Source organism: Catharus ustulatus, chromosome Z, assembly GCF_009819885.2.
Source record: "Catharus ustulatus isolate bCatUst1 chromosome Z, bCatUst1.pri.v2, whole genome shotgun sequence".
Classification (NCBI taxonomy): Eukaryota; Metazoa; Chordata; class Aves; order Passeriformes; family Turdidae; genus Catharus; species Catharus ustulatus.
The window spans coordinates 59368640-59512818 of NC_046262.2; the positions used below are offsets into that span (position 1 = coordinate 59368640).

Here is a 144179-nt window from a genome sequence, read left to right on the forward strand (position 1 = left end):
AGAGTGTCCAAAGCAGGGCCATGAGGATGGTGAAAGGTTTGGAGGGGAAGCCATGTGAGGAATGGCTGAGGGCACTTGGTCTGCTCAGCCTGGAGGAGACTGAGGGGAGACCTCAGTGCAGTCACAACTTCCTTGTGAGGGGAACAGGAGGGGCAGGCACTGATCCCTGCTCTGTGGTGATAGTGACAGGATTGAGGGAGTGACCAGGGAAGGTTTAGGTTGGGTATTAGAAAAAAATTATTTCCCCAGAGGGTGGCTGGGCACTGGAACAGGCTCCCAGGGAAATGATCACAGTGACGTTTAGACAATGCGCTTGTGTGCATTGTGTGACTCTTGGGGATGGCGCTGTGCAGGGCCAGGAGCTTGATGATCCTTGGGAGTCCCTTCCAAATTAGCATTCTGTGAAAGGCAGCAGTCATGAGGAAGAGCTGGCTGAAGGTCATTTAATAGTTCGTTCAGTTCAGTTCTCTTTGCACGCCTTGTGAGGGAGATAAAACTCACTCCTGGCTGGCTGAAATCGCTCCCAGGATGGGAACAGAAAAGGTTTCCAGCTTTTGTTTCATGCTTTGTTTCTGGACCACAGTTCTCTTTGCCTGCACATTTAGAGTGTCTTTGTGTGTGCTCTCAAACTTGTGGCAAGGTCTGCCAACTCAAGCAGTCTCAGGCCACACACAACATCTATGGACTCCTAGAAACAACAGCCGTTGCATTTCAGGGCAGGGAATTAGCTCATAAATATTTACAAGGCTGTCAGTAACAGAACTATTAGCAAAACAGCTCTGATCAGGATAGGGGAGATGGGGCTTCAGCATGCCTGAGTAATCTAGTCTGGTACTTGCCCAGCAAAATCATTTTTGAGCCTAAGTAAAGCAGTTTTCCTCCCCCTGCCTTGCAAACAAAGTATGAATCTACATTGCAGGATGGCTGCAAAATCTAGTACTGTTCAAAACATCACCCTCAAGGCTGTATCTTTTAATCCATTAGTAAAGATACTTTTTTTTAGAGAGACTAAATAACTTCTCCCCATAATCTCACATGTTGTTGGAAACCAAACCTCTATACATCAACTTGATCATGACCCAGAGTCCCAATTCACACAGTCCTGGCCCCACTCAGGCCAGTGTCAACAGGAGAGAGCTAAAGATCACTCCAGAGTCCTGACTCACTGACCTACTTCCTAATGAGAAGACACAGACATGTCTAGGGTCTCCTGCAGGGGTACGTGCTGCTTTCACCCTTCTCTTGGTAGTTAGGTCCAGGGATGTACTAGCAAGGTGCTGCTCCCTTGGAGCTGCTGCAGCCAGATCACACCTGCAGGCACTTAGTCAAACCTGTGAAGGCTATGCTGGCATTTGCCAAAACAGAAATTCACTGCTGCAAACTGGTACCCATGCTTGTCTGAAGGAACCAATTGGCACTCTTGGAAGACAGGCACTTGGAAAATGTAATGTCTTCCTAAAAATTTAAAGGGATTTTTTTTTAAGAGGTTAGGGACTTTTTAGTAGTAGTATAGTGTTGATAAATAGGAAGCTGTTGGTGTTTGGGTGTTCTTTTGGTTAGTTTTTTTCTACTTTAAACAGACCCTGGTAAAAGATCTTTGCACAATGTTTTGAACACCACCAGGGGACAGAAAGGAAAAGACGAGACACAGTGAATAGGTGTGAAACTGCAGCATAAGAGGAAATGAGAGGGTCGATATGATGATAATTTTTTCCCCACATCTAAGTCACATGAGCCACAAACAGAACCCAAATGATCTAGGAATAAGGGCTAGATTGGACTGCAGCAAGCTCAGCAAGAGATTGAATGAAACTTGGAGCTTCTAGTTTGGTGAGAAGTCCACATTTTTTTGAGACAAAGAAAAGCCTGAAGCCCGTGTATAATGCAGAGCTAAATTATATTGCTTCGTTTCCAGTTATTTCACTTCTGCTTCTTCCTTTTGGCACAGTATGTGGCATCAGCTTAGGTCTTGTTCTAACTGGTATATTTTGGGACAATGCTCCGAGTATATCCCTGGAGCACAGAAAGCTATAATGATTTAGCAGTGGTATTTGCCAATTAAGCTCTCTCACTGAGACTCTGCAAACCATGACCAAACCCTCTCTCTACATGTGGCTGTATGGAGAACCGGAGGCACAAAAGGTAAAGGTCACATGTTGAGACAAGAACAATTTACTGGAAACAGCAGTGAGATGGGAAAGTAAACCACAATGACAACAGTTCTAACGGCAGAAAGAGGCAAATGATTTACAGGGAAACATCTCAACAATTCCTGACCACTCCCTGCACCAACCTGGCAGGGACCCTTTCTCCTGGGAACAGACCCTCAAACCCTCTTGCCAGTCAATGACATGAAATGGTATAGAATAATCTCCAGGTCCTATCCATGCCTTCTCTTGGCTACTACAAAAAAATTAACCCTGTTCTGGCTGGAAATAGGATTAAAGCTCTATCCACATAGATTTATCTTTGGGATTAGGTCTTAAAGGCAAGTATTTTTGGAGAGAGCCTGTCTCTCATTTTGTTTTTTCCAGTGCTCATATATCATGTATCTGTGACCTCAGTGAAGTCTGGGAACAGGAGTCAAGAAGCAATCGCATGAGAGCAGCAGCCTGTTGGCATATTTTATCCAGTAGGTATTCAGTCAAGTAATTACCTGTCTTAAGCCATGGCTCATGTTCAAGGAGTTTTTTGGTCAGTACTTCTGCACATCATGGACTCTCTGTGGAAAAATTCTGAAGTTCCACTCTTTTTGCTGGTTGGTTTGGCACTCAACTCTCTTCATGGATACATGAAAAGGCGGGAAAAGAAGCAATTTTGTTAACTTTTCTGTGGCTCTTGCAAGGCACAGAAATTCAAGGTGTTGGATGCCTTTTAAGTTGTACTGGGAACAAAAGGACCATGCCAGTAGAGGCTGAAAGTCATGAGTTCCGCTTAATTTTTTCTGCCACGTATACTCTAGGGAATTTTTGAAACCTCACTACACTTCCTATCCCCAACCTGTTATGAGAGAACGACACACACGTTTCACCAGTGACCTCATGAGGCACTCTGATGTCCAGTGAGGTGAGACAAGATGAGAGACAGGCCAGGTGTTTCCAGAGCCTTTCATGTAACAGGAATGGAGGCAGGCAATTCAGAATCTCAGATTTTTACCAAAGATGAAAATAATTTTCTTGATGCTGCCCACACTGTCTACCCCTGAGGCTACTCTCAAAAAGCATGGCACTGGCACCTATATTATCCTACCAGATACTGCAGAGGTGAACATCTGCAGGGCCCATTCATGACACAGTTGAAGTAATGGCATGCAGTTCCCTATCTCCCATGGTTTCAAACCCTGCAGGCTGGAGGGAGTCCTAAGAGCATGACAGTCACTGGCCTCTCCACTGAAATCTTCTGTTTCAAAGCTATATGCACCCTCTGTATACTCTGATCTTGTGGTAAATTACCCATGGCTGTTCTATATATGGTCAGGAGGTTCCATGAAGATGCTGAATAATGAAACAGACTCCAGCATGTTCTTTTCACATCTCTTGATTTGCCTTATACTATAAAATACAAATTATTTTACATTATAATTACATAATATACATAAAATACAAAAGTAGGGGACTGAGACCACAAATTTGAGAACAGATTTTGGAGATAAATTTAAAAGGGGAACAAATAATGAAAAATCATTATGATTAAAAAAACCCTGAAATGTTTTGCAAAAATCAATACCACACTATGAAAGGACTCACTAGAGTGCTACTCCTTCTTTGATGAGGAACAGAAGAAAAAAATACCACCAGTTTTAGTTGGACTCAGTCTTCTGAAATAGAGATAGAGACATTTTAAGATTTTTTTTTTTCTGGATAGAGATCAGGTCTCTATTCAGCATTTACTTCATTTGCAGAGTTCTTGCAGTGGCAGAGAAACATAAAACCATATATATGAAGGATAAAACTAAAAAGTCTGAGGAAAAGCCACAGTGAATGCAACAGATCTTTTGTAAAACTAAGAAATATCTGTAAACAAGATATGCACTTTCTTCAAGACACAGAAAATAATTTCTCTCAGCATTTTTCTGACAGGCGGCAAAAGGTGTGTTACTCAATGACTTAACTCTGCCTTTATTTTATACGTCAAAATATTGCCTTTTCCTTATCACTGGCCTCAATTCTCCTACTCAGCAAAACAAATAAATGCATGTTTGATTTCAACCATGTGCTCAGGTACTTTGCTGGAGCAGTGCAGAGCCTTACCTCATGGTAGAAGCCGACCTTTGCAGGGGCTGCTGTTGACACCCTAGTACTTAGGAAGAGCACAGGCTTTTGCAGAGACAGGAATTTGCTCGGTTAACCCTAGGACTCTTGTATGAGAGGGGTCAAGCTCCTCTCTTTAATAGCAAATGGGAGCTGAAATGCGGCTCTCTGCCCATTTGGTTCCTGATTGCTCCCAGGAAGATTTTGTGTATCCTTTCTGTGTATCCTTTGCCAGATTTTCTTCTTTTTTCTCAGTGAAGCTGTAGGTCCATGAACCTCTTGGTGATATTACGTTCCTGGATTTTGCAAATGCTTCCTTGCCCAATTGTCAGGAGGAGGAATGCATGCTGTAGGGGGAATGTAAAACTTTTACAGGAAACACCAAGAGTCAGGTGTTACAGTATATGTTCTATTTAAGCCTTCATTGGTAAGAGGTTAGTATTCATTAAAAATCTTAAGAAACAATAGGTAGAGGAAAGGGTCTTAGATGACAGCCTGGTGTCACTTGAGCCTTATGTCTTCATTCTGCAGCAGTAATGTGCACTGACTTCCCAAAATAGAATAAACTGGTCTTCAGCCAGTGCTTTTCTCTAATTAAACCTACAGAGCGTAGAGGCATTGTAGGATTTTTTTTCAGAAATGTAATCTTCAAAGGCCTGTGCTATGTTTCTGAAATGCTTCCATTACAGGTCATGTGTACGTAATTTATAAAGTCTCCCACTTTGTCACCAGGCAAAAACTCAGGAAGATACCTGTGCCCTGCCTACTTGTTCATTCACATGTACCTGGTCAAGTTCTTTCCAATTCCTTTGTTCAGTGAGGATGCCATATAAATTTCTGGCTGAGGTCCTGCAACAGGTGGGAGAGAAACTCTCCCCTGTTCAGCACATAGAGCTCTGGAGCTCCTGCAGTCAGTCCTGTGAGAAGAACAAGGTCTTGCAGTCCTTGTTTGCCAGGTCCCATCTGTGGCCAAGTGGTGGCTGTCGTGCCAGAGAAGGGTCACAGCCTTCGTGACATTAGATGCCTCAAACAAGGGGGCAATGTCTTTTGAGCAGAGGAAGTACATTTCCCAGAGGGGAACACATGCTGTGTCTCATGCCATAGAAGATGGAAGCTGTTACAGAGCTTTGGCTGTGGAAGTGCTCATGTTTGCAGCTCTGGATGCCCTCTGGTCTGCAGCTCCCTAGCCAAGGGACACTTAAGAATAAACAATTAAACAATATTGCTGGGGTGAATTTTCCAGGAGTTCCATAAAACACTGTGATCAGTTGAAAACAAAACAAGGCCCAATCCTTGGCAGGAGATGTTCAGGACTTTGGAGCATTGAACTAGAGCCGAGCCAAAAGAAATCCCAAGGGGCAACAATAAGTCAGCAACCTCTGTTCCAAACAAGAGTTTCCTTCAGATTATCCACTCCTGTGTTTTTAGCGCTTTAGTGTCAAGGTCCTGAAGAAAGCATTCTCTGAGACAAGAGGTCAGAAAACATTCTACAAAAGTAGTAGACACCTCTTCACCTCTCACAGTGTTCTGGACCACACACTACTGCGAGTTATGGGCATGACTCCAAAGAGAGGAGAGGAAACATTTGTAATGCTGCTAGCTACAAACTTCAAAGCTTTGCTGCTATTACCTTAAGAAAATAAGCAGTAAATGCCCCCCTGCAAGCTGTAGAGACTGCCCCAAGCCAGTATTTTAGGAAAACTATCTGCTACTCCATTGCAAATCCTCTCAATGTGAGGGCAAAGATGGTCTGTTCACAAACAAGTCTGCAAAGGTATGGGTTGTGTCAGGGGGACTTCTATTTGACACTGCAGATCACCACAGAGGTGTCAATGATGCAGGAAAGTGCAAAGAGGTATTTTGAAAACACAGATTTGGCCTTTTAAGGCAGCTTGTGAAACCTGGCCGTTCAATTCTCCGCAGGCTACAGGGGACCTGAGTGATCAGGGATTATTCGTGGTAGAGCAAAAAGCAGGTGAAAGAGTAACACAAAGTGACCTCCCCATTTGGTTTCAAACATAAGCATCCCTGTTTATTCAATTTCAGATTGCAAATTCTGGAAATGCTGGTTTCAAATCTGAGTCCAGATGTACACTCTGAACCTTTCTATAGCTTATAGGAATATGCTAGGAAAATTCTAGAGGCGGGACATGCAAAAGTGCCCTAAAGGTATTGTTTTAAACTATAAATAGCTTCTGTTGCAATGCCACAACTTCTAGATGTTTGAGTCTAGAGTTACTGCTAAGCTTTGGTACCAAAGCAATGTACTCATTCATGGGTCTTCAAACAATATATAACAAGCACTAAGGTCTTTGTTGCTCAGAGCTTGTGCTGCCCATCATAACCAGAGACATAGCTGTACACCGTGATTTTAATGCCAAGTTTCACACCACAAATTTTTAATGTCACCACACATTCCCTCAGTTGATCTCATGGTTTGAATACATGTTACACAATAATTCATTACACATGAATAGTTATGTCAAAACAGCCATCCATATGATGGCTGAAGAAAGAGTCTGCCAAAGATCCAAAAAAAAAGAGGTGACATAACTACTTTGTGACAGAACAGAAAAAGCACTTATGTATGCATTTATTTTCTTATCAGATGATTAAATTAACTCGAAATAATATTAAGTTAATGTCAAAATTAAATATTATATATGATTAAAATTAATTATTAATTAAATATTTTATGTGATTTTAGAAAATGTAACAAGGTCACACGCTCAATGACAACCTGAATTGCTGGATTTACATAGCATGACTGCATTGAAATGAAACAAAAGTAAAAAGTAGAAAGTATGAAAGAAGTCCTTAGGGCTATTGTAGAAAATCCTGAAGGACTGAAACTTTTTTCTTTCCAGAGTGGTGCAGAAATGAGTGTGCTTGATCTCTGATATTTTCTGTCAATTTTGGCTTCACGCAAGCTAGGAATATCACAGAGATATTCCTACTGTTTCAGTTTATTTAATTCCATCAATTAAAGAATTTTGATAAAAAAGAAATTGACTATTTTTTATTCTGAATGTAACAAAGATCTGGAGATGCTTAAAATGTTGGTGCCATGCCAGAGGGGTCCTTATTTCAGTGAAAGAGACTGGTCAAGACCTGACTTTAAGATCCTTGGGCCCAAACCTGTTACCAATTAGAAAATGTGTAATATTTGTTAAGTGCAAACAGGTAACTTCATGGCAGGGGTGCCAAGAGAGGTGAAAAATAACAAGATAAGTTCCTGGTGAAAATAGAAAATAGTGAAAGTCTGTGTGCACATATCAAACAAATATCTTCTTTTGTCTCTTCTCCATCTCTTGCCTAAGGCCAAAATAATTCAATGATCCAACTAACAAGCGGATCCCCGCTGTCTTAGAGTGACAAAACCCACAGACATCTTTATCCAGATGGTCTGACTTAAAAGATAAGCCAACCGGGGACAGTTTTTGAAGACTGTGTTGCAAAATAATCAAATTAATGTATTAAACACCTTGAGAAAATGTAGAACTGGCAAACTTCACACAGGCACTCAGCATATGTTTTCAAAGGCAAAAAAATCCCCACATATCTTCCTTCACAAAAGCCAGCAGCTTTATTGCCGCCTGTATATGCATTGCATCAAGTCTGCACAGGAATGTCACAGTCACTATTCTACTCCCTTTGCTTGGCACTGTGCTTCTCCTGCACAACATAAAGATGAAACAAAAGGAGCAAGGTGAAATTCAGAGATAAAGGCAACATATTGAAAATACATGGAACAAAAAGGCTCTGAAAGGGCAAATAGAAGGGCTGTACTGTTCCACTGGGCACTTTAACATGGCAAATGGCTCAGGATTTCTATTATTTTATTACAAGCAGATCCCATGCAAGGGCTGGATCATCTGTCCTGGGCAGCCTGCTGCTTTTTGCTTTTCGGCCTTTTATTGTAAAAATCGTTTTTACTCCTCCCGGGGCTCCTCTTTTGCTTTTGCTGGTGTGGTTCAGTTTCTGACAGCAAAAGGAAACATGCTAGTACATGGCATTTAACTGTAGTGCAAGCTACATCTCCTCCCAGATGATTTAGAAAGTGGCTTGTTGGCAAAATACCAGCTTTCTCAATGCATAAATCACACCAATCTGCATCATTTTCCTGCTGATGTGGATGGAACAGCATCTATGGGGAAAGGAGAAAAGGGAGAAGGCACTACTATTTCTGAGTTCTTCAAGCCCTGAAATACTGTACTAAGAAAAATTTAACTGACAAAAGCAAAAAACCCAAATGAAACCAAACCAGCAAAATCCAACGTGGTCTCATGTATCCCCATGATTTCCAGGTGCTGATCCATTTTAAACCCAAGAATATAGGGTGATATGTGACCAGTAGCAGGAACAACATGTCAGAGGCTCATTTTTCAAGGTTTCTATGTACAGATGGCCCAGCCATGGATCATGAGTGACACACAGTGGAGGGGTCTGTGAGCAGAGGGGATCCAGCTAATAAAAAAAGCAGAAAAGCATGCCAAACTAGAGAAAAACCACACTGTCCAGGAGCACTCCACAGCCGTGCACCTACATAAGTCTCCTGGGTTTTCATAAGGGGACTGTAAATAAAGGAGAAAGAAACAGAAAGGGAAGAAACCCTAATGCTTTTCTCAAGGCAAATTTTAGCTGAGAAAAAACAATATAGTAAAACAGGCACTTTCCTTTTCACCCTACAGTTGAACACAAGGCAAGTTGGAGGAAAAAACCTTCCCTTTCATGCTCCCCTAAGAGCACCAAGCACATATTTTCTTCCAAGTTTCATCCCTTGTGCCAACCATTGCAATTAACCTCTCCCTGCCCAAAGTGAGTCCTCTCTTGTCAGCTGAGTCCTTAGTACTCTGCTGTGCTAATTCAAGATGGTTAGTCCTTAAAAACTCCACCCAGATGTACAGAGAAAAAAATGGAAACTAGTTTACTCCCAAACACCTCTTCATGAGGTTTCCACAGAACGTTTTCTAATAATCTGAACTGGTGTGCAGAAAATCTGACTTTCTAATTGTGTGATGGGGTTTTTCCTAACTTTGTAAGCCAAGCTATTAAAACTACCATGTTGCTTTCTTTGATGCTCTTTCCTTCTGTGAAAGCAAACAGGTGGTTTTTACTTTACTGCAGAACAGTAAGGACAAGGCAGGGAAAGTTTAACAAGTTAGTCAAGTACAGATGCATTTTCCAGGGCCAGGGCAGGTGGTTTTGTCATCTGGAGGAGTGTATTATCTGCTGCTTCTAGTGTCTGGCAGGCACAGGGCCTCACCCAGCCTGGCTCTGACTTCTGCATTGCAACTGTCTGAAAACATCTCATACTTGCTATCTCTCCATGAATCTGCAGCCTATTTCTTCTTCTCTATGGAAAAAAAAAAAATCCACTTTTAGAATAACAGGGGGTGTGAGATCGATTCCGCCTTCTTTGATCAGTGTAAGTTGTACTTTAGTTGCAGAACATCTTCTCTGAAATCAGTGAATCATGTAATGAGCTCCAGTGAAGTAGAAGCAGTGATTATTTGTTGCAAAACAGGGACTTTTGTGGTAAAACAGGGACTTTTGTAGACGGAAAAAGATTAGAAATTAAATATAGATCATAGTTTTCATGGAGACTTTTATAAAAATGGTTTTGAAAAGTTTACGTCCTTAATAGTTTGCCTTAGTGACTGGTAATGAATTTTTAAGGAGCCCAAAGGCAGTGAGTTACCTCTAGCTTTACTTATTTCATAGTTACTTGAAATCCTTCATGACACACATTAAGCATAAAACATTTGAAATCTTCCTTTAACCTATTATAAATATTTTCCAACATAATTTCCATCCAAGTTATAACTGCAGTTGCTCTGCAGTACATGATGCCATCCTGTCTGATGGGTGGATATTTAGAGTCCCAAATATATAGGATAGATCTATGCTACTAGGATGACTTGCCTTTCCTATCATCTTCTTCAGGATAAAATTTTAGGTTTCAGAAACTGAAGAGTGAGTTTGGTGGGGTTGTGCTGATTAATAGGAATTGTGGTAGTAACTCTGTAGCAGTTTTTCATCAAAAGTAAAAGTAGTTATTACCAAACCTGCTAATGATTTCCTATAGTTTTAATTTCAAGGTATGTGACTGCAAGGAGAGATTTGGTATGAGGTAATTGTATTTTTTCCCTTCTTTAGAGTCACTTTGGGATTAATTTTTCATCTTTGCATATGGTTGTATTACTGCAACGTGATAAAATTCCCATACCAGTTCTTTGCTCAGAAAATTTATTTCTTACTAACAGGCCTCTGTGACTAGCCAAAAATTCATCCCAGGACAGTTTCATGGAAAACAGTTGCCAGCTCAAAAATTTTTGATTCATTAACCAGACTGCTGATAGGAACTGGGCTGGGAATAGTCTTGAATGAGTTGTATGAAGTAATGCTCAGACTTTCCCTATGATTTGAACAGCCTCTGTGTTCATGCAGCCACTCATTTTCTGCCTGTGACTACACAGTGACCCCATACCTGCCACAGGGGCAAGCTGGGACTCCTTGCCTCGGTCAGTTAAATGTTCTTTCAGTCCCACTAAAATCAGTACAATGGGTGGTCACAGATCAATTGGTCTAACAAATGGGAAGATATTTATATTACCATTTATAATCTGTTTTTATTCCTACTGCATCTTTGTTAATAGCATACAGTTAGTTACAGAAAAGAAATGTTTATGCAATGCAAAAGGGAGAAGTTCTAATACTCACAAAAAAGAAAACAAGGTACTGTGAAAAAAGGGGAAAAAGTAGTCAGGAAATGCAAATCTATCCTGTGTTTTTCCAAAATCATGTTAACTGCTCCCCAAAGTCCCAACTTTGTTTTCTCCAGCAAGATTATTTCAAGTTGTGGAATCCAGAGAGCATCAGAAAATATCTTGCCTGATTCATATCTTTGCTGATCCAAAAGACAATTTTGTAATTGAATCAGGGTCCTCGGAGGAGTAACTGTCTATTTGTTCGAAAGCATTAAAAGGGCTTAGCAACAGAGTGAGACAGAATCTCACATGTGACACTCCACACCACCAAATACGCAGCTGATGAATTTAGCATACCATTTCTCTGACGGCACAAATTTTCTCTTGCTTTAACAGGCAAGGATAGGCAGAAAAGAGCCTCCCAGATATTTCTTTCTGTAGGGCAGGCTCATTTAGGATAAAAAAACAGTGTAATTTTGCGATGCCATACCATTTATTTCTTCCTGCTGGAGCCCATCCTTGAAACATATCATTTGACCCTAACTTAAGGGGTCTAAATTTGCTGCAAAAATCTTGGTGGTATCCAAGAGCTCTCTGTAAAGTTAGGAGTCTGTGGTGCTAGGTGATGCAGAAGCATTCAGGAAATAGAACAACTTAGTCCTATATTTATGAAAACATACAACAGATGGGGGAAACTAGAGGTATATAAGCATATTTTTAGATAGACAAGTGCAGCTAATTTGTTGAGAGCTGGCATTGTAATACCGCCTTCTCGAGCTGTGTTTCTTCCTAGATTGTGTAAACTGCTTTTGCTTTTCTTACAGCACTTGGACACAAAGATTAAATATTCCTGAAGAATTGTGCTTGGGACAGCCAGAGCCACAGATGAGAGTTTTTTTTCATAAGACTAAGAGTTGAGCTCAAACCACAGAGATGTGTACCTTAAATAAAAGTTCTGAAAGATAGAAAGTTGAGTTCATCTTCAGGTTCTGCTCCTGCAGATAGTATGATGTAGAAATAGAAGAAGTTTGCTAATGGAAGGTAACCTGAAGGAGTCCTGGTCAAAGCAAGTAATCAACAGGGAGTAGAACTGACTAGCATCAATGAGTCAGGAAGCACTTGGATGAGAAGCATGATCAAAGAAAAATGAAGAGGTGGAGACATGAAGAGGGAAGAGCCTTGTGGCAACAGGGCCGAAGCAATCAACATCTCCAGCTGTTGGAAAATGAGGAATTCTTAGTTTTTAAGAAAGACAGTTTGTTTCTGCAATGGTCAAACTAAGTTTTAGCAGCCTGGAGTTAAGTTTAGCAGCCTGGAGTTATTACAGGCAGTTAGATTCTTCCAGACCACCTCTAGACTTTTATAGGAGAAAGGACCCTTAATACGTGCTTTCTTGCAAGAATCCATCCCACAAGAATTTCCACTAATTCCTTGGCCATCACATTGGTGAAATATATATTTTCCAGCTACAGGAGGAGACATGTCAATATGAGCAGCCCCAAGTACTGGGACAGTTTTTACAGCACATCTCACATGCCTATGATGCTTTGTGCAGTTTCTTCAGGAGCATGTTTTGATTCACCTTTAGATAACTTAGAAATCAGACTAGGTGATTAATCTGCCTGTTCTGGACGCAGAGCTAAGGTATGCAATGTCAGATTTTTCCATATTCCCACCACAGAGAGATGACAGCTGTGGATGAAGAGATCCTCCTGTGCCAACACACAAGGTTTGAGCTGTTTCTCCCCAGGTCCACAGTCATTCTGCAGGGGTGGCATCAATACAGATGTCCTGTAAAATGCTTTGAGGCCCTCTGGCATGCAAGAACTTCTTGGTGGAAGATTTTCTAATTGCTTCATCAATGTTTATTTTTTCCTCTCAGGTGTCCCATGATAGATGACTGCCTGCCTTTCTCAGGTCTGCTGGTAGCTCAGATTTCAGTTGGGTTCACAAGCATTTCCTGGCTGCTGGTGTTTGGGTTGTGTCAGTGTATGAGTTAAAAGCTCTTTCCATCCCATAGTAGTTGATGAATGATACTCTAAACAAGCAAATGATTTGTACTGGTTTTGCTGTTTTCCTTACCTGTAGTGGCATTCTAGCACCAATTTCAGAAACAGGGTTGTGCCAAATCTTATGGGAAAAGACACCTCTGAAATAATGGGGAAGTTGTTTTAAACAACATTTTCCTGGGTAAAAACTGTGTGCACTGGATTGGAATATCCAAAAGTAGTGGTTCTCAAACTTCTTGGTAGTGACGCTACTGCCTGGATCAGAGAGAAATACTCCATCTATGCAGGCTGTGCTTTCAGTTTCCATTTCCTCTTTATAGGTGCCACACTTCCCTTTTCCAAAAATTTCTCCCTTCTTGCTGACACTTCTCCATACTGTGAATGTTGTTGTAACATCCCTTTCCCAGAGTCATCATTCAGTTAAGTTCTCTCTTTACCCCAACAGCTACGAGTGCTTATTCACAAAAATAGTAGGAAATGCAGCCAGTGCTCCTGACATGTCTGTGCTAATGTATGATGGATAATTTCTGGAAAGACCTCCAGCAGCCCGTCCTCATTCAACTGCATTATTTCTGTTTATTCTGTCAGAGTTCGCTGTTTTTTACTTCAGAATTTGCTGAACGCAACTCATTACACAGCAGCTCTGGCTCCTCAGCCCTTCTGCTGCAGCTGGAGATGGGAGTGGCACATTCTGGGATTTGCAAGGGCTGGTGATGTACAGGAACCAGCCTTCTAACTCCCACAAATAATTCTCAGAGGCCAGTAATACTAGGTATTTTCTAAAGATGACCCATCTTTATGCCTGAAGCTGTGAGCATTCTTCAGCTGACTAAGATCATAATTTTGGCCAATAAAGCATACACCAAAAGTATACTTCAGACAGTCTCCTATACATTCCCTAAGTTTTCCTCTCTCCACACCACCCCATGACCTCTATTTATAATAAACATCACAATATAGTGAAGATTTTCGCACAAGGGAGTGAGTCGCCCCTCAGCAGATGTACAAACTTTGGAACTGCCTCCTGAGAGCTGCTCACCACACGGTCAAACTGAGTGAAAAAGAACTAATATGCCAGACACTGCACCTGTATTTCTGATTGTCCTTCTTTTCAGTTTACTTCTGGATGATGACTTATTTGCTGAAAAATAAGTACCTTAAAGAAAATCACTGTATATCTGTGCAAAATTTATTGTAGGTGGCCATCTAACTATGTAGCAGATAAAAACCAGTGCATATCAAACTAAATGGTAAATAGTGCTATCCTCAGGTATTTTTTAGATTTCTAGTAGACAAACACCTTTGAAAAACTGAAAAGCAAATACATTTCTATAGTCAGGTGCTATAAACACATGGTTTTAAATGTCTACAAAGTTGTTTACAAAACCAACTACAGGAAAAGCAGGTTGTTCTACTTACCCTGAAACCTTTCATAACATCTACAGTGCCTCTGCCTCTTGCCAAGGGTGCCACCATGTTACTGGGTCTCCAACTCATGCTTGCTTCCCCAAAGAGGATAATGTACCAGGGAACAGGCATTATCCACACTGGATGTTGATCACTACCTGATTTCAGAGCTCCAGTTTTTTGACAACCACTCCCAACTCTGAAAAGTCTCCGAAATATGTATGCTATGAATGGCCCACAACTGGTAGTGGCAGTTTTGTAGGATACTGTGAAGTAGGGTCGGAATGTTTTTCTGAAACATGTTTGCACTGGTTTAAGATTCTCACTGGTTTTGACAAGGTTACCACTAATTCTACTTAAAATAATGTGGAAAGGTTTTCCTTGGAAATCTCAGCCACTGCATTGGTATTATTTCAAACTAAAAACTTTACCTTTAAAAACCCCCAAAACATTATGAGGATAATGATTAGGATAGTAGGAAATCCAGGATCCAGGCCAACACTCACCCAGCTATTATGAGTGACCTGCGCCCATGTTTTGCCTCCTCAGTCTGATCACTTGCTGTCACAGGGACAGCTCAGAGTCTTAATACCAGTCCTTGGTACAGAGAAACTTTGCCGTTGTCCTGAATATTTGTATGGACTTTGGCCTTTGTTTTTATTTTCATGAGTTTTCATAGATTATGTCAAAGACAGGTATAACTCCTGTTTTAAAAAGTATAGTAGGGAGTGCCCAGATTTTGATCTTGGTCTTTTTTTCTGATTGCAACAGGATCGTCTGGCATTTCCAGAGAAATGAGACAAGATCATGACTGTGTGGGAAATAGTATTACCACTTCCTGTACTTCATCTCATGTGGTTCTGTAAACAGCTTAAAAGATCTATTTTAGTAGGAATTTAAACTTGTGACAATTGATTTTTCCATGTTATGCCATTTGCAAAACTGTGCAAACAAGTTAATGATCTTATTGCAGAGGTAGTTCCTACCTGTGCCCTAAACATTGCAGCAAATTTGATAGAGAATTCATAAAAAAGGAATATTATTTTTCTTCCTAAAAAGGGCCACCGGCCTGCCTGGAGAGCATTTGTGTGACTAACGGACAAATAAGCTTATAAAGTAGACAAGAATTGTTGCTGTTGTGCATTCCAGTTAAATCCCTGGTGTGGTGCCTTCTTTTCTCCTTCCTGGGAGATGTCCAAGGATTGAGTATTGACATCCTGAGCATCCTGAACATCCCATACAGATGCTTGGTGTTGGGCAATATGGGAAACTCTCTGCTGACTTCAGCCCTTGGAACCATTGGTGAGACTCCTGCATCCTTCCACAGCAGGGATATTCCTGCCCCAAAGTCCCTGAAGTCAGCAAGATTTTCATTGCATCACATTTAGTGTCCTGGGAGAAGGTAGCAGACCTCTGAACTCAATGATATTGTAAAACAACTAAAGTGAGAAGGCTTTCATGTGCCCTGAGTCCATTAGAATTTCATAATTTCAGTTACGCTAGAAGGAATTCCCTTCCAAGAGCACCAGCCTTGTCTGTCTTGGATGCCTCATTTACATTCAGCTATGTTTGCACTTACAGGAGAAAATTCTTTCTGTCTTTTTGTCTGTTTCTACAGAGAGACAGAGGCACTCTATCATGAGGCTTATTTTGGGCAACGATACTACCTTCCTTCTGAAGTTAATTGTTACAACAAAATTCAGCAGGAGAGTGTCAAGTTGATTGTTTCAGCAAAACATATCTGTGGCCATGGCCTTGGCTCTGGTGTGGGAAGCAAGGAACATGTTTCCAGCCATCACAAAGGGGAGGAAAGAAATAGGTCCAACTGAACTAAACACAACAGGAAACTGGAGCTGGCAGCTGGATGGCTTGGCCTCCATCCCACAAAGAGTGTGGTGGAAATCAGTCCCAGTGAGCTTGCAGCTGGCACACAGAGGGTCAGTTTGACATGGCCACCAGAGCCCTTTTTCCCCCAATTTCATCTTAGTATTTATGAATGAAAATTATTGGTTGCCCCTGGGGAATCAGGATGCCTGAAAGGACCAAAACCCTAGGGGAGAAAACCAGGGAAAATGTTTTTTCACAGAGTGTTGTGGATTCATGCTCCCATCCAGCAGCCGTCTCACCCACTAGTGAGTTGGATGCTGTAGGTTCCAGCCAAGATCTTCCATAATGGATCTCTTGTTAACTATGTCTGCTCTAACAAATGCTGTTCTGTTTTTTAGTCATATTTTGGAGCAGTATGTCTCTGCTCCCTGTTTTTCAGGCAAAGACCATTCTTTTATTTCTCTCCTCCCAAGCACCACAGGTTCCCCTTCAACACCACTCCACAGGCCTACATGGTCCCATTGATTCTCCATAACCCTCCTCAGCAGCTGTAAGGGTCTGGGTTTGTTTAAATTGTAAACCTGCTGACTAACTCAAGCCTTCCAGGTTTTCAGGAAACACAGCCATTTCCTGATGGACTCTACTTCAGCATCCTACTTTTCAGCAGATCCTTTGATGGCTTCCTCATTTCCAGGTCTGCAGAAAATCAAGCTTAGCAGCCCATTAGTTTTCTGTCTGTGGTTCAGCAAAACTTAATCACAAGGAGTTTTTCTCCTTTACATTTAATCCATTAATTTAATTTTTTTTCTACAATTCTCCTTTTAGTTTATAATCCCATAACATATATTTTGCTTTCTTCCTTCATTACTACTTTTTGGTGTCCAACTGCATTCCTGTGTAATTCTATCTCTCTTGTCCAAACTCTCCTCCAAGAATGAGGTAAAAAGATTACCAAACAGCTCACGCCCGAGTTGACAGTGAGTCAGTTGGGTGACAGAATGACTCGAGTCCTGATGTAGAAATGGCCTCATGTGCTGATGGAAATGTTTTCCCATGAACACATTCATTTATTTCTCTGAGTTCTACAAAAACACATTACAAAAATGTATTTCCCATAGTGTAGAACTCATGGTGTAAAGGGAGCAGAGGGCATAAATCTAATGCCCCTTACTGAAATGGAAAACTTTAACACTGAGGGCTAATTGCCTAGTTGTATATAACGCGTGACAGGGCCAGGCATAATTTCTATGTTCGGATTCTTGGCTCAATAATCTGGCTGTGTTTCCTATTTCTTTGATTATTCCTTGCATTTACGGGCTGTGTCCTGGGTCTCTGGATTAGAGGCAGACCAGAAGTGAAGGCAAGTGGTGGCACAGTGTCTGGGCTGTGATAGCCTTGTGCATCTGCACTGAGCTCCAGGAGAGGGGCAAGCACTGGGACCAGAGCCACAGCCCTCCTCACAGTGCTGACTGTGAGGGCAAATCCAGCCACAAATGGGCTGGGCATGATTAGGGAAGAAAGAGGAGGAGGAGGAGGCAGAAGCCCACCCAGACTGGTAGTTGGATTGCAAAGGCTCAGGGGCTTTATTGATGGACAATTCTTTGATGAATGACTGGATCTGCTTTGTTTTTCATTGTATGCTTGACTTGCACACAGTGTTAACTAATGAAATTAGTTTCTTACTAAAATCACATGTATGTCACTGCTAGTTCATAGCAAACAACATGGCTTCATTGTAAATTTATACGCTGTGTAATTTTTTTTTCCACTCTTAATGGAAAACACACTGTTTTGTTTGGACCATCTCCAGGCGTCTCAGTTATGGAGTTGCTCACTGAAGGTGAAGCATGTGGGAGGTTGCTTTAAGCAACATTACTAGTAAAACCACTACTTACTCTGAATATTGGCTGCTATTTTACTTTATTTGGATGAAGAGCAATATTTTCAAAATGTCTGAGCTACTTAGGAGTCCATGGCTTATACCAGAAAAATTTCACTGGCACATGTTGGACTGGATGTGATGTTTTCCCTTCAATGCTTGTACCTTCAGATAAATACAAGACACTGCAACAAAGGTGCCTTTTACTAGTGTAGTTTCTTTTAGTTCTGAACCAGATTAACCTGGACTGGCACAAGTAATAGGAAACTAACACAGATATCTTGACACAAGCTGAGTTGTGCCTCTTCTATCAAACTCAGTAAAGTGAATGCAGCCACCTTTGTGCATATTTGAGGCATTTTTAAAGAAAACTGTTTTTGACTTTTTAAGACCCAAATTACTCTAATAAAACTTGATGTTTCTTCAGCTATGCAAGTGCTTTCTGAAAATGCTAGCCTTGCAAGTAAAAGAACTAAGTACAGACATTAAGATAAAAATCCAACATGCTATAAAGACTTCCTTTTATACCACTGTTTACTGGAACATGAGTAGAAAAAGCAAGAACTTGAATTTTGCATAGATGACTTAGTTTTTTTTCTTTCACCACTGCCTGATGCTCACTAATTAATAAAATGTCTACCTCGGCTGTTACTGTGCTGCAAGAAACTTTAAAAATGTTATTCAAATGCTGGACAGAGAGGAACGAATGCTAGACAGAAAGACACTCTGCTTCTGTGTGCAGGATACACGCATCCTGCTGGCAGTACCTTCTGTGGGATGGATTCTGCTGCCATGGCCAAGCCTTTGTGCCAGGCAATGCATGCCAGAGCTGTCCACTGTTCAGTACTCACTGGAGAGGCAGAGGGGCCAGCAGGTTGCCATTTTTTAACATACCCCTGGAAGGACCCTCTCCTATTTTCAAAGCCATATGTTTTATTTGACCTGTCCTTTTTGGCTGAGAGATAGCCATGGAGCACGACTGAAGGACAGTGCAGAAGATCCCATCCTGAGTTCACTGTGGAGCACTGCGATATCATCTGACAACAAGCCTCATCCCAGACAAAATTTATATCCTTGCTCTCTGGGACAGGTCCTAAACAATCTGTGTTACGGGTTCATCATAACCATATAGTTCCTTCAATCCCAATTTAGTGGTGTTCTTAGAACAAGTCATTAAACCTGTCTGGTGTTCTCAGACCAAAAGAGGCATCAAAACACACACTATGCATAAAGCTGTCAAGAAAAGAGGTCAGGCAGTCAAGGTCCTACACTTTCCGCTCTCCTGTGCACCCTGTCTGGTAGATTAGGTGTGGATGCCTTGTGCTTTTAAGCATGTGGACTGAAAAGCAGGTTTTCCAGTTTATAGAAAATATGCAGCCTTTGTCAGTAGCACAAACGGGAGCGTGCATATGTCTGAACTGCAGAAAAAAAGACAAATGATCTTAAGACTAAACAACAGCTCACCTCTAAGTATGTTCATGCAAAGATGTAGGAATGATGTTTCAAAGATAAAACAAAGGTCAGACACCTTTTACAAACCCTTAACCCAGCCCAGCTCAGGAAAGTCTGTTTTCCTGATGAGTCTCTTTAAGATACACCATATGGGCAGCCAGCTTGCCTGAAGAGCATTGCATTAGCTGTAGAGACATATATACTATACTGACATTTTCCCTGACACAAGAATTTCTAAACAAAATAATTGTCACTTGTTAGCATATATTTGTGGCTCAAAATCAGACCTTGCTGTGATCAGACAGGAGAGGGGTCTGGAAGGCAGCAGCAGCTGGAGTAGCTCAAATCAGGCACATTTTTGAGTAACTCCCTTGAACTAAGGAGTGTTTACATATTTTGAAAAGCAGGATTGCAAAGAGACACTTGAGGACAAGAAGAATGTACAAACTTAAAAATCTGTGGCAGAATAAACAGCAAAATATCCAGATATCATAAACTTTGGAAAAACAGAGAAATAGAAAAACCACAACCTATATCAGTGATCCTTGAAGCATCCTTCAACATTTTGAGTAGTAAAACACCATTTATATAAAAATAGTTTAATTTTGTACTCAGTATGGGTGGTAGATGGGAAGGCTTCTCCTTGTTTCAATTGGCCTTTTGATCTCTTAATAAATTAGATACACCTAAAACAACAAAGATTTTCATTAGTGGCAAAAAAAAATAATGCCATGGAAGGGGCATTATTCTTTCCTTTAGAACAACAGCTGCAACCAAGATTTTTTTCCTGAACTTGCCAGAAAGTCTTTGAAAGGGTTATAAACAAAATTCTGCATGGAAGGCAGGGCAGTCTCTTCTGTGTTGTCCTTTCCTTCTCAAAGTTTTTCACTTCCTTTTTCTCTATATTGCATTTATTTATTTCCCATAGAATCACAGAATGGTTTTGGTTATAAAATATCTTTAAGACCAATGACTGTAACCATTAACATATCACTGTCAGGCCCAGCAGCAATCCATGCTCCTAAGTGCCACATTGCACGTCTTTTAAATATCTCCAGGGATAGTGACATCAAACATCATTGATAAAGATATTAAACCAAACTGGCTCCAAAACTGAGCCCTGGGGAACACCACTTGTGACAGGCTGCCAACTGATTTTAACTCCTTTTCCACCTTGTCCTCCAGGGAATTACAAAGGAATTGCATCTCTGGTGTAAAATACCCAGTTGTCACCTTGAAGCGTGCCACAAAGATGGTTTAGGCTTTCTGGAGGAGGCACAAAGAAAGGCAACACACATGAGGAACTGGAAGGACTCTGAGGAGTTACTAGAATGTTCAGCAAGAGGCTAGGCATGCAAGGACTAGAGGAGGGAGAAGCAGATCTGTAACCGTGTGAAGCCTAAGTAGTGGAGGGGAGAAAGGCTTAAGATAAACATGAAAGAGGCTGACTTGTGTTTGCTCCCACTGGGTCCAGCTCATAAGAGGCAGTGCTGCCAACCCAGACACACCTGTTCTCAAGGGGCACAAAAAAGCACAAAGCAGGAAGGGAGTGCTGGCCCAGGTGATGCAGGGAGGTGCACTGCAGGCACTGGGCACTGTGATCTCAAATGTGCTGGCTATCTGCTCTCAGAGCTGCTCCTCTGTGCTTCTCCTACTGCACGCTGAGGCTGCGAGCTGTGGCGCTGCACGTGTTGTGTGTTTAATGTTAACAGATCGCCATATAAACAGTCTGGCTTTCCCAGCAAATGGTGATCCAGGGCTTAAGCAGAAAATCCCAGAGGTATTGCAGTGCATTTTCATGAGACATGATTTATTTTGCAATTGTGTGTTTTGGCTTTCAGCTCATTATGTCCAGCAATCAAGCTCTGTGGGGCTGCTTTACATTATACACGGAAATCCCAGCACCAAGGCATTAGTCTCGAATCACAGGATCCGGGGAGATGAAAAAACTTGAACTTTTGTCATTTTTTATTTTTGAATTTAATAATGCTTAGAGTAATTAGGAACACCAACTTCTTTCCTGTCATTTTGCTGAAGCAGACACTTGGCTTCCATCAGTGTGTAAGTGATTGGCTTCTCTAACAAAAGGCAGGGGTCTAATGAACCTTAACTTAAGTCCTCTTTTCTTCAAAATGTGAGATAGGATTTTGCAGAAAAATAGAGTTTTAAATAGCTATATTCAACCAGCACTGAAAGAATAATTTTTATTTCACTTCTGCCCTCTTCCTATGTGCATATATGTGTGGACACATTCATTTCTAATAAGCCAACCAGATTTGGTTTAGTTAACCTTGTACGGTTAAGTCAAAACTGTGGACACATTGTAGGAGGAATATATCTATGCACAAAAAAAAGAAAAAGGAAGGTGAAGAGCAAAAGGAAAAGAAGAAAGTAGAGGGAGAAATGCAGGAATAGGAAGAGGGAAAAGAAGCAGTAAGTTTGTTTTCTCTGTGCAGAAAATGTTTTCTCTATAGCAACAAGATGATGACTGAGGTTAGATGGTGCAAATGTGGACTTCAAAGAAGGGAAGGTGGGCATATAAAAATCACAAACAGAATGGATTAAGTGATTTACTGGAAATAATCTGTCCTTTTGTTGTCCCTGCATTTTAGCCCTGTGCTATCTCCTGTAAGACACAAGTCTCTGCCTCGATACAATTTTTGATTAATTCCCCTTCACATCCAAAAATACCAGCTCTCCCGAAAAAGGGTATTTCTTTCACACTCCTTATTACACATGCCAAATACTTTATTGTACTAGATACAACCTCTAAACATTTACAGTAAGTGCACTTAGTAACAAAATTGTTTGCCAAAGCTCATTGGCTCTCTCAATACTTTTGAATTACAAACATGGCTTTATTTAAACAGGAAAAATTAACAGATTCCTGAGTCTCAACATACACTTCTGGTTATCAGAATTTTATCACAGGCAAATGGGAACATTTCATGAAGGCTCTTGTTAAAATGCTGGCAGCTATCAGTGTGTTGGATTTCCATGTACCACAGAAGACAGCAGCATAGTTTAATATCCTTGTGCTCCGTTTTCTCTTGTGGGTTTTTTCAGTTAGTTTTTTGAGGTTTTTGTCGTAAGTTTTTTGTTTTGGTTTGGGAGCTTTGTTTGTTTTCTTTAAATATCAACCTCTGTTTTTCCTCCTTGATAGATTTAGGAAAGAGGAGCTGGGTGAATAGCTTCTTAGAAAATCCTCTAAGAGACGAAAATGGAAGGAAAGATAAGGGCACATTTTCTTAAGGAGCCGTGGCTGGACAGGTGTGGGCGTCAGTACTTTTTAAGCTAACTCTCTATTTGGCCTTTCCAATCAAATGGTAAAGCCCAAGCAATTTGTCTGAACAAATGAGATTGCAGTTGCAAATCCCCTCCTTACAGACAACAGTGTATAGCATAGACTGATGCCTCACTGCAAGAACTGGTTGGAAAGGACATGACAGGTACACTTGCAATAACAGGAAAGCTCTTAAAAGGACCAGAAAAAGGAAAAGCCTGCATTTACCTCTGCAGCAAGTGGAAAAAACCCAGCCAGTTTGCTAAAACTGACCTCTGCCAGCTACATCCAGTTTTGCAGTCAGGAGGGACCCAGAACAATGACAGGGACACCAGGGATGGGGTCACACCTCCACAAGGGTGGGGACGTTGCCCTAGACAAATGCCTTTGCCCACTCTGCTTTGCATCACCTTGACTCACAGAGGCCGAAACACAGACCAGGGGTGTTTGCACCAAAGCCTCTCCATCTGGGGATGCTCCTTCTAATACCAGGTGGGGAGAGCAATCTGCAGTGTGGATTTTTCTTTCTTTCACATAAAAAGCTGCACTTTTTTTTTGTCTGTGGATACCCAGTGCAGACAGATCTGGCTGCAGCAGCATCACAGACAGAAACCCCAGATGGCTTTACAGTAGCTAAATATGGTATCTGGTAGCATACTTCTGGGGCAACACAAAGGTCAGAAAAAGCTACAAAACCTGCTTCAGAAGCAGAGATCACTAGAGCTTCCCCTGACACACTGCTTCTGGGAACCCAACTGCTCACCACACCAGTAGAGATAAAAAAGTAGTCCATAAAGTGACCAGAAAAGTTTCATTTCAGTGCATCCCATACTGGGACAAATTTATGTTGATATTGGGAGGTTACTTAGCAGAGGAAGGAGAACTAAAACACTGGACATAAGACATGTCTTTTCCTCTTTGACATCCAAGTTACCCAGGCTTAGTTTGCCACATAAAGATAGCAGCCTGCATTTTCCTTTTTGCCAAGTGGCCTACTCCAAGCCTTTGCTGCCCACTTGTTTAAATGCTGCTGCAGGTCTGACTATTTGGCAAAAACAACAATAAATCTTGTGGCAACTATTAAAAAAACCTCCATTACTGGTGCACTATGGACAGAGGTAAGCTTAATTTTAGGAAAAAGCCTTTTTTTTTGGTCTGCTCTCTTTTCTACCTGCCCAGTTTTTAGTATCTTAGTCAGAAGCCTGCTTGAAGCTGCCAAGGGATCCCGGAAAAACAAGGTGTTGTCAAGAAAACCAATGCGTCAAACATACATATTTTCAATCTTTTATAAAAAAGTTGTGATTTTTTTGACCAATGGGTTACCTAGCTTGTCTATGTATCACAGCAACTGGGAATTAAAATTCAAAGGCCATATTTTAAATTAGTTTTCAGATTTATACTGCCACTGAAATACATGAAGTAGAAAAACACATTTTCCTTGATCTGCAAATGATATTCCTTTTAATACACAACTCCCCACCACTACAATTGCTGACACAAACACCATTACACTTGAACTTCAAGAGGATTTACTTGGACCAGAGGCAATCAGCAACAAAAGAATTTTAATGACTGTGGGAGGATTGTTGGTATTTTAAGAAGTGTTCTAAAACCTTTCGAAGAATTTGAGATAAGTAAAAATAAGTGGGGCAATCTTTTTCCCCAAGTACTTTGCACCACGTTTTCACATAGCAAAAGTGAGTTCTACAACCGCACAATGAGGCTGGAAAATCTGAATAGGAGAGAAGAACTGAAAAAAATTCTGAGATGAAAACAAATGGCTGGGAACCATTCTAAGGAACACAGCAAATGAATCCCTCTATTCCAGGCTCTGGTTTTTATTCTCTTTGCCCACTGGAGCTTTAATTTCATAAGCTTGCGAAGAACTACTCAATTCACAGATCAGATTTCTTAAGGATATAGGAACAACATGTCAACAACACAAAGCACTGATCAAATTTTTATACGGCAGCCACAGTCAGTGAGTTCCTCTAGCAGAATTCCACAAGTAATGTTCCTCCTGTTGCATTTGATCCGAAACATTGCTCTTTACCTTTTAGAAGAAAAGCCACCTGTGGTCAGACATGCTCCTGGATTAATACACCCGACAACTGAAATTTGACTACTGCTAAGAGTTCAAAAGGTTCACTTTCTTGAATTGTTGAGTGCCTCCTTGGGTTAATCAACGAATGTACCTGGACAGCAATGGCCATCTGTCACAATCACAACAATAACAGAAAACGTCCTAGGGCATCTGTCTTCACAAGAGGCCTCTGAACCCACCCATGTCTCAACCAAACACACCACCCCTGTTTTCAAGTTATTCACCCATGGCTTCTCAAAACCCACCAGACTTCCAGCAGGTTAACCTAGAGTGAATTATTTGCTGCTATTTTGTAACATCATCCTCCCACTCTATCCAGATGAAATTCAACAAAAGCATACAAACAGCAGTGAAAAGAACACTCGGAAAGGGCAATCGCCCAGCACAAAACCCCCCAAAAGCTAGAATAAAGTGTTTATCATCTTCTAATTTTGTGGGGATGTTAAGAAAAGGAAAAAGTCCTCCTGCCCTGGATCCAAGGAAGAAAGGAATTCCAAGTGTTCTTGAGAAATGGAAATTCTTCTTCAGATATCCCCTGTCTTTGGAGGCAGTCTTACCCTCTCCTTTCTTCTGCTTACCTGCACTAGTTCAAGTATCAAGCAGGCACTGAGGAAAAATTATGAGTGGATTAGCAAACAGATGCTTTTAAATGAAAAATTTCCTATAGCCTGTTCTAAAACGGGATTTGTTCAAAGCACGTGGATATATTCAAAACCTTGGTCTACTGGCAGACAGTGCTTTTTTTATTCTCTCTGCCTATTCCACCTTCCACTAGCTCAACAGTTCAGGTGGAATTCAGTTTTGCTGAAAGCAGTCAAAACTCTCACTTTATTTAGTGGAGGCAGGTCTTATTCACTTGTTTCTCTTCCCTCTCTCAGCAAGGAACTGCCTATTCCAAGCAATTTTATGCTTGGAAGTATAAAATCCGGATTTTTGTTTACTTTTGTGGGGTTATTTTTTTTATGAGTGTGTTTTTTTCTTTTTTTTTGTTGTTTTGGTTTTTTTGGGGTGGGGGGATGGGGGGGTGGGGTTTCCCTGGTTTTTTTTGTTTTGTTTGTTTTCTTCATTTTCTTATAGAGACAAATTACAATGAAACAGTGCCAGGAATTTACTTTTGATATATTTTACATTGTAAGTAGAACACACCGTTTCCTGGAAAGAGGTCCCAAGTTTTTTATCAGCAAGATCCCACCTTTGCTCACATTTGCCCCTGTTAATGAGTTCTGTTTACTATCAGTGATTCTTGGCAACTGATATCCACATGAGTGACATTTCTCTACAAAACAGACTCATACGAAAAAAACCACGTTAGCTTAGGTATTTATAACAGCGTGCATGTGTGGCTACTATCTGTAATATGGTCCAGTCATTCGCAATGGATGACCTCTTAAACCTTGTAAAGTGTTGACTTTACAAAATAAAATTGTACCTTAGTTCTTAGTAGCCCACTGCTTTTGAAATGAAGGTGGCAGCATTTGAATGGTACCCTACAAATACTTCTCAGTGCAAAAATGCAGAAGGCGTTTTGTTCTCAATTACAAGAAAGGGTCCATAAATACATGCCTTTTATTCCCCATTAAAAATGCATATGTTTTTTGCCATGAATGAGAAAAGTGTTCCAAGTACATGCCATAAATACAATTTTTGCAATCTACTAACCTCACTGTAGCCCTTTTAGAGCCTTAGGGATGTGTCCTACTTTAAAAACTTGTCCATAAAAAACTTGGTACCCCTCACATGTTACAAATTTCATACTGCACTTCAAAGAAGAACCTTATATACATTGTGTCTAAAGTACTGTTTATTTCATAATCTAAACAAACACTGGAATACAGTCTATGCTTTTCTACTTTCCGGCAGACTTTACAATGAGCTTTTTTTTATTATTTTCCCCCATAATTAAAACAATCTGCATACACACAGAACATGCATTCTCTAACGCCAGTAATGAAGGTTAGAAGAGTCAGTTTCCCTCATCTTCCTCTTGCCTGTGTTAGAAAAAAATACTTTTCTTTTTACTGAAGTTATGACAGTGTGGCTAAGGATACAAAGACTAGGGCACAGTTTTACTCCCTGCACAGAAAATGTTCATCACAAGCATGCTGATGGTGATACATATTACATGTCTATTAAATGATAGGCGTATTTTTATCCCCTTTACTCCCTTTTTAAAAATACTAAGTGGCTACATGTAAATGCAGTGAAGCAGGTATAAGCTTAATTAATCAGAGTTGATTCAGACTGGCACCAAGATGCAGCAAAGTCCAACAAAGTCTCAGCAAGGCTTTCCATGGGCTATTGATGACCTCCTCTGCAAAGCAACTGCGTTCTACTTTTTCAAAGTAGAATTCAAAGTCTTTGCAACATGGCCAATCCTACGGATGGGGCAGTCTGTGCTGGTATGTCAGGCCCCCTGGAAGAGATGCACTTGTAGTCCATTAGTGTTTGAGAAAACGTGAGTGGGTTACCTTCCCTGCGGCTGCGCACCTGCCCCGCCCTACAGCGCTGCCTGCTGCTCTTTGTCGGTCCCAGGGCTGGCTGTGGCTTCACACCACGGAGTGGTCATTGCTGTGCACGCCAGCCAGGATGGTGTGGTTGAGGGAGGACGCTGAGCGGTCCGAGCCTTCGGTGGGACCGTTGGTGCTCTCACTGCGCTGGCAGCAGAGGATCTGCTTGAACGTCGCACTCATTTCCTTGTCCCGGTAAGAGTAGATGATGGGGTTCATGGCAGAGTTGAACTCAGCCAGGAGCAGGAAGAATTTTTCATAGGCCAGGACATTGCACTGGGGACAACAAACATCGAGGAGCAGCAAGACTAATCCTGGGGTCCAGCAGATTATGAAAGCACCTACAAAGAGAAAAAATGGACAAAGTCTACAAATATATACCATTACCCATCAAAACATCACAAGAACCATCCAGAAGCAGCAATGGTTAATTTTCTCTGTTCCCACACTCTCTTTTCACTGACCCGATGAGAGGGATGCCTTTCAAAGATCTGTAAATGGTTATGGGCAGCACATCAAAAGAACAAGACACATCCCAGCCCCCCACCATCTGAAACCCTGCTTGGCAAATACATTTACATTTAAAGTTGATAATGAGGAACATTTTTTCCCTTCAGTTAGGCACTCTGACTAATCAATCGCTTGATCAGGAGAAACAATACTGCAATTTACTTCTCAAACTAATAACAACAACAAAGAAAACCTTTCTGTGAACGCTGTGACTGAAGCATCAGTAATAGAAAAAGAGTGGTGCAGGCAGCAATTCTCAAGAAAAAGAAAGCCTGGGTCTTGTTAACCCATTTCAGCCCCATTATGTAATGGAAAGTCCTAAACACACATCCTTCTTGCACTGAAATGCCGTCCTTCAACGGATCTACTTCTTTTCTTAGAGCTCTATTCAATCAAAATTCAGAGGCTCATCAGGCTTCAATAGTGTCAAAGCCAGAGTCTTACACCGATTAAAATGCTTACCCCCTTCTTTCTCTGTTTTCCAAAGCTCTTGAGGAGAACAAAGCTCAGAACAAAATTCAGAGCTCAATGGAGAAATTAAATCAAATGCCTTGTACTTTATTAGGAATACTGAATTAAAGGAAGATTGTAACTCCTTGCAGGGTTAGAGACGCTTTAAATATAAGCACTTGCTGGGGAAAACCTTACACACCAATCATGTCTGAACAAAGACGGGGCTCCTGAGATTTTCCAGGCAGCTTTACTGAGGTGGAAACCAACGTCTTATCAGGATTAGCACAGGCAGCAAGCAATAAGGGCATCCCAGCACTACCAATGAGCACTGTTTCGAACTGGTTCTCCTGTCACTGTGGTATTTATTTGTTTACATATTGCACCAGTTTTTCCTTCAGTGATGGTCTCTTGCAGAACTAGGAGCTATGTCAGTTCCCACAGCATGCAGACTTTTTGCCCTGCCTGCCAAGAAGGTGCTAGTAATTTCCAGCTTGGACAGTGGCAACTGTAAGCTGTGCAAACACATTTCTGTTTGGACAGCAAACCCACCTAGATCAAATAGAAGATTTTCCAAGAGGGTCTATGAGCCTGCGATATACACCAGGTGACAGACACTGGTTACCAACCAGGAAACCACACACAGAGGCTTTTTAAGCACCAAAAAGCATCCCTAAACTGAGCTTGCTTGCAACTAATGATCCCACTCAATGCTTATCCCTTTGCTGACCAACAAAGCCCGCCAATGGAAAGAAGTTCGAGGGTGAATTACCAGATGCCAATACAAAGCATCAGACCCTTTCACCAAACGATTTTATTAGGGTCTCTGGCAGCCATTTGACAGTATGGGGATGGAACTCTCCCATGCTGAGGTGGCATCAAACACATGAATCCACTTCAGAGTTTTTGTCTGTAGCTCTTTTGTATTCCAGCAGTCCTAGAAAAGAGTACTTGAAATCCATACTTTAAACTACAAAACTACCCAAACTACAGAACTACAGGCTTTTGTCCCTTCCTTGTACCTGTTGCTGTAAGAGTAGAAAACTGCATCTCTTTATTTGTAGTGTTGCCCATGCTGATAGAATCTGCCCCCAGCACAGAAAAACTCTGCTGAGCTGGTTTTTGCAGAAACCAAGTCAATAATTCAAATTCAACTGCTCACTGTTGAAACTGTGCATGTTGTGTTCAGCCTCCTAGCTAGTAAGGCAGCAGTGGACTTTGTTCTATCTTAAGCATGTATTTTCTTCCATATAGGCTGCCTTGGGAGAACAACACCAGAGATGGGAACACTGCAAGTCAGGGGATCTACAGTGAAGGACAAAAGACAATGACAACATCCTTACTAGGCCTGTAGAAGAAAAATCCAATGTGGAAACAATGGAGCTAGCAGGAAAGCTCTCACAGCATTGTTCAAAGTTGCAATTGAAAGCTTCCAATTTTCCTTTTTTTTTTTTTTTTTAAATCTGTTGCTGAGGAATAACAGAACATTCTGTTGGCATAATTTCTGATATGTTAGAAACAGCAACAAGAAGCTCTGTGGTGAGGCAGATATGAATTTGCTCCTGAGAAAGCCCCAAAGTCATCCAGAAAATTCCACATGCAGCCCATTGCATGGAACACTTGTCTCAGATGGAGTTCACAAGCCTCTCTAGGCTCCTCAGTATCTCAGACAGGTCTGATAACGTGAGGCTATGCTGAGGCTTGACTGGCTGCACTCAAGAAAAAATTCACTGTGGTTGAGCAACTAACTTCCCGCCCAGCTCTGGAAGGAAGTCACTATTGTGCAAGTTGTCACCCTTCTGCTCCTAGCAAAACATTCCCCCATACTAATGGCTCTGGCAGCTTATTAAGTGCTTGTAAATGATGACATAAAAAATGCCTCAGGTTAGTTCACTTCTTATTTAACTGTTGGTACACTGGAAAATACTGAGAAGCATCACTCACAATAAGGTGTGTTTGAGTTAGGTACAATGGAAAACACAAATGTCAGCCTCTTAATACTTCAGATCTAGAAAACTTCATCTGTTAAACATGGAATTCCTTTTCTGGAAGGAAAACAAGGATTGAATTGGTTTTTTTTCTCTTACTTAAAATATTTGTTGAAGTAAGTTGGAAGTGAGATTAAATTTTTCCCCTCCCAGAAATCCATTGTAAATTGACTTCACCAAGAATGATGATCTAAAAATATCACATTTAATAAAACAGTGACATCCAAAAGCTCCCTGCTGCCATATACTGGAAAGCCTTAAGCATCCACCAAAATATCAATGTTTTTCTGCTCAGAATCCAAACTGAGAGCGGTCTAAAGTACAGCATTAGTAATTTCAGGTGCATCTTAACATTTTACAAACTTGGTCAAACCTAATGACATACAAAGCAGATCTGTTGCATTCAGTGATTTGATCCTTTGTGGATATGTCATAGTCATACCATGGCACTAGGAGAGCCCAATATACTTGGAAAAAACATGCAGACTTTACATCCTTGAGTGGCTGAAGAGCATTTTGCCTGGACAGAGAGCCCCTTGGAATATTACCTCCAGCCCTGGCAGTCCTTTGAAGGCAATGGCACTGCAAGAAGCTAAATGAGCTCTTCAGTTGCAGCAGAAGGAACATTCCCATGGAGTATGGCCAAGGTCTGTCCTGAGGGCCAGGTCACAGAGGGCTGGGTGAGGAAGAATTGCTCATCAGGCCAAGGGGTGAGTGGCTAGCCATTAGAGAGCAAAGCTTGAGGGAACCAGAGAAATAGCACATCTTCTTAAAAGATTGAAGACCCAGAAGACTGTTTTACAGTGGGGCATATGAGTTACCAAAAAGCATTTATGACCTAATCTAATTTTCTGCGGCTGTCTGATACCTCCCATCCCAATGAGAAATGAAACTCCAACTCCTTGTGCATTGTCGGTCTTACAGAGCTGTGGTAGAAGTCCACTGGAGGCTTTCCAATGACCATGATATCAGTAGATCACACCTGCTTGAACCCTTGTCTGGTGCATCAGTGCAGATTACAGTAAATTCATGAATACAAGCCGCACTGAGTATAAGCCGCATCTCTGGGTGTTGGCAAATATTTCGGTTTTTGTCCATAGATAAGCCGCACCCGAATATAAGCTGCTCTGTCGTTCGCAGCGAGGACCCGCGTGCAATTAGTAACAGAACCACGGGAGGGCGGGGTTTACTGGCTGAGCTAAGGCTGTGCAGGCTCGGCCCGCTCGGGGCTGCCGATGGGGCCAGGTGGCCCAGCCCGGTGCTGCCGCTCGGGGCCGGCCGCCGCGGCCACTGGGCTCAGGGCCACCCGCCGCTGCCACTGGGCTCGGTCACTCCGGGTCGGCGCTGCCCCGCGGTGGCAGGCAGGGACGGAGCTTCCCCCGCTCCTACGGCAGCGGCGGCGGGCGGGGACGGAGCTTTCCCGCTCCCGTGGCGCTGGCGGCGGGCACGGACAAAGCACCCCGCCTCCTCCCTGAGCCGCGGCAATGGCTGCGCGGGGCTCCTGTCGGCTCCCAGAGCCGCGGCAATGGCGGCGCGCACTTCCCCCCCCCTCCCCGGGCCGCGGCAATTGCTGTGCGGGGCTTCCGTCGGCTCCCAGAGCCGCGGCAATGGCGGCGCCCCCCCCCGTCCTCCCCGAACCGCGGCAATGGCGGCATGCCCCCCCACCCGTCCTCCCCTGGGCTGCGGCAGAGGAGGGAAGAAGAGAGCTCTCCCACCTCTCTCCCCACCCCCCGTGCTGCCTGCAGAGAGCCAGGGCAACACAGTAACACTGTAACAATCGCAGAATGCCGGCTTTTACTGGCAGGTGCTTGGCTCGGCACCCTGGCTGGCACGCCTGGGGTTGTAAATGTCAGAAAATTATTCACATATTAGCCGCCCCCGACTATTAGCCGCACTTCCGGGTTTCCACCAAAATTTTTGTCAAATTGCTGCGGCTTGTATTCGTGAAATTACTGTATGTTTCCATGGTAGCTGGATGTTGGAAATCCTTGGGTAAATGAGACAAGGCCTCACAGCAAGGTTTGATTGCAAGAGAGTGAAAACTGTTGTAGGCAGTAGTCATATGAAACCAGCCATGATAAATCACACAAAAATCAGTGAGTAAAAGAACAAAAGAGAAAACTACTCCAAAAAAAAACAGCAGTAGAAAAGAAATAAGCTACACAAGAATAAATACTGATGAACTAGTCACTGATTACTAGGATACCAGACTGGATGGCTAGTCATGAAACTTCTTGTGCTAGCAGACAAAGTGTTTCCTAAGCAGCACTCTTTTATTTTTACTATTTTTTCCCCCTTTTTTTTTTTTCCCTCTTTTGCCTTGGAGAGCCTATGTCTGTGTTTATTCTGTGAACATTTGTTTTCCTCTAACTCAAAAGAGCAAAATAAAAGAAGCACTTCTTCTTCTGCCAAGTCACACACTGCTGTCCTTCAGAGGCTCCAGAGGGATGTAGCTCTTGTCAATGCATACCTATTCTGAAACACCCTTCTTCTCCGCCTTAACCACACTGTGTCCCTTTCATGTGCTGTCCTCTATTCATCTTGTGTGCTAACCCTGATATCTGGCATGGGCTCACCTCACCATGCAAATTCCTCAGTCTCTGTGGAGAGGAAAAATATTGAAAGAGTCTCTTTTAGGGAGTGAGAGAAGAAAAAGAAATCTCTCCTGTGTTTGCAGTTTTTTAAAGATTACAGGAATAGGATAAGGAACTAGCATATCAAAGACAGAAAACATCCACTCCAGCTGAACTGCAGGAACATTTACAGTCTGCTGCTGTTGCTCTCCTACTCTTGCCCACCCATTGTCCTCTCCAAATCCCCTCCTGCCCTCAGAGCTGCACCCCCCTTCTCTGGGATAATGGTCACTGGGAGAGGAAAGGACATCAAACATCACTGCTATCACTGCTATCACAGCTACCAACAGGGAGAGGAATCCTTCTGTACTTGATGCAAGCTAAAAGCAATGCTCTGGGAGAATGATTTGTTTTAATTAACAAAACCATAGCCAAAAAGGGATGCAGAAGTGCCTGGCATTTTCCACATTCTGATATAATCCCACCCTCACCAGGGAAAGCCACTTGCTATGCTAGATGAGTTGCAAGCTCATTAGCTGCAACACAACTGCACTTCTTCATGTCCTAGCGTCTGTAAACTGTATCAATAATCCTCCCTATCACACTGCGCATTATCTTGTGCATAGCGTGAACAGAGATAAGTACTGCAAGCAATACTGCTTATTTCCAGCCACGTATTGCTTTTCCCTGACACAAATAAGACAGCATGAAATCTAAAATGAATGAATGATTACAGATGCCAAAGCTCATGAAGAGCAATTATCATGTTGTAAACATACAGTGTGTTGGAGCGATTCTTCTAATTCTAGTCTGACCTAATTTTCCCCAATTTTGGCAAATCACTACTACAATATAGCTAACAGTCCTTGGTGGAAGAAAACACTCTTGTTGTTTTTTGCGTTTTCTGCTGGAAATAATTAACATAGGGGTAATGTTTGTTTCGACCCATGGAATTTTCATGTGAAGAAATAAAGTGTGACTCCCACATTTGGATCAGATTAATAAATTTAAAATAATTGTATGCTAAACTTGGCAAATTCTGAAAAAGTTCATCTATGAAAGTCTTGCCTCTCTATCCATAGACTCTAAAAGACTTGAGGAGGATGACAGTGAAGGAAAGTTCTTTGAAAAAGGACTCCCTAGTGGGGGAGAACTGCCTGCACCTGTACCTGCTACACAAAGGGTCAGCTGAAGAAACATCTGACCTATCATGGTGTTTCACAGGGAGCTGACAACAACCATTGGCCAACAATTCCACTGGCACCACTAGCTGCATAACCACTATCTCTGAGCATGGAGACTCAGACACAAAGTGCCTGTGGTCAGTAGGGCTGCATCTACAGTGATCATACTTTCCCTTACTTCAGGGTGGGCCAACACCGTTCATCTTCTTTTCCTACTTCACTTTGCAAGTCCTGACCAAGAGCAGGTTTCCCTCAGCCAGACTCACAGTGGAAGTTGTGGGAATCTTTGTGAGCTCGCTCTCTGCAGCACCTTGTGCTTACCGCCCTGAGTGCTTACTGCCATGTGCTGGAGGCAGGGTATGCTTACACTCAGACTCCTGGCTTTCCCTCTGGAGAGCCCATCTGCTGCATCTCTTCCCACCAGGTGGCCTCTCCACAGTGCCTGGCACTAGATGTGGGTGTTTCCAACACCACATGGTTTCCAAGAACTTCCATATTCCTTTAGCATCTAAAGCTTTGGAAGTTTGAAACAGCAAACAGACAGAAAAGCCTGGGGAGGACCAATAACAAAATAAAACTAACACAAGAGAAAATGAAAGTGGGCAGCAGCAAGCCAACAGAACTGACCCACTTATTTCATGGGTGCTCACCAAACTCTAGCCCATGTTAACACTCGATGTAATTCCCTGCCTGATGCTTGCTGTCTTGCAAATAGTGTACTGGTTTTTGGCCAGCTGCTCCAGCCTGCCTCAAGTATTCCACAGCTGATATCTCTGAAGGAGACTCCAATCCTAATGCAAATGGAGGAGACCAGGAGGGTTTCTCAATTGACATCTGCAAACCAAAGGTGTTTGTATAGTCCTCTTTTAGAACATACTTGTAAAGGTTTTAAAGAACAACTTGCAAAGAGGAATCTGCAAAATGCATTCCAAAAATAAAAGCAAAAGCTTAGTCCTGTTGCAATTTATGTGTATCCATTTGAATCCCTCAAAACAAGAAAAATGGAATTTGTTCCTGATCTAGTAACTGCAGGAGAGAGATGGTGCACTGCCTCTCTGCAAAGGGAGAAACTAAGGTTTTTATCTATAGAAAGCATTTTAGACAAAAACAGGAAGTCATTAAATGCCAGGGGTCAGCATTCCAACTGATTACTAAATTCATAAAGATATGTGAAGCTCATGTCTGAATAAAAGCTTGGCTGTTGACAAAGCAATCTGATTATTTATTTCTGTGTAAAGACAAACAGTAGTCCTCATGGAGTTTCTCTGTTGCCAAAAAACCTGACACACAGAGAAAATTTTGGTGTCTTTTTCAATTTTTGGGTGTTCTAGACAAACCTTTATGCTATAACTTGGAAGCAAATATTCCAACAGTCCCCAATCAGCGTGGTTAGCTTGGCCAGGAAATGAACATGTAAGCCCAACTGATAAGGGGCTCCTGGTACTGGTCTCCCTGGGTCACAGGACAAAGAAAAGCAGGTAAGAGATGTCTGGGGAAAACTAGAAGCAAGAATCATTGAATCCCAGAAAGATTTGGATTGGAAGGGACCTTAAACATAATTTAATTCCAACCCCTTGCCATGAGAGGGGATGCCACCCACTTCAACAGGTCCTGTCCTGGAACACTTCCAGTGATAGGACAGCCACAACTTCTCTGGGCAACCTTTCCAGAGCCTCATCACCCTCACACTAAAGATTTTCTTCCTAATTTCTAATCTTAATCTATTCCTTTTCCATTTAAAGCCATTCCCACTTGCTCTATCACTCTACGCCCTTGTAAAAAATCTTTCTTCAGTTCTTGAAGGCCCCTTTCTGGTAAGAACTTTCTATAAGTTCTTCCCAGAGCCTTTTCTTCTTCAGGCTGAACAAGCCCAGTGCTCGCAGCCTCTGCTCCAGCCCTCTGATCATCTTGGTCCTCCTCTGAATCTGCTCTAATGGGTCCAAGAAATAACTTTTGCCTCATATCTGGAAACCTGTTTTCACCCCCTAGTACAAACTCAGCTAGGATTCTCTTTAGGAGCCCTGACTGCTCTCAGGAATGGGACTTCAGGTGAGGGACATACCTGTCCCTGACCAGCAAGAGGAGCCTGCCTGAAGGGTCTGGGTGAGGCTTTCAGGTCCCAGATGTGGGGCAGCTGGAGATCAACAGGTCTCCTGAAATGTGAACATGCCTGTGCAGAAGTGAAGGCTCACTGTGAGAGGTCATGTGAGGCAGGAGCAGCACAGCTGGCCCCCTACAAGCCGGGCTTACAGACTGGACTGTCCTCTGCCTGTTTCTGCAAGGTACATTCAATGTGCTTGGGACTTGGCTGCTTTTCTAGTAGCTGCAGTTTCCAGTCACAGAAAAATAGTTCACTTTCTGTGGTACTGCACTACTTTCCCAGACATGGTCAGAATGCTATGTTCAAATCATACAGCATGTTTAGTGGATATCAAACAACTTTGCTACATGAGATTGTTTAATTGTATTTTCCTTTGTTGTTAAGGACATTAAGCATTACTGGTATTATGTTTGGATAAGCTCCAGTTGCAACACAAGATTCCAAATGAAGCCTGGGTGGATGCAATTTAATATGTAAAGGAGTGCCTTGATTCTTACATAAGATTAAACTAATAATATTAGAAGAAAAATATTAGCCTCTGTTGGTTTCCTTAATAGGAATAAAACTTGTTTCTCTCGTGCTTATACCAGACTCTGAATAGGAGAAAGTGTTACCAAGTGTTACAGCTCTACCTCAGCTGCAAGAAAACTGTGTATGCTTTTAATTTAAATAGCCATACTGCCATTTATCTGATTATAGCTATCTGGTTAAGCTGTAGTAAACATGCTTTGAGGGAATCGCACTAAGATCGGTCACACAAAATGGTTTTCAGAAGAAGAATCCATGTTGATAGCTGTGCCTCTCTGAGAAAATGAAGAGCACAAGCTCCAAAGTGAAGTGGGCAACAGGGTAAGCCTCAATGGATAAGGGAATGCCACTCTAGGATAAACCTGCTTGGAAAAATCTGCCTGTCTTTGGACAAGTAAGTATACAAAGTTAGAAAAGCCTTTTTACTCCTCACCTGAATGTAACAAATCAAACTACTGCCTTACAGCAGAAGCAGCCTTGGACAGACTGCACACGAAAAGCACTACACTAAGTTTCCTGCACACCTCACCACCCAAGCAGTGTTAAGGTCATTCAGACATTATTCAGGCTGTCAGACCATCAGGGAGGCATCTACAAATGGCACTGCTAAAACAAAGGGGAGCAGACAGATGTGGCGTTGCATATCAAAGAGTAGCACTGAGTGAAGAACCAGCCACGTTTTGATTGTGGTAAGTATATACTTACATATTATCAAAAGGATAAATTCTAGGTTTTGGCACTTAATTATATGTGTACCTGTTAAATTTAGCTAGGTGAGGCTGGTATCTAGGGCAGAAAACACAGGTTTTGTTCTGCATTTCCACACTGTAAAGATGAGACATTATTTAAAGGTATGCAGCTATCTTTGAATCTCACAGATTCCTCTGGATTCCCCATTAGGATGCTTGCTGTCTTGCTGCATATAATTTCAGTGTGGTAATAAAAGAAGTTCCCATAATGTAAACAATAAATTGAGTGAACAGGACTGGAAAAGTTTCACTGTGGCTGATGGATTCCACGGGCAGCTCCTCTGTATTTTTTTTCTTTTTTTCCTTTTTTTTTTTAACATAGCAGAATCTAGAATCAGTTAACTCTTTCTCTCAGCAGTACACACTGGTGTAAAACCTGGAAATTTAGTTACACCCTCATGACTACAAATGAGGACATGCCAGTCTCATCCGCTTAGAGAATTAGTCATTAAAACGGTTCCTGGGTAAGACAAGGGATATGTCTTCTCCCTATGACTACTCCCTTCTCCCAACAACTAAGCTTCCCCAAATTAATTTATTGGAGATGTGAGCTTGATTCGTTATACAGAACAGATCCTTTTGTTTCCACTGGCTTACAGGAGCAGTCTTCTACCTTTGAAAGTCTGCTCCCCTGTCCTAAATTTAACCTCTGCTAAGAAAAGTATGGCACCTAAAAGCACCCAAGAATAGTCCTTGGACTGTGTTAGCACCACATCCTTGGTCATTTGGCTTAAAGACTGCCATATAAATAGCCTCTGAAACCACAAAAAAGCACACTATCATGCTATTTTGAAGGTTACTCAATCTGCATTTTTCTGAGGATGTGACTCCTTTGACCTCTGGCAGACAGTTTGCTCCAGTGTCCCTATAAAAGACTGTAGGTTTTGGCTATATATAACAAGGAACAACAATGATGAAGTTAAAAAAAAAGGCGCTAAGTGTCTTAACTTTCAGTTCCCTTACGCCCACCCTTTCATGAAAGAGCAATTGAATAGCAGCAGAAAACTGAAATAACTGTGCCAAAAATGGGCTGACTCCCAGCCACCTTCATCTCTTCCAGAAGTGTTCATGAGAAGTGCCAGACAAAGGTCATTTAGATCCAGCCCCTATCTACTGTGCAAGGAAAGCAGAGGTGTTAACATTGGTGCTTTCCCTCTAGCATCCCTTGGCTGCTGCTTAGCTTTGTCCTGAGTTTTCTGCTGCTGGGCATGAGCATGAGTTCCCACTGAACTCTTGACCTCTCTAATGAGACTGTCAAAGACAACAGTAATCATTCTCTTCTGTCACCTGTCTTCAGCCTAAGAGCAATGCCAACTTGTTTCTCACAGTGACACAGAGAAGAAGCTGCTGCCAGGGCAGAGCTCATGGCTCACACAGGGGCTCCCAATGGACCTGCCAGTGAACGTGCTGTTTCTGCAGGGCAAGAACTTGAAAACTCTTCCCTTTTAGCACTCTCTGCTGGCCATGGACTTCATTCCTCAAGTGATAACGGATTTATATGTCATCCAATGTGAAATCTTTGCCAGCTGAAAACAATCAAGAATTTTTTAAAACAGAAAAGACAGTTTAAACGATCCTTTGAAATGCAGACCAAGGTGATCTGGTAAAAATGTACATGACCATTATGTACAGCAGGGTAGAACTCTACTTTTAAAAATAACCACTAATAACAATTCCATCAGATGTGGCCGATAATGATGTACAAGGCAGACCACACCAATGTCCAGATACAGAAAATACTTGCGAAAGCATTTGCTTCACACTTGGAATGCCTGAGACTTCATGCAGGCAATGATGAATCATCCAGAAAGCAAGCCTAATTTGTCTCATCTGATGGCCCTTATAGCTGTCTAATCCCCTCTGACTGATCCTGTGCCATCACCAGGCCTGTCTGTGGAGCACGCTGCCCTGACCTCTCCGTGTGAACAGGCTCTAGGTGCAGGGCCGGGATGTCTGCTCCAAGGGAGGGGACAGCATACAAGCAGGGAGTCAGCCATCACAGAAATTGTAACTGCACTAACTCCCACAAGCAATTGCAAAAACAAACAGTTGCAATTGCTCCAGCATTGAAAGCTAGCCTCTGAAAGGAAAACAAAAGTTTCCTCCACAATCTGTGGAAATCCACAATAAATTTTGGCAAAGTTATCAGTCCTCAAAAGAAGGTCTTAGTGTGCCTAGGCCACCTGCTGTATTGTGTCCTTCGGCTTTAAACAACACAGTGGATGCAGGATTGTGAAACAGAAAACTGAACTAGCGCAACATCAATTGTGGTTGCCTGATGGAAGAGGAACCAAAGGACCATGACTGCTACTAAAAGTAAATTCACAGACTAGCAGAAGGGTAAAACAGGGCTAAGAAGATAAAAAAGAAAAAAAAAAAAGAACACCTCCTCAAATCCCTGCTCCCAGCTTTTGTACTGGCCCATGTTAAAAAAAATGTACCCCACTCAGCACTGTACCCACCAGCATTGCTCAATATCACCAGCACATGCCCAGGAGGTAGAACCTTGGGCACAGGAAATATGTTTTATTGCAATTCTAACTAATCAAAGCACTTCCATGGAGCACTCCTCCCCTAACAACCTCCCTCCCCTTTCAAAATAGTACCTGTGGCATCATTCTGATGTTTTAATTCATCATCACAGTAGTTCAAGTCACGCTATTTTGGAACAGACATGCTGATATAAGAATCTGAAAGATTTCTCCAGGATTGTGTATTTTTATTTTGTTTTAGCAGATGCTTGTAGGCTTGTGCCTAAAGCAAACAGGAAATTGCATGAGATAAAATGAGACCTTTCAGGCAAAAAGGCCCTTCACTGAGGAATTTTTGGGTTTTAAAAAAAGAGATAAACAAGCAATTAGTACATTGTAAGAAAATTGCTTGCAAAATCCTTCTGCTCAGCAAATTAATTGCTTCTAAGAAGTACCTCTGCTGATACAAATGAAAAACAAAGCTTTTTTTCTTTCTCAGAAAAGATTAAAACTCTACTAACTACTCATCAGTGGAATGAAGGGCACCATTCAGAGATTACTTTATTTTCTTTTAAAATTTTTTAAGAATGGAATAGTCAAACAACTCCAATACAGCAGAAGTGTGTAAGGAAGATGCATAAAGAAAAAGCCCTGAGGCAAACTCAGATCAGCTTTTGCTGGACTTCATTTGACATTCTTGGTGATATTTGTTGGCTTCTCCTCATTTTTCTATAGAGTTCAGAGCAGCGGCCATGCCAAAGTCAGACTAGCTAAATGAGGGACAAATGCAAGGCAGAGGGGCCATTTCAGTGTTGTAAGAAAAGCCCATGCTTCCAGCTCCTTCTCTTAAACTTAATAGCCTGGAGATTGAGCACAGCTGTGCCTTAAATAATAAGGAGCGAAACCAACCACCTCTGCAAGCTTTCTGTCCGCAGGGCTCTAACAGATCTGCAAGCTATGAAGGGAGAAAAACAGCAGAGATGTCTCTGTCCCAGGTATCTTCTAGGAGAGGCAAGTAACAAGGGGGAGCCCTCTTATTTACCCTTCAAAATAATGAGGATTCAGTTTCTTTAGGCATCCAGTGACACCACAAGCATTTTACTGGCATTGGTGTTCTTGCTGTTGTATTGCCATCCAAACCCTGATATTGTAATTGTGCTCATTAATTATCTACGAGCATGAAAATACGTAGCTGTGAACAGACTGACCTACTGCAAAGTTGTTGATTTCACAGTATTTTCAGCACATCTTTTTTTGAAAACAAGCACTCACTAACTATAGTTTACATTGTCTGTCCTCTTTAATTGCCTTTATTAGAGAGGGCTCATTCAAGTTTAACCAGCTTGAATCCCTTTAAGAGTGCAGCATGAGTAGCTAAGCTACAGATCTGGGGCAAGTAACATGGTGTGTGCAGGACAGTTTTCACTCCCTGCTACTTTAATCCACTTTTTGTGGAGCTCATGTGTGAAGCTGGCTGAGCACTTTCCAAAGCCTGCAGTGTTGGGATGCCATGTGAGTCTCTTTGGTTGATGAGTTCCATGCCCCACTGCATAAGACATCATCCCAGTTACAATTGAGCCATCCTTCCCCCTTATTGACACAGCTTTCATGTGAACTTTGCTCTCCTCCCACCTGACCCATGGCTGCAGAAGCTTGCATCAGTACCTGAACCATGGGGTTTTGTAAAGCCCAAGCTGTGTGTGCCTGGGAAAGGGAATGAATGAGAAGGGAGAGGAGCAGTATTGCTGGACCCCTCCCCAAACATGAGAGATTTGCTCCAGTAAGTTATACTACTCTCTCAGATGGTACTGGATCTCATGTTTTATATAAATAAAAATAATAAAAATTGCAGCTGTTGAAATCCACCTTTTTGATGTCCAATGGCTTTGATGTGTTGCATATAGGTGCAATTATGGCAGCATGTTACTGCAGTTATGGCTATATGTTTCATTCATAAAAGAAAGAAAGAAAGAAAGAAACAAACAAAAAACCAAAAAAGGCACCTGTAACTGATCCAACACCTGAATGTTCTTATCTTTTCCATCTTATTCTGCATGACAGACTAACTTCCATATTTGTAAGAACTACTTTGTGCAGGAGCTATGGGTTGATGGGATAGGGCTGAATGCAGAGATCCTCCAAAGATAAGCTATGGCTGTAAAACACTGCAGCCAGCTGTGAAGTCTGAGCTTGAATGTTGCTGCAATGCAAGCTTTTTTTGAGTGGAAAATTCATATGTTCGCAGTAGATAGTGCAGTGCACAGGCAATACCAAACTCATCAACAAGTTGGTTTGCTAGTTGCAGTAGACATTGTCAGGACATCAGGGATAAGCAGTGAGATGACCATAAACAGGTGCTGCCATATAAGCACTGCCCATAAGCAAAGGGTAAGGGAGAAACAGAGGTAGCAATGCCTGCAAGAGCATTGCATATCACTGCAACAGACACATGTAAAAGTTTATGGATGCAACTTAAAACTCAATCTTTTCCAGAGAAATGTTGTGTTGAGACATGTCAGCCAGGTGGAAAGAGACAACCCCAATAACTGTTTCACAGCAATAAAGAGAGCCAAATGTCACTTGCCACCTCTCCATCTTTATCCCTAGCTGTCTTTTCTCAGTGTATCCTATGATGGTCAATGGGCTGTACACATCTCCTCACCCCTAGGAACACCTATTGGGTCAGACTCAGCTACACTAAGTGTTATACCAAAGGAAATTCAGAAGGCTAGCTTATGTTGTCATCACACTTTTAGCGCGTATACTCATCTTGCAACTTAATGCATTTTTGTCATTTTGTATTATTTGTATTTTAGGTACTCATGCACAGAGAGTGTACAGATCATGAGCAAGCCAAGAAGAACCTCCATTCTGGTGCTCATGAAATGACACCATTTTGTACCTGGCTGTGAAAGCTATTGAATGCCATCAGACCTTTTCATTCTGGCCGTGAGGCTTCATGGGGCATGACTAGGTTTACGGTGTATTGTATGGTATTGGTCTACCTGTGAGTCTGTAATTGGAGCAGTTCTTATTGAACGTGGCTGGATTTAGAATGCTGCATTGTCTCTGTATTTCTGTTACTCAGTGTGGAATGGTCTTTGACCCAGAATCTAAGCCCAGCCACCTTTGATATCTAACAACTAGCTGGAACACAAGGGTATTTATTTTCCTGTTAAATTTCCTTACTCTTAATCTATCAGAAAGGTTTGCCTTATTCCTAGTGTGACAGCATCACAGAGGTGTTTTTATCAGCTCTTGAGTGCTCTGAACTCTAAGCAAGTCCTCTAGCCAGAAGATACTGCCACAAAGAGGACAGCTGGGGTACAAACTGCACCATGCATACACACCCTTTAATCAAATAGGTTGAAAACATTCTAACACAAGTCCTCCATCTAAATTAAAGAAAAATTCATACATTAACTGAGCTACTGAATCATTAAATATTTCCAGATATGTCTTTTACTGATACCTTTCATTGTTAGTTTATCATGTGTCCAAACCTACTGGTAGCCTAACAGCTCTTTTCACAGGTCTTCAAAAAGCTGGCAATGGGCCTGGTGTTTCCAAGAACTTTGTGTTTTATTTTTCTGAAGCATAAGAAATAGAGGTGTTTAAAAACCAAAAAAGTACAATACCCACCTTCCAAGTATGTGGACTTTTCTAGTTTTTTTGAAAGTGGTCAGTCTGTGTCACAGAAGTGGAGGATATGGTTTCAAGATGTGGCAACAAACGCCTCTTACTATCACAGATTTCAGCACACACCTAAGTTCACCATAATACACTGTTGCAAAAAAATTGCATACATGCAGATATTTAGGCAATTATATCAAAGTACTGGGGCCTGTGCACTGTACTAACACTATTTTCTATTTTAAAAAATCCAATTTAACTCTTTACAACAGTATCGGAAGCTTTCTGCTTGGGCTGGCATTTTTACTTGTGCTTTCTTCTTTCTTACATACATCTGAGGAGATGTTCAGTGAAACTGCTGCATCCATTAGAGATTTATTTACCTTTTCTGTTTGAAAGCAACAGCAGCAAAAGGAGGCAGTGAACTTGAATTTCAAATGAAAAGAATGCTAAGCTTCTCTAATGAAGCCTCTGGCAAGTATAATATTTTATTATTTTGGGGGAAATCCTCAGTCCATATTGCAATATGCCATGAAGACATCTCCTAAGAGACACTTTGCAAGATTCCCTATGCTGTAGGAGGCACGGGTAATTCTTGACAGCCTGTGGCTGCAGGAGACCACTCTGCAAACTGGGGAGAAAGGTGAGTTGTTTAAAGGGAAGTGTGTAAAGTACAAAGCCGAAAAATGTTTAATGGTCAAGATTTTAATATATTTCAGCACTGTTTTCAAGGTCAAGGCTAGGTTTGAAATCTGGTTCGTGTCTCTGCTAAGATTTCAACAGTACTTGTTTATACAGACAAATGCAGAACTTGTGCTTCAGCCAGCCCTCTCAACTAATCTTAAATGCAGGAGATTTTGGAATTTGAGGCACTGTTGTATGCACTATATTCTAGAAAATTGCTACATCTGTGGCTGTATATTCCTCCCAAAGGTAAATACTCAAATAGGTGCAATTTCTTTATGGATCAAACCTTAACCAGACATTATTTCTGTGCAATCTACTTTTTCAATTACTGATAATCAATTAAGTCCTGGACTTATGAACTGGAAGTAAAAGACAACTACTAAAATAAAATAAAATAAAATAAAATAAAATAAAATAAAATAAAATAAAATAAAATAAAATAAAATAAAATAAAATAAAATAAAATATCTTTTTGATGTTGAGTTTCCCAGAGCACTGAGGAGAGGTTATAGCCTTGGAAAGGCATGTATCCTCTGCACCTTTAATCGGTGGATGTGTCTCAGGCCTGGTTGGTTTCTGTGAGCTCCTGTGGATGCAGTGGGAGCTACCCAAGGAAAGAAACCCTACAACTGGATCCCCAAAATCTCAGCAGCAATAGCAAATCGACCTGTGCCTGGCCAGTGGCCAAAGACAGCAGGCTCTTTTGCATCCTGGTCTTGGATCCCTTTCTTGGATCAGCATAGTCAGGGAAGCTGGGAAGCGAATGGCTGCCTACCCAGCAGGCAAAGTACTCAATACTCCTCCTGCTGAGGTACCTCTCTCCTTCTATCAGAGAGATAAATCAATCAGAGGCCTAAATGGTGAACTGGCAGGGTAAAAATGGAACAGATGGGCCTGTCATTTCACAACCTGCTTCCAATAATTCAAGAAAAAAAAAAACCAAACTGCTCTTCTTTCTAAGAGTAAATCTCTACATACTGGATATTTATGCCTATGATAGTGGTTTTCAGGAAGGTGGCTACACTTTGTTCTCTGGAAACAGGCCTGGAATTGCTTCTCTATGCCATGCCACAAGCCAGGACAGTCTGGCAGCCCAATCCAGCTCAGAGGCACATGAGAAGGGGCTCTGGTGCTCCAGGACAGAGTAGTCTCTACTGTGAAGGCCCCAGAACATCCTTTGACAGCTCAGGATCCCATTAATTATCCCAGCAGTTAGTCAGAGGTGCTGCTCCTACCTGTCAGCCAAAGAGGCACAAGGCCATGCAGATAAATTTATAAATAAAGAGACTGAAGAGATGGGAACAGAGGGAGAGGCAAGAGGATGAGGAATAATTAATAAAAAAATGAAATAATAGGAAAATCTAATTGGAAACAGCATCAATCAGTACCGTGTTCTCTGAAATGTGCTTAAAAGCTAGTATTTCTGGAGTGCGTATGGCTTTATCCATACCTCTCACTCTACTTTCTGGGGCAAGGCCAGTGAACCTGAAAGCTTTATAACAGGACTACACATGGTGAGTACAGCACTCAGGTATCTCAGGGTGAATTGGCAGAAAGTTCATCTAAAGAATGCTACATTACTTATTTCAAGCTAAGTACTTTGCTTTGTTTGTTTACTTAAATTGATCCCTCCTCTCCATAGAGTGAACCAAGCCAGCTTTTCTGCTGGAAAGACAGAAACCCACACAACTCATTTTGTGCAGAACTCCGGCAAAATAGGCAAGGATCAGGTGCAGATCACCCTCAATGAAGGACCATTTTCAGACCCCATGGTCTACAGGAGCAGTACTCTCTACTAACCAATATGCATTCACTTTACCTTTTCTCTTCTGGTGTGTGTTTATGTGACAACAGTAGAAAAAAAGTTCAGCTACAAAATACTCTGATAATACTCTCTCCTTGTTGAAGGAGGGTAAATACAAAATGCAACTGGAAGGCCAAGTGTGCTTACAAGGCTGAGTATTGGGAAGCAAGCAGGCCACAAGCAATGATCTCTGGGCACCCAGCAATCTTAAAGCTATATCCCACAAATGACATCTATCGTGCTTTCAAATTTAGTCTGTTTAAACAGAGAAAGTGGCAACCATTCTACAAAAACACAATAGTTTTACACAACATTTTTTTACTCTCTATATACTTAGCTTTTGTTTAGAAAATTTATCTCTAAATTGCTCTTCGTACTTCTCTAGAAAAGTAAAAAATGAGCACCTTAAAACAACTTAAAACAAGGGAAGATGAGAATTATCAATACCATATGTCAGAACAAGATCTTTCTGAGGTTATATCAATAGCAGAAGATGTGAAACAGCTCCCTCAAAACTGCTTTTCAAAGAACAAGGAAGGTACTGAATCCAGGGGAGCTTGGCAGCTTTTCCTTCTTTTAACAGCTAAATCCCTTCCCTTTTCTTCAGGAGACGACTTCTTTCGTGAAGGAAGATATTTCAAAAATCTTAACTGTTCTCGCATATCTATGTTATATTAACAAACTTGTAATCGGATACCAAGTACTTTATTAAAACAGAAAGACCCAGGCAGATAGCTCTTACTCAAACACAAAAAAATGCAACAGAATTACTCTCTCACTCCTCTCAAACATGTCTCAACCTTTTTTCTTTACAGTAATCTCATAGGCTTTTAATGCCAACATCAAGGAATTAATTACTTCAACCTCTGCAACACACAAGAGGCTACTCTCCTAAGAGCAGCAGATGGCCACCCTCATGGCAGAGATGTCTGGGGCAGTTTTACAGAGCAAGTTCTCACTTTTCCAGCTGCAAAACTTTTAGATCACGCTATCCACAAATTTCAAAGTACCCATCTCTGTTCAAATTCCTCCTGTTTGTTGGTGGGTTTGGAAATCAAGGATTTTCACTTACAGCAATTCCGTTTGCTCCAGTACGTCACTAGATAGCACAGACTGATGGACAACATCAGAGCATGGAAATTAAATACCTCAGATTTACAAATGATGTCACAGCTTCTCAAGTCTCATGACCTTCCAAACAAACTCTGAGCCCTTGCTGCTCTCTAGGCATTGATGGGAAAGGATATGTGTCCAGCAGTGGACCTCTCACATTACACAAACAGCACACTTGGACACATTATCAGCATTTCTCATATGGATACAGGAAAATTAACTTCAGAGACTTTTTTTTACACTGAGGAAAGTAGAAGTGTGATACAAAAATTTTCCCAAATGGGAACTACAGAAAGGATGGGGATCTTGTTGTTGTTGCTTCCAGCTTTAAAGGGTGTCAAACGTGTAAGTGTGTGGACTGGCTGGAAAAAAAAAAAAAAAAGAGAAGAGAAAAACCTTAGAAATATCTCTGAAAGGAAAAAAAAGGAAGTAAAATTAGTTCATGAGTGAGCTCAGTGACAGCATCTCCATGAGTATGATACATGAAAATAGGAAGCTGTTCTGCTGCCACTAGAAGAACTCAGAGTCATATCTTCCTTTCACATTCATATTCTAAATACAATTATTAAAAAAATGCAAAAACTAAGCCTTTTTGATGAATGCTCTTTTCATGCGGAGGCTAGAAGGATGGAAGCATGGCTGCTGTTTGAAAGCTATCAATCAGTGCTGACCATTTTCCACTGCACTGACTGGCAGCTGTACCTCAGGTGTCTCAACAAGTTTTGCCATCAGCAGTAACTGATTTGACGTTAAGAGCCATAGCATCATTGAAACTATAAAGGCAAAAATAATTTGATAATGAAAATCGTTATTCTTCAGTTTTCATGGATTATCCCAGAAAAAAAACAAACCTAGAATACTTAATCACACTGCTCATGCATAAAGAAACAATGCAGAAGGGGCAGCACTGCTTCTCTTGCACAAAACAGTCTGTTATTGTCAGTGCTTTCCACTGGTGGAAACAAACAAGAGTTCAGTGCCTCACTGAACACAGTTTTACAATGAGACAAGTTAACAGCTGGCATTTTTGTTCACATAATTTCTGAAGCTGAGGTCTAGCTGTAAATTTGACTAGCACTTGAGTGGTGTTTGCTGAAACAAAGACAAATGGTATCACAAAGGTGAAAACAGAAGCCAGTGACTGGACATGGACCTTACTCCGTACCTTCAGACTGCGAATGTTTTCCTGTAAGAGTTGCCAAGGATGTATCAGTTTTAGCTGAGGGGGCAAGAAATATAATTGGGAGAGTCAGTGAACAAAATAAGCAAAACATTCAGAAGCAAATTCTCCATGCAGCTATGTGCCTTCTAGAGGACAAAAATGTTATGTTGTGAGCAGCCATTTTGTAGAAGCATAATTGTTCCTTCTTCTAAAGAACAGATTGATTGCCATCTTCTCTTCCAAAAAATGCAAAATTCAAATTTGTCAGATTTTGAGAGATCAGTAGAACTCAGTCATGCACTGGCATTTTACAGTAAGCCTTCTTGTACATGCTGATTTTCAAATTTTCTTCTTGGTAACAATTTCTGCCTTGGGCATTCAGCAAAGTTTACCCAGGCCTCTGTTTTAGAGCAAATGTCCCACAAAACCTGCTCATCTGCATTGTTTTGGAGAAGCCCAGGTGGATGAATACTCACTCATGCATGTAGCACTGCTAAGTGGAGTCTGATCTCAGAGAAAGATGGGTTACCAATTAATTTTGATTTGGTGAGGATTTTTCTGTAAGTGACTATTATTCCTTGGTCAGCATTTTGTTATTCTTCCTGGATCCAAGTGAAAATCTTGGATTCTATTTTCAAGGTCAATGTGTGATTTTCAAATCCAGTTATTAAATTAAAGGAAAATAAAACCCAATTCTCGGGGCCTGTTGAGAAATATGCCTACTTTTGCCATTGCAATTAATTTTTAGAAGCTTCTTTGAAAAAGGGCAAAACCTATGCAAGCAATAAGAATAAATTTTTTGTTAACATTTTCTTTGCTTATATATATTTTTTAATCAAAAGGTGAAGACCTACTTAAGGTTTACCCCTTTCTGGCCATTCCTGGAAAAATGAGAGCTTTCATCTGCCCTTTAAATTTAATTTTTCTGTGAAAAGGTAATAAATTGTACTGAAGTCAGGGGAAAGACTTTTATTAAACAAAGGCTCATTTTCATCATACTTAAAAGAATGTATTTACTAGAGACATTTTCCCTCTCAAGAATAAAATAAAACCACATTCCTGTCTTGGGAAATGATGGAAGGTCCTCAGAGCATTTTCAAAGGGTCCTGAATGAAAATAAATAATTCTTATTCTTAACTGAAGAGGAAAAGAAGGAGAAAACTTCTCAGTGTATTCTCCGGGGTGAAGCATTGAATGCTGTAGAGACACCTGGAATACTTTAAAGAAAAGACAGTACCAGGGATTTTCAGGTTTAACTGTGGATGCAATAAAATTACAGTAAATTCACGAATACAAGCCGCACTGAGTATAAGCCGCATCTCTGGGTGTTGGCAAACATTTTGGTTTTTGTCCATAAATAAGCCGCACCCGAATATAAGCCGCTCTGTCGTTCGCAGCGAGGACCCGCGTGCAACAAAGTTGCCAATTAGTAACAGAACCGCGGGAGGGCGGGGTTTACTGGCTCAGCTAAGGCTGTGCAGGCTCGGCCCACTAGGGGCTGCTGACGGGGCCAGGTGGCCCAGCCCGTCGCTGCCGCTCGGGGCCGGCCGCCGCCGCTGCCACTGGGCTCGGGGCCGCCCGCCGCTGCTGCCACTGGGCTTGGTCACCCCGGGTCGGCGCTGCCCCGCGGTGGCAGGCAGGGACGGAGCTTCCCCCGCTCCTACGGCAGCGGCGGCGGGTGGGGACGGAGCTTTCCCGCGCCCGTGGCGCCGGCGGCGGGCAGGGATGGAGCTTTCCCGCGCCCGTGGCGCCGGCGGCGACGGAGTTTCCCCGCTCCTGCCGCGGCGGCGGCGGGCGGGGACAGAGCACCCCCCCCTCCCCGGGCCGCGGCAATGGCGGCGTGGGCTTCCCTCCCCCTCCCCAGGCTGCGGCAATGGCAGCGCGGGCTTCCCCCCGCCCCTCCCCGAGCCGCAGCAATGGCGGCGCGGGGCCCCCCGTCTCTCCCCTGGGCTGCGGCAGAGGAGGAAAGAGAGCTCTCCTGCCTCTCTCCCCACCCCCCGTGCTGCCTGCAGGGAGCCAGGGCAACAGAGTAAAACTGTAACAATCGCGGAATGCCGGCTTTTACTGGCAGGTGCTTGGCTCAGCGCCCTGGCTGGCACGTCTGGGGTTGTAAATGTCAGAAAATTATTCACATATTAGCCGCCCCTGAGTATTAACCGCACTTCCGGGTTTCCACCAAAATTTTTGTCAAATTGCTGCGGCTTGTATTCGTGAAATTACTGTAACTGAGAGAACAAACTGAAGAAATTAAGCAAAACATTTAGAATGAGACTTTCTGCATATCCTGCCATACTCTGTGTTCAGAGAAAGTTGCCTGGATACAAGGCATCAGTAACTTCTGTTTCATCCAATGGAGCTTGAATGGGCTTGTTTTGGAAAAGAAAGCTACTTATGAAGTTTTTCACACAAACAAACTGACCACACTGTATTTCTAGACACTGTGCTCCCTCATTATTTTTCCTTTGAGCATCCTCTCCAGCCAACCAGTAACAGGAAGAGGTTTGGTTTGGGACTACTAGAAAAAATTCAAGAAGATCCACCAGAATTGATTTGCAGGTCAGTAAATGACAATTTTATTGTCAATTTGATCAATGACACAGATTTTGAGATAGAACACATGTAGTACTGCTTTTACTAGCAGCGTGTAATATATCAAGCAATCAAGCAAGATCCTACAAAGGGTGTTAAATTTATGTCACTGCATAGTCACATACATATTGTACATTGATCCTTGGCAAGTTTTCTTGTCTCCATTTTTGTAACTGGACAAAAAACCTGACTGATTTTTAATAATTCTTTATGAAAATTTGTCTTCCTGTTAGAAGGCAGTGCCAGACCTGTCTAATATAGTGATCAAGCTGTTTTTGTGAAGAAAATATAATATAGACATTTACATTTACAAACATAAAAATATCAGTACACTTGTTAAGAATCACTGACTAAAAGTTAAAGTTTTTGCTATTAAATCTGAATGATTTCACAATTAAACTTTCTAACAAAATATGCAGTAATATAGACTTTCATTCCCCTTCATCTCCTGGCAAGCTAAAAGTACAATGTTACTTAAGTCGATACCAAAATGTCATTAGATGCACGGGTGAAATAAAAAAGCCAATAACAAAACCAGAAAAGATAATACATAATATACAAGACCTGGAAACCACCGACTCCCTAAACTGCATGTTTTTTTCTGCAAGGAAGCTTTTGAGGAGCAATCAGAACTACTAGAAAGGCCAAGGGGAAGAGGGAGAAATCCAGGTAATCCAAAATCCAGTAGGAAAGATAAGGTGTGTTATAAATAATAATTTTAATCAAGAGTTCACTTTTTTTGTGCAAATCTTTAATGATGCAGCTTGAAACTACTGCTGTCACACTGCATCTCTGAAAGCAATTATTAAAACCTTCACTCTCGATACAATGTAATAAGATTTTATCCTTTAAACTCTATGAGCTCTCCATTTAGACTACAGTCATCAGCAACAATTTCCCAGTTTACTTCACTGCAGGGTTAAATTCACAGTTTATGCACATTTAAAATATACTTATCTAAAACACTGGGGCTGCACATAACTGCAACCTGTGTGCTAGAACAGAAAGGCATTGATGCTCAGACTTGTGTTGCCCGCACCAATTACAGAGTTTATTGCCCTGTTTTTCTTTCAGGATTAAATCAATACACAAGTGACATTTCTGTGATGCAGAGGTCAGGCAGGGTTGGTGACTCTGAGCTGGTCCCCTGTGCAGACCACAGGGTTATGTGGTTTTATGGTTTCAGACTGCACCACTTCCAGAGAAGAAGCTGTGAAAAATGCTGCTCTCATCTGAACTCCAGTCTGATGTTACTGTCTAGTCCAACTCTCTATGGAAAATATAATAATTACAAGGAAAAACACCTGACTGGATGCTGCTCTTCTGCCCATAAGATCACTGCTACCCAGTGCAAGGACATTCCCAAGCTAAGACAACATTTTCAATTTCAGTCATCTGAGGAAAAACACTGCTGCAAAGCTCATCTCTCTTGACAGCAGCCGGACTCCTCAAGGAGGAGGAAAATAGGTGAAATTATCTTCTTGCAGTCACTGGGCTCAGAGTTAAGCCCTGGCTTCTCCAGAAGATCATCTTATAAGCTGCATTGTGCTAAGAGGGTCGAGTCTTCCTTTGGCCCATGGGAAAAACACTCCACGAGCAGGGAAGATCTGTTAAAGTTTGAGTGATACCATAACCAAGCTCTGTCTAGACATGATCATCTTCATCTCAGTCCAGGACCACAGCCTTGGTAACTGCTGAAATATACTTCCTATTGTTTAAGCCCAACAAAGATAAGCCATTCCAGTTAATTACCTGACCCTGCATGAGGGATATGGAAATAAAGACGTACCTCTATCAAGACATCACGTGCTGTCAGTCAGGTTGTAGCATTATTTCATAGCTTTTTATATTCTACTGATAATCTAGTGCTTTTACTTCATGAGAAAAAAAAAGGCAGTGAATATGCAGACTGCATGTCAAAACACTCAGAAAGGTTAAAGTTATCAAAAATGCACTTTATTTGCTTGAACAGTGTAGCTACAGAGTATGTGCATACTCATGTGCATGAACAGTTTTTTGCTGTTTTCCAACCCCATTTGGTACCTAGATGTGAAAGAAGAGCTACAGTAGTACAAAAATAAGTCTCATGCAATTCATAACTGCAGCATAGAGGGCAGGAAAAAAGCTGTTGCTGAGCAGTTCTACCCTTCCAGATGTTTATACTGAACTTCCAGATGTTTTTCTTACATTTACTTCTTTGTTATAATAAGTAAATGACTGTCTTCAAACACAGTGAGACTCCTTTAAATCAAAATTTATACAAACACAAAGTTTATACGAAAAGAACCTTCAACACTTTTTATCTGTGCCCACATTAGTTTCCCAATCTTACAGAGTAAACCACATTCCTGCAAACAAAGTGGATGATTCTACAGGCAGGAAAGTCCTAAGTGTCTTTTTATTTCTCAAGAACAAAAATGGTAAACAATTATGAATTCATTGTTTGGTCTCCCTACATCCTGAGGGCTAGCTGGGGTCCTTGCCTCAGCAGGCATGCCTAATTTTGACCAAACAACACTGAGAACTCACCCAACATAGAAGGCTAATCATCAGGATTAGTAAAATACAAATAAGAAGGGATATTTTTATTGTGTTTATTTGAAATTCAATTATAAACCCTCAGTATCAGAATCTCATAGTCTAAATTCTAATAGAGAGGAATGCCCAAAGATACATATGGAGATATACGGCAGAGTTATTCACACTATAACAACAATTAGGATGGATATTTAATCAGCATTTAGGCAGGAGAAATACAGGCTAGCTTTCCAACAGCAACATTATAAGCCAGTACTTCTCTACAAATGCAGGTATGTACCTGAAAATACCTGAAAGACCCTAGCCTTTCATGACTGATTCAGGGCCAAGGAAATCCTGATCAGAGCTAGTTTATTCAGGCCTGGCCTCTGAAATCCTTAATTTGGTGCTTTCACTATTTCTTAAAATAATAGTTAGATAATGTCATCCATTTTTGGGCCAAACCTGCGACTGGCCCAGACAACTGCTTTCAGAGCCTAACTATGATCCCCAGCAGAAAAACAGTTTAGCTTTGTCTTTAAATGTAACATGAGAAAAAGTGGAGAACAGAAGACAGGATGCCAAGTTTCAGCTGATGTATCTGCTCAGTTTCTGCCTGTTCCCTGATTGCTCATTTAAAGGGAACACATGGTGGTGGTGAAAGGCAGTGTCACTGACTGCAAGCCAAACCAGACATGATTTTATGGCTGTGTGCAGTACACAGATCAGTCCTTCCTTAGTTCCAATGCAAAGGAAAGGCATGGTTTAGAGAAAGAGCTTATGTTCCTTGTTACTTTTGAAAGATTTCAAAAGCAGCCTTGTTAAAAGAAAAACCGGCTCAGCTATGAAATCACTTCCTTCTGTTTAAACTATTTTACTCAAGGAAAAAAACAAGAGGGCATGAAAAAAAAAAAAAAATCGGTTCTTTGCTTTTGCCTTGTTCCTAGGACTCAGCATCCCGGCCGCTCTGTGGGATGACGCAGTGTGCCAGATCCCGACCGCTCCACTCAGTGCGTCAGGCGGCCAGAGCCCTCCCCACACAATCGCCCCCTTGTCAGAAGCAGCTGGCACCCTCCCCGCACATGCTGACAGCATCTCTGCCTGGAGGACTGCACCCTTTGGGGCAGCTCTCCTCCTCTCGGAGCAAGGCAGCAAGGCACGAGGAGGGCAGGCCGTGTTAGGCAGCTAACAAACAAGAAGCTCTTGTGCTCCCTCCTGCCCCCCAAACATTGTGAGAATGCAGACAGGGGAAAAGATGTTCTTCTGCTTGCAGCAGCAGCATGGCTTTGCCTGGGAGTACAGCCAGCAGGACAACTCCAGGACACCCGTTTATGGAAGTTTAAAAGTCAAATGAACAGTTCGCTGCTGCCCAATTCACAATGGGGTTACTTACAGCTGAGCAGCATTTCAACAAAAATTCTAAGATGAGAAATGGTTTTTCTCCCTCTGCCAATGCTCACAGGTTTACCCAGAGCCCCAGCTCTGGTTTCCTTTCAGTCCCAGTGTACCCTCCTTCTCCTCCAAAATGGATTGTCTTCTCCTGGGTAAAGTAGGGTGACACAAACCAGCTCCCTTCCCCACTCAACTGTGGGGTAGGAGAGGAGAGAGAGGGATCTTCAGAATAAACTGCTTTCTCCCCCATCTTCACTTCCTGCAAAAAGTTGGTTTCCACCTCAAACTAATGTACTGAGTAATAGATTATTACCCTGATCTGCTTACCACTAGGAAAGGCAGGAGTTATTTTCCTTCATGTTTTTGATGTAGAAAAAGACAGATAACATGAGATAAATGTTCAGCAAATTGTTCCCTGCAGCCCAAGACACTCACCTTTTCTGCCCCTCCCAAAGCTCCAGTAGATAAACTTGCAGCACTATGTTTTCAAGAAGGCACTCAGGAAGTATGACCCTTGAAATTAAATCTTCTGCTTAAGAAAACTTTAAGCCAGACTTACAAGTAGACCACAGTGATAAGATCACCAGCACACCTGCATGATCAACATTCTGACCACACTGTTTGCTTGAGAGATATCTGCTGATATCGGAGATATCTGCTGCCCAGAAGTGCTTTGAAGTGAAGCTTAGCTCTTCTTCTCTAGAACCACAAAACAATCCTCCCCTGAAGTGCAAATTCAGCAATATGTGATGGCACTCCCCAGCTGATGGCAATTAATGAACATTTCTCATGGTGCACCTAGCAGTTTGATAACACCTTGATGTACAAATATTTAACTCCCCAAAAGTTTCTGTGGTTAATCCAAAGCCTAATTCTTAACTGCAGTCTTATTATTTATTTACTTATTTATTAAATTAAAAGACTTTACACAACAAATCCATAGCTCCTTCCCAACCATCTTTATCTTGCAAATGTTCCTCACAGGTGGTGAGGCATTGAGGCATTGCTGCTTCATTACACTACAGGCCTATGACTCCTCTAGCTTTCCTCTAGTAACCACATTGCTTAGGAAAAAAACCAAACCGAACCAAAACCCAAACCCTTTACAAAATAATACCAAGGTGGGAGCTGCAAAAATGATGAAGAGTGTCACAAACTACAAGTGCCTCTGTTTCCCTTGAACAGATTTAATAAAATATTGAGTTATTGTTTTCTGTAAATGGTATTTTATGCAGATTAGAAGAGATGTTTGAATACAGTGTGTGTGAAACGCTGAAGTGTAGCAGCAACAAGAAATAAGATCCTATTTGAATTTTGAAGAAACCTTCAACATGTGCCAGTTGCAGTCCTGAAAAATCTCTCCTTAATGAGAAATCAGAGGTATAAATGCAGTACATCTGCAGCTAAACTGAACTCACCTTCAGTTTAGCTAATGCCCCTTAACCCCTGGAGTTGTTTCATTCTTTCTAGAACAATACCTGAAAATATTATACTTATTAGGGAAAAAAAGGATCACTTTATGTTTCTTGTACACCACTACTGTTGTGGCCATAGTGGCCTGTGTGTCTTCCCTCTGACCTCTTCTCACAGGAGAAGGGAGGACAGTGCGGTCACCACCTATCCTTCCTGCTGCATACACATACCTCTAACACTACACATGCTTGGGATTAGCTGACATTTGCTATTTATTCCATGACTGTTTACTGCTACAACTCCACATTGCATTAGTAGAAGTCCTTATTATTTTCCACCCATTTTTTGGGAGTCTTTTGCCTTTTTTTTTTTTGTAAGTCTGAGCCAGTCTTTCACCTCATAGGAAATACTACTCTTCTGTATCAACAATAATGTTTTCAGGAAGGAAAACATAGAACTGTTTCCTAAAAGAGGACTGCAACCCCCAAATTTTCTTTGTATTCTTAACCTCATCTTGCCTTCTGCAATGAGAACTGTGGAGATGGGAAGGGACAGATTTTTGAGTCACCAGGATGTCAGGAGAGGCTTTACCAACTGCTATAATCTCCCTTGCAAAACTCATAGAAGTTCTTCCCCTGAAGAGAAGAGCAGGACATGGAGGAATACATCTTATCAATGGTTTAAAAGGTTAGTTAACTGCACAATTCATACTCTGGTTAAAAAGCAAATCACTAGGTCAGAGTACAACATGTAAATTCTCACAGGTGAGTTGACACAGTGGCTCACACTGATTCTCTGCAACCATTCTGCCACGTTTGCGATAAAAAGCACAAGTCACAGCATAAACCTATGGGAACCATAATGTCAAGGAGATAAATGGGGCTACACTTTGGGCTTTGTGGACTTTGGGAATAACAATTGCATTTATAGACTATTAGGCAACCATCTGATGCAAGAGGGTACTGGAATACCTAGAGACCCGTGTACTGTACAAGAAGACCTAATAGGTGAGAACACATATTGGGACAAGGAGACAACCTGCACCATCCTTGCTGCCTTCAGCTCGCTATCATCTGCAGCAGCAAAGAACAGAACAGCAAAGAAGATCACCAGGGAACAATACTCAGCATTTAAGCTGTGTCTCTGCATAACGAAACTGGGGGCCCCAGACAAAACCCAAGTAAAACTATGCACAAAATGACATGAACCTCCTGAATCCAAAGTGTGTCATGGTATTTCCCTCATGCCAAGGTCTGAAGCTTAGGCACCTCCTGAGCAGTGTGCTGAAGCACACCAGTATCTCACATGCCACTTTCCTATATTACCACATGATCAGATATTGATGTGTACCAAATTGATGTGTACATTATAGGACTGAATACATGCCATCCTGCTTAACACACAATCTTTTTGTAAATAACCTGTAGCCCCTCACTGTTCTTCATATACTGGAATTTTGCATGAATACACATGACACCTTTCAAGCGGCAAAAAAGGAGACAACAGGTAATTCAGTGGAGTACCAAGCCATCCCTGCACTATTTTAAGGTTTTAAACATGTATTGCTGCAAAAATAAACCACATTACATCTGGATTTTCACAGTTTTGTGTTACAGGGCTGAGTGACCATGTTACATGAACTCTCATCAATAAGCTTGATAGTCCCAGTGGTCACATTAGTGAACTCTGGGAGTTCTTATTGTCTGCATCTCTTCTAGTGTCTTCCAAATTCTGCTGACCCCCAGGAGCTGACCATGCATTACTGAAATCACCTGATAAGAAATAGAGGAGGGAGAACAGGGTGGGCAAAGTAAGCACTTACCAAGCACAATGACCACAGTCTTCAGGAGGCTCATCATGGTGTCCCGATTCCTGCGGGGCCCAGAACTGTGTCTGGACATTCTCATAGTCCTTTGGCGAACGTACCCAAAGATGTGAGCATACAGGACCACCATGACCACAAAAGTGACCAGGTTGAAAATAGCCCAGAAGACCAGGTAGGAGTCACTATAGAGTGGTGCCATGTTGGAGCAATGAGTGATATCACAAATACAGTTCCATCCGACACTTGGAATGGCACCCATGACGATGGCCATAGTCCAGATAACAACAATTACAACGACCACTCGACGGTTGCTCATCCGAGTATGTAGCTGCATTCGGAAAACTGTAATGTGCCGCTCAATAGCAATGGCCAACAAATTGGCTACAGAGGCGGTCAGACTGGTATCAATGAGGCCCTGACGGAGAAGCCAGGTACTTACAGTCAGCCTTCTAGTGTTGGGTCCTGTGTTGAACATTAAGTAAAAGTAGGCCAGCCCTGCAAAAAAGTCCGCAGCAGCTAAGTTGGCCATTAAGTAATAAATAGGAAAGTGGAATCGGCGATTGACATAAATAGCCACCATAACCAAGAGGTTGGCCAGCATTATGAAGATGCAGACGGTAATCCCCAGTCCCATTACAAGCTTGCTGACAGTGTTCCATTCAGTTGCTAGATGTTTTCCACTTCGGTTATAAAAGAAGGCAATGGTTTCATTGTAGTAGCACTGTGGTTCACTCATGGCTGTGGACTGAAAGAAGAGGAAAAAAAAAAAGAGAGAGAAAAAAAAACCAGAATGACATCAGAACCGAAAACATATAATTGCCTTCATGGACGAGACATACACAAAGAGCGGGGAAGGGGACAGGAAAGGAACATGCTTCAGAACAAATTAATTTTTTCAGACTAAATGGCATTCCACAACTCACAAACAATTGCTCTGAGGAATCTAGTAACAGCAACCAGATTAGAAACAACCAGAAATGGTTCCATCTGCTCTGGGAGCCAGCATGAGTTCTGATGTAGTTGTAAATTGCATAGAAAATGAGCTTCTGGCCAAGCAGACCTGCTGATTCAGTTAAAGGGAAAGGCATGCAATTCATAATTAAGAAAAATTAACTCTGCTAGACACCTTATTTATGTTATCAGTGCACAAAGCTGTTGGTTGACTGTAGCAGAAGAACAGCTCTTCAAGGAGGAGGAAATGTGCATTACATTTCTGTGAAGGTTTTAACTTACTCAATTTTTTACCATGGGTATTCCTTCCTGTCCTACCTTAAAACATGGGAGGAAAACCCTGAATAAAGATTGTCAGTATGCTCTCAGACTGCAATTTACCAGGGATGATGTATGTCCATAAAAAGTGCTTTTATGAACAATAAAGGAAGCATGACATAGCATTTCTATGAGCACTAGCCACGTTTCTAGAAATGGTTTGAAATACACAATGCTTTTAAATATAACTCACCAGAACTAACTTATTCCAATTTGAAATAGGAGTGAGCCAAGAAATAAGAAAAGTAATATTTGGCTTAACTAGTGTTAAGAGCATCCAACCTTATTTCCTGCATTAAATATTCTCGTGGCTATGTCAGAGAACACATGATTTATTTTCTTTGCAGAGTACTCCACAGAGAACAGCTAGGGGAGCAAAAAACAAGCCCATGTTCCACCAGAATGTGGAAGTTTTGGATAAAACTGTTGGCTTAAAAGAAAATGCCTAATGAGTTTCCTTTCTCAGTTCCACTCAATTACTCAAGGTGCAATTCCCAAAAGGCAAACCTTAAGACAAGAAACCCCTCTGAATAACATCCTGGTTCCTTGTTTAGCATGGGTAAACAACAAAGATGTAAAAAATAAATTAAAGAAAAAAAATCAAACCGAGAAACACATGTTAAAAAAAGTCTTTTTCTACAAGACCTGTTTTTGCTTCTCTGCTTTTATTGCTTTGGAACTCTATCAACTAAACTTGAATTTTTACAAAAGCAGGACCAGTTTCAGCAATGCAGGTAAGAAGTCCAATCAAGGAACAAACCAACAACACTAAAAGATGGTAACTTGTTCCCATTAAAACATAAAGTAAGCAATATGTTTTGGACAGCTCCAGTTACTCTGCAGGAAGTGCGACAGCTAACCTAACCTTCTTGTTGAAAACAAAAATGTACAGAATTGGGAAACAGAATTTTTAAGTTGGCTCAAGTGAAAATAGTGTCTGATAAAGATCTCCTTAGAATTACCCAAAGCTGTTTCTGTTTCTTTTCATTTCTACATTTGTCAATGCAATTAAGTCAATTCCAATAAAGCATTATACAAAACCTTCCACCTATATCCCAAATGGACTACATGACATTTAAATTTATGCTAAAGAAAAACGTCTTTTAAGAAAGATTTTACCTCCAGCCTAAACATGGACCAGAAACATTTGCAGTCCCAGGATAATAAAAAGTTAGAGTAAATAGTATTTCTCCGCACAGTGAGTATAATACTTTTATTGTTCCTCTAGGATACATCAACCCTTGGGTTTGAAGCCTTTTAGCCTTAATTATTTAAGAAATTTTAAAAGTTCTCATGTAGGATCTGCTACATATAAAAAAATATTTATAAGGGACATTTAACAAAAGGAGACCTAGCTACAAGACATCTGGCTTTAATTCTTTGGTTAAAGACCTTGTAGTAATAACAGGTCAAGTATAAAAACCCTTGAGGGAGAGAGGAAGTCACATGAATGAATTAGTGGCCCTTATAAAAGCTTGCCAACATCTGCATTAATTATGTAATGCACAAGATTTTTAGTCTCTGTAGGAATATCTGGATGCAGGATCCAGTGGATATTTGTGATCATGAATAAATTCTCTTTGCCTGTGTATTTGTCACTCTGTTTTTGTTTTTTTTTTCTTTCAGATGTCTGCTGTCCACATATAATGATTCCTGTTCCACTGTTGCTCCTGTGGAAAGAGGCCTGCTACACCTGGAGAAACACATATTCTTAATTCAGAAATTTAAAATGTGGCAGGTATTATGCTTTTACCTTCTTTTTCCTTATTTTTTTTCTTTGTATTTTTGTTTTGTACCAGGGCTTAAAATGTGAATGATTACTTGATTGTGCAATATTCTCCCCTACTTTTCGTTTGAAATGTGAAACAAAATATGACAAAAAATATGACTTTTTCACAAAATGCCAAGCCAAGGTAGAACATACATACACACATAAGAGTATGCAAAATGCTACAGAGCCAGACCTGTTCAATTTAAAAGCATGAAAGCACTTCAGCAATCTCAGAGAAGTTAGCATGAGGCTCACTTGCTGCTTCTCTTATTTTGAAGACAGAAAAACAAAATGCTGTGTTCATGTAAGGAGGTATTTTTGAGAAGTTTTCTTTTTAAGTCATTCTAATCTAAAGCCTGGAATCTCCTTTAAAAGTAATCTTTTCACCACCTCCCCCCCACCCAAGGAAAAGAAGAGAAGATGAGATAGTTTGCTGGCAAAAGTTCAAACAGGGAACTTCCAGATGATCAGCTTTCTCAGATGCCATCTTAAAGGAATGTTTTGACCTCCCAGGTCACAAACATAAAAATCCCAAGGCATCACATTTAGCTGTGATGCTGACTGGAAAGAAGGAAAGAAATGCACTGTATCTCTCAGTACTCAAAGTGTTAACATACCACAAAGGCATATGCAAGCAGGCAGAACCCATCCCCTCTCCTGCCCCTGCAGGAAAAGGGGCAGGGAAGTTTATATTTTAATTTCCTGAAGTTTCACTGAGTGTGTTTCACAGCCTGTGTCAGCCAGATGTGTGGTGCCCAGAGATTTACCTCATCCATTCAGTATATCTCCACAGAAGTTTAAAACAAACTGAGCTGCAAATTGCCCATGTTAACTAAACCTCTAGGATGCATCTGTGTGGAAGAAGTAAACACTGAGTTATAAACCAACAAGACAGATAAAGAAAAATGGAGTAAAAGCAGGCTAAAAGCAAAGTCTTCTCTCGCCATATGAAGACGACCCAGCACATGGTTGTTCCAAATCAAAGAAAATCACAAGCACATGGAATTAAAACTCTTGTTATGAGGAGACATAACCACAGCACAAACCAGGAAATTTGGAACTAGGACTTAAAAAACAAAACTCACTCTTCTTCAGCAATTAGCCATTCAATTCATCTTGGCACTGGCGTTTTCAGGCACTATTTGCCTCGTCTCCTTTCCTCTGGTTGTATGGGATCACACCACCAGGGTGCCAGTGGGAACACTGTGAAGAAGAGCCCATGCAAGCTTTCCCATGTTTTGTGCCTGATTCATCTGCTCCACCTCTACATCACACCCTAAAGAACAGTGTGAGGATTTGGATCCACAGCAGCTGGACCACTGGATGTCCTTGGGAGAGCAGCCAATTACTACCTGTCCCTCCTGGGGCAGAGACAGGAATGAAGAACATACTGTCTGCCTAGAGCAGAAGGTGAGAGGGGATCTCTGGATCCTGCCAGCTCCATGGTGAGTGACAGCTCACTCGGTAAGGGTAATGTATGGAGAGATGCTTGGGGTGGAAAACAGACATCAAAAAGTCTTCAAATACCATTGATTGATCCCGCCTAAACAAAGTGTTAATTAGCACAAGGTGCCTGAGGGGAAGATGATCAGTTTACAAACCTCTCTGCAGTCTCAACGTTTGGGGTGTTCCTCATTCCATGAAACAAAAAAAGGCAAGCTACTCTCTCCCAACCCCCAGTAATCACACGGGTGCATCTATTTCTTGTTGAAACAGAGCAGAGCATTATTTGAATACTAAGGTCTGATTTTTACAGCACTTTTCAAACTTATAAGCCACAAAAAAGAGTCCATATCCAGCAAATCCCTTAAAAATATCTTAACCCTAAACTATCCAAACACACTCTGCTCCTCTCTTTTTTGTCTTTTGCTGAATTAACCTCCACATGCCACTGTTTTCTTACCCAGAACCCAGAGGAGATGAAATTAATTTTTCTAACATTGGTGTGGTAAAGTAAGACTACAAAACCATAATAACTGTCTTAGGTCTTTTCATTTAGTACAGGATGGAAATCAGCACCACTGCCTTCAGCTTAGGTAAATACCTTAAGTTTACCAGAAAGGGTCAAGCTGAAAAACTTCAGGGAACTACCAACTTCAAAATCCCCAAAGAAGAGTATAAATTAAAAATATCTTTAAAATAAGGATAAGCAAGTACGTATAGGCATAATTGAATCAATATGTAAATACGTCAACCCACAACTGCTAAACGTGGGGTTTGCGACAGTAAAGTTGTAACAGATGAGAAAAAAAAAATCTAATTTGCAAAAACAGTTGTCTATTACCTAATGAAAAACACAGACTACTTTTCAAGCTGCAGAACATGAAAGAAAAGCTTTAAAATAAAGTGGAAAAGATGTGTTTCCTTTAAAGATAAAAGTAGAAGTAAAAAAAATAATGACGTCACAAGACAAGGGTCCTGATTCATACATATTCTTCATCTGCACAATGAAAGTATGAACCCCTATCACCAGCACAGAATGGCTCCTCCTCTTCAGAACTGCATCTCCCAAAGTAACCATTCAATGGACTTAAAGATAAACCTGTATAATAAGATGGAGTGGTTCTGTCACAGCAGTTTACTTCATTTCACTAGAATAATTTTGCCCTTCACAAAGCTGACAAGACAGGAGGAAATTATTCTCTCTGCAAGTGGATCCCTTTAATGCTACTAAAACATCCTAAAGCATTAAGTTACTTAAGGATCATATGGCAACAGCTAGAGCATCCAGTAATTTTTAGGATGCTTTTGCAGCAGACTGTATTACAACAGAATCTCAGAGCTGACAAATGTCCCAACTACTAGAAATTCAACTGAGAATTTTTCTGTGTCCTACAGTTTATAACTGGAAATGCAGCTCAACATATCTAGGAACTCAGTGTGTTAAAGAGACCTAGTCACCAGCAACAGTGTGAAAAGAGGCAGTTTTATCCTCGGAAGATATAACTCATAAGTTGATTGATATCATTCATAAGTTGATATAACTCATTGATTAACTATGATTATGACCTCCACAGATTGGCTATAGAACCAGAGAGTTTGCTGACCTTCCAAAATACTGCAAGCAAAATGATATATAAGAAATTAAAAGCTAGAATAATTGAAAAAAAAAAAACCAAAAAGCAAAAAACAAAAAACCAAAAAGAAAAAAAAAGTGACCTCATTCATGTACAACTTAGCCAGCAATTCACACACTGTTGTATTGTTGCTCCTTTTCCATGGATCCAGCATTTTCAGATGAGCTGTGTCCCTCACGAGTACTACAGAAATGTTCATAGGAAAATTTTCCAGTAGAGGAGGAAACACTGCTTGAATCAGAACATAGCTCTACATCATCACACACTCATGTGGATTCCTAGATTAGCTTATTTATGTTGATTATTACGGATTTATATTTGTTCTGCCACCCCATCTCTACTTTCCCAGGTCCTCTCAAAGGGAGATCTCCACTGTAATGCTGAGATATTGCAAAAATAAAGTAATTTGCTGTGGTGCAAGTAGAGCATATTGAGCCCAAATTTGGTACTTAGGCCCAAATGTTCCATACAAAGTACAGAAAGGGCTTCTGCAAAGCTCATAAAAACTTCTTTTCCTTTGGGGTAGCTTTCATGACAAGCTGAGCTTCACAAACACTAGCCAAACATGGGCACAGGCTCAACACTTCGTGGCTTTGTGGGAGACACAGGAAGACAATTATATTCCACCATCTCATTTAGTGATTGAAATATTCCACCTCTTATGCCTTCAGAAAATGTCTTTGTGATGATGCTGATTTGGCTGCTCCCCTATCTTGCCTAGCTCACTCCCAGTTGCCCACCTGCCTTACCCTCAACCTGAACATCACAGACATCCAAACTGCAGTGAGTCCCTGAAAGCTGCTGTGAGGATGAGTGCAGCTCAGGACAGACCCCCAACTTGGGAGGGGTTTTCTGGAGAGTGGTACAGCACACAGGATCCTATCTCTGCCCCTCAGAAGCCAGATTAGAAGCAGTTGGAGAGGAAAAAAAATCTGCACCTATAACATCCCAAATGAGTTTTCCTGCATAATGATTTACAACGTGCATCCTTTAGGCCCAGTTAGTCAACCAAGCTGGGAGTTTTAATTATTGGCTATAGCAGCTCAAAGACTGCAATTTTATGCTAAAAACCACTGTGGACTACATTAGAGTTGCTTCCATCTCCAGGGCACACCTCACCTTGCTCCTCACCAAGCTAACCAGCAAAGTGAGCACTTGGGAGAGTTCAGCCTACGAGCAAAATGCTTATGTCAACGAGCACAGCAAATTTCATTTTGAGACTGGAAATGAGAGATTTACAGATGGAAATATGAAGACTCTTCTATGTTTACAATAGGAAACATTTTTTTCATTAAATATACGTTAGACAATTTAGGTTTCTTTTGCTTTGACATATTGAAATATTTGTGAAATATATAAACAGATCATAGAAAAATCTTTGTCTCAGAGCTTTAGAAACAATGGGATCTCTATAACTAACTTGTTCACACATTACTGAGCAGTTGTCTTTAAGGCAGTATTGTCCACTTTAAACAAAATGGAGATGCATTCTGAACCTCCAGTAATCTCATCTAGTAAAATAACTTCTTTTAAAAAAATGTACCGGTATTTTAGTTTCCCCTATGATGTCTGCAACTGGGTGGATTCATTTCTAATCACAAATTGTTTTTTCCAGACTCACCATTGCCTTTTGTTCTCTTGTTTGCTGTATTTACCACCACCAGAGGCCTGTTTTGGTAACAAGGCTAATTTGTTTATTCAGCTCAAGGGGGACAAAAAAAAAATCCACACACTTGTTGACTGCAAAAACTTGGGCACCAAATCCAAAATGCAAATTGCGTTGTGCTTGGTTGGGGGAAGGGGTGACAACAGCTGTGCCAGCCCTCAGCAGCCTGTTCTCAAGTATATTATGAGAAGGATAACCATTCCATGGTAATGATAGTTTAAAGCTCTTGCACTCCAATTCAAACAAAACAAGGAGAAAATAGAGATGTACTCAATGGCACAGAGTAGGAGAAGTGGTTTTTGGCTCTGGCCATGAAAGGCCATTCTAATGGAAACTGCTCTGGATTTCTCTTTGGAACAGCTGCAAGTCAGTTATTCAAACGTACTCATTTGCTTCCAGCATTTGACTGATCCACTGCTGGCAAAAGCAAAGAGAGAAGGACGAATTTTTGTTGTTTTGTTTTAAGCATTTCTGAGACACTGTTGGAAGTCCCTGGTTCATTAAGTAACTGGAGCTCAAATCATTACTTCTTCAAAGCTTTTACTGCAGAATTCATCTCATGCCATTCACAAAGAGAGAAAATACTAATCACTTCAGAGAATACTTTCATCCGTATGGGTCATCACTTGTGATGTTTCTTTTTTTTTTTTGCGAACAGCAAAGCCCTCTGGGATGCTAAATGCCTCTTATAGAATTATTTAACTTTGTTTAATGCATTATCAGATTAGTCAGGTTTCTGTGAGATAATTGTATTTATTCATATTTGAGGCATGAAGTCATAACGTGTACAAAATATCTCCAAATTAAAAATCAAAAAGTTCTGTTAAATTTTAGCTCTCCCTCTTTAAGAGCAGAACAGCTTATATAGTCAGAAATCACTAGATTGTGATTCATTGTGATTAATCTGAGATCTTTTTTGCCTTACAATGAAATCCCCTGGCAAAAGCTCAAGGCATATTTGGGAAATTTTTTGTTTCATTTTGGGAATGCTGTCCCCTAACTATTTTCTATGTCAGATCACAGCTATGGACAGGTAAAACACGTTGAAACTTTACTTATCTTTCACTTTTACACATGACCAGGATGCCTGTGCTCTTCTTGTGCCTGATAACAAATGGGGTTGGAAAAGAAGAAAGGAGATTTGAATAATAAGTGCATTGTGAATGTATGAAGAAGAAACATGACAGCAGCAAATATGTGGCTTCAACAGAGGGTTGTAGAGAATCACCAGAAGCAGGTCTTATGTTGACACACCAGCTGTAAGAATATTTAAGACAGTACTAGCCATCTCACATCTGGTACCCAGAAGTGACTTGCAAAAACTTTTTTTCAAAATGTGAACCTTTTGTTATCTGACTCAGAGGATAAATCTTGGGGAAGTACCATTTGCTACTCAATTAACAGGAACTTCTCTTATTGTGGTGCCAAGATTGAAGTCCAAGCAAAAACCTATCAGAAGGATTTCTGGCTTAAAGAAAAGGTCCTGCTGAGGTCTCAGAGATTCTCTCCCAGGGGAAATAAGCTTGTTTGCTTGGTGCAGTCAAAGGACTGATGATAAGCAGAGGAAAATTTTTTACTGCAATGTATAAACATGTATGCATATACATATATAGGTATAGATATATATGAAAAAGATAGTATTTACTTTTGAGTCTAAATTGACCAAATGTGAAGGAAGCCAACTATGCTGGCAATACCAAAGGAAAGTTTCAAGATAAGGATTAAGAAAAACCAACCAAAGCAAATTCAAAGTAAAGCAGCAAAACTCTTCTTTTTGCAACTAAGATGCCATCTAGCTCATGCAAAAGGCATGCAATGTTACTTCCAAGTTTAAAAAAAAAATCCTTCCTTAAAACACTAGTCTCTAAATTACTTCTGCAGCACACTGTGGCATCTCCTCAATTTCAAAAGGCAAAATAACGTCCTCTGGGGGCGGGGGGGGGCCCAGAATGTTTTAATCAATATTGTTTTCTAAACTGTATCCAAAAACTCATTCCAAACATGAAAGACAAAAGCCCATGCAGTCCAAGTATGAAAAGTGCTTTACTTCAATATTTAATCTAGCAACTGCCTCTTTACATATGTATCTCACTATGTCCTTGTCTGTTATAAAGGTCTTCCTTACTCTCAAAAACATATAGATGGCTCTCAGAAGATTGTGTGGAGATGTTATTCTTTTATATATGATTGAAGACTTTTATCAACTGTCATATCCACAGTGATTTACTGTGATCTGTGGGAATTTATGCAAGCATTTAAGTCTTCTCATACAGATACCTATTTTGAGCCTACGTTTACAACATGACGATGAGAGAATATTACTTTTTCTACCATAATATCCTACACTGGGATGCCAGTCTTTCCTTTGCTTCTTGTTGTAATTTCTTTTTGGCTCTCAAATCAAATCCCATTAAAGCACAGTTTCTAAAACTTGAGTGTGGAGGAAAACTTTTAGATTACTAATCAATGACCAGAATCATCTGTTTATTTCTAGTCTTTGTGATGTAAGTCCAGGCAGAATTTATTCATCAAAAACTCCCTGCAGATCCAGGATACATGAATTTATTCAGCACAACAGAAAGATAACCATGCTGATCATCAAGTCCTTCACAAGTGATAGCTTTTCTTCTGCTCATTCTTACACTACAGCGGTTCTTATTCTCCTTTTGAGAAGGCATTTGTCCTGAACAACAATCCTTAGATATACATAAATATAAAACATGCTGCAATCAAGCAATCTACATGAGTGAAATCTCCTTGGAATTGAGGGTAGTGGCTGGGTTTCCATTATGGTGAGGGCTGGCAAACTGACTACACTGGACTACTGCCACAAACACACCACAGCAAGAGCTACATACTCACCATAGTAGAGGTAACAACTGTCTGGCTGGAAACATACCCTCTAAAGCATAGCCACTGCTTGGAAGGGACACCATCTCAGGCCCTGAGAGACACATTTTGTAGCGATGTGGTACGCCAGAGGGAATCGAATCAGACAAAGGGACGCATTTTCAAAAAAACCTCATGAACTCCCAGGCAAAGAAACACAGCACTGGGTGGATATACCGCATCCCTTATCAGCCATGATCCCCTAGGAAGTTTCAGAGGTATAGTGGACTGCTGAAGACCATTTTAAGAGCATTAGGTAATGGGCCATGGAAGCAAATTTAGCGGAAGCCCTTTGGCTGCTTAATACTGCCTGGGATCTGCTGACTGTCTTGGTCCTACCCAAACAAAATCCCTTCACACTGTGGTAGGAGATACGGTCCCTGCACTACACAGGGAAGTGGTTGGGTAAGTCTGTGTGGGTTTCTCCTGACAGTAAGGCAAATGCATTAGTGGGATTGTCTTTGCCCAAGGCCCTGGATGTACTTGGTGGGCAATGATTTGGAGGGTAATGCAGAAGGATGGGGAGACATGTTGTGTGTCTCAAGGAGATGTAATCCTGGGGCAAAAATATACTGTGGTGGTGTAAGTTGTATGTAGCAGAAAGTAAAGTAGAAGGAGTGACATGAGCTGATGAAGGATGGATTTTGTGGAGCAAGGAGAATACAATGACAACCCAAGCTACACTGGTATTGGTGCCCAATGATCAAGCATACCACTTGTCCTGTCCTTTCCATTCATCCTGATGGACTGGAAATCTGGAGGGATGAAGGAAGCCCATGAAACAGGAAAATAATATCTATCTGTGAAAGTGGAGGGGACAGTAATTAATGAAAATGTGTGTTTGGTAGAGAGATGGTTTAAGGATGTAGTTTAAGATGACTGTGTGTGTAAAAAGGGGTTCTAGTAATGAAAAATAAATACAAAGGAACAATCAGAGGTCAGTCACAGGTATGGAATAAGGGGTGGAGATTATATTGAGTCTGGCTGGGCTGGAGTTCATTTTCCCATAACAGCCGTGTGCTTTGCACAGGTAGTTGGAAAGGTGCTGATAGCGCACCAGTTTTGGCTATTGCTGAGCAGCACTGACACGGCATCAGCACTGTCTCTCCAACATTCCTCCCTCCATCAAGGTGCCCCTTGGGATCCTGGGAGGGGACACAACCAGGCCAGCTAAGCCAAACTGACAAAGCAATATTCCTCATAAAAAAGCTGAGGCAAGGCAGGAGGAGGAATGGGATACATTAGTTGTTTTACAGTGTTTGCCTTCCAGAGCAGTCATGCTCCACATGCTGAAGCCCTGTTTCCTGGGAAGTGGCTGAGCATCACTCACTGATGGGAAGCAGCGATTAATTTATTTTCCCCTTCACTTATACACACAAAAAATTCCACTTTGTTTTCTTTGGCTTTAGTAAACTGCCTTATCTCTAACTTCAAGTTCTTCTCCATATTATTTTTCTCTTCCCTGTTCCACTGGGAAGGGGATTGATAGAGCCGCTTGATGGGCAGCTGGTGCTCAGCCAAGGTTAACGCACTACATTCATACATAGAGAAGGCTCTGAAGAGGCAGCCTACAAAGACAGAGGTGCAAATGTGTGGTAAGGGCCTGCAGGAACCCTTTCCCCAGAAAGGGAGAAGATTTGGCAGTAGCTATGCAGCCAGGGCGCCTTCTACCAAGTAGTCTGCTGTGCTGTAAAGAAAAAAAATCCTTCTGGAACCTTAACAGAGACTCAAAAAGCAACAAAAATACACTAGTCCTCCATTTGAAACACAGGAAGAAGAGTAACAATAGGAAGTTTCTCAAAAACAGACTTTGGATTTAGCTCCTATCACATCATCACTCAGTAGTGGACGTGTTTTTTCCTAAATTCATAGAGCCTAGGCACTTGTTGCTGAGAGCTGCAGTTTCTTGAGCTAAAGAATCTGCAGCAAACAAGAATAGCAAAAAATAAGCAAAAAAATATTGGTATCCAGTTTTCTTATATCTACCTTAATTATTGTGGTTCCTTTTTGAGTAAAAGACACAACTCATATCCTTAAATGTTTTAACTTGTAACAGGCAATTGGGTCTATGTGAAGTCAAAAGGACTTTCAAAGTGCTTTTCTGAAATGAAATCTTCACTGTTGTGAACATCTCCTTTTCTGTTTGCAGTTTTTATTTTATCAGAATACTCAAGTACTTGGTGTTCAGTACATAAAGCTAAGAAACCACTTTTATAAACGAGTCTGAAACACACAGAGGTTTCATGAAAGTATGATTAGGGTGTTCGTAGTGGTAAACATATGATTAATTTTATTACTGCTTTTCACTTAAAACTTTTCTGATAAGAACACTGAACCTGAAAGTTTGTTTGGTATTATTCCAAGTTATCCACATTACAGATCATATTTTGCCATAATTTTCTGCTACAAGTAGTACTATAACACAGCAATGTCATGTGTCAAAGTATAAAAACACTCCTGGTAAGTGATGAGTGTCTTTAATATAGTATTTCCAGAAAATTCCCCTGATGACTCAAAATGAGAGAGGAGAAGAAGCTAGGATTCAACGAGAAAATAAGAAAGAGATGAAGATGAAACTTGCTAGAGTTTCATTGTGGTCTACTGTGCTGGTTTGGTATGAATTGAGTTTTGGTGAGAAGGGAATGAGCCCAGCCAAGGAAGCGATGCTCTCAGAGAAGCTGCTAACAGCTTCCTTTATGCCTGGCAAATGAAACTGAAACCACCACATCTACTCACCTCAATCACCTCAGGCTGGGACATCATGGATGATGGCACCAAATCAGTGGGGATATCCATGGTAGCTCAAAACGCCCCTGCTGTCCTTGCACTGCTCTGCTCCAGCAAGCTCTTGGTAGGAACACAAAAGCCCTTCCTCAGACTCTAGTCATACTGATATTTATTCCTAACGGGAAAGAAAAAAAAAACCTGTTGAGAAGAACAAGAGAATTGGATAGGCAGTCAACATGCAAGACCCTGGGCTGCTGCAAAACCAGTCTGAGTTTGTACAGCACCACTTGCTGACATGACCACTCACAATAGATTCACAGGACAAGTTTCAAAAGGCATACTGTAACTTGAACCAGAACAGGAAAAAAATTCATTTGACAAGACAAACTAGACTCACACAAACTGAAATCAGCAAGAAGGCTAAGGCACAAACTGCTTTTCTTTTGCAAGGAAATACGGTCACCTAAAGAACACTGGAACTGTGCTGACATTTTTCCCCCTCGCAACAAAAGAAAAAAGAAAATCCCCACAAAAGAATGTTCATAGAATTACTTGCTGGAATTCAGGATATATTTATTCTCTCCATTCAGTGATCACATGAACTTTCCTTCTTTGTTAAGAAAAACAGCTTACACATTATGACTTAAAAATATGATGCCCTTTTTTTCCAGGTAGTCACAGATTTGGAGTCCATGAATACACTGAACTGTAAAATTTAATCAGTTTATTCAACAGAATGAAGTTATCTTCATAGCTAGCATGTCTATCAAGATCGGTCCAGCTTCCACAGATATGCTCTTTTCTTTTTCTACTTGTGTGCAAAGAACACAAAGGTAGAGGGGAAACCCCTGTAAATGTTCAAGACATTAATCCTATTAAAAAATTCTAGACTAAGACTCCCGCTGGCTTTTTCCCTTAGCCAGACCAGACATACACAACACAACCCACAAATTAGTCACCACAGAAAGGATTTTGGAGAGACACCTACAGTCTTCATCTATCACTTCCTATTCTGCAATTCGGGGCAGAAATCTACCGTGCAAAGTGTAATCAGCATCCAATAAACATATCAAAAATTACTCCAAACTTCAGTGGTATTTTTCAAACTGAGGCCATGCTATAGTAACACAGTCAATGCCAGTAACTTTCCTGGCCATAAGTTCATTTTTTCAAAGGCAACACTTAGCAGACCAAGAAAGAACAGATAAGTGCTGTAGGAAAGTTATGCTCCACATGCTTTTCTGATTCAGTTATGTCTTTTTTTTTTTTGTCTTGTTAATTTAAACTCAGCCTTTGCACGCCACTGTGGAAATTATTTCTCCTTCTTAAAAAGCATCATCTTGAAATGCCTGCTTCGCATTTCAACACATCCCCACATGCCTTACGTCACATGTAGCTGTCTCATCTTCCAAGCTGTAGAATCACTTTTTCCATCTTTATATAGCTTTCCAGTGACCCCTATTCTTTCCTACTCAGTTCTTGCTAGTAACCTTTCATTCTTTCCACTCCCTGCTCCAAATTTCTTCTCCTTTGCTTGTGGGGAGAGTAGAAAATGGAGACATAGCCTCTCTCCAAGATAATCTTCACAAAGTAAAAGCACAAATGCAACCTTCAGGCTTCCTGTTTTGTTTTTTATTTTTCCAAAAAATGAGATTTGAACTAATTTTCTGAAATTCACAATTTTTCTATGGACAGATGAAGGAAACAGGACCAACATGGAATTATAACTTCGGGAAGCTTCTGCAACTTGAGAGTGATTTTCAGTAAAACTCTATCAACAGCCTGAAGATCCTCAACCAACATATATCATCAATGTCTTGTGAGTTGTTGCAACTGTAACTTAAATAAGATCTCAAAAGACATTTTTTTCTGTTTTTCTCCTGGCATGCTTAAAAGCAGCAGTTTCACTGCACCTACTTTAAAACAGGTCATTGTTAGTTTCTTTTAAAATCTTTTCTCTTAATCTTGAAATGCTGCCACTTTTGCATAACAAAGGTTGGGAAAAAAATTACAGTTGAAGCTGACTTTAGGGAATATTAATACCAAAACCAAATGTATGCTTAGAATCCAGTTTGTCAAACAAAAAGGAGAGAAAACAAGTATTTTTACTAGGGACCATCATAAAGAAAAAAAACCCTGAAAAACTACGAAAAAAATCTGAAGTCTGTTCAGTTAACAGTGTAAAATACTAATTGATGCCAGATGTATAGGTCCTGTAAACTCAAAAAAAATTAAAACATTTGAACACCATGTAAAAAAGGTGAGAAAATGTGAAAAAGGTCTCACACAAATGTCACATTTCCTGATGTCACATCTGAATTTTTGCCATCTGAAAGTATTCTTTTGGCATCACTCACTCTGGTAGCCTTCACTAAACAACCCTGCTTGCGGTTAATTCATTCAGTTCACAAATAAATGAATCAACTCTCCATGGCAGCCTTACCAGTCACAAAGGAAAATGAATACCATCCAGGGAAGAACAATGACTGGTCCTGCCTAGCATTTCATTTTACCACTTGTTGGAGTGATAGGTAGCACAACAGGTGTTTATCTGCTGTCTCAAGTTAAGATATGAGCAATTTATTGGAAACAGCAATGAGGTAAGAATATGAACAGAAAGAAGAACAATACTAGTAACATAAGTATACCTAAAGAAGGTGATTTATATGCAAAAGTGCTCAAAGACTGACCTGGTGCCATGCTGCCCCTGAACAATAAACCATGCATAGACCCTTTGTGCCTATGTTTTTCTTCCCGACTGTGAGCCTCCCCTCTTTCTTGGAAGCAAGATTCCCTTACTTCCAGCCTGCTGCAGTGATGTATGTTGCATAGAACATGCACCTAGGCATGCCCACAGGACTCCAGGTTTTGACCCTCTCGTTGCTACTGTGAGAAAACTAACTCTATCTTCCCATACCTTCCAACTTTATACACACCTACGCAGATACACACAAACCCAGGTATCACTTCCATAGTCAATGGCTGTCCCTCCAAGATGTCTGTTGTGTTCATTCAGTCCATGACTGTGGGTCCTATGAGGAGCTCATGTCTGGTGTATCCGGAGCATCCATACTCTTTGTCTTTGGTAGTTATGGCATGTAGTGGCAGTGTCATTCAGCAACCAGTATTATCTAATTCTGCATTACAGGCTCTTCTCACCCAAAATCCTTTTGAGGTACACAGCATGTTTCCCCATCCCTCTGCATTACCCACCAAGTGCGCTCAAGTTCTTGAACAAAAAGAATGCCATGGATGGGTCTGCCTTTTCTTGAGGCAGCACTAATCCAAACTATCTTCCTTACATATTTCTCATACGCACTACTGCAACTTTATTCCCTTCTACTGTACATGGAAGTTTGGATTGGGCAGAGCCAGCTCAAATCGTAGAGCCTCTAATACTTGAGCCTCTAGTATTAACTAACCAGGTGGCCTTTGCTAAATGTAGATGTCAATGTTTGAAGGTCCCATACCCATTGCTTTCAATGTGGTTTTATGGAAGTCCACTGCACTGTTCAATTTTTGCAGACTGGTGCATGAAAACCCACTCAATCCTGTGCTCTCTGGGCCAGATGTCTATTACTGAAATGAGTCCCATTGTCTGACTCAGTTCTCTCAGGGGTACCATGCCTCCAAAGGACCTGTTTCTCAAGGCCCAGGATGGTGTTCCGAGCAGTGGCATGAGGCACAGGGTAGGTCTCCAACCATCCAGTGGTGGCTTCCACCATGGTCAGCACGTAGCACTTGCCTTGGCGGGTTTGAGGCAGTGCGACGTAGTCAATCTGCCAGGCCTCCCCGTACTTATATTTGGACCAACGCCCACCATACCAGAGGGGCTTCACCTGCTTGGCTTGCTTGATGGCAGCGCACATCTCCCAGTTATGGATAACTTGAGAAACACTGTCTATGGTTAGATCCACCCCTGGATCACAAGCCCATCTCTGTGTTGCATCTCTTCTCTGATGATCAGAGGCATCATGGGCCCACTGAGCCAGAAGCCATTCTTGTTGCCAGTGCAGATCTACCCAAGACACTTCAACCTTGGCAGCTCATCCACCTGTCTGCTGTTGCAGTGCTCTTCACAAGCCTGAATATTGGGTGCATGTGCATCTACAGCACACACTTTTGCAGCAACTCCTCTACCTAGGCAGAGATGTCTTGCCACAATTCAGAAGTCCAGATGTGTTTCCCTCTATGTTGCCAATTGTCTTTTTACCATCATTCCAGCCACCCCCACAGAGTGCTTGCCACCATCCAGAATCAGTACAGAGGTAGATCACTGGCCACTTCTCTCATTCAGTTATATCCAAACCCACCTGGATGGTTTTAAGCTCTGCAACCTGACTTGATCCATCAAGCTTCATACCTTGCCATATAGGACTCCATACAACAGCTTTTCATTATTGATATATCCCTAAGATATGGCACAAACTATCAGTAAAGAGAATCTAGCTTCTCATTTTCAGGTAGCTGATTGCATGATAAGGTCTTCTCAGCACATGTCACCTCTACCTCCTCCACCTCTTCTGATGATAATCTGGAATTTTTGCTTTTGTACTAGTCCATGATGACTTCTGGTGGTTTGGATTTTCTGTTTGAGCTTGCTGTGTGATCAAGTGCAACCCATTTACTCCATGTAGCATCAGCCACATTAAGTGTGGAAGAGACTTTCCCTTTGAATATCCAGCCCAGCTCTGGGCAGCCAGGGTGCCAGGAGGAGCTATACTTGAGTGCCAATGATTTCTGAAGCAGATTGATCCCCTTCATAAGCTGCCAGATATGCTTCTTCAGCCAAGTGTAGGATGCCTTGGATCCTTTGTATCGCTGACTTCAGGGGGTGTCCTTGAGTCTCTCCCAGTACTTGCAAGAGACTCCAGGAAGGTCCATTCTCCCTGACTGTGGTGTAGAGCACATCTTTTACTTCATATCTCATCCTGACTGGTCCAAGGGCCTACTGCATGAACAATCTACTGTTTAATTTGTCCAAAAGTTGCTTGTTGTTCAGGATCCCACTTGAAATCATTCTTCTTCCATGTCACCTGATAGAGGGGGCTTACAATCTGACTCTACTCTGGAATATAGATCCTCCAAAAAACCACAAGGCCTAAGAAAGTCTGTGTTTCCTTCTTGCTGGCTGGTGGGGACACAACTGTAGGTCCCTTGATCTTACTTCACCAAAAACTGGGATGCCACCAAGGAAAAAGGACAAGCCAAGATAATTTAAGTTGTTTTGAGGAATATATTTAATGCAGGTATCTCAGTGTGCAGGTTGCAAGCTGAGCTACCTGCACTTAGTGTATTCCTCAGTGGAAGTGGTTATGATCTTTACAGTTTCCTCCTAATTCTGCCCTCTCTCTGTTCCATGGGATGTTGTATATGCAAACGAAGACAACCCCCTGCACTCTGTTCAGTACTTAAAAGAGCTACTAGAAGGCAATAGCTGTGATTCAGTACTGGGAAGAAGAAGCAGAAAAGAAATAAAAGCGGAGATTTCCAGACAGCTGGTGCAGCCCATTGTTGTACACTTGCCCTAAAGTTCTTCTGAACAACAATGAGCAATTTTTTTCCATTTAATGAGACTCCCTACTATCTCCCCATCAAATTTCTGATGTCTCAGCAAAGAAACTACCATTCCTCTTGTCTCAGCAGATGTACTAACAGTTTGGAAGCTAGCACAAAATTAATGGTGCCAGTCAAACTTTCCTGATAGGGTGTGTTTGAATACAGATACTTTACAGAGCAAATTCTGTAGGTTGGTTGTATCAGCCTGGCTCTATTACCATGGCATTAAGTACTGAAAAAATCTAGAATATGGCATTGATTAAACACGTTCTATAGTGGTGACTGCAACTAATCAGCACACCTTTAGAAAAACTACTGTCTTAAGTTACAATATAAGATGTAACCAACAGTATGTATTCTATTTAGTATGTACTCTATTTTCATAAACTGTTAAAACCAGGTGCGGTAGCACTCTTTATCTCTTCCATGACACATCCCTGATGACTCCTTCCAAGGGATATCTTCTGTTAATGGGTCATCAAGGTCTTGCTGCATGACTCATAAAATTACATCATCCCATTGTGAGATGCTCTTCCCAGGGAGAGGAACAAAGCACTCCTGCCTGGATATAATATGAGGTTTGGAACACAAGAGCATCTACCACTGGATTCCCAAGTGACAAGAGCTTGACAAACACCACTGGAGAAGGACCACACTTTACTACAGGATCACCGCTTGAATAGAACCACATCCACCATTTAACTGGACTGCTATCACCACCCTGACCAACAAGCTGTCAGGTTGTATTCTGACTGACAGTGAAAGCCAGTGTTTTCTGCCTCTATTTCAATTTTCCTCCTAAACTGTAGTTCTGACTTGGAACCTCTCAGTGCTTCACTATCAACTACCAATAAAATGCACAAGTTACAACTGTTCTTACAGCACATGCAACACCTCCATTGTCCTAGTGAACACCAGTTCTACAAATATGCCCACCCCCATGACTTCCTTCTGTTTCTAAACACTGGCCAGACTGCTTGAAAAAATTACAGAGCTATAGCTTCTCACCCATTTGGAAGATCTTCATAAGAATTAATAAATCCACTGTGAAAATGGATTCGTGAAGTATTACTGAGGGGTCGTGGAAGTCTGGAAGGGGAGTGCCAAAAACAAGGGGCAAGCGCACCACATTTCCTGTGCTGGCTGCACTACCAAGCCCCCTGGAAACAGTCCCTGTCAGTAAAGTCAGACATTTCTGTGGGTCTAACTTCACTGGCTAGAAAAATAGAACGGAATTTACTAACATATGAAAAGGTTAAGACACAACAATAAGAAACCTGTACCTTGCAAATACTGAAATAAAAACAGAACAAAACCAAAGCCCAGAGTGAACCATATCTGACTCTGTCTTTCCCAGTATTGAGTGGTAAAAGTTACAAAATTAACAGAAGTTATAACCAGCCCGAAGAAATTGTCCAGATTTTTAAGTTTAAGAATAAAGATCAAAGACAGATTGGAGGCACAACAAAACTGAACTTATTCGTTCACTTCTGCAGAAGAAACAAATCCTCACAGGAAACAATGTTAACTTTTCATGCTGGTGTTGGACTAGCATGCTGTATAGGAGCAAAAGCTCTTACATATGCACCAAAGACAGGCAATAACTATACAGAATAAAATATGCTTATATAAATAATACCTCATACCCAAAACACACGGTGTATATTTTTCCAAACCACAACTGGAAATACATTTATATCTAGAAACATTCTTCCATCAAATCCCTGATCCTGAGGAGGAATCCCCTATGGACCTAGTAATTTCTTTGCAGTTGTCAATACTTAATTCGCTTTGACATTAAATGCCAATTCCTTGCAGATATTGTTTAAGATATCAGGATTTTCTTCTACAGCCTGAAAACATTAATCCTACAGCATTAATTTCTATCCAGACCACTCTGCTCACAGAACTCCTGCTGTTGATGAAGCATTGCACTGTTTGAGCACAAACACATCCAGAGCAATTATTAAAAAGGATCATTTTCCAACCTGACACAATAGATGAACAACACAGAAACTGGTTTAAAAAAACATGATTAAAACTCAGGAGGGAGGGAGAGGGAAGGAGACCGGCAACAAGAGTAACATAGTGTTTTAAATGTTTCACTGTCATCAAAAAATGACATCAATAATAAATAAACTGGAAACTACAATGGATAGTTGAGTCGGTTGGCCCAAACCCCAGAACTGGTTGGTACTAAACCTTCTCTCATGATCTCACTCTTTGGCTTTATGTAGCAGAACAAAATTTTGTAGCAGATCTGCAGAAGCACTACCAGAACTGCATTCACAAGATGTCCTGTGTGATGGGGATGGATCACAGCAGGGCTGTCAGTGAGGCCAGCTGAGACAGCCTCCTGCCTAGGCACTGAGAGAGGACACGAGAACAGCCTCCTGCAGGAGCACTGGACAGCAAGCCACATCACCACCCACCATTTGATCTCCAGCAGGCTGCCTGACCCACCTCAAAATCTCAAGGGAGACCAGGGTAAAAGGGCATGGACAGCTCAGCAGATCATATCACAAAAATGGCAGTATCCTGGTCATTAGAGACCAGCCTCCTTTTATTCCATGCACATAATCTGTTTTCTGGAATTTTTCAGGGTTTGGTATGGGTTTTATTTCAGTTTGGTTGGGTGTTTTTTTTTGGTGTGGAGTTTTTTTGTTTGTGTTTGTTTTTGTATGTGTGTGTTTTTGTAGGATTTTTGTTTTGTTTTCAGCAATCTGAGCACTCAGGATTTTGACAACCAGAAAAACAGGACAAAAACACTCTCCCAATTACAGATCAAACCCGACCACTGAACATGTCAAAACAGGTAGTGCCTACACCACTGCTGTCCCTTCAGAATGACTGTGCCCTAAACAATTTTCTTGGAAGCGATTCAGTGTTACAAAGACATAACAAAGGGTCAAGGATTTTATTGCTATGATTCAATGAAAGTAATACATCTATTTTTGTGTTGGTATGATGTCTGCTTGGATTGCAATCTGTCAGTCAAAGCACACATCCAGCTTAATATTAAGTGCCACCACCTCTTTAGCCACAAACATCATTGAAAGCAAGACAGCAGCATGTTTAGCTGTGCATCAGCTTGAAGATTGCTTTACTTAAATGGCATCAGCTGTTTATTTAAACAAATAGAGCACTCAGCTTTCATTTAAACAAACCAAAACAAAATAAGAGACAACACCTTGGAAAATGCAACTTCAAGACACCCAGGTACCTGAAAAATCCGACAAAAAACCCAGAACCAAACCAAACAGAACAAACATGAGACCTCACTTAAAGATCAAACTGAAATGCAGAAGTCCCGAAGTGTATTACTAACCACAAAAGAAAGAAAGAAAGAAAGAAATTCACGTTTCCTATCTTCCCTTCTGCCTTCCTCCAAATCATACCTGTACACCTCAAAGACTTTTAGACTTTTTAAACGCTAAAAGAGACTTCCAGTTTCCATTACCTCAGTCTTTACTTTCAAAATACAGCTGTTAGCCTTTCTTAGGTAAGGAAAAAAGATTAAGATCTCAGTAGTGATCTGAGGCTAGAAATTTATTTCTATACAGATTGTAAAAACTGCTCTTAGATTCAGTAGGACTCTTCCACAACACAAGGTCCCACAGAAGATCTCAAATCTAAGTCATTTATTTGCATTCACAGTGCAGTCTGTTCTTCAAGAAAAAAAATTACGTCAGTCAAACCTTTTTGAATAGAAGCTCTGTGGCTAATGTGGGGAAGATCATTGTTCTAGCCTCAATAATACAAGTACTACAAAATTGCTGCTAAGGTTTCCCATAGCAGAATACAGCCTGCAAGTTCAGCAAAGATGGCCCAGGTGGAGCCTCCTTAACCAAGCTAAAAGTTTCATGAACTCCGCAGAGGGAGTGTTGTGTGAAACTGTCCTCTTTCCCCACAGTAAGATTAGGGAGTGATCTGTCACCTTAATAATTTATCATGCACTGAATTAATTTACCGCAATAAAATAGTATCATCATGCAGTTGGACTCCCTCAGAGAAATCATCTGCTGTCACAAAAGAACTTGGTTCAGCAAAGATACCTTCACAGTGACCTCACCAAGCCAAGGTTAGAGGAGACCCTGCCGACACCCCCAAATAAAAACAGAAGAGCAATCTGAATGTACATAAGGATAAAAATGTCTCTTCACAGATTTTCAATGAAATCAACCAAACAAAACAGTAGATAGAATAATATCCTCAAGCCTTTATCTTGCAGGGAAGACTTTTCCATATGCCATTCTAATTTGCCTCTAGTTGCCCCTTCTGAGAATGACAAAAGCAGACTGACCATAGTCATGCACTGGGTTCCACCAAAGGACAGACAGTTCAAGAGTCTGTAATACAACTATACATGTCTACCTTTCTGCTTTACCTGTTCTGAGGTTCAGCCCCAGAAAGAACCTCCAGATGATCTTAAGTGAGTAGATCGGTCCTGAAATTACAATCTGTTCATTCTTTCAGGAATTGTTTTTGTCCTGGAGTTGTGCATTTGTTATTTTGGCGTTCTTGGAGGGAGAAGAAAATGTCACATTTTATTAAGTGACAGAAAGCATACTGTGAAAGGACAAACATATAGGATTTGGCATTGTAACATGTAAAATCATAACACATTCACCCTAAGTCATACTAGTTATGATACAAACTGGACTCACATCAGCAGCAGGCTAATCCATGGGGGTTGCAGCAGCACCTCAGGTTTCTCAACATACTGATGAAAGAAATTTACCAAAATACATGAGAAAAAAAGAGACACACTCCTAATTTTCTATTAACATCTCAACTTTTTTTTTTTTTTGCTAAAACTGTCATGACTGTGCTCTCCAAAACTGAATCATACTTCTTTTTCTTGCTAAACACAGGATACCTCTTTCTCCACTACATATTGAGGCACTTAATCTCATTTGCAGTCAGACAAAACTTCCACTTATTTCATGCAGTTGTCCTTTTCAAGAATCCTTTCCATACTTCCCTGACCTAGGTCAGTTTGCACCATCCTGTGCAATTCTCTCACTTGCTAAACCTCCTTTCCTGATTATTTTCATATTGTATCTATTCCACACCCATCTCCTGGGGAGCATTTGTTGCTGGTTTTTTAAGCCCAGAATGATACCTCATCTTCTCTCAAAGCCTTCTGCTTCTCTGAAAAGATGAGCTTTGTCTGAAAACTAAAAAAAAGTTCTGCATGGATTCCTCAGTTTTCTCATTTTCCTTCAGTTTGCCCTTTAAAGCCAACACATCACTTTTGTCATTACTATCCAGTACCTCTAGAATTGTTCCAGTCATTATCTAGCTTCTCCTAATGACTTCCATAAGTGCTTACTTGTTAGGATTTGCTTAGAGATGATCATTCCTTTGCCACTCATTAAGGCTGGAGAACCTCTTCCCACTCACTGGGGCAAAAGAGTGAGCATCTGCTTTAATGCAAGGGATGCTGGCTGATAGATGCACATCCCTTGGGATGTATTAGGAAATTCTTCAATGAACACAATGAACAGGTCAGTGTAAAATAATCACACTAAACATAGATAACAGACACACAAAAACTGCTCTAAAACATCTCTGCTACCCACAGCACCATCTTCAAGAAACAACTGCAGCAGCAGCTCCACAATGGTTTTTTTCTTCTTAGTTGGTAAGTACTGGGACAGTAAGATATCCCTAACAGCTAATTTTTAATGTTTCCATCTCAAGTAAAAGCAACAACAACTAGGGATATTCCAGAATAATAATTCATGCAATCATCTAATTACAACATTCTTATTACTTTAAACTTCCAGAATCACAAGAAAATAAAGAAGAAAAATACAGCCAGACAGCTATTTTCCAGGAGAATAATGACAATCTGCTAAGGCTTACGTAAACAAATCACTACAATATGGATGGTCTCTCATAGCACAACCACAATGAAGCTGCTGTCAAATGACTGCATTTTCAAAGCATACACTATAGTACCAAATACCTCTAAAAGAAGTAATTTCAAAACAGTTTCTGAAACTCTTTTAAAATTGTTTATTTCTACTGACAAACATGAAATTTGAAGTCATTAACTAGGAGGCAGAAAAGTTCAAACTAAACATGGATAGCTCACAATTTAAGACACACTATTAACTTTGCCAGCATTGTGTGCATGTGCGTATAAAAGAAGCAACTTTGGTGCCTGCTTTTGTCCTCTTCTGTTTGTTTTATTTTTCTTTGTAAATAGGAAAAAAAAATACAAGGGAGAGAGAGAAAAGGAGTGACAGAGCAAGGAGCTGCTCATTAAAATTACTCTGAACACTGGAATTGCAAGGGTAGTGGATAGTATTTAGCTCCAAATGCATTCTCATTACTATTTTACTTACTAATCAATATCATTAAAGAAGAAAACAGTGGGTCAAAATGACACAGACACAGGTATAGAGTGCACCCTCTGCAAGTTTGCAGATGACACCAAGTTCAGTGGTGCTGTTGACACACCTGAAGGTCAGGATGCCATCCAGAGGGAACTCAACAAGTTTGAGAAGTGGCCCCATAGGAATCTCATGAGGTTTAACATGACCACGTTGAAGGTGCTGCATGTGGGTCAGGGCACTCCCAGTATCAACACAGGCTGGGGGATGAACAGATCAGAGCAGCCCTGCTGGAAGGCTGGGGGTGCTGGGGGTGAGAGGCTGGACATGACCCAGCCATGAGCACTCCCAGCCCAGAAAGCCAAACGTGTCCTGGGCTGCATCCAAAGCAGCGTGGGCAGGAGGGGAGGAAGGGCATTCTGCCCCACCTGGAACCCTGCATCCAGCTCTCAGGTCCCAGCGCAGGAAGGACATGGATCTGTTAGACTGAGTCCAGAGGAAGCCACAGAAATATTTAGAGGGATGAGGCATCTCTCCTGCAGGAAAAGGCTGAGGGAATTGGGAACTGGAAAAGAAGAGGCTGCAGGGTGACCCAACTGCAGCCTACCATGACCTGAAGGGAGCCTTCAAGAAAGATAGAGAGCATGTAGAGACAGGACAAGGGGGAATGGATTCAAACTGAAAGAAAGTAGATTAAGATCATATTTTAGGAAGAAATTCTTTACTGTGAGGGTGGTAAGACACCGGCACAGGTTGCTCAGGGAAGGTGTGGATGCCCTATCTCTGGAAGTGTTTAAGGTCAGGTTGGATGGGGCTTTGAACAACCAATCTAAGCAAATTGCCCCTGTCCATGGCAGAGGGCATGGAACTAGATAATATTTAAGGTCCTTTCCAAGCCATTATATGATTATGGTATACATCCCTATATCAGAAATCAGGATGCTTTCCTTTGACTATCACTTCTCAGCAGAAAAGGCAACAAGAACTTAATCTTCTCAATAACTAACAAAAAGAATTTTAGTGTTTGTTTCCAGGAAGAAATAACAAAGTTATACAATTATACACTGCCATGGATCAGCAACAAAGACTCCATTTATACACTCCACCTTTTGTTTTAAAAGAAATCGGCTGGCACTCTTCTGAAACAAGTTTGCATTTAAACATTCGGACAATATCCTTTTGCTAGATAAAAAAAAAAAATAAAAAAATCTGTATGATAACAAAATGTCACAATTCTCTAAGCAGCTTTGAGGGGGGCCAGCCTTAAAATGAATACTTCCTTTTTACCCTACATCCAAAAAACAGATGTTCAATCTTCAGGCAGAATAAACTACCACAAAATGCAATAATCCGGAAATGCTGAAGTCAAGGAAGTTCACAATTAAGCACGCCAAACCCCAAATCCCAAATTACAAAGGTACCACCTCAGTATAGATCTACATATACCATAACCAATGGTATACAAACAGGAGTTTAATTTATTTATCTGAAAAATAAATTTGCCAACTATTCTCCCCACTCCTGAAAATATATTGAAGACTGTAAGGCAAAAGCTTAACATGGTTCAGGCCACCACCAATGCAGACACAAGAACAATTAATCAACCCCTCAAACCAGAAATAACAGTCATGCCCCTTCAGAAATATTTATGCAACATCTGCATTGGTTCAACTGACTGTTCTCAGACACTTTCTGCAGTGCTGTTTTTTGCAAAGTTTCCCTGAATTAAGTTTGAAAGAACTTAGAATTAACAAGAAGAAGGAGTTATCTTAAAGACAGGATTTAAATTCCCTATTCTCATGTCTCTGCTCTTTCCCAAGGCCACAAACAAACTTATCTGATGGACAGCAGTGACCCAGAAATAAGATCTTACCTTTGATGTTGTCAAAATGAAGGGGGAGCAAACCCAGTAGTTGAAGACAACAAAAATCTTGATGTTGACAAATGAAAGGGAATTACTTCTTGTCCAATATTGCAAGTGTCTGATGTGCTCAGAACAATACACCCAGAAATTCTGAATCCCTGCTGTAAAATTGGGGCTGGTTACTAGTTTCTTGGCAGAAGTCGGCAGGTCTTCTTAATCCTATCAGTCTGCATCATGCTCCTTGCTGTCTACAGCATGCCAACTCAACTGGTAGGATATTTCGTGGAAGAGTTTTTATGGATGAGCAGCAGCAGCTGTCAGGGATGCTTAGTAATGAACTGCAGCAGAGTACTGGGTTTTGGCCTTGGTATCTTATGCTGATCCTTCTATGAATTCAAGATTTATAAATGCAAAGCACTACTGAAATATGCCCTGAGGGAAGAGATATGAAGAAAACACCAGGACTTCATCACCTTTCCCTCTGACCCTTCCCCTTTCAATTATCAAGTGAAGTTTAAAGCAACTTAGGCTGCTGCCTATCTGAACAAGCAGGTAAATACAGAGGATTAGCTCACAGCTTGACTAATTCACTTTAAGAATTGACTTGGATTAACTCTGAGTTGTGTTTAGCAGACAGGCTCTTAGTGCATACAAGAGGTCACATGAATTAAGTAGAGTGTTGTAAATTTGCACCATACTTCAGTGATTATTCAGCTTCTCTGACGAGGTCCTCAATATATACAACATCCAACAGAAACAACAAATATTTCAATCAGTATTTGGGAGATGCTGCAAATTCAAATGAAAACAGAAAGCCAGGAAGCAGAATGGTGTTGATGTTAAAATGGAATAAAACAAAAAAACCCTATCTTCTAAAACATAAGATGATAGAAAGGTTAGTGTCCAAGCACTATCTAGCCTGTCTCACCATTTTTTTGATAAATTCCTTTTGCACCTCTTTTAAAGAGTAAAAAGGCAAAAAAATAAATCCTGTTGGACAGAAGTACAACTGAATATCAATGGATTATGCTTAAAGAAAAAAGAAAATAAAAACTAACTAGCAGTTTGCCTCCAGCTTTTCCGTTGGAACTTGGTGCACATTAGCATGGGTACAAACTTTAAACACAGACACACTTCAAAGCCTCCTTCAGACAGTTTTGAACAAAGGCATAAGCCATAAAGCATTACTTGGGAACCACTAAGACTTTTTTTGTGACCGCACAAATAAACTAAGAAGTTCAAGGGATCCAGGCCACAAAAGGAGAACGTACCGAAATCCACCCACAAACCAGATTTTTTAGGCATCCCACAATTGCACACACCAGCTGTGTCCATGGCACCAAAGCTAGAGGCCCATGCACAGCTACCCTGTGTATCCCTGACACAGCCCACTTAGGCATGCTGGTCCGATTTTCAGCCTCCTGCTACTGAGCAGCCTCTCTTCGGTCAGCCAACCTTATACTCCCCCTCTACTCCACACTCGGGAATTCCCACCTGGACTACTGCATCCAGCTCTGGGCCTCTGAACAGAAGAAAGAGTGAGGGTAGAGATGGCCATAGAAATGATCAGCAGGCTGAAGCACCACTCTTTTGAAGACAGGATGAGAGAGTGTGGGTGTTCAGCCTGGAAAAGTCAAGGTTCTAGGAAGGCCTTACAGCACCTCCCCGTACCTAAATAGGGCTTACTAAAAAAGCTGGAAAGGGACAAGGGTATGTAGTGATAGGACAGGGTATAAGTGACTCAGAAAGAGGACATATATCAATTAATATTAGAAATAAATTATTTACTGTGAGAGCAATGAGATGCTGGAATAGGTTGCCCAGAGAAGCTGTGGATACGTCAATCCCTGGAACTGTTTGAGGTTATGTTGCACAGTACTTTGTGTAGCCTGGACTAGTGGAAAGTGTTCCTGTCTGTGGCAGGGGCTTGGGATCCAGCTGATCCTTGAGGTCCCTTCCAACCCAAATCATTCCATGATTCTACACAGAAATGTCCTATTGCATGCTGGCAGAACTGAGAGTGTTTTGGAGAAACCCAAAAGGCAGCTGCCCTACTTGGGCAGCTGCTGCCTTCAGTCTTGCAGCAGCCTTCTTCCAAGAATACTCCACTTAACCCAATGGGCAACACTGCCAGGTGAGAGGGAAGAGGAAAGCACCATAACTTACTAAATCCTCAAAAGTTTGCCACTGCAGCAATACTGGTACCTCCCTCTAGTGGAGACACAGGTCATACAAGCAGGAGGTGACACTTGCAGGGTCTTGGGAGGAAAGTTAATCAAACCACAAGAGGATATACACAGCACAGAATGATTTCTGGCCCAATTGCAGGAGGCAGATGCATGGCGAGTGCACATTTGGGTCTCCTACCAGCCAAGAAGTGTCACCTCATCTTGGGAGCTCCAAGAAAAGTCAGTATTTCCTCCCTCTCTGCACCTTTCTCACACGAAGCATGAAGCAGCAGGGTGTGGCTCCTTTGCCAAAGCTGTTCCTGCACTTTTGCGTCACACTTCTGAGAGAAAAAGTAACTGTTTACACACAAAAATTATACCAAAGATACCCTTAGAGAGTCTTCAGAGGATATGAGGAACAATTTAGAAAGAAGAACTGAAAAAGTTGTATGCAAGTCCCTCAAACAAAGCTTTGTCATAAAAATCTGGGCAACTGGTTGCAAGAAACTTTGTGGAAGAGATGCTGGGGATGGAAATATGCATGATCATACCATAATTGCTCAGCCATATTATTTTTAAGGTATTTATGTTTTCTACAATCATGTAATTCCTTCCTGTAATCAGATTTTCATCAGCTTGCACATCTCCCCCTGAATTTTTTCCTCTAGGCTGAACTTCCTAGGATGCTTTTGCATGTGAAACTTAAGCAATCCAAGGCAGGAAAACAGAAACACAGTGGACTTCTTGGAGAAGAAGGCATTAACCTATACTATTCCTATCAGCTGTGTGCAAAATTGAATTGTTCTGGAGAGCTATTTTTAGTCTATTCACTAAATACCAGGATTGTTCTGATTATAGCAATACCCTGAAGTCTCACTCACTTTCCAGTTCAACTAGCATGGGCTTTTGAAATAAAATACTGTAACTACTGTAAATAAGAAGCTAAAAGACTAGGGGAACAAACACTAAATTCAGAAAAGTCTTCTTTTGTTTGCAAAACAAACAGGGAAATATACAGGGAAATACACGGAAATATACTGCTCTGAGGTAAAGTTTTCAGTAGTTCCATCAAAAGCAACAAAACTATCCTGATTATGTTGCTAGCTACAATGGGACAGCTCTCAAAGCCATGAGCAGAAACCATGTCCAGGGCAGGTCAATGATACCTGGCTCATTTCCACAGAATTGCTCTCCATGTATGACACATTTTGGGAGGGACAGTAAGGAAAAGGAAAGATAGAAAGACAAATTTGATATAAATTTATAATGGTATCTTTCAAGTACAAGTCACATTCAAGATGATACTCCTTGAATGCTGGGTAGCTATCCACACATCCATTTCCCTGAAGTTGTTTGCCCCGCTGCCATATCTCAGGAAAAAAATTGGTGAATTTCATTTCTTGACAAGAGGAATGAAGGGGCAATGACCTATTGATGCACTGGACTTGTGTCTGTGGGAATGTAGCAACAAACGGGGAAACGTGGATAGAAACGTCTGAAAATCCCAACGAATTCTTCACTGAAAGACTTTGCTCCTCAACCCAATCTAATGTTTATGTGGATGGTTAACATACACTCAAACACCGATCCTAGTACATCCCAGTGTTATTGTGGCATATAGGACAACATGCTCTTACTAGCTGGCTGCCTCATCCTGACTAGACAAAAATGCCTGGAGAGATTCTCGGATGGATGCAGGGAATGTTCAAGTTATTCTCCTGTACTGATTATTTCCCTATATAACACACAACATTTTAGCAGGAGTATGTACACATTTGCAAAGACACCTCCCAAGTGCAATAGTCAGCGACACTCAACACAGTATTAATACAGTGCTTTACTCTCCTTTAGGATTGACAAGCTTATCATCACCAGTCTGAATCTATGCCTCTCTACCTAACATTCCCCTACCAATTTCCCAGATGCTTTTTTACTTCAATAATTAGTTTTATATATTCACAGTTAGCATGCAACTACAGAAATGTACTACGAAATTTACTCCTATAAGGACAGTCTTAGGCAAGGTAGCCAAATTTCCCCTTTACATCCTAGATTACAGCTTCGCTACTACAGGAAACCCTTTCCACTGAAATTCATAAGACGAATGTACATACCGTGTAGAACTACTGATCCAGTTTCTACAGACAATCACTGAAAACACACCTGTCACAACAGGCACTGAAACAACAACTCAGTTACGTACAAAAGTGCACAATTTACATCTATTAGCTGGAGTATCAATGAAAGGGCTCAGAAGTGTCCAGAGAGAACATCAAGCACACATTCACACTGCTACCCTTTGCTACTTCATATTTGGTTACAAGTAGCTGCAAAAATAGTTAGTAACACAACCATGAAACCTTGAAAGCTCAAGAAGTGACACCACTGTTGCAGTAAGAGATTGTAAAAACACAGAAAGCACACAAAAAAACCCAAAAACCTTAATCCCACCAAGAGAGTCTGTGAGCACCTAATGCAGGCACAAAAACCAAACAAATTTGACCACAACAACGACGACCACAGTCCCTCCCAGTGCAAGGCAACGCCTAGGGGCAAGGTGACCTTCTGACACTGCCTTTGCTTGAGGTACCAACCTGCAGTCATCCACTGAGGTCTCCTGCTGCCAGCCATCCAACAGCTGGTGCCACCCTGACAATTTGCTTCTCCTTGATTGAAAGCAGCAGGAGGGTAGGGGTGCTCACCATCCGCTGGGTTTCTATGCTGTGAGCTGAAGGAGGGTGACTATTGCACTGGTGGCATCCCCAGAGCCTTCCACCCCTCCTTCAGCCCTTCCACCTCACTTGACGCCAGCAAAGCTGATTCAGAATTGAGCAGCAAACTTGAGCTTTCTTCTGCACAAACACCCTGGCTGTGGACACCCACATCCTGCCCTTCACACATTGCAGTTATGCAAGGCCACGCCAGCTCCCTTACTCTGATACTCAAGGCAGCTCAAGGCTTCAGGACATTGTCCAGCAGATCTGACAACCACAACAGGACGAAAACAGACTGCACTACCAAAGACTAAACATTTCGTGAAAACCAGCAGCTACAGACCCTTTACCAAAACCCCTTCAGAGCAGACAAAACACTTGCCACACTTGAAAGTTATGTAGCTATGAAAGCTTGAGAGTTTTTCATTCTTTCTCCTTTCCTATAAACCAACCTGAAGTATAACCACCTTAAAAACAGGTGTGACCTGTACAGCATCTCTCTTGACTGCTTGGATTCCAGTAAATCTTTGCCAGAGCTCACAGTCAGCCCACTGCTATTAAGTAATCACCCACTTACTCAAAGAAGATACAAATTTCCCGATGCTGTAAACATTCAATACTCATCCAACATTTATAGCTGTATCCAACTTCTTCTTAATACAAATATGGATACAACTATAGCTATATCTTTCCACCCAGGGTGAAAACAATCATCCTCAAATGGCAAAAGAACTTCTAAGAAAAACTTCTGCTCCCATAAATAATGTACCAGCGCCATTTCATATCTGCCACACACACCCTAAAAAGACAGGGAGGAGGGAGGGAAAGGGGCTTGCAATGAAAAACAGTATGCATTTCCTTTGCCAGATTTTTACCACTCTTACAATCTCCAGCATTCTGTGCAGAAAGATCTTGCCTTTGATGTCAATCCAATGCTTTCAGGCTTGCTCCTGCAAGCACTGCAGCATGCAATACATTTTCTAGCAGGCAAAGAAATGGATGTACTGCAGAAAGTGCCTGTGAAATCCATTCTGCTCCAAAGGTCACTGTGGCATGTAAATACAGAAAAGCCAGAATGGTCTGAAATATGGTGACATGAGGCCTACACTGAACAGAGGATTATCATATATGACTATCAAATTCACAGTCATTTTTTTCAGCAGTTTCAAAAATCCACTTCAGGAGGTGTTTGTATCTTAGTCACAGTCAGAAGCAAAACCAGAAAGATAGATTGGGCTGCCATATTTATCACTTCTGTATTTTTGAAAAGAAAATGAGAACACCTCCAAATTTATTTCGAGTATATCACATGGAAGACAAAAGAAAAAAAAAATAGCAGTTCCAATGCTTCTCAAGTTAAAGAAATCTCAGATAAAGATAATTCATTTGGCACAAAACTCTGCATATGGTTCTCAGCAATACAGTATCTGTACTCACAAAATATGTTTCCTTTTAAAAGAGATCCAGCCTCCTCACTTTTGCAACTGCATTTCTTGTGCCACTGATCCACACCATCTACCATCATTTCAGCAGCAGACCACGTTGCAATGTAGGAGTGGGAAACAGCAAGGCACATCACTTTGCTTCTCTTTCCTCAGCATGACCAGCAGCCAGGCTATTATCCATTACAAAGTCCACCATCACAAATCTTCAAGGCACTTGGAAAGCAAAACACTCTGCACACACCCCAGGACAGAGCCCTGTCCAGGCTATTTATCCTGGGAGTGGCTTGAGGAGGAGGGATGTGGTTCCCCCTCTCCAGCTGTGCTGCTGGCAGGGGCAGGCACGCCTTACCCAGACTCCTTGAACCACAGCAGCCCCTCAAGTCTGTGTCTGTTTTTGCCTGCCAGAACCAAAGGGAGAAGATTCACTTTGTTTTTAAGAAGAAATACTTATTTACTTCTGGGGTAAATGTACCAGTGCTCTCTTCTTTTCGCGCACTAACCTAACTGCCTACAGTATATGCGTGAAGAAGGAGCCAGATCCAGTAGGAAATAGGTACAGGACTGAAAAAACATGATCAACAAACTATTCCAGGCTGTGCCTATCAGGAAATTCTGGACACTTTGCACTAATCCAAGCAAGGCTACTGTTTCTCTGTGGAGAAATACAGAACCATTTCTTTGTGAAGAGCTTGCAAGAGAAATGCCATGGTCATGGAGCTGCCATGTGAGATGGGAATACATATATACTATCTAAAAGAGAACCAGCACATAAGTTCTTTTCTTTTCTGGTGCTCAATGTTGCACAAATAGAAACAGTACTTTCAACAATTAAAGACACCAGATTCATTAAAAAATGAAAATATGAAAATTGATCCTAGAGTGCAACTTTCAGACAAACAATTACCAAGATTTTGCAAGCCAGGTGTGCTGTTATGGGATATGGAAAGAGTGTCAGGCAATCAAGAAACACCAATGGAGGAGAGAAGAAGAGGTCTGAGTACACAAAGACAGGCACTTCTCAGAATTCTCCTCTACTTTTAACAAAAACTGAAGCAAGGCACCAGACATTCAGATGTTCAATGTCATATGTACCAGTACATCAATGAAAGTGCATGAATGCACAGGCAATGCATCTACATGTTTAAAAGAAACTAAGCTTGAAATATAAATGAAGAAAACCAAAATTCAAGTTCCCTACATGTAAGTAGAACAGCAGCTCTCATTTCCTTGAGAGAACTTTCTTCTGCCCTGGGAATAATTTTATATTTCTGTCAAAGCAACACATCAGGCTTGCACCTTATCCAAAGTCATTCATTGACAATACAGATTTTGCTATTGATGTCTATGGGCCATGGATCTAGCCTTAAGCTTCTGCTTCAGCTATGAAGAAAAACACAGAGGGGAAAACATGAAGTAAGTTCAACCCTAATGCAGCACTACTGAGAAGTGCCACATCTCTACAGTATCACCTTGCAACACCTGTAAAAGTCAAAAACACATCAGATGCTACATAACCACTGCCAGTTGAAGACATTACTGCCTCAAGTCCCTCACAATCAAGCATTTCTTGAGAGCAGTGCTCTCCCTCCAAATTATCAAAACTTCTAAGGCAAAAAATGAGGACCATATCTAAATTGAAAGCAGGCAAAGAAAATGAGAATATGGAAAAGACACACTATTTTCTGAAAAGTTTGCTTTCTTGTCACCCTACTAAACTGATAGAAAAAATAAGACAGCCCATTGTGAAAGATGAAGCAGTGAAATCCACAACGTATAAAAAATTAAACCACTAACTAAGGATGCTGGAGGGATCAAACATTGATTGCTCTGTCCTTCTTTCATTAAAACAGTTGTATGCATCTTTTCTCTGGCATTATGTCTAGCAGCCACTCTTCAAATATCCCATTTAGATGGATTTAAGCTGATTTAAAGTGTCCCTTAAATTACATCCACTTTTCTTTCTGAAAGGGAGGAAATTGCACTTATGTAGCAAATTCCAATTTTGTGAGGGAAACAATAGTGTAAAGGACAACTGCCACACAGTACCTCTTCCCACTCTCAAATTCTTCCACATATCTTTGAGCATCACCAAGACCATGATAGCCTGTGAAGAGTTCCCCACTCAGCCCTGATGGCAAAAGAGCTGCACTCAATTTTCCTCTACACCCATATGAAAAAAAATCCAGATATACAGCAACAGTGCTCAGTAAGTGCTGGCAGGTCACCACCTAGAGGTGCTCAAAGCCAGCTCTTCTGACATCTGGAGAAGGCAGCTCACCTCTGAGAGTGCTCGAACTGCTGGGTACTCAAAGGGAAGATGGTGGTGGTCTCCTAAAGGAATAAACTGCTCAGAAGAATTACAAGCCTTTTGATTTAATCCTCTGAATATGAGACAAAGCGAGATCAAGATGGAGAGGCCACTGAGAAACAGCTAACTATCCATTAAAGTGTTATTAAGAGCTCATAGCGATACCAAAGTGAATCCCATGTATGTACAAAGCAGAGGAAAACACTTTCTTGAACAACCTCTCCTGGATTCCCCAAGCAGTTAAATTGTGTGACACTATAAGAACAAGTCAAAGACAGATTTTTTATCTTTTTTTAAGCAGAGAAAGAATTATATTTTAGTTACAATTTTCCAGAGCTACTGATGAAAACCACATGACCATAAAGTATTTTTGCTCACAGTGATAAGATTGTCTGTTACTCACACGTGGAACTCACATATTAAGGCTGGGTACACATTGTAGCACTACTTTAATTTTGCATTTTCCATGTGTTTCGTCTCAAAAGCTGTTTAACCTTTCGACCCTCAATATTTGTTTTGAAGAGCAGAGGAAGAGAAAGCAGACACCAGCCAATGTTTTCCCCTCTTCCACCAGGACTGCTACTGCTAAGTTCTCAGAACAAGGTTTATAGCAGCCAAGAGTCTAACTACTGCAATCTGTAATAGGGAGTGATAAAGACAAGCAGCAGTGCTTCTCAGTATTCCTAAATAACATTTCCTTGGTTATTTGCTGTACAAAAAGGAAAACAACCACTGCTCATGTACAACTGCGCAGGAAGAGACCGCGTCAATCTATTCTGGAGCAAAACAGAGTTTAATTTTGTGTGGTTAATATTTAATAAAAACAGCAGTAAAACACAGGCCTATCAAGTTGCTTTGTAAGTCTGAGCACATATCAGTTAAGGAAAGACATGCGGCACGCCTATAGCCAGTAATAGCAAGCTGCAGGGCAGAGCTTCACTTACGCCTGTGCACGCAGCCTGTTGCTTCAGTCCACTGCTGAAATTACCAGAAATATTATTTTAGTACTTCAGTATAGCCCATCCTCACACAAGAGTAACAGGCTGCATGGCACACAGCCCTGGCCGCCAAATTGAAACATGACTCCCAGACCTGGGAGTGATTCATTTTAGACCAAATGGTACAACACACCAAACCTGACCTAGCACGCAAAAACTTTCTTTGAAAAGATAAGAGTTGCAGCAGTTCTTACCAGTAAAAAGATTGCAGCTGCCCCAATTCCCCCACGCTTTGAGTACACAAGTTGCCTATAGTATCTCCCCCAAGTTATTTGAGACTTCAAAAAAAACCCCAACCAAACAAAAAAATCAACCAACTAGCAACAATAAAAAAAAAAAAAAAAAAAAAAAAGCCACACAGAAAACCAACCCAAACCTGGAGAAAATAAGGATGGAATAAGAAAAAAGAAAAAAAAAAAAAAAGAGGGGCATTTAGGCAGCTTTTAACATTCACAGACAACTGAAATCATGAAGGTGTGAGCTTGTTTCACAGCGACATCCCCAAGAGAATTAAATTTAGACATTCCAACTTTTTTGTGATAATGAAAACTTTTCACATATTTCCATAATAAGCAGTTTTTGGGATAGTTCCCAGTGTGGAGCGATTTAAAAAGAACATAGGAAAAGAAGTGAGAGGAAGAAACTTGGTCCCTCTGGTTCCACCTCTCTCTTCTCACTTCAGCTTGCTAACGGCTTTTGTCCTCCAGCTTCCCTCCTCTTCCCTCCGCTCCCGGACTTTCTCTAATAAATCACACCCTTATGCTTGTCATTCATCTTCTCCCTGTCCTTTACCTTTGTAAACACCATGGATACACCGACACTGCTCCCACCGGACTTGAGCAGGCTATTCGTCCGGAGTCAGGAGAGGTGGCAACTATTTTTTTTTTTTAATCTAGGACTTTTTCCACTGTCTTAATTTGGTATAAATAAATCGAAAGAGATTTCGTGGGGGGAGGGATTTGGGGGGGGGGGGGGGGGCGCGGTGGGAAAGAAGGAGTGAAGAAGTGAAGAAAGGGAAAAAAAAAAAAAAAGAGGGCAGACCGTAAGTAAGTCCTGTTAGTGTTTCTTAATCAAATAAGCGCCCATCAGTTATTCCAGGCCAGCCCCGGAGACGTTAGTCCAGCAGGAATAGCAGCCTGACCCGACGCCTCGAACCCACTGAGCCCATTCCGAAGGAGCCCTTGGCCAGAGCGGGCCCGACCCAGGCGCACCGCCCGCACACGGCTGCGCGCCGCGGGACTCGGACCAGGTTCGGAAACACGAGAGAAAAAGCCAGGGAGAGCAGGCGAAGAGCGCCGCGGGCACGGAGCCCTCGGGCTCTGGGAAGCGGGCACCTTTTGGCGGGCGAGAACGGAGGGACCCCCGGCCCGCTCCGCCCCCGGCCCGCCGCGCTGCGCTTACCTGCGGGGGCTGCGCGGGCGCGGCTGGAGGGAGCGCGGCGCCGCCGCCGGCGCGCACAGAGGGACGGACGGACGGAGGGAGGAGGGGAGAGAAGGAGGGAGGGAGGCAGGAATGAGGGGTGGGACGGGGAGGGACAGAGCACAGCGGAGCGGGACGGGACGGGACGGCACGGCGCGGGATGGGGAGGGGAGGGAGGGTAGGAACGGAACGGGACGGAGCGGGCTGGGTTGGGCTGGGCTGGGCTGGGCTCCCTCCGCCCCCGCTCCGCCTGCGCGCCTCGGCCGGGCGGGACCCAGGTGTGCCCGCCCCGCGCACCCCACGCGTGCCCGTCTTGCGCCGCTCGCTGCCCCAGCGCACCGTGCTCGGCCGCGCAGAATGCCCGGGGACGGCGCCGTGGGGCGCGGGCTGCGTGGCCGTGGTATGCAGGTGTTTCTGGAGCTGCCAGAACTTTCCAATCTCTTGCCGACGTCGACAAGAGCCGTTTGAGAGCCCCAGTCATAAGAATAGTCGATTTGCAGGTCCACCGAGCATTTATCCTTGGAAAGGGACGGGGTTGCATAACAGATAGTTTTCCAGATTAGAAGAATTATTTTATTGTACAAAACCAAGTTCAAATTACTTCTTCTTCCCAACCCCCTACCCCCCCATAAGTTTTTACTGTGAAATACTCTGGTTTTATTGGATTGCTGGAGCATCTAGAGGCCGCTTTTGCATGTACATGCATCAAGTGAAAAGACGTGTACTGTAGGTACAACACTTAGAGTTCAATGGCTGAAATGGCTAACCATTTCTAACTCCTGAAGAGAGATTTCTGGGGAGGTTACCTACAGCTATACAAGCCATCAGTGCCTCCAACAACACAAAATGCTTTTATAAAGCACCAAGCCCACTTAAAGCACTTGTATTGCTAAAGGAACCAGAAAGCAGCAGAGACAATTCTCAAGTCTGATCTTTGCTTGTGTACCATCAACACGGTGATGACACAGTCTGCTGTAGCTACTGGCAATGTCTGCTGCACCACAGGTATGGTTATTAACAAAGTTTTTGGCATCAGTGAAAGCAGATCTCTTGTAGTCATGGCTGGTGAGATGCTTTCTCTTTAGGAAGAAGTTGTCACCACACAGACCTTGTTTTTGTACTCAGCAATGCAATTTTGCTGTGAGACTGGACTTCAACATGCTGAAAAATTTTGTTAAGTATTCAGCAGGCTATTAACTCTGGGAAGTGCTGGATTTCATCTTCTACCTGTTCAAAGCAAGCTTTGCAAGAGGTGACCAAAAAACATGTTCTGCTACAAGCTCTAATAGATGGTTTAGCATCTATATGTACACCAATTATGGTGGCAGGTCTTAGTAGTTTTCTGACCTATGCACAGGCCACATCCAGGCTGGACAATTACAGTATTGAAAGAGTGTGCTCAAGCTGCTGGTGTCCTCCCCTGGTGGTAGAAAAGGGATGACACATGACTCACTGATAAGAGAGCAGGTCTTCAGAAAGCAAAATTGATTATTCCAGTCCTGTGGCAGTATATCTGCTGTAGCTTCATCATAAATCAGATTTTACTCATGTTTTTGGGACATAAACAGCCTGTACATGTCTACAAAACCTGTCCTGTCCTCAGCCAGTTGCCCACATACCACCATAAGAAACAAGATTAACTTGAAAGCAATCAAAGCTTTAAGCAAAGGGTGATCTACAACCTCAGGCATGCTGGAGTGCTTGCTGCTAAGAGCTACTACACCTGCAAATTGTAAATCGCCACTGCTTAGCATCCCTGTGGTTGCTCAAAAATTGCTCTACCTACTGACTCCTGAAGGAAAATAGCAGCAAATACAGTCCTGAGCTCATGGGAAAAGGCTGCTCTGTGCATGAAGTGGAATTATATGAAGGTAAAATGATTGCAAACATTTTAAAGAAAACTATTTTTGATTCCACTTTCAGTGAACTGATATAGTTAATGCAGCAATGTTTTTTCAGTTCTTTTGTTTTCTGTTAGTAACTTCAGGCATGCTTGCTCAGCGCTGAAACATTGACTTGTCATTTAGTCAAGGATAATGTCATTAATTCTCAATCAACCACTCTTGGTCAGAATAGAAAATATAGGGAATATTCAGTAAATCTTAAAATCAGGCAAACATTGAACGTCCAGGGAAGATCACATGGTCTGACATTTAATGAATGTAACTGCTATGAGACTTGGCTGTGGTTCTCTGTGGTCTTAGACATGTTTATGTAATCACACACAGATGTACTGAATTGCATTAGATAGGGAAGTAGTTTTCACATCCTTTAGTCTGGGAAAACTTCTGTTTCCAGAACAAATCATGTAAGTTCCATGTGCTCAATTTAGTGAATTGATTCAAATCATAAGTATGCTTAACATGAGCGGACATTGATATATTTAATTCTCAGCATTCATACAGTTTCAACTGAGTGGCTGCAAGATTAGTCATACAAACCCAGCAAAGTTAAACATCTAATTCCTCTTCAGCCTGGGCCTGGAAAGTACCTCTGGTGTTTTTAATTTGAAAAAAAATCTGGGAATTTACACTTAAGATGTCTCTTCACTCTGTCACTTCTCTATGCAGCATAGTCTGGTGTAGGTAGCAATGGACAGATTTATTTTGGATTGGAAATGTGCTGAAATTTTCAGTGCAATGGATGCTTTGAATGAAACTTTCAATGGGATCACTGCTAATTCCTGTGGAAAAAAATTGCGCGCTTCAGCATTATGAGATAGGAATAATTGGAACAGTATTTTCACTTTTTATTGATCAGTTTTTATTTCTTAGAGTCCGACTAGTTTCTAGTGGATTGCTAAAGCATGTGTACATTACCAAGAACAGTTGCAACAATTCAGAAAGAATAAAGCACTCTCTGGAGTTTGACTTTTTGCTCATTTGTTACATACATACTCCCTGAAGCCCAGGGCTCACATGCTGGGGACCTCTGTTCAGAACAGGATGCAGAGGAATCTGAGCAAATAACATTGCCTACAGTTATAAAACATGCCATTTTCCAGGGAAACTTCAGACACATCAGAAATCTCAGGGAGAGAAAGCATTCCTATCCATAAAGCTAAGTCATCGTTGTTTGTGGCAGTGCTTCTGCCCTGGTTCAGTCTCCTCCGGGCTCCTGCTATAATGTAGCAGCAGCGCATGACGTTCTGTGAGCCACAAACTCCTCTAAAACCTCAGAGTTCTCAAGGCAAAAGAGCAGCTTTTTCCGTGGAAACTCTTTCTCTCTCCCCCTGCTTCAGCTTCCTATTGTCTGGACCTGAAGATATCCCAATCCTACTGAAGTATAGCAAATTGCTGAAAAGTGAATGTGACCACAGGGCTCCTGGCTCTTCATGGCTTTCTACCCACACCCAGCCCCTGGCAGCAGGACTGCAAGCCAGGATTGAAGGAAAAATGGGTGCCCATAGGTGCCTGAACATGTTGAGGGTTAGGAATATATCCACAAAAGCAGAGGAGCTTCTATGGCAAAATCTGGGTCAGATCAGGCTTTTTAGACAATATCTGCGCCAGAAATAAGAGCAGTGTCTGTCCAAGTGGCCAGGGCTCAGGGCGCTTTGTGAAAGAAGGTTGCCCTGAGATGACTGGACTAGGGTTTGCAAGATGCTTCTTGTAGTTGCTGCCAGAGATGCAAAGGAGTTCAGTGCATTAGTGACTAACCCAGGAACAACTCTCACAGAACCATAAACCTCTGTGTTACATTCAGAGTCTGACAAATCACGTGCTGTGAGATACATCAAAGAGAGCTGATGGCTGTGTAAAGCATATGGGGTTTGTCTGGGACAGGCATGAGAGGGGGCAGAAGGTTGCCAGGAGGCTCCTGGATGGGAGGCCAGGGAGCTGATGGTTGTGGCTTCACTATGGTGAGGGAGGTGAGACAGTGAGGAGGAGCTGTGGTTTCGGGGTGAGCACAGGCTCAGGGATGGCTGCAGGTTCTATGGAGGGAAGGCAGGGAGGGGAGGCTGGACAGGCATCTCCCATGGGATGGCTGCAGCACTGGACACTCCCATGTGTCCTTCAGCTCAATGAACACCTGCGTGGGAGCCTGGGGCTGGGTCACCGCTGCTGTTTAAGGGTAGCTCTGCATTTGTGCTGCCTGAGCACTACTACTCATTCAGCCTTTTGTTTTCCAATTTGTTGAAAAAACATTTGTGGGGTGTTAAGGGATGACTGGATAGTGAATGCTGTTCTGATTTGTCTTTTAATCAAGCACAGGGCTCTGGTCTGTCATGAAATGACTGAAATCCCCCTTCTCATGAGGATACAGGGAAACAAAGAAAGCTTTACCTCCAGCAAGTGCAGTGGCAGCCATTGGGTCCATTGCTCCAGAACCTGCCCCTTTGGCTGTAACTGCAAGGTCCAATGAATATAAAATCCTGGTCCTTAGCCAATAGACAGCATCTAAAATCCATAATTTATCCTACCTGTGCCCTTTCATCTTGAACTGGATTATATTTGTAGATCAATAAATTGAGTGCCATACTCCTTCACAAGATTAAAAAAAATGAAATGTTCAGAAAAAGTCACATGGATGCCTCTGTACTCTGTATAACTTCACACATCATACAGTTTGTTTAAGTGCCAGGTCTTACATGGAGCTCCTGGAATGAGTCCAGCAGAGGACAACAAAGGGACTAGAACATCTCTCTTACAAGGAAATGATGAGGGAGCTGGGCCTGTTCAGTCTCAAGGACTGACAACTGACAGGGGACCTCTTCAACATCTGTAAATATCTGAAGGGACAGTGCCAAGAGGAGGGAGCCAGGCTTGTCTTGGTGGTGCCAGTGATGCCAAGCAATAGCACAAGAGGCAGTGTACAGAAACTGATGCTCAGGAATTTCCACCTGAGCATGAGGAAGAATTTCTTTACTCTGCAGGGGACTGAGAACTTGAACAACTGCTTGGAGAAGTTGTGGACTCTCCCTCCCTGGAGATATTCAAGAAGTGTTTGGACACAATCCTTTGCTGTGTGCTCTGGGATGACCCTGCTTGAGCAGAGAGGTTGGACCACATGACCCTCTGTAGTCCTTTCCAGTACTACCCATTCTGTGATTATGTGGGCTGTGAAAAGCTGCTGGAACTATCATTTGAAAAAAGTAAATAATGCCAAGTGAAAAACTCGATGCTACATTCAAGAGACAGTATTTCCTACTAGTGTCTTAATGTTTTTGTTTTTACTGAAATAATTGACCCCTTCTCTCTTTTCCAGGGCTTCAGCAGCAGAAGTCACTAAAAGTTTTCCAGGGGGTGCCATATCCACAATGGGATGGGAAACACACACACACAAACCTTAAGAGGAAATATTTTGGGAGTGAAGCTTTAGCTGACCAAAACTGAAAAAAAAAAAAAAAAAAAAAAAAAAAACAACACCCAAAACCCCAGCCTTTTCAAAAAACAGAATAGGGCCTGTAATGCTAGCTGAACAATAAAGAATTTGGATATATTTAGTTAATGAAAGCTCTTGCTGGAAGGTAAGATTGGGTCATTTATGCCTGCACAATAGCAGCCCCAGTGTAGAACATATGAATACCAGATGGCTGGAACTGTTCCATTAATGAACTGATGCCTTCATTGTTCTGGATTTGGTTTTGTAGCTTTCTGCTTATAATGATTTGATTGCACCATTAAAACTTTCAATAACCTCAGAATTCCTCAGACTTCCTCAGAATGCAAAAGAGGAGATGTCTCTGTCCCCACTTTCCACTGACCTGCAGGTGTGCAACCCCTCTGTCAGTCAAGCTGATGAATATATTTCATGCTGTTTTCTTAGTTCTACTATTTAAATAATGTGTATAGGATCTATGCACAGAATATTCTTCCAAGGCACAGGAAAATGCATTCCAGGTGACACTCCATTATAATCAACAGGGTTATCCTGTGATGGATATATAGGACAAAAGGAAATCATAACTGTAGGTTCATAGGGAGAAATTCCTTCCAGATATGTGCAAATACAGCAACAATGTCAGGAGATACACTAGGAGATACACTTTTCCTCCAGAGCAGATGCCTCCTTTATTAAACATAATTCCTATTGCAGTAATCTTTCCGGTCTCCAAGCCTAATTAATGAATAGTCTAGGAACCCACTTATTGTGTATGTTAGCACAGGCAAGTTAATTTTTCTGGCTTCCACAGGTCCTCTGTAAACTTTCCCTTTGCTCCAATACTCAACTCCAAGACTGGGTCTGTTTTCACTGTGACTGTGCAGGCACTTTTTGTCACAAAAATGCCTGGTGTAGTTAGGTGACAAACATATTTCTGTACTTTGTGGCTCATTGCTGAACCTCATGTCTGAACAGATCTTATGGGACACAGAAAAAGAAAAAAATCAAATCTAGGATATTAGAATATAGCAGTGAGCAAAGGCTTTTTGTCAGAGCAGGACTTCTGCTATACACTTGTCTTTGAGAGGCTGGAAAGACTCCAATCCCTTGTGTCAGAAGTGACACCAGGCCTCATATTTCTTGTTTTACTTCCATTTTTGTCCATTTGAGGTTGCACTTATTAAGAAAGCTAAAATTAGAGTGAAATATATTTTAACCCCCCCCCCCCCCCCCCCCCCCCAAAACAATGAAAAACAAACAGGAGGGAAAAACAGAAGTAGACAAGTGTGGATGCAGACACCTCACAAGACCCTTGCAGGCAAGTTCTCCTCCCTGGGGCTCCTCTGCCTCCTTTTTTTACCTACCTCCTCCAAACCTCTGCTGATGCTGGTAGAGATTAATTATCTCTGGTGCTGCTTTTTTGGGGCTGGGCCACACCAAGAAAGAAGCAGAGGTGAGGCGGCAGGGAGAAATTTCCATGTCTACCCTCCTTAGCACAGAGGCAGCAGACGTGGATACCAGATAATGGAGCTGGAAGCCCATTTTTCAAGGCACTCAATTTCCCTAAGAAGAACATCCCAGGTTTTTACTGGAATGGTCTTTGAGGTTTGCTTCTCCCGAACTTCGCATCATGTCTCAGGGACACTAAGGACAGGGAATGATCTCCAGCTATAAGAATGGTATTCACACCATCTCATTACTTATTCCACAGACACTGTTAGGGTCATCTAACACCCTTCCTGTAGGTGTTGGGCACATAAGGGGAAGCTGCAGAAAACCCTTCTTTGTCTTCCTGGAATAGGGGAAGAGGACACTCTGGGGCATCCCAGATGGAAAGAGATGTGTAGGTTTGGATTCAGTTCCCCACCCAGAGAGAGTAAGCCAGGATGATCAAGTTATCTGAAGGCTTTTCCCAGCTCCATAGGAGCAAAGCCCGTGTAACCCAGCTGCTGCACCCTCAGGAGTTCTCAGCAGGCTGGCTGCCACAGCACCGCTTTCCCAATCACACTGATGCTGTTCACTCAGTGAAATGCCCCTGCTCTGCCTCACAAGCACAGAGGAAAATCTTGGGGTCAGTCCAGCCTTATTAGTTAATAATTGAAGGCCTGGTTGCCTGCTACTCCCTTTGCCGTTTAGGGCTGAATCACTGCTTGTGTTTACAATCCCACACGTAGTATTTGCAGCATTTATTTGCAATTATTCCTGTAGTTCCTTTGTGTGTCTTTAACCGGGCAGGCAGAGTAGGGCTACAATGGAAAACAAGTAGACAGCCATTTGTTAAATGCCAGCAAAGTGAGGGGACAGAGTCCCTGACCTCATCAGCTAAAGCCATTTTAAATCTGGCGGAAGTCTAACACCGTATTTTCAAAAGGTAAGTACACTTTTCTTGGTGGCACATCTACTTTTTTTACCAGCTGCGGGAAGTTAGCTGGCTTGGGCTGTGATTTCCCAAGATTTCTAGATGCCCAGCTCTCCTTTCTTCAGTAGGAAAAAGGTGTTCAAAGCGCATAGTAATTTCCATAGTAACTCTTTGGAGACACACTTGCCCTGATGGTGACCTCCTCAGCACTGGGAGAAACAAAAAATAGCTCCAGCTCTGGCTTTTGAGCCGTGCCATAAAACAAACCTGGGGCCCCATCAGATTTTGGTTTTTAATTTTTCCTTTCAGGACCCTCTCAAGAAGCACAGACTCACCCAGGAGGTGCAGGGAGGAGGCTCAGGATACAGCCTGTGCAGGACCCTGTACTGGGGTAGTGAAATCAGGAATGAGAAAAGCTAAAGAAAAGGAGCAACAAGCAAGTCCCCTGTGTCATCACCCACATATCAGAAGGGGGTGAGTGCAACGAAGGGAGTAAAAAGGGAGGAGAGGCGTCAGGGGCAAAGCTGAGATGTTTCTCTGTGTGTTTTTTAATTTCTTAGTACTGTGTTGGTAACTAGCAGCTTGTTAATTTGCAATAGAGTATATTAGTTCAAATTTCCTGACACAGAACAGGGGTTTTTAGACCATGACAGAAATAAGCTGTTTGGTAGACAGAAGAATATGGGCAGCTGATAGCTATAATTTTGTTGATGGTAGTAATGGATGTCAGGTTGCTCAGGACTAGCAATATTTGAATTGAAGTCCTTGCTCTACCATGGCATATGATCTTCAAGCAAAGAACATGTATATATTTTTATGGAAAACAAGTTTTATCAGTCATCAATTTTGAACACAAAGGATGAGTAGCCAAGGCAACCTCTGTGGCAGCTATTACAGTCATGGTCAGACCTAATTACTTTTCCCTGAGCCTTCAAATACAGAAGTATGTAATATATTGAATGAAAAGGGTCAGCTTGATTGTGCATCAGTCTGAACGAGAAACATCCTGCCTTCCAGAAAGTAATAACTGTGTTAAATGGAAGGGAAAAAGGTGTACTGCATTACAGGAACGAGGCACTGACCTTTACAGAGGTTAACAGGCAAAGTACCAAATGGAGATTTTTTGTTCATTAGGAGGAAACATGAGAGTATAATTAGAAACAGGCCATGCTGTATGGTTTTGCCCAATACTAGTATTCAACAGAGTAGAATAGACGAAGGTATTCACTAGTTTTGGGATTGAATTAACAACCAGAAGTTTAACAGTGAGTGATTAAAATGGGCATTAATTTTCTTCCCCATAGGAATTAGGAGACAAATCCATAATTGAGTATTTGCGTAGAATAATGGTAATTTTTATGACAATGGTTTAAAAATTATTTTATAATTAAGGAAGAGGAGCATGCACTGTTTGAATGATCACTAAGTGGTGCAACAATCAAACACAATAGGACATCTTTAATATACCATCTGAGACTGAGCTCTTCAAATTGTTCTGGAACCTGTCCGCAGAAGATCTTGGGCCAAAATTCAATCTCCAGATCATCAGCTGTGCCTGAATTCTGAAAACAAAGACTTTTTCTTTCTTTTAGGTAGGTGATGTGCCCTGTGAAGGTTAATGGGAACTGCAGAAGCATTTGCCCTACAGGGAAGTGGAATGAAAATCCCACATTATTAAATTGCACAATCAGAAATTTGGTCTTTAGCAGTTACACAGATATATTGAAATTTGTAATTTTCCCTTCTCAGCAAAAACTCTCAAAAAAAAGTTGCAAAATGTTGAGATTGAACGGGAAGAAATAGGTCAGGGTGCAAGGTTGTTTGTCTCTATACTGGGAGCCTTACTGCTGAATTGCATGCAGTTGTGGCCACTTTCTTAAGCTATGTAATATTGAGGCTTCACAAATCTGCCCTGTCCAGACTGTTGTCTGTTGAACTTGTTCTAGTTGGGAACAACTGCTTAAGGCATGGATTTGATCCAATTTCTTGGTCAAAGAAATGACTCCTGAATCAGGTGGAGTAAGGCTAGAATCACTGGAAACAGCAGTATCGCTGTGCCTCTTTTCATTTGGCTGGCAATGAAAAAAGCAGAAATAAGCAAAAATAATCCTTCTTTTCAGATAAAATCTTCCAGGTACCATTTTGAGTCACTGATCTGTTATTCCCAGCAATCTTACTTTCTGACACATAGCAAAAAACACATATCTTTGAAAATTGCAATGACAAAAAAAAAAAGGATTCTCTTTATGTGACTGCAAAGAATCTACCTTTCTTCTTCAAAATGTTTTTGAGGACTATGAACATCTGGATGAGTCAAGTGAAATCCGCCTCTCTGGGCTCTTCCCATACAAGGTGAACACTGTTGCATGGTAGTGAATTTTCTTGCCACTCAGATAAGGTGAGCTTATGTAATCCTGTAAGCACTGAACAAGTAAAGTCACCCATTGTGTGAGAGATTGGAAAAATCCTGATGCAAAATGATTTTAAAAAAATATTTACAAGAGGACTGGCACTGTGTACATTCTGTTAATTTCAAGTAACAATCTGTACAATGTGCTATGTAAGCCTTTTAAGTACCGTAATTTATGACACCTCCCTGAACTTTGCTAGGATAGCTTTTAAATTTGTCATATTAAAGAATATATTCTCAGCCAAACTGTTCTGTTATTCTCTTTTTCCTTTTGAACTATGACCCATTCTTTGTGCCTAGTATGATTCAGCCAAGCTTTTACCTACTACAGTAAGTGAAAGTTTACATTTTTTGGAGAGGTAGTACCTATATTAAGAAGAAGACCATGAAGTCACTGCCACAGCTACATGTGTAACTTGCTTGAACTCCAGAAATCAGTAACTACCACAAAGTACAAAGGTCAAATAGGCAATGATGGGTTAATGTTTGGGGTGAAAATCAAGTTCTCAGTGTAAAGGGTCAATATAATTTAAGTACCTTTTATCTGAAGGTGTCCACACCCACTGTCTGGGTGCCTAGGTAGCTTTGCCTATGACTCCTGTTAGTACCTGAAAGGAGTGTGACAGAACAATATCCCCCATATTCAAAACAGGAATACAGCCTTGTATTTTAGCGCATTCACAGGAAGCCTGGAGCAATGCGCTCCTTGTGACTCAGGACTGGTGGTTTCCAGATGCTCTTTTGGTCAGTCATTCAAGCGAGGATTGCGCACAGTGCTGCTCCTCAAACTGCAAACCTCCTCACACTGCTCATCCAGCAGAACAAATACCCGTGCTCCCTGGGATGAAGCCTGAGAATAAAAGCCAGGACTTCCTTATTCTGCTTCCTACTGAGTCAGAAGCTTGGGCTTTGTTATGCCAAAAATTTATTTGCTTTACATTGCTGGAAGTACATATACTCTGAGTACAAGAAATAGATTATCTCTCATAGTAAGTATGCTGACTGTGCAGAGCAGGAAAAGCTCCTTTCAGCATCCTTGGCATGATGAGAACATACCTTTCTGCATCTGTACCATTCCATTCTAGTTTCCACTCTGCCGCCTAGAGCCTACCAAGAACAGTGAATCTACTTCTCTTCTACCCACATATAGATTTTATCTGGAGGAGGATTATCTTCAGGTGGATAGTGAATGGTTGCCTGTAAAAAAAGCATCTGTTTCCTAAAAATCCACCCTCCTTGAACACTGTCATCAACATGGAGTAGTGGAGATTGGGCTGGAGGAATGAGAAGTGAAGGAGGAGGGTGGCACGTGCAGCTCTGGGCATCTGTGAGCTGAGCACCTGCTGCAGTCCAGAACAGCTCTGGAACAGTCCGGATTTCTGGAGCATGCCAGGGTCAAAAGTTTCAAGAAGAGAGTCCCTCAGAATATGGAATGAAGGGTGGAGCCTTGAAAACTCTGAAACTAACAACTCCAGTCGAAAAATAATATATTCTCATTTCAAATGTTCCATTTAAATGTATCAGTGCAAAACTTGGTCAAAGCAACAATAGGGATTTGTAAACTCTTTAAGGCAGAAACCAGGCTTTGACAGTCTTCAGAAGAGTGAAACATCAGTTTCAAGTGGAACCCTCAAGTGCTATGGTTTAAAGAAAATAACAAAAATGCAGTTGGTGAACATCCACTCCATACATCTTTAGCTGTTGGAAGCATGTGACTCCTGGCTGGAGTTATGGCATAAAAGGAACGTTGGCACAAGGTATCCTTACTACTTGCCATGTCTTGCTATGCACTCTTACTGACACAGACACTGTCCTGGTTTCAGTCAGTGCTGCACACTTCCAGGTCTGTGTAAATTGCCATAATGACAAATAGCTTGTCACTCTGCCACAATGCCACAGACATGAACTGGAGTTCCTTGGTGACATCATAGCCACGAGACTGGCCTGGCTCTGCCAGCTGGCAGTGGAAATGTCACGCCTGACTTTCAGTGATGCAGAACACAGGATGTGCAGTGCAGGGCCACAGAACACAGGGGGGAAGTAGGTTCTTGTGTGGCAAAAGGTGGCCAATCTCCACCAACAAAACAAATCCTGCGCTGGGATTTTAAAATTATCATGTCATAGATTGGAGCCACTCTGTAAAACTCCACCCACCACTGACTTGGTGGCTCATGGGTGGCAGAACTCTGAAAAGCCAGGAAACCACCACATAAGCGCAGCTGTGATGCATAAAGTTCCCCTTCTACCCTGCAGCAAATCTGAAAGCAGGCAGACTTTGAACATTCCTCCTCTTATGGTCCATGAAGCACTTGACATAGGGATAGCTCAGTGCTGGGGACAACACCAAAGGCACAAACCTGGCTATCAGACCCTCTTCTAACTCCACCACTGCCAGTGTGCTGCTGCCATTCAGAAAAACTGTGCTAAGGAGATGCCTTCAGTTGAATCACATGGAGTAAAAAGACTGGTATAAAGCAGAAATGTTGGAAGGCTGTGTGATGTTCTGAGATTTTAGAGCAAAAATTTATTAAAAATCCAGAAAACTGAAGTTCGCAAAACTAAATGTCTAGCATAACAACAACAACAACAACAACAATAATAAAAAACCCCCTTTTGTCTTTAATATCATCCCAGAGGTTTAATTGTTTCCTTTTGCAAACAACATTATCTGGAGAACAGAAAATTGCCATGTAGTCCAAGAATTGTGGTTCTCTCCAGTTACCTATATGCTACAGGAATGTGGAGGCAGAGCAAATTACTTGTGCTTTTTATAAAAAAAAAAAAGTTTTGACCATACCTGAAGACCTCACCTAAGATGAGTTTTTTAAAAGTGAGCATATTTCTCTTTCATTTTTCTTGAAACTGGAGTCATCAGTGGTGCCATAAATCTCTCCTGCCAGCAGTAAAAGACTTGTTTTGCCCTATAGGCATGACTGATTTTAGATTTCATGTTAAGATTTGATCAATACATGGTTTGTATATCTGAACATTTTAGTGAAAAAAGGTAGGCGGCCTTTCAAAGGCCGAGGCAACTGCTTGAAGCAGAAATGTACATGCCAAAGGACACACATTCCTTCTACTTTGGGTCTCTTCCTTTCAAAGTACACTGACCTCCTTTATCTGTGTCTGCTTCAAAATGCCAGTCAGTTTAGTCTATGAAAGAGACTTCTAAGCTAGGTCTAATAAACACCTCTGTCCTACTGAGTATCTCTTGCAATAAAAGTCCCCCAGTGTTGTTTACAGACAATACCACCTTCTTGTGTCTTTGAGAGGTGTGCTCTGGCAGAAACAACTGGTACTGACCTTGGTAGAAGGGATCATTTATCAGTAGGAGTGGGAAAGCCATAGCTATAAATATGCGAACAAGACCAAACCATGGCAGTATTGAAAGGCTTGTGTCTATGTTGAAAAAACCCCAAAAACCCAAACCCAAACCCACCAAGAATTACATATCTCTGCTCTTTTGTTTAATTTTAAACTGTGTAGCCCTTGCCTTGTGCTGTTAGTGAGCAATAGGTTGAAGGAAAGCACTTGTGAGTCGTGACTACTAAAGTGCTTGTTTCTTGCTCACCTGCTTGCTTACCCTTCACTGCATTTTTCTCCTTTGCTGGTGATTCTGGAAACTTTCTACTGCAGCAGCATCTCTCCTGCCTCTGAGGCTCCACTCAAGGGGATCTGAACTGTATTTTGTCAGATATGAACAGACATCCTTACTTTCTAAATCTTTCCTGTAAATAAACAGAGAGCAGGAGACAGGGAAGAGGTATATGGTCCATTAAGGAATGAGGAATTTAGTGATTTGCTCAAAGCTGTCCGTGTGATTGCTGTCAGAGCTAGCAACTGAAAACAGGATCCTGGAGCTCCCAAGTGCCAGAATTAAGAAACTAGATTTGTCCAAAATTTGTCTAGCTCTGATTACAGAAGATGAAAATATATTTTTAAAATAAACTCAATGATTTTTATGATTGATATGTATCAAAACATGCATGAGTAAAATCCCTCCTTTCTCAAACGCAGATTCTGTGTACAGACACACATGATGAAGAAGTCAGAGCTTAAGTGAGTGAACTCTGGCTTACTCATTTGAAACTGTGTCTGTTTACATATGGCTGAATTAGAGATATTATGTCTTTGACAGTAGACTTCATTCATTTTTTTTTGTACAAAGCATCTACACCACAATCTCCAATGCCTGTCTATTACTCTGTTTTTCACTTGTTTAAACTTTTCACCTTCCTGCTGAGCTCCTAATGGAACTGTTTCCTAATGCTCTGGTTCTGGGGTAGTGTTTTTGGTTTTTTTTTTTTTAAGGTTTGTGAAGATTGTCCAGCATTTCAAGCAAAAGCTTTTGTAATGAATATATAACACTAAGACCAATCCCTTTGCCCTTCCTCATTCTGAGGTTCCTCTTTTGATTTCAAGGACAGAATCAGCTGAGCAAGACACTACTCAGCACAAATAACGTTGGCAGGAGCACCCACAAAGCAGAAACAGAACTCCTGTCCTTCAGCTAGAAGGCATTATAGTTTCTATGACGAAGACAATCATGTTGCACTTTTGTTCCTACAGTCACAGTAAGAGGAACAGTCAGTTCTCAAAAATACATGATTTTATTTTAAGGAGTGTTGCATGGTAGAGAGAGCTGGGCTAACACTGCAGCTAGGCCCCTGCAAAGAAAAATCAGATTGTGGAAAATGCAGAGTAGATACAGTAATGTAAAGCAGAACATGTACTTGAAAAGAAAGACAATGCTGCAAGAAGCTCCTTCTTCACTGAGGAATGGATTGAGAGAAAGGAGAAAAGGCACACTGAAAGAATGAGTGACATTTTCCAGACATCAAGCTGTATTTGAAACAACTGGATATCAATCTAGTGAGCAAGAACTGGAGAAACAGAGAGTGATATGGAGAACTTCTCAGGAAAGAGAAAAACCACAATGAAAAATCTTGCAAATCTCACTGGAAAACTCAGGTGAGGGAGTGAGATGCCTGAGGAAGTAGACAGAGCAGGGAAATGCAAAGCAAAAGAAACAAGTGAAGAGCTAATGATAGAAGCAGAAACTACAGAGAAGCGGTTAAATGCAGAACCTTCCCCCAAGTGGCAATCTGCAAAAGAAGAAAAAAAAAATAGACATTGGACTTCCAAACCGAGTTAGTTCCACCTTAATACAACATCCTGTGAAATGTGGGAGCTTAGCCAAGATATCATTAATATCACTCTAATAGAAATGTCAGCAATACAAGCTGCAATTGAGAAGATGAAAAAAAACAGAGCAGCAGTCAAAGAAGTTGTAGCACTAATGCTATGTGACATCCACAACTCAAAAGAAACTATGGCAGAGCTCAGCAGTGATGCCTGAGAAAGAAAAGAGATCCCTCCAGCATACTGAAAACACAAAATCATTGTCAAAATACTCCAAAATATGATTGCAAGAACCATGATGTCTGGAAACAAATTGTGAACTCTGTCTAATCTGAAAAGTTTTCTGCAAGTGCTGCACTCCATGAAGCAAAAAGAGCAGTAAAAGGGAAGTTATGTGAACAGTTCGGATACAGGCTTAGCCCTGTACAGACTAGATCCACTTGGCCACTGTAGATATATACAAAACAAATCACTGGCTTTCAAAGCTTCCATAATAGCATGAAGCAATCTTTGTTATTGACTCTTTATGTCCTAGAAAAGTTTGCCTGCTGTTATTCATAACAATACGGAAAAGTCAAGTGCTGCTGAGAAAGAGTAAACAGAGATTTAGCATAAACACCCCTTAAAAATGTGTCTGCTTTTCCTTTCCATTGATATCAGGAATTTGTCATGGATGGGCAGTGACAGTGTACACTGACAATACTAATCCTGTGTGAGTGTGGACACTGCCTCTACACTTTTGACAGCACAAATGTCCCTAGGCATAACTCATTGCCGCATTGTATCATAGTACCCAAGTTCTCGGGAGTCATAACAGAAGAGTTAGATCATAAAGACATTAAAGTAGGAAAAGACCTCTAAAATAATCCTGCTGTAAAGGTAGATTCACCATCATGTTCACCACTAAGCCATGTCCTCAAGTGCCACTACTACACATTTTTTAAACATTTCCAGCGATGGTGACTTCACCATTTTCCTGTTCTGATGCTTTCCAACTCTTTCAGTAAAGAAAGTTTTCCTAATATCCATTCTAGACGTGGTGCAACTTGAAGTCATTTCCTCTTGTACTGTCACTTTCTACCAGGCAGAATAGACTAACATCCACCTGGCTACAGTGTGCTCCATTCAGGCGGTTGTAGAGGGTGACAAGATGTCCCCCAAGCATGTTTTTCTCCAAGTTCAACACCCTCAGCTCCCTCAGCCACTTCTCATCAGACCTGTGCTCCAGACCCTTTCCCAGCTCCTTTGTCCTTCTCTGAACTTGCTCCAACATCTCAGTGTTTTCCTTTGGGCGCCTTATAGAGGGGCCCAGAACTGGACACAGGACTCGAGGTGTGACCTCACCAGTGCCAAATACAGTGGGACAGTCCCTGCCCTGCTCCTGCTGGCCACACTATTGCTGATACAGGCCAGGATGCCATTGGCCTTCTTGGCCACTTGGGCACACACTGGCTCAGAGTCAGCTAGATGCCCCAGCAGCCCCAGGTCCTTCTCCACTGAGCCACTTTCCAGGCACTCTGTCCCCCGCCTGTTGCACTGCCAGGGGTTGTTGTGACCCAAGATCAGAACTTAGCACTCAGCCTTGTTGAACTCACTCATTCAGCTGCTCTCAGCAGCCTGTGCTTGCATGGCTGCCTGGAGTGCATGTGCTCCGCAGAGATGGTTCTTTGGAAGGATATATGCAAAAATAACCACCCTGAAATTTCCAGTGTTTCTGGCCAAGTGATAAAAGGCAGATGTTATGCCATGGCTGATACCTGTGATCACACCTTTTTCATGTGCTCAACATCTAGTAGCTCCTTGAAGGGGTGGACCATCATGCATCCGCAGATTGACTCATCTGCACATGTGCAGAGCTAAGTTCCTGAATGCTTTCAAGGGCCTCTGAGAGAAGCTAAAGGGCAGAAGAGCATCAGAATAGCACATGCAAGCTACTTCTTACTGTCTTCTTCTTATCTATGCACCTGATAGTAGGCTGAATGTATTTATCTTGTGGCAGCAGCACACAAGTTGCTATCACTGTGGGGAGTCCTGTAACCCCTCCTTATTCACATGATAGACTAACTTACTGGTTATAAAATATTATCAGATCCGAGTAAGACTTAAATTGCAGCTATTGTTAGTTGACTGTGTTGTCTGCATTCCTCTGCCAGAAACAATGGAAATGTGCTTATTCTCCTGGAGGATACTGTCATAAAGGCACTTCCTGATTTCTTTGCCACACATCACTGGCATGTGAGCTGCTATCACTTCATGATGACTTCTAAGACTCTCCTCCGCTGCCTTTTAGCCAGCTAGGCTACAGAGCACTGTTGTCATGCAGTCGTTCTGCATCCATCCCATTCCTTTTCCCATCCATTTGGCAATGTGGCATTTCTGAGCAGATTTTTTTGTAAATTCACAGAACAGGTGAACGTGTATAGGATGATGGTTCTCATATTCATTTTGTGCTCACTTCAGTGCACCAGGTTAGCTAACTCCTTATTAACACACTGGTATTTGAGGTCCATAGTTTTGGGGAAAGGTTATTACAGCCCTTCTGTTGGTGCTGCTTAACACCGGAGCTCTAAGTCAGTAGCAGGTCGAGATTCTTGCAGAGCTTGCAGGGTTTGACTCAAAGAAGTGAGAATTCACTGCCTCCTCCAATATGGATAGGAAACATTTACAGATGCTCCCAGCAGAGTCTTCAAAGGGCGAGGCAGGAAAACATGTGGTGAACATGTGGACTTCTGTGGGAGGTGGTTCTGCTTGATGGATATTTTTCCTCTGTCAGCTTGTGATACAGACAGCAGACCCTGAGGGAGCAGTGGGGTCACACCTAGGACTGAAAGCTCTGCTTGTGCTGAAGCAACAGGCAGAGCTGCCATTGCAAGCATTTGCATTTCCAGCACTTATGCATGGACTGGCTTAGTGGGACAAACATGGTATTGCAAGGAAAGGTGAGCACATTCTGTAATGGGCATTTCCTCAGCCTTGAGTCTTTTCATTTTGTGGAAACTTGTCAGCAGAGGGAGAAAGAAAGGCAACTCCTCCTGCTTTGCTTCACTGCTTTTTACCAACTAATTATCACTTATACGTTGCACTTGTATAACTGGCTATCTTAAAATTAATTAAATCCTTCCAATCCTTAGAACTCCAAACAGTTGGGTTGCTGTATTTAACCATTGTATTTAATCAGTCAGTAGCGGAAGGAAACTCTTGTTTAGAACAGAAAGTGGTCTGAATTTTTCAGCCTCTCCTTGTACCTTCCAGAATCTAGCTTCTTGAAGGAAAATCTCCTTACAGTTTGCAAACAGAAGTCATATAAAGAAGCCTTCTGCTTGTTCTTCATGTGAGTAACACCATAAGAGCCCCCAGTTTGTCACTCATGACCCTGCACTGAACATAGTGTGTGCACAGTGTAATTTTATGTCTCTGGCTCATCCCATGAAGAAAAAAGCTATTCCTTCCTTTCTGCCTCGATTTTCAGCCCAAAGAGCAAATCTCTGCCTATTGCATGCATGCAGAACTATTTCTAATGTACTAGCATGATCTCAGCAGCTTCTGCCCAACAGATTTGCAAGGAAACTTTCCAAGACACTAGGAAAATATGAAAACTGCTCACATGCCTTAGCAATACTTTCTTTAGTTGATCAAAAACTGGGAAGGTTAGGAAGAGGCTGCCAGTTGTTAGCACAAAATTTTTCACCCAGTGGAGTGCCATGTGTTCTTTATGACATATGTCATTTTCCTCCAGTAAAGAAACCATCGTTTTTTCTTCCTTTCATCAGCTGAGATGGATAGTATCTTAAGAGTATGTGCATCAGCCAAAATTTTCTCAGTAATCTCAGAACCAAGAGGATGAAAACAAGCCCAAACTTCTTCATGAACAAAGAAGTTAGAAGTCTGTTTCTCTAGATATTATTTGTTTCAATGATACAGCCACTTTAAAATTAATTTGATTGATTTAATGAACAAAGTAACAAAATCACAACATCACAGAACATGTTAAGTTGGAAGGGACCCACAAGGATCATCAAATCCAACTCTTAGCCCTGCACAGCACCACCCCCAAGAGTCACAGCATATTCCTCAGAGCACCTATTGTGCAGCAAAGTAGAGAGATAATTGAAGATGGGTCCTTCTTGGTTACCCTGCATGGCTTGTGAGTACTGGATAGAGTGAAAACCAATAAAAATAAAAATGTTGTCGCTAAAACATCCTGACATAAGTCTAAGTTCAGACCAGGAACACAGCAGGGAAGAATGAGGATGTCATTTGTTCATGTTACAGAGTAAAGTCACATTCCAAGCAAAGAAAGAATGGGATAATCTCCTGACACAGATTCCTCAGTGAAGGATGTGATGCTTTTCAGGAACTGTGTCCAGTCTTTTACATCTGGTCAACAATATTTTTGATGTACTGGGAAAATAATGCATGCTAGTGAAACACAGGACAAAGACTCTTGCCACAGGAAAGGGTCATGAATAAGAGTGAACTCTATGCCTTCAGCATGAATTATGAGCAGGTCAGTGGTAGTAACAAGTGTAACAAATCACACTTCTACAAATACTTTTCATGCCATTTAACGTCCTGCTGCTGCATAGTTCCATGAGGACATGGAGAAATAGCAAACATGCAAATGCAGCAAGTTTCGATCTGACTTCAGCAGCGATTTGTATATGATCTGGAGTAATCTGCAGCCTCAATTTGAATTGTGTTTGGAAAAGTAGTTAAATATCCAGATGCCTAATGGAACGTCTTAGTACAATCGGGATAGGAGTGATGCAAACAAATCCTTCCTTGTTGGGCTTTTCTATAAGACTAATTGTCTGGAAGCACAAATTGCTCCTGTCTAAAGGAAACAATTCCCTTTTCTATCTTCATATTCCCATCTTGAAGTTACTCAAAAGATTAAGAAAACAATAGGAGAATTCCAGAATTTCAGCATGGGAAGTTTCTGAGTAAATTTAGTTTCTTGTTCCTGTTAGAAGTGCAAATCCCTCTAACTCCCCGGGTCCTCTTCATCCAACATTAATTTAAAGTCTTTCCCAGTCTGAGGTGCCTTAGAATGGCAGTCTTTATCTAAGAAAAGCTTAAGAGAAAGAGTTCTGAGTGTTGGTGTGGAGATAACAACCTCACCAATACTCACAATCCACAACTGAGCAGCTTCATGACTAATATATTCTAGACTATTGCTGTGCTTTCCATTTAGCCCTAAAATCTCATAGTCAGAGTTCCGGTCACACTAGATGCTTTTGCGAAAAAAAGGGTGATGGTTTTTAGAAAAAAAAGATCTGTTCTATCCAAGTTCTCTTCCCTTTATGTATAGCACAAACCTTTTCAATAGAAATAGCTTCTACAGCAACAAACCCCCTTTGGACTTGTCTGGACTCAAGTGGATACTAGATTCCAACTGTAAGGGGAGCTCAGTATCAGAAAAATTAACTCTGAAGATCCAGCCCATATTTCCCATGTCATGAGGGGAATAAACAACACTAACAAAAAATTGTATTTTGCTTAATAAAGGCATTAGTCATATAATAAGGGCCAGTTTCAGTTGATAAAGAGTTAAAATTTTTGCTTTTGCTATGAGAGGAAAAAAATGAGTTTCAAGAATAGGAAAAACCTGTACTTTTAACCCGCTGTGTCACATGGCAAAGAACATAATTGTTTGCAGAGTATGTAAATCCTGGTGCAACAGAGCTCCCATGTCTTAGCTAAATATAAATGTAAGGTAACCTTTTGAAGTCACAGATTGTCAGAGAGGCAGCTAAGAACAGTTTGCTCTGCAAATTGCATGCAGACACATCATAACCATCTTAATCATGTTTGCTGTGGAGTTGGGAGACAGCTTCAGGAAAAATAAAGTGAACACTAGATGCAGCCCTTTTGGGAATTTTGCTTTTTTTTTTTTTGAGCATGAAGCTGTGTAGCTTTTTCTGCTACTGAGGATATGCTTTGCCAACAGCAAGTTTTGTCCTTATCAAGATAGACATTTCCATCCATCTGACTACAGTACTGCTTTAAGCTCTAGAGAAGTGGTGCAAGGGGCTCTTTATGGGAAGGACATAGTGTACCCATTGGTGCTCCACAGTAATCCATGGGAATCATGTGTCTCAGAAATGCTTTAATAAGAGAATTTTGCCATTTTCTGAGTTTTTACTTTCCTGGATTTCTCATGGCAAATAGTTCTTTCTCAGACAGAAATTCACTATCCTGGAAACTGCCACTGCTTAACTTTTGAGGCTTTCTTAGAAGTTCCTTATTTTATATAACACAAATGGAAATGCAAATTGAAACACATGATACTAAAAACCAATTTACTCTGAAGGGGTTTTGAGGACTAGTCAACAGAGGGAATTTGGCATAGTCTTCTCTATAGATCACTTATATTTCTCAGCCCAAACTTTTAAGCTAAGGTTCTACCTTCTGGTGATATCCTTACTGTTGTTATTCTGGTTGTTCTTTAATGTACCTGGACTAACACTGGACATAGACTCAGATGTAACCCAGTGATGCCTGATGAAATTTGTATTTCTGTCTGTTAGAAGCAGAAATCTACTGTTGTGGATTTACTGCTTGCTCCTTATTGCTGCTATAGTTCTTTAAATATCACTCCAGTGAATTAAAAAATAAATACTAAGCTAAGTATTGCACAAATTGAAGTAGTATCCTCTTCTGCTTGAAAGATTATTTTCAGAGTAATCCCAGACACGAGTACAGACTGTGACAAGAATTCATTGAAAGCAACCCTGTGAGCAAGACTGGGGGGTGCTGGTGGGTGAGAGGCTGGACATGACCCAGCCATGAGCACTCCCACCCCAGAAAGCCAAACGTGTCCTGGGCTGCATCCAAAGCAGCGTGGGCAACAGGGGAGGGAGGGGATTCTGCCCCTCTCCTCTGCTCAGGTGAGGCCCCACCTGGAACCGTGCATCCAGCTCTGGGGTCCCAGCACAGGAAGGACATGACCTGATGGAATGAGTTCAGAGGAGGCCACCAAGGTGAGTAGAGAGATGGAGGACCTCTGCTATGAGGAGAGGTTCAGAGGATCAGCGTTGTTCAGCCTGCAGATGAGAAGGCTCCAGGAAGACCTTATAGCACCTTCCAGTACTTAAAGGGGGTTATAAAACACAGGGAGAGAGCTTTTAAAAGTCTAGAGAGTGTTAGGACAGGGCAGAATACAATGTTGCTTGTTTCAGCTTCACTGAATATAACCCTTATCTTAACCCTTGACTGATTGATGAACAGAAGACTGAGAAGTTTCTCAGAAATTCTACAGAAGAAATCTACTGTTCTAAACCTTCTGAGGAGGGGCATGGGAACATATCTGCTTTTGTTAGGTATGTTCCAGAGCACCTCCATATGCACTATAGAGCTGACTGACAGACTTGTCATTTGTCAATCATCCCCAATCTCTTTCCAAAACCTTCCTGTTGTTTTCCTTTGAGTAACCTTTCAATTTTTTAAATGCCATGTTTTCCTTTTGAAAGCTCTTTAACTCTTACAGACTGTGAACGATGAAGGGTTTATTTTGCTTTGTTTTCTTTTGGACCAGTGGTACAGAGTTTACTTTGGCTTCTAACTCCATATTTTTTAAAAGCTCCCTGTCTAATTGTAGGCTGCTTTTCTCACTTTTCTCCCCTTTTCCCTTTCCCTTTCCCTTTCCCTTTCCCTTTCCCTTTCCCTTTCCCTTTCCCTTTCCCTTTCCTTGTCTTTTCTTGCCTTTTTTTCCCTTGCCTTTTTAGTCCTTACCGTTTATTATTTTTGCATTTTCTTGCCTTTCCCTTTCCTTAAATATTTCTATATGCTTTATGGTTTGCTTCATTTTCTGCAGTTCCTTTCTTAAAATGGTGCAGCTTTGTACTACATTTATTTGGCATGCTCTCCTCTTCCGCATACTTAATGCTAGACCTTTCAAATGGAGTTCCTATTCTAGTTCCTAATTTTGTTACTGTAAGACCTAAGATCTTGTTCTGTGAAGTCTATTGACTGGCATGCTGATAGCTTCTTCCTGAACTCTCTTCCTAAACTTATGCTTGCTCGAGAGACAGAGATACAAAATATTTAATTTTTCATTGCAAAATCTAATATCTGCTCTTGTAAACTTAATGTGGATCTGCTTTGCAGTGGCACGCTTAATTTTGGTCTACAGCCCTGACCTTCACAAGCTGCAAATTAATCTTAATTCCAGCCATAATTTAAGCAGTGACACCTTCATTATTTCACTGATAAACCTAATTTGGTTGTCCCAGAAATACTCTATGATTAATTTCTAAAGAATTGACTTTGAAAGATCTTTACTGGAAAAGATAATTGGAGAGCACAACAGAGTTATTTCAGTTATTGAATACTAATATTTAACGAAAAAATAGCCAGAAAATATAATTTTATATACAAAAGGAATTGAAACTTTGTAATTAAATTCCTAGAAGCTTCAAAATACGAAGGAAGATGACTATTCTATTAGCCATTGCATCTTTTTCTTTTTCTGAAAGGAAGCAGAGGTCTTAGTGTACCTGCTGGTAAGAAGCTAGCATCCAGTGAACTTGAGGTCAGAACATTTTTCCAGATGAACTGAGGTTTTTCACTGTCTGATCATTATTACTGATTTGTGTTACCATAAGTGGCTATATGTAATTAGTTCGTCTTTTTTTTTCTTCCCCTAGGAAGTATCCATCTGTGTTTACCCCAATTTTTGGTTTGTGCTAATTCTCACCAATACAATTTTGTTCTGTGGTCAGTTGAGTAGTTGAGCAGCTCTTCTTGTCACTCTGTCACCAAGACTCAGCCTACTGGGTGCTATCTACACACCCTGTGGAAAAATAATTCCCATTTTCTCCCTGAGAAGACTCATGGATACAGTGCTCAGTACATCTGAGGTCTGCTATCTAAGTGAAATCTAATTCTTGCTGTACAGCTTCTACTTCACTAAACTGCATGCTGTTTATTCATAAATGCTGCTCTTGTGCAGATAATACCTAAGGCAGGTTTTCCTTCTTAATATCTTCAGGAATTACTACATCCAAAACTTCACTGGGGTTTGCTACTGGCCCCTTAATTTGACCCAGACCTGCCATACTTTGGTGGCATTGTTCTCATGGCTGTTCCTGGTCTCTTCTTTGTGCTTCCACTGCTTCAGCACCTGAAAAACTGGTGAGTTTATTCCCCTACACTCTTATGAGACCCTGTACTGCTGTGTTGACTCCTGAGTTACTTTTCAATGGTTACAATGGAGATTTTTGTCAGTGCAAGTGATTCTTCTCTGTCTTCTAGGTCTGCATGCTTCCTAGCTTGGACAATTAAATTCCTTTGAATGGCTTTCAGGGATGGCCATCGGAAGGGACTCTGATAGCCCTGTAGCTTTGTGATCAGGCACTGAGGAAGGATCCTCCAAAAGCAACTTCTCATAATTTCATTGTTCTTTACCCAGTGCTTTCCTCTGGCAAACCCCGTGAAATGCTACAGGACCCTTTTCTGCAGTCAGCTCCCTGCACCCAGGGAACCAGTAGCTGAGCGCTGCAAAGATATTTTCTGGATATCTTAAGGATTGTGCCTTCATTTCAGGGTCTCCTTTGTGTGGGAGTGCTGTAGCTAAAGTTGGCAGTTTTGAGTGGTGAAAGCCTAAAGTGTCTTTGGGTTTTTAGTGGTGGCTGGTGTTCAGATAATAAAGCAATTTAACTGTTGAGACAGAACATTGTCTCCACTGAAGCATTACCAATTTGGCAAACAGAACATTGTAGTGAGTCAACCTCAGTTATCTTTTCCTTTTTGATATTCAGTACTGATGGGTTCAGGAAGGCAGCTACCTGCTTGGTGCTGTGCTTTGCCAAATAATCCTTTGAAAGAACACAAGCTGACAAATCCCTGACACTCTGTTGACTTTTCCAGTAGGACTTCAGGAAGGTAAATTTGAATAATTTGTAGTGAAAGTAACTCAGTGCTTCCAGGAAGAAAACTCTCCACTTGTAAACCTGCTGACGGTGGCCTGGACTCCCCAGCTCTGCTGGACAAATCACAGCATTCCTGGCAACAGAAGTGTGCTTCTGAATGCACACATACATACCAGTGTGTGGAAGGCAGCACATTCACAATCTCCACATTCAAACAAAACAAAAGCAAAACCAAACTTCCCACAGTGATCCTCCCACCGAGTTACAGCTCTGAGTTAAGACGTGCCATCACATGCCAAAGAGCATGTTGCTGCTTTGTTCTCTGCTTCGTACAGACTGATAATGACACTAGACACTGTCCGTATCTAGGTAAGTTGCAGTCATTTGTTATTTATCCATTATTTATCCCTATCAGTCTCTCTCTACAAGCTAAGATTTCCCTAGAGATTTTTAACTTAGCTGACCTGTCTGAAGCACTGTGACCTCTCATTACAGGCGTTTGTGCCTGTAATGTCACTCAAGTCACAACCCCACATGCAATGGAGCAGCATCACTGCCCCTTTGCACTGGCAAAAATGGGAATGTTGAACTGTAAGAGCCCTGCCAGACAAGTCCACAAAGCAGGTGAGTGCCTTGCCCCTGTGCAATCTTCAGGACCTCTACAACAGAAGGTCAAGTTTGATGCAGTGGCCATGCTTGGGGGTGGGGTGGCACTTTGCTGGAAAAGCATCAAAGGGTTGATAGATAGTTCTTTTACTCTTCTTTCCAGGGACAAAGTGTAAAGGAAGGATAAGGAAAGACAGAATAGTGTGCTGGCAAGTCTGATTTGGGGGATTTAAAAGGAGATCTTTGCAATTCAAGACCAATAAAATCTATTTATCCCTTGTTTTCTTGCAATTTTTTTTCTCCCCTCACAGTTTCAAGATATTCTTCATAATATAATTTAAGGACAATTAAATGTCTTTCCAAACAACAAGATAGCAGCAAGAGGCAGTTCTCTAGTGTCTAGCTCCAGTGTGAGCTTTCAGACTGAGCCTTGTCTTTTCCCTGAAGCTCTGGTTTTCTCCAGTGTCAGATTTTTTAAAGTTTTTTTGTCTTTTTAAAAGAGTGTTTTTCTCATAACAAGAAAGCCATATCATATTTACACAGTCAGATGTATCAGCCATGACTGAAAACATGGAAAGTCCTACAGTGAGGGAGCTGACCAGTGCTTTCAACATGTTATTTAAAAACAGTATTTATTGTTTTTGTAGATTTTGGCTGCACAGACAAAACACAGCCAGTTAAAAAAATAAAATTTAAAAAAATCTCAAAAATGTCTCATGGGACCTAGATGCTTTCCCTTCTGTGCCTCATTTCTGGCTAAGAGGACTAATTCACAAAGCATATGGCATCCTTTCTGCTCTGGACACCAGGAGGTACACCAATGACAAACTATCCCTGGGGGGTTTTCTAGACCTCCAGACACATTCCTGTAGTTCTGCTAATGCAATAAGTCTAATTTGTTCCAAACTGGGATCCTCTTAATGCTACTGACTTACTTTCTGCTTCTCTTCTGTCATTACTGTACTCAGAAACCTTCAGGTTTGCACCAGCAGGGCCACTTCCTCAAGACAGCCTATCATTTCTTTGGCCACATGAAAAGTGAATATTATTTCAGCTGTCTCCTTCAGTATAATCATGGTGCTCTGATTCTATACCAACCCTAGAAGAACACTTACTAAAAAAAGAAAAACAAAATAAGATAATTAAACAAACAAACAAACAAACAAACAAAACATCCAACAAAATTATTAGAGGGGAAGGAAGCCTACGTATTTTTTAAAAAAGAAACAGCTCTTGTGGATGCCTACTTCAGCATTTATCTTCCACTGGCTCTTCTGTGGGGAGGCAAAAATGTGCTCAGACAGGAAAAGGTACATTAAATCAGATGGGTTAAGCATGAAATATTTTTGTGGTTGTTTTTTTCTATTCCATCAGGTGTTATTGTAGGTCCTATATTGTGGCATTGGGGGTGGGGGAGGTTGTGCTCTGGGGTACTTCAATGAGCTGGTCTGCAGAGCTGTTCTGTCTATTTATATTCTTGCAAATATCTCTCTGAAATGGTGCAGAGCTAGCTAAAATTAAAATCATATGTCTTTCCAGTTGTAGCCAGTCAATGAGGATAAAGGCATTCCTGTATCCCATTAGAGGATCCCTGTGGTATTTCAGACATCTTGAGGTTGCTGTCATCAGGCCTGTCCCTGCTAAAGAACTCTGTAGCCCTGTAAAAAGCTCACCCTTACGACTGTCATTACTGCCATGCTAATTGCCTGAGGAGGTAGGCGCTCTCTTGCTCCCACACCATGGAACAAAGGCTGCTTCCCTGCAAATAACCTCTGCTGGGAAGCTCCTAGAGCCTGGCAGGCAGTCCTGCTCCAGTGGAGCCTGCCGTGGATCCAGTCTTGTGTTCAGAAGAAAGCCTAAAGGGTGAAATACATCAGAAGGGGCAGAGAAGCAAGAGGAGCAGGCAGCAGAGCTCGGGTGGGTTTGGACAGACCAGTTTGGCACATGGTGTGAAACAGGGAAGTAAATGTAGTATGTGTAGGGTATTATGCACATATAACCTCATATATTAACAGTCACCACAGGAGGGAGGGGGAGGGAGAGAGACTTTGAGACAGGAGGAGATAGAGACACATAATGTCATACAACTCCCTCTTTTAGCCTGATTCCATGAAATTGGCAAATTTTCTCAGACTCTATAAGACATTTCAAGTTTCCAAATGTGCTAGCATCATCTGGTAAATCACCTGCAATCTCATTTGCTTACTACCAGCAGAGAACAAAAATTGCTTTCATTTGGAAAATGATGTATGACCAAGCAATTGCTTATGGTTATTACATGGCCAGAGTGCACTTCCCACACACAGAGCTGCGCTGCAGCATGAGTCTTTGCACCACAAAAGGAAGTCTTGTGTATCTGAGACATCAATAGCTCAGGTCACACTAGGTATGAGCTCCTCTGTCTCTGTGGCTTCTGTGGCCTTTACTATCAGGGCAGAGATGTTTTCACTGCAGCCTTGGACTGTTGCTCTCAACTGTGCAGACAGGGAGACTAAAATGGGTGAGTCAATGTGGGCAAAGCGCTCTTCCACACTTACCTCTGACTAGGGTTTTCCTGGCTAAACTGGAGGATGCACTGTGATCTATAGTCACGGAGATCTACAAGCCATTGATAAGGATGGAGGGTGGGTGGTGTGAGGGAGCAGTGCCTTCCCTACCTCTCTTTCCAAACAGCAGCTGACCCCAGAAACACATCTGCAAAGTGTTTCAGAAGAGGCAGTCCTCAGCTTGAATACCACTGCCAATCAAGCTTGTCAGAAATCAGCTTTTAGCCAGAGAAACAGAACTGAAGAAGAGTGTCTCTCCCAGTTTTCCTTCCAAAATGTCTTGTTGAGCCACAGTTCTCTGTTTACAGGTGAGGATAATGACTCCTGATCTGATATGGAATGACTAGCTCCAAGCAAGTAAGAAAAATCTGTTGCAAAATATAAAGAAATAAGAATTTTTATTGAAGGGTGTGATGCTTCCGCCATTTTAACTGAGGAATCCAGTTTATATTCTAGAACAGAAAAATGTTCCTTTGTCTTATTTTAAACACATTTTAGGGTGGTTTTTTTCCCTTTTCCATCCTGTTTGAAGGCTTTTTCTTACCTCAGCTGCTGAAAGTATTCAGCTATTGATTTTTTTCATCAGCCACCATTACCACAGGTAAACAGATGCAGTTAAGAATTTCACCAAATTAAAGTTGCAAAGCAAATGCATAGGTTCATCTTTCATCCTGCATTTTGCCAAGCCTAAACAAGAGAGTACTCTTGTGAAGGGAAGCCTGCAAGACTGAGATCACAGAGAAGGTAAAACCAAGAGCCACAGGGACTCCAGATTACGCACAACATTAAGGATAACAACCAAACATTTAGAAAATTATGTTAATTTTTAGAAATATAATTTACTTACAGACTTGGGGTTTTTTTTGAGGTGATACAAGTTATGTGTTACCCTTTGCGCATATTTTTAAACCAGATTATAGAAGAAATGTTTTTCAGGGAACAGGGTGAGAGAATTTGCTGCCTTGTAAGGATTTGGGCCTCTCTGAGATCATCAGTAGTCCTTGGAGGTAGAAATAACACCTTCTGTGGGATTTTTTATTTTTCTGGTGCAAGGGTGACAGGGTCACCCTCAGTAGGCAGGAGATGAAAGCAAAGATATATGGGGGAAGAATCCCAGGGGAAAAGGAGAAGAAAAAAATGGCTTCAAAGTACAGCTCATTCCCAAACTGGAGTTTCTCATATATGTATTTTAACTTTGCTTTCTGGAAGTATATTTGCATGAAAAATGTTTGTGCCCCTGCAGCACTTGCTTTGCACAGATGCTCTTTTCTAAAATGTAACTCCTTCTTTGTTTTCTGACTTGTTAGGATCTAGATGCTACAAGTACTATACTCCTGAAAGGTGGCACTGAACCATATGCTATACAGACCAGAAAATGGCATTATGTCAAAGAATTTGAAAATAGATTACCTGCAATAAGGCCTTAAAAAAAAAAAAGGCTTTTCACTTCTCTGGAAACAAGAAACTGTGCAGCTGAGAGAGAGAACTGGATGACAGGAACCAAGTTCAAACTGCAATATGCCCAAAGGCTGGTGATGTTTAGATTAAGAATTTTTTATTGGAGCATTGCTACTGCAGTGAATACTGAATTTAGCACCATATGCAACACCAAACTCCCTCAAATTTCCTTTGGATGCAAAACCCTGGGCTGGGCATATCTCTGCTGACCATCTCTGGCAAAACCTGAGGATATCAAATTTGTGCCTGGTGAACCTCATATTGATTTCTGCCCTCTACTGGAAGTGAATCAGGAGGCACTCACACAGTGACAGCAAACTGCAAATGTAGTTGGTGAAAGAGAAATATCTCCTTGCACACACACAAGTGATGCTGCTTATTTTACGCTTTTGTGACAGCTGAACAGTTTCACCTGTTAAACTGCTAATTTGGATGATGATACAGAAACTGAAATAGTTGTGGAATTGTAGGTCTGAAGGGTTTTTGCAAATGCAGTGAGTATTTTAAGAGTATGGGTGAAGAATAAAAAACCCCTAAACATTACATTGTGTCATTTTTACATTCAGTAGTGCAGTGTAAATTTGTTTCTTTGGGCCTTAAATTAGTGGTGTGGCAGTCACATGGAGTCATAGAAGCAAGCACCTATCCTTTCCTGCTCGACTGGAATACAGGAGACAGCTATCACAGGCTTACCAGGGATTGCCAGATTTCTTCTAAGGTATGGCTCTCATTATATGGCTATATTGGCTTGTTAGTATGTTGTTCTGCTTGAGAATGGAAGACAGTGGTTTTTTGGAGAGCTGGGGGAAAAAAGGCAAGTAAATGTGTTCAGGAATAAATAACGGTGAGAATATAGATGAAATTATGAATTACACAGTGAAGTTAAATAGGAATGAATGCAGCTATTACAAAGAGAAGAGACTTGTATCAAAGGTCAAGAAACCATGGCATGGTGCAATTATGTTCTCATAGTACGTCAACTTAAGTGAGAATCTCAGTCTCTCCCAAGACTTCACTGATGACCCCTTCTCTTTGACCTTAAAGGGTTTTGCATTATAGTGAATCTAATTAAGGACTAGTATCTGTAACTTCTGGCTCCTTCTCCCTCTTTTCTGTATGTTTTTCCTACATGGAATTCTGGGCCAGTGTTGCTTGGTGGGTATTTTTGTCTAAACAATTAGATCAATATGGAACCTCTGTAAATGCCTAACTAAGAAAAATGGACAGCCTCTTCTAAATTTTTTAGTTCTCCCTTCACTGCTGGGAATAGCTCAAACAGGAGTGATGGGGCAAAGCCAAGCCTCTGTGTTTGAGTCTTGCTTATATTCTGCTATTTTGCTTTTCTTTTTGTGCCATTTCTACCTGTCAGCCTAAGGAAGCATCACACACAGAACAAGACTCTGGGTTTCAAGAACAAGTATTCACTGCAAAGAAATTTTCCCAATGTGAAAGAACAAAGAGCTCTAATGCATTTTCCTATTCAGCTTCTAATCAACATTATGACTATTTATATATATGAGGATTTGTGTCCTAATAAGCATGTAGTATGTAGTATGCTGCCAAACAGAAGAAAATAGCAGAGTTTTGCATTTGAAAGCTTGAGTTGGTATTTCTTTGGCTTTATGGAACTTTAGTGATATCCTGTTAATTATCATGTCCCGCCTCGAACAAGCTATATGTTTTCCCCTTTTTGTTAGCCTGCCTTTCATTCTTTGTGACTCCTCAGACTTCTTTCTATCAGCCCTTGCAGATGTGAATTCTCTTGCAGGAACAGTGGAGAATTTCAAAGCAATTAGGAGGTGTGTGGTTAACCTTCAGGAATCTTCACAACTGGTGTCACTTAACATTACTCTAAACAGCTTCAGGGTAATTAAGCCAGTACTTCTGTTTTTCTGGTTTTGCTTCTGCTGCTTGTAAGTTTAAAATCTTAATTGGAAGCTTTATGTTTTCTGAGCTGGTAGCAGAATACCCATTCTAGCTATGTACACAAGCAATGAGCAGGCTGGAGAAGCAGGCAGGGAAGCTGCTGAGACGGCTTGTGGAAAAACTTCGGGCTCAACAGAAACCCACAGCATACTTTCCAAAAGCACAACCCCAATAAAACCTCCCTGAGTTCGTGGTCTGGTTTAACTTCTTCCCCTCCAAGCTTCACGAAGGCAGGGGAGCTGGTGACTCAGGGTGTCGCTGCCTGCCGGGCAGCCCTGCAGCCCCAGCGGTCCAAGTAAGGCTCTGAGCTCCTCTGCAGCACCAAGCTGTGCTTCAGGGGAGCCTGGAGCATCTCAGCTCCTCGGCAAGCGTGTGCTCTCACCATCTGCAGTCGTGTGAAATGCCTTGTGCGAGCTGTAATTTTTACCCTGTTCCCAGGGAGGCAGGGAGGGAGGCGGCTGCATTACTACATCCAGACGCAGCTTCACCACCTCTGGTGAGTGCAAACGAGGGGTCAGCCACAGTTTGTGTGAAACACCAGGGTGTTTCTCTCTGTCCCCCATTTTAGGCCAAGGAGGGCGTGTGCGCATTTCACAGCCCTGTGCCCAAACCTTTGGTGAACAGCCAGGCCCCTTCTCACCAAACTGCTGAACATTTCTCGCTTTTGCTCCCCACACTTCAGCTGCTGCTCCAGTACTGTCAGCTTAACCCTGAAGAGCCAACTGCCTCGTTAACTTCAGCTTTTTTCACCTTATCTAGAACAAGCACTGTCCTTGCCAGCTTTGTTATTTTCTCTCTCCACTCTTCACCTCATCCCAAAAAGGACTGGAGAGGAATTCATATCCAACTGGGCAGGAAAGAAAAAAAAAGGAAAAAAAAAAAAAAAAAAAAGCAAAACAATTCACAGTGCAGCCAAATTTCAGCTGAAAAATGAGATTGCCTTTACTGACCTGTAAATACAGATGACATGTTGCTCTTTTATGAAGGAATGGGGAAAGAGTAACTCCGTCAATATGAGTAAAGATATATGCAATATGAATTTAACAGCATTTCACATTACATTATGGAGAATGCTTAGCTCAAGATCTAGAAGATGAAAGGGCTGAAGCAGGAGGAAGTTGCGTCCACTTCTGAAAAGATCACTACATCATTAATAGACTTCTGGGCAAAAGCTTCTTTATTGCACTGGGGTTAGAGGAAGTCCAGTCTTAAGAAGATGGGACTCAGACAGTGACTCAGGATACAGCAGTATCCTAAGAAGAGGAAGCTAGTGGAAAGGTGTATGCTGCTCATCAACAAGATGAGCAACACTGTAGAAAACTGTTGTGCACTTACTGTTGCAATTTTTCCCTGAATAAATGTAGAGCCTAATTAATTCTGATTTATACTGAGCTCTGCCCTGACCTCAAAGTGATGCGTTTTTTAACTTTTCCAAGTTTTAAACCATGAAAATTCAGAGTACAACTAGATGTCATTTCAACTGGTATTTCTCTCTACTCCTTTCTTAGGATCTACCCTAGCACAAAGGGTTCTTGGCTTAGGATTTACATGCCAAGTGTGGATTTTACCATCATACATAGCTCAGATTCCTAACCTGTTGTTCAAGGCTCTATGCAGGACTTGGAGCGGTATAATTTCAGTCCAAACCTTTCCTTCCTGTTGCTAACTGGGACCATCACTCCTCACCTTTTTGCTGTTGTCAGTCTATTGTTCGATGTGCTTTGTGGGTACCTCTGTCCTGCTCAGGTACAGAGACATCTCCATAACACAGATGGAGAAATGCTCATCTTTTTTTATGCCGAGGTCAGTGTGCAGGTGCAGACAGACCCTAAGGGCCATAGCTTGACTGAGTGTGTGGAAGCCAGTTCGTGGCTGTGCCACCCTGCCTTTGGCAGAAATCCCTCCTACCTGTGAGGGCAGATCTATGTCTCTGCTTCCAAACAAACTTCCTTTCTGTAAGACAACCCACTTGCCAGAAAACCACACCAGTGGCTGTGGCTGAAATACCAAGAGTGTGATTCTGTCTCGGGGATTTGCTGCCTTCATGCTGCACTCCAGCTGTGCTTTTGTAGCAGATGACATCAGCAGCACTCCTCCAAGAGCAGCATATAATATTCTCAAAGCAATGCAGAAACTAATTAATTCCAAGTATGTCCTTAATCTTATAACACAGCTTGTATATGCCTTTACTTTTGCACATGCAAGAATCAAGCCTTATTCTTTCTCCTCATCCTAAGTGGTCTTGAAGTAACTAACATTAAATAAACATGCAAGGTTGTATGTATTCCCTACAGACTGCATGATATTTTTGCAATGTGGGTCTTGTTAAGATCAAATGGGCTAAGGGAATTGCAAACCTGGCATTGAGTAATAAAACACTCATGACAGTCCTTGTGTAAGCCAAAGCTTTTAGAGAAATTTACCACCAAATTCAACATTTCAAAAAGTGCCCTTTATTTTCACATGTGCAACTACAGCACTTCATTGATTCACGTCCTGGCTATCTCCCACTGAATACAAAATAATAGGGACACCAAAAAAATCAGGAGACATCAGTCTTATCTCAGTCCTGCAGATTTTTGGTCAAAGCTCTGCAGAGAGAAGAAATATTTTCTTATTCTTGTGGTAAGAAATATTTTCAGAAAATTCAGCAATTCCTAGATCAGATCATAAAAAAGAATCCCCACTGAGACTTCATCTCTTTTAGGGCTTGTCTTAGATCCAAATCCATTTGAACAACTTCTAAGAAAAGTTAAATATCTCACAAAGGTATTACATCTGTTTTCACACAGTAAGAAATGGATTTGGTTAGACTGATGTATTTTCACCATGAGAACTCTGTGGTGCTATGATCCTTAGCTGATTGCCTGTAGTCATGAACTGTAAGTTTTGCACATTTTCTAGAGTACCGTGCACAGCCCTGAGCCCACCTCTGCTCATGAAGTTGTTTCCTGAACTTCACAGGCAGCTGTAGCACAAGACTATGCTTTGCTGCTGCCCTTGTAGCCTTCATAATTATATGCAGCACTGGGAAAAAGAGTTTAATAAATGTACTCCAAAATTCAAATTGAAAATGAGAAGAAAAATAAGTATTTTACATTACTGTTGGGGATTTTTTTCTGTATTTTTCCCCCCTATCAAATAGTTGTATTTCTCTTGTTCATCCTCTGTTTCATGCAGCTGTTTGCTTGAGGCTACACTGAATGAATGAGCATGAATGAAGCCCCAGGAAATGCATTTTTACAAGGTTTCCGCTGTTCACAGTGGTGAAAAAAAGCTTAAAAATCTGAGTAAAGCAATTGCTGCAGGGTTAGCAATTGTAAAATAAAGAGATGGGAAGTCACTACATAGTTCCAAAAGCTGTTGAGGGTGTTTTCTTCTAATCTAGCTATCCTGAGGCTTTTGTTCAGGATTTTGTGATGTTTTGGAGTAATGCCTGCTGCAATATGTTGGATAGAGTGACACTTGAAAAATCTGGGGAGACCAAAGGAAAAGATAACTGGCATCTGCCTTACCTGCCATCTAGTGCCCCTGACTCGAGCCACTTCGTTAAAAGGTATGTGATTGACAACCTCATAATCCAGCACAGGTCTGCAGTAATGAGGCACAGCTTCTTGAAAACTATTGCAACTCTTGAATTCTTGGGGGGGTTTGGTTTTGTAGGTTTGTTTTAATTCCCAGTTTTTGTCATGATGGGCAACATAATTTGCCAAGGACTTGTTTCATTTCCACCTTGGGTTGCGTGTACTCCCACGCTGGGGCTTTCCTTTGGTCAGAGTACCAAAAATGCCTTTGCTTGAGTGGGAAATTAACACTGAGCACAGGGCAGTCTGATCTCACAACTGGTACCACTGCTCAGCAGAGAATTAACCCCAGGTACACCAAAGGCTTCTGTGTGAGTCAGTGCAGAAAACCTCTCTCCTTTGCACAGGATTTACCAATACCTTAGGTAAAAAAGAACAGTGACAGATATTTTAACTACAAGACAGAGCCCAAAATCACATCTCTCATACCCAGGTAGGTGGTGTAGCATCTGTCAGATTTGTAAGGCTTGTGATCCAGCTGTGACAACAACCACCACCCCATAATCCATTCATGAAATGTTGCATCCAAGGGGATCACGAGCAGGACAAGTGGGAGCTGTGTCACATGTGGATCTGGAAGTGATCTCTCCGCCAGTCAAAAGGAAGCAAGGATTTAAACATCTGACATGCACAACACCAAAAAGCATAGCAGGGATTCAAGTGGGTAATAACATAGACAATATGTTAAATATTTTGTGGTTCTTAGGGTATAGTGGATGCCTGTCTGGGTTTAATACAATTTAAGGGGCAGACACTCCAAAATTAGTTACCATCCCTTTTATTTCTAACCAGTCCCCTTTTTACCAACAAAAAGAGAGATGAATGCAAGAAGATGTAAGTGAAAAAATAGCAATTTACTAAAAGTCCCTTTACTAATTCCAACAGGTCTTAAAGGTACAGTAACAAATTTTGGCATATGACATAGCACAGAGATATATGGAATACAAGAACATTTTGAGTTACCCAGTACAGTCCTAAATTTGATAAAATATTCACTGCAATCAGCAGTTCAAGTGCAGAGCTAAGCAAGCTCAATGGGTTTATTGCACTTCTACCCTTATACTTTTGATTCCAAATCCATTATTTTACGAAACACTTAAACAGTTATTACACACATTACATTATGTTTTGTTCAGTCTTCCAGGTTCAGAAACAAAGCCTAGGTTATGCTGTTCATTTAATGTCAGCTAGGCTTATGTCCTCCTTCCTGTTTTGTTTGTTTGTTTGTTTGTTTTTTCTGGGGGAGGGGGTTGTGAGTTTTTTTGTTTGTTGGCTTGTTTGTTTGTTTTGCTTTTTGGTTTTTTTTTGCTACTGGTTTTGGTTTTCTTTCCCTGGAATCTTATTATTTTTAATTAAAAGAAATAGCTTCAATGTATTTTTTCCCCCTGAAATAATGCAGACTATCTAAAAAGTGCTAGAGTAGTTATTTTCATTCACTTCCTTCTAAAACTTCCCTTGTAATTGGAACATGCTTTGAACCACTTCAGAAGTTCCTGTCTAGTGCTTTCCCCTTTGAATATTTTACACTATTTCTTTCATTGTTTCCTTCCTGAAGTGCTATCAGGCAGGCTTTTAAGTTCGAAGTTGCTGTAGATAAAATGCCTTGATATTTCTCAAGGGAGGAGTGTGTGTTACCCTGCTTGTTCTGCCCTTGTGCCGGGGCACACCTGCAGTATCAGCAAGTGCTGTGGTGGAATGTGTCACAGAGCTGAGACCAAGCTGAAGATTTTCCTCTCATTAATATACACATACAATATCAAAATGCTGCTGACATTGATAATTTAGGTTAACAGACAAACCCCATATTCTTCAAAGAAAGAGGAATGCTGTGAGCCAGCCCAGAAAATACACTGATACAGCCTATGTCATTCAGCCTGACAGATACTCTAAGATATTTCAGTGGGCTTTACTCAGGTCCACTCTTCCATTTGTGGGAAATATCAATTAACTCAGTAATAGCAAGTAAGTTCCATGTCAGCATCCCTTGGCACATTGACCACTGTTTCCAGTAACCCACTGCTGGCAGGCAAGGGCTTTGCAAATCCCTCTACTGCAGTTTGATGTCATTGCCTGTGGTTTCATCATCTGTTTCAGGCAAACTCTGGGCACACCTCAGTGATGCTGAAAAGATACTTGGGCCATTTAGAAACTTTTGTATCTGGTTTGATTCACTTCTTGCTTGGATTGCAGATAACAATAGTAGGCGTCTGCCTTTCTGTACTGGAATCACCTTCTGCCTTTTTCATAAGTATGAACTATTTTGTCCAAGACATGTGCAGTTGTTGTCTCTCCATGCAAAACACACAAAAGCAACAGAGTGGTTCTAAAACATTACAGATTTCATTTACAGAGTGATATCAATCTGTGAAGTTTGGCAAAGTAACAAATGCCTAAGGAAAAAAGCAGAGAAGATACACAAATATCCTTCATTTAAGCTGCCACAAAATCAATAACGGGTGAATACTTCTGATGAAGTTCAGAAGCAGCATTTGAAGTGGATTGAACACAGACCTGTTGTTGGAGACATAGTTCATGCTCTTTACAAAGCATAAGTTGTGGCTTGCATTGCTGTGATGAAAAAGCAATTAGGTAAGCTTGGTGGTTCCTTAACTTTCCCATTGAATTTTTTGTTTGTCTAAAGCTGAGCTTGTGGTGAATCTCAGAAATCCTAGTTTGGTAAGGGTCGTGAGGCCGAAGTAAATGCTGATTGTAATTTGCTGAAAATGCCAAGGATGGAGGTTCTTGAAGTTACTAGCAGCATTCAGTTACATAATATAATTCCACATGTCTGCGCTCTGTCTAGAAGTTTCCTGGGACTTCTGAGCAAACATCATAACATTAAGGACTCTGATAATACCATTTCAAAGAAATCTGCACACAAGTGGTGCTTCTTCATTAAAACATGGAATGTTTTGTCCCCTTCTAGGGACACAAGGTATGCTGCTAAAATAAAAAGGAGGCCACCATTGTGATTGAAAAGACCAGTCACTTTCACAGGGTGCCTGACTGGGTGGAACCCAGTAACACCAAAACTCTGGAAAATCTCCTGATTTATGCTGTGGACATCTTCGTGCATTTCACGATGCTAACCAAAACTTTGTTGCCTCAGAGGCAGACAAGCACTACTCTTGGCTCTGAGAGAGTCTACAGGTTCGTAGCCTAGTCCTGACCAGCAGTGATCCAGCCTAGTGTTGGAGAGTTGCTTGAGGCTCACTGAGCTCTCCTCTGTACAGGCAAGACAGTGCTGGCTACAGCTCTCTCCTCTTATGCTTTGCTGCTGCAGCTCAGATTGCATCAGATTGCATCAGGTGTTTCTTCCCCATTCTCCCAGATCCTGGGTCTCTCCCCAGCTTTTTGAGATGTGGGGTTTCAGCCCAACCAGCTGCACCTTCACTGACTCTAAACATCCTGGCCCTTTGTGACACCCCCTGCAAGTTCTAAGGAGTCACTGAGGGAAAATACTGCAGCGGCATTGCAATTGCTTCCCTACAAAGCAATGAAAGCACAATTTTCTTCCTACTGCCTCTCAATGTCACTCCACCCACTTTGCTAGGTCCCTGTTCTACCTCATAGGCAGGCTTCATGTCTCAAGTTTTTGGATGAAAATGAAAATCATTTCTTCCCATCTCCTTAACACTTGCACAGAATAACTGATGTTTGTATCATTTGTAGTCTGTTTGAATGTTTATGTGCAATTGCACCTTCTCTAAATTAAGCACCCGTAGTGGTCTGCAGGAGAAGCCAGGTAATATTTTCAAACATTCTTGTGGCTTTTGTTTGTCTCTGTCTTTCAGAAAGTGAGGAAGCAAATGCACATTCCTGACAAGGCTTCCTGAGCTTCGAGTAATTTGAAAGATTTGTCCCCCAGCTGAATCTGTTTAGCTTGAAGTGTCTTCTTTCACTGTTAACACCTTCTTCAACCTCTCCTGAAAATGCTTGCATATATAATGGTTTAGCTGACAGTGCAGTTATACTGCTTTGCTTTTATGGAGGGAAAAAAAAACATAGCTCTTTGCCAAAAAGAGTTCAAATGCACACACTCTTCACAGAAATAGGGTCACTAGACCTTGTAGGTGTCCAGGAAAAGAAAATGATTCAGTAGTTTTAATGACAAATAGAAGGTAAATGTCACTGTCAAAGCCATCCTTATCTCCAAAGGGATGTTTCTGGCTACAAAAATTCAACTTTCATGACCTCTTCCTTCTGTCTTTTTTGTAAGTAAACAGCTGGTTCCAATTACCCTGCAGAAATGCTGACCCCAGGATGGTGCAGAAGTGAATGTGCCTTATGAAACCTGCAGCCTTAAAGAAGAAGGGAAAGGAGTGTCCTGCAAAGATCATTGAATAATGATGACTAATGGCCCATTTCCTATGTACATGTTCTATCCAGAGACATTATCTGATCAGCTCGTGTTGTTTCAGCTTCCCTTCTTAAACAAATGTGTTTCAGAACACAGAAGCCACTGGACTGGCTCAGGGAGAATTTGTGCTACATTACTAGAGTCTTCCCAAATCTGTATTAAAAATAGGAAAAATACCCACAATCATCCCCACTTCAGAAATTGCTGCCTAGAGGCAAAAATGAATCCCTTCTTTTTCTGTGTCCACTCCTAGCCATTAAGAGTTCTACAACCTTTTTGACATTTCCTTGTGCCACAGACACAAAAATTATGGAAATGGAGCATTAATTTCCACACATGTTCACGTTTAGCTTCTAATCTCTTGTGCTGATTTCAGAACATATAGAGAAAGCTTGTGTGCCTGTCACCTGATCTATTTTTTGGTCAGTACTGGATGTGTTTGTCTAATAAGAGGTGCCGTCCTTCCCAGTTAACCTTGCCCTGTCAAGCATTAGTAAAGTCACACTGAGGTAACACATACTTAGCAGCAGTGGCTCCAAACACGCACACAATTATGTGAAGGACAGCTGGCTGGTGGGACATGCCACACATGTTTAATATATCTGGGAATGTACTGAACAAGCAGAAGGAAGAGTGTTAATTTTTTTTTTTTTTTTGTCTTGCATGTAAAAATGAAGATCCTATAGGTGTTAAGTTACATTATGAATTGCTGGTTTGAATTTACAGTTTGAGAGGGAGGCTCAGAAGAGGAAAAGGGAATACTTTTTCAAAACTGGATGAGCTAAAAAATTCTCATAGCGATTATTTCACAAATGGAAAAAAAATGTAATGGCTACTTTACATCTACATGTTCATTTTTCCTCTATTATTTCTCGTTTTCAGAACAGAAGTGTATATGTACAAATTTTGATTACCTGCAGGCATAAAAACTGCCAAGTGACACAGGAGAAAAAATAGCAGGTGAATTTGTAAGATAAGAAAATTAGGGGAAAATAAATATTTCTGTCTTTGCAGATGGTAAATAAGCTAAAAGATCATAAATCAGCTAAAGAACAGTTGAGAAATTCATTACAAAATTTTGATATTTTCCCTCTGGAAGATCCAGATGCCTTGGGAGGCTCCTGACATCCTTCCCAGAGCACGGATCAGTGGTGCTCAGGGGTTTGAGCTCTGCAAACACACCCACATCCACCTCTCCGTTCTGAGGACATCACAGGTCACACAGGAGCTTAGTAATGGACAGACGTATTTCATGCATCATCATCATTCTGCAGTTTCAGAAAATCTGGCTTGGAAGTCATTCTGAATCCCTCCAAAGACAGTTTTTCTGGTTTTGTGACCATCCTACTAAGAGAGGTGTAATCTAAATACGGCCAGACTCATAAATGTACAGTCTTTAGGAGAGGTACACTGTTCAACAAGTTGGTTTCAGTGAGTTTCTCAGTGGTTACCATGAGTTACCCTGTAAAACAAAGGAACAGACCATCTAATTGGACTGCCTGCTATTTTGAGCCATGGCATTTTATCAGCTGCCCAAGAATTTATGCAGCGTCAAATAAATGCTATAGATCCAGGCAAGTGATGTTCAACCTTTCTCTGGATCAGTTTCAGGAGACCACAAAACTCATAATAATTCTCAGAATAATCCTCTGGGGACCAGAGGACAAACTGCAGACAAAATCAGCTCCAATCTTATCCTAAAAGGGCTGTATTTTGTCTGGAGTGACTATCTCTGGCCAATGTTTGAATACAAAAAGATGGCACAAGGTGTAGTTTCCAGCCTTTGTTGCCTGAATGATATCCAAATTCACAGCAGTAATGAAGAGTTATTTTCTTTAAACAGATGGGCAGAAAAGGGGAAAAAGTCTATTTTGCAGTGCAATAGGCACACGTCTGACAGTGCTGAGGTTCTTGACTGCTGTTTTTAAAAGCAATTTTGTAATGTTGTTCATAGTCAGCACAGAGACAGTACACAACCATTCAGAGCAAAGTAGGTGGAGACTTTTACTGATTGCTCTTACCTTCTCTTGGGTGAGAAAAACAGCTCTGGTCTTGCTGCCCAGACCCAATGCTCCCACCATACTTCTAGTCTGACAGTCTCTTGGTACAGGAGGACAGCTACCCTAAGGGGACTGCAAAAGTTTTACTTTTTTGAGATTTTCTATTGGGTTGACACATGATTTCCCCACCAATTCTAGTGAAATCTAAATCTCTACACAGGTATGACAATGCTGCTTCCCTTTTAAGGGTGTTCCTCTACCCCAAAGTAAAATGTCCCAAGTGTAGCTCATAACAACCTCTGACTTGCCTCATTCTCCCCTTTTGCCCTGTATGAGGCACTTTCCTACTGTGCCACCAGTGCTCACAGCTAGATTGCCTGGATTTTTCCACAACAGGGTAAATCTCCTGTTATTAGGGGCCAAAAATCTTTTACCTTTTAACAAAAATATTCCAATAGCATCCTTTTTGCAAGCTTTCATTCCTTTGCTTCCCTTTAAGCTTGTCCCACCTCGGGAATTCATCATTCCAGAGCTCTTCCTATCCCACTGAACTTGATACGGTTTTCCCAAAAGCCAGACGGATCCCTGAGCTCAGAAAGGATGTACAGTTCATGGGAAGGAAGAGGTGTTTTATGTCCAGAGTCTGAAATCCTGGATGAATGTCAGCAGTGACCAGTTTGACACATGATTTGGGTAAATCTTTATCTGCCCTCTGATCACAGGGCTCAGTTCATGTTCAGCCCAGAAGATGTTTTTGCTGCACAAAACCAATATTCTGTAAAAAATAGAATTGTCTTTCCAAATGCATCTTAGCTATAAAAAAATTAAACATAGTAAGAAACATCAGCTTATGTTGGAAATTAAATGCCATGGAAGAACTGTACTTCAGCATATCATAAAAGTGTCACAGGATACTAACTTCATCTTTACTTCTTGGCACCACAGGTTTTCGGAATTGGGGGGATGGGTTATTTTAGTGTTTTTCATTACCTCCCTTTCCCTCATTTTTATTTTGTCGTTGTTGTTAATTTTGTCATGGATGGAGCTTTAAAAAATCCATTGTGATGGCCAGAAAATCCTGGTTTTGGCAAATGGCTTGACAGGGCAACACACACGTGACCCAATTTTACAGACAGCTTTGTGTCTCTTGTTTAATGGCTTGCAAATGAGTGCACATGAAGAAAAACAGCAGCCAGTGGAGTATGAGTAATCCAGCCGGGAATGCACTTTGTTACAGGGATGCAGAGAATGCCTGCTCACAGCATGCATCACCCATGCTGGCAGCCAGCAGTGAGGGACTCCCCGACCCAGGGAGGGGAAAGCTTCTTGTCACATGGGGCCCAGTAGAGGACTTGCTGGTTTTGTTGGACAGAAATGAGAGCAGAGAGCACAAAAAACACAACTTTCCTCTCATCTCCTGCTCATCTTCTTGGGCATCATCTCCTGCATCATCTCGTGGGCTAGGATTTTTGAGGTTTGTTTGGGTTTGGATTTTTTTCTTTTTTTCTTTTTTTTTTTCCCCCCTTTAGGATCTTAATTGCTTTTTGTCCCCTTGAGGACTTAGAAGGTTTTTTCAAGATCTATGGAAACAGTAATGGCATCTCACCAATCCTGGCTCTCATGTATCCACCCTGAAGCTTAGGAATTGTCTTGGTGCTGTGGAGGCTAACCTTCATACTGGAGTTAGTTAGTTTATGATAAATTGGAGCTCTGGTTAATGCAGGATAAAACAGATGAATCTGAGATCTTGCACATACATAGACTTTGGTACGTGTTTGGTTTTTTTCAAGCTCACAGGTTTCATGTCTAAATGTAGGCTAAGGAATATATCCTCCCTGCTAGAAATTCCCAAATATTTTTGTCTATACAGTACACCACATGCTTTCTGAGGAAAACATTGTTTGCACAACAAGTCTATGTTTTAATTTTTAAACTTAGATTTTCTAGATATTATTAGACTGTGGAAGAAATAACAAAAACCGTAGATAGGTGTTCTGTTTTTCTGAAGTCATTATCATGCAAAAATATATTAATATCCTGGGGGCTGTTTCCAACAGGAGTGCATGCAATAGTTTAAACTTCCTGTCCTCCTTTGCTTTGAGACCCAGATAAGGGCTAATATTTCCATAAAGCATGAAGATGTTAAAGAAGGAAATCTGTGATTGATTATAACATGGGTCTCAGTTTTAAACTTGCGATTCATAGGCAAAACTTGGGTGTCTAACCAGCATTCAGTTTTAAGTACGTTTCTGATAAAGAGAAGTAGGGTGCACAGTGGGATATTTTTCCCAACTTTTGTTCCAAATCCTTTTTACATATGGCATCTTTTGTTTATGTTAATTTAACTCTGATTTTTCAGAATCTTGGACTGTTTATTCACAGGCTCTGGTAATGAAAAGATGGTAAGTGGTCTGCACTTTGTGAAAATTTGAAGATTGATGTCGAAAAGGATATTTGTCACATTTTAGGCTTGAGATTCTCAGCTGTCTTTGGACTAAGGGGTACTGTGAGAGTTATATCTTGGTTTCAGACTGTGATAAACAAAAATCCCAAAGGTCACCAGCATCACATCTAAAGGCCATTTAATTAACATAAAAAGCTCCTTCAGCACTTGTCTTCTAGTATTTTAAATAGCAAATTAATGATGGGCTAGTTAACTTGCAGTTAGGATCAAAGAAATCAAAGTAAAGTGATAAAAAGAAATCAAAGTAAAGTGTTAAACCAGATTCAGAAGCAGAGAACGTATAATTAGGCAGAATTAAGGAACAGTGCAAGAGCTTGTCCCCTTACTACTTTTAATCCATAAATATTTGGGGAGTATTAAAATACTAAACATATTCCCCTTCCAATCTGCCTTGGATGTGCTCCTCAGAAGAGCCCAGGATCGTCCCTGAGCCCAGGATTGTCCCTGCCTGGGCCATTGACACCAGGAAAGAATTGGGAAGAGCCATGGCACTAATGGGAGGGTGGTGGGTGTCCAGGGTTGGGCTTCAGAGCAAGAGAATGTAGCAAGAAGAAAACATTGGGCAAGGTTCAAACACTGTCCATGGCTGCTTGACCTTGACTCTTTGTGTTTTCTGATTTTGGTTTTTTTGTAGTCTTTCACTGTCTTGCTTTACGTAACAGAGTATCATCAATATTCTAGGACAAAGCCTCACCCACACCACAAACCCAAAAGATAGAAACACACAGCAAGCCACACAAGGGCTAACTTAGGCTACTGTACTATTCTCAGACTTTTCTTTTCCTTCCATGTTTTTTCTCTCACTCTGAGCTTTAACCTTAATCACAGCCCTTGTTTTAGCAACAGTTTTACATTTGGTCTGGTGATCTCTGCGAAACCTGAACCTCAACATCATCCTGTGTTGAGGATTTTTAGCAAGTGAAACTCCAGTTCAGTGACATTAAAGCAGAACTCCATACTTCCCCGATGGTTTCTTCCTTAAAATACCACAACACTGCTGATTCCAAAGTAGGAATACTCTAAACCTGAACCTTATGTCATAAATATGTATGAAACTCATAGCAAATATCTTGGGCATAATGGTGGTACTAACTTCCTACATATCTAGTGACCTACTTTAAATTTCTTCCTATTATCTACCTAAACACCTAACACTTGTCCAAGTCATACACATGAAATCCAGAATTTAAAGGAATTTTGAGGCCACGTGACTACCAGTAGATCTAAGATTATCTGGCAGTTTTAAATGTCTTCTTTGCTTCAACTTTTAATTGTCCCTTTCTTGACACCAATCCCACTATAAACATGAAAGGAAAAAAAACCAACTGAGTGATTGTTCTAAACACATGTATCTCGTGAGTTAATCAATTTACAGTAATTTCACGATTATAAGCTGCACCTGATTGTAATCCGCACGTCCGGGTGTCAGCAACATTTAGTTCTTCATCACTATATAAGCCGCACTTGATTATAAGCCGCACCTTCGTTCCCAGCGAACTTTCACAAAGTTACCAATTAGTAACAGAATTGCGGGATCGCGAGGTTTACTGGCAGGTGCTGACCTTGGAAACATTATTTCCAAGTGAAAAAAAATACAGACAATAGCTGCAGCAGTGTACCCTGCAAGTTCTATTAACAAGTGGAAAAAGATACGAACAATAGTGTGGTCATTTTACAAGCATTTCCAATGAAGCCGCATTGCCTTTAAATAGCCACTCAGCTGGGCAGCCGCACAGCCGCGTGGGCAGGTGGGGAGCTGGGCAGCCACGTGGGTGGGGAGCCAGCAGCCGGAGAGCCGGGCAGCCATGCGGGCAGGCGGGGAGCCAGGCGGGCAGGGAACTGGGTGGCTGGACAGCCAGGCAGCTGCGCGGGTGGGCAGGGAGCTGGGCGGGTGGGCAGCCAGGCAGCTGCGATGCAGGCGGGGAGCCGGGCAGATGTGCAGGTAGGCAGGGAGCCATGCAGGTGGGGAGCCACTGGCCATAGAACCGAACAACCATGTGGGCGGGCAGGCGGGCGGGGAACCTCGCGGCCGGGCAGCCATGCAGGCGCGTGGGGAGCCATGAAGCCACACAAGACTGAAAACACTAAAAAAATACAGAGAACTATCACAGGCTTGGATCGGCTCGGGGCTGCTGTGGGGTCTCACTTCCGGGTTAGAAAATTTCTGAACATTGTTCATATATAAGCCGCTCTGGAGTACAAGCCGCACTTTCGGGTATGGACCAAAACTTTAGTCAAATGGTGTGGTTTATAATCGTGAAATTACTGTAATTTTAATTCTAATTATAATCCTCCAGACACACCTTACAGGCCCCTAAAAATGGAATACCTAATAGCATACCTTTAACTGATGCCTATTTCTTTGCAGGTCCTTTTGGAAACTTGTCCTGAACCTCTTTATCAGAGGTGACCACTCCATTCTAGCTGCCTACATCACATTAAGATGCTTGGTCATTGTACTGTAACATCACCAGCTTTTTGAACAGAAAATATGGACCCAGGCTGATTGTAGCTCTCAGTACAGCACAGCTGATCCTTCCTGAATTCCCCAATTTCACTATACCTCTATTTTTTTCATCTGTCTGACTCCTAAAAGTAGCTCCAGAAACTTGTTACAATATGAAGTTAAAAATGTTAATGTATTCCAATCTGCTTTCATGTCTTTTCTTCTCCTATATTCCAGCCATATTTTCCATGCTGATCCTCCACCAGAGTTACAACTAGTTTTATTCTTAATGTTGCATCTCTGAAGCCTCTGAAACTATGATCTTACCATTTCCAGTTTGCACGAAGGAAAGAAAAAATTAGGATGTCTATGAACATTACCTGTTGTTTCTTTGCCTCCTTGAAACCCTAATGCTGATCCTAATGTTTACCCTGATAATAGCTGTAGCCTGACATCACACTAAATGTAATGCATGTTTGTTTCTCTGAGAAAAGTGACTACAGGTTTAGTCTCATAATACTGTAACAACTGAGAGGCCTCCCGAATTTAAAAGAGCTTAGCAGTGTATTTTTGGTCAATTATTTAGTGTAGGAATCAATTATTTTCCCACACTTATACCTTCATTTCTCTGACTTGGTGCCTCTTTTTCATGCAGCTAGTGCTCTGTGCAAGATAATATTGCTTGTAAATATTGTAAAACACTTATGTAAACCATAACACTCTTGGTGGGTGCTTCCTTACAGTACGGGAACTTGCACAACAGGAAAGAGGATAGAGAATGCTGAGGTATCCTGTTCATTGAGGTAGGAAAAAAAGAAAGGTCTAATAATGTGCAGTAAGCTACATATTAGGAGGGCCTTCTGGTAAGAAGTAAAGAATCATAAATTACCCTCAGCTGGATATCACCAGAGAGGGAAATCTGGAGAGGTCCAGTACTGATTTCTGGCTTGCTGGTCATAGCCAACAGCTTCCTGGGAACAAAGAGCTTGGAATATGGCTTTACCACAATTAAACAGGCCACAACTCAAAAGAATTGGAAGTACACAAGAAGTGTTATTTCTGTAATGCATGTAGTAACCTAAAATGACAAAAATGGAGGTGCTAAATTTTTTTTTAAACTTATAAGATTGAAAAAAGGCCTTCTCAACCTTTCAACAAAACACTTAAAGAAGGATATAGCATTGAACTTTATCAGTTGATCTTTACAGTCTTTGATGAGAAAAAGATGGGAAATAGTTTAAAATTTAAGGAGAACAGAATAATTGAGTTTGGAACAATTGTTCTAGTAAGATGCTTCTTTTCTCTAAGTGCTAAAATACTTTGATTGATCCCATCCAGCTACCTGC

At 41.5% G+C, this 144179-nt stretch overlaps 1 protein-coding gene across 3 annotated transcripts; it reads right to left on the reverse strand.

Annotated features, from left to right (window-relative positions):
* Window positions 1-26022: 26022 nt before the first annotated feature.
* LPAR1 (lysophosphatidic acid receptor 1) lies at window positions 26023-96390 on the reverse strand. Of its 3 annotated transcripts, none has more exons than XM_033084965.1 (4): window positions 96318-96390; window positions 71526-71691; window positions 58115-58862; window positions 26023-27769 (listed from the first exon to the last, which is right to left on the reverse strand). In XM_033084965.1, the coding sequence occupies exons 2-4, from the start codon at window positions 71583-71585 to the stop codon at window positions 27468-27470; spliced, it is 1110 nt and encodes a 369-aa protein (XP_032940856.1). In that variant the 5' UTR covers window positions 71586-71691; window positions 96318-96390; the 3' UTR covers window positions 26023-27467. The 3 variants fall into 3 exon arrangements, with proteins under 3 accessions (XP_032940856.1, XP_032940857.1, XP_032940858.1); XM_033084966.2 differs by lacking the exon at window positions 96318-96390 and adding an exon at window positions 91603-91845; XM_033084967.2 differs by lacking the exon at window positions 96318-96390 and adding an exon at window positions 90046-90186.
* Window positions 96391-144179: the final 47789 nt, after the last annotated feature.

Bases quoted from the DNA above. Each gene is read 5' to 3' on its own strand.
- LPAR1 (XM_033084965.1), bottom strand. From the start codon at position 71,585: ATGGATATCCCCACTGATTTGGTGCCATCATCCATGATGTCCCAGCCT. The intron at 58,863-71,525 runs GTGAGTAGATGT...CTCTTCTTTCAG, and splicing joins CCCAGCCTGAGGTGATTGAG to TCCACAGCCATGAGTGAACC. The intron at 27,770-58,114 runs GTAAGTGCTTAC...TTCTCTTTGTAG, and splicing joins GACTGTGGTCATTGTGCTTG to GTGCTTTCATAATCTGCTGG.